The sequence below is a fragment of the Heloderma suspectum genome, chromosome 1 (assembly GCF_057233095.1).
Source record: "Heloderma suspectum isolate Gila_16-S chromosome 1, 16-S_ref, whole genome shotgun sequence".
In the NCBI taxonomy this organism is placed as follows: Eukaryota; Metazoa; Chordata; class Lepidosauria; order Squamata; family Helodermatidae; genus Heloderma; species Heloderma suspectum.
Genome location: NC_139458.1, coordinates 22199354 through 22343532, shown reverse-complemented (window position 1 = coordinate 22343532; position 144179 = coordinate 22199354). Strand labels below are relative to the sequence as shown.

The 144179-nt window shown below is 45.9% G+C and overlaps 1 protein-coding gene across 1 annotated transcript; it reads left to right on the top strand.

The window, feature by feature from the left end:
• The first annotated feature begins 29660 nt into the window (after positions 1–29660).
• Positions 29661–123709, top strand: EXOC3L4 (exocyst complex component 3 like 4). The gene is made up of 13 exons (XM_084826658.1): positions 29661–29882; positions 32742–32827; positions 36134–36597; positions 49090–49753; positions 53404–53521; positions 58414–58539; positions 62686–62786; positions 70193–70288; positions 89959–90073; positions 101756–101890; positions 107576–107728; positions 114939–115060; positions 118193–123709. Exons 3-13 carry the CDS (start codon positions 36174–36176, stop codon positions 118353–118355), a joined length of 2217 nt encoding a protein of 738 aa, XP_084682784.1. The 5' UTR covers positions 29661–29882; positions 32742–32827; positions 36134–36173; the 3' UTR covers positions 118356–123709.
• The last annotated feature ends 20470 nt before the right edge of the window (positions 123710–144179 follow it).

Sequence of the window (144179 nt, the reverse complement as noted above, 5' to 3'; positions counted from 1 at the left end):
CAAAAGACAGGGGCGCAAATGGCATAGTGGCCACCATTTGCACCCCTGTCTTTTGCCGTAATAGGCTACGTAAATATTTATGTAGCCTATCACGGAAAAAAAAAAGGAACGCAAAAGGCATCCGCCGCGTCCCTTTTACGCAAATGTCATCCCTGCGTTAGCCGTGATAGGCTACGTAAGTATTTACATAGCCTATCACAGCTATAATGAAGAAGCGAATGGCGGCCGCATTCGCAAAGCAGCGCGAACGGCAGCAGGTAAGTGCTCCGTTTCGTGTGCCTTTTGCAGGGTGGGGTGGTGGGGAGCTTCGTTCCGCCATGGATTTCAGGGGGCCGAATGCACTGGCATTTGGCCTCACCGAGATCCGCGGCGGAATTCTCTGTCATCCCTACCTGGCACCTATACTGTATTCTTTCTGGTGTCAGGTGAAGCCCTTTTTATTTTCCCAGGCATTTTAGCATTTTAGCTTTCTAGACTTTTAGCTTTGCTGTTTTAAATCTGTATTTTAAATCCCTGCACTGCTGCTAGGTTTTATTCTGGTTGCATTGTTATACTGTAGTTTTAATGTTCTATATGTTTTATATTGTTTTATTGTGTGCTGTTTGGTTTTAATTTTTGTGAACTGCCCAGTGAGCTTCAACTATTGGGCGGTATAGAAACGAAATAAATAAATAAATAAATGCTGTCAAAATTGCCAGTTAGCTAATACACTAGAGTATACCCTATCTTCAATCGGCACTATTTCCATCTTCGACCAATTAACTGAATAGCCAGACAAATCACCAAAAGCATTAATTAGTTTCATCAAAGTTGAAACCAATGACTGGAGTTTTGAGATAAACAGCAAAAGATCATCAGCATAGAGGATAACTTTAAATTCTAAGCCAGCATGCACAAAACCATGAATACTACTGTTTTGTTTAATAGCACATGCCAGGGGTTCCAAACATAAATCGAATATCAATGGGGAAAGTGGACCTCCTTGTCTGGTGCCCTGACCAAGTAGAAAAAAAGCCAAAAGTAATCCACTAGTCATAACTAGCTCTCGGGAATGTTAACCCATTTCAAAAAATTTATAGGAAAACCAAAATTAGTCAATGTAGTAAAAATGAATTTGCAATTAATTTTGTCAAAGGCCTGTTCTGCATCCAAAGAAATGATGGCCGCTGGTTGGTTCTTTCAGAATTTAAGGCAACCAGCTTGACAACTAATCTGAGATTATCAGCCCCCTGTGTGTTTTTAATGAATCCCACCTGGCCTGGTCAAACCAATGCTGCAATAACTTGTTGCAGTCTATTAGCCAAAATTGCTGTTAATATTTTGATATCTACATTAATCAATGATTGAGGTTGATAGCACAATAAGTATGATCCTTGCCAGGATTAGGAATCACAGTAATATTAGCATCATTCATTCATTCATTCATTTATTTATTTCTATACCACCCAATAGCCGAAGCTCTCTGGGCAGTTCACAACCATTAAAACCATTTAACGATGAAGAAAGGGAACCCGATTCAAAATTATGATTATAAAGGCAATACAGCTTTGGGGCTAAAAGGCCGGAGAATCCTTTACACCACTCAACTGGGAATCCATCTGGACTGGGTGATTGGCCAGTATTCATATTTGTAAGTGCATTCATAATTTCCTCCAAACACAAATGAGTCCAAAGAAGCTGTCATTGTGAAGAATCTAAGCGTGGAAGATTAACGTGAGAAAAAAGCATCCATATCTTCTCTGATATTTCACTACTACCACAGTAAGAATCAGTATAAAACTTTAAGCATTGTGAGTTTATATCTACAGGAGAAGTATATATCTTGTCACTCTCATCTTTGATAGCTGAAATAATATTCCGGTGTTGTTGTAGTTTAAGACGATGTACAAGGATCTTACTGGGATGTTCTCCATTTTCCAAAAATGCCTGTTGTAAATAAGTCAGAGCAAATTCCTCCTGCTGTGAAAGAGTATTATTCAACTCATGCTTAGTCCCCTTCATGGATCACTGCCTTGTTGTGGCGAAGGGGCTTGCGTAACTCAGTGAAGCCATAAGCTATGCCGTGCAGGGCCACCCAAGGCGGGACAGGTCATGGCAGAGAGTTCTGACAAAATGTGGTCCACTGGAGAAGGAAATGGCAACCCACTCCAGTATTCTTGCCAAGAAAACCCCATGGAATGTATCACAAGGCTAAAAGAGATGACGCCGGAAGATGAGCCCCTCAGGTCGGAAGGTGTCCAATATACTACTGGGGAAGAGCAGAGAGTATTTCCAAGTAGCGCCAGAAAGAGTGAAGCGGCTGGGCCAAAGCCGAAAGGACACTCAGCTGTGGATGTGTCTGGTGGTGAAAAGAAAATCCGATGCTGTAAAGGACAATATTGTTTAGGAACCTGGAATGTCAGATCAATGAATCAAGGTCTTTTGCAGCCAAAGATGGAGATGTCCTTTGCAGCCAAAGATGGAGAAGCTCTATACAGTCAGTCAAAACAAGACCTGGAGCTGACTGTGGCTCAGATCATGAGCTGCTTCTTGCAAAATTTTGGCGTAAATGGAAGAACGTAGGGAAAACCACTCAACCATTCAGGCATGACCTAAATCATATCCCTGATGAATATACAGTGGAGGTGAGGAATAGATTTCAGGGATTAGACCTGATAGACAGAGTGCCTGAGGAACTATGGACGGAGATCTGTAACATTGTTCAGGAGGCAGCAACGAAATCCATCCTAAAGAAAAAGAAGTGCAAGAAAGCCAAGTGGCTGTCTGATGAAGCTTTACAAGTAGCTGACGAAAGAAGGGAAGCGAAAAGCAAGGGAGAAAGGGGAAGATATATCCAACTGAATGCAGAGTTCCAGAGAATAGCAAGGAGAGACAAGAAGGCCTTCTTAAATGAACAATGCAAAGAAATCGAGGAAAACAACAGAATGGGAAAGACTAGAGATCTCTTCAAGAAAAATTGGAGATCTCAAGGGAACGTTTTGTGCAAAGATGGGCATGATAAAGGACAAAGAAGGCAGGGACCTAACAGAAGCAGATGAGATTAAGAAGAGGTGGCAAGAATACACAGAAGAACTATACAGGAAAGATCTGAATGTCCCTGATAGCCATGATACTGCGGTCACTGAACTTGAGCTGGACATCCTCGAGAGTGAAGTCATGTGGGCCTTAGGAAGCATTAGTAACAACAAAGCTAGCGGAGATGACAGTCTTCCAGCTGAGCTATTTAAAATCCTAAAAGATGATGCTGTTAAAGTGCTGCATTCAATATGCCAACAAATTTGGAACACTCAACAATGGCCACAAGACTGGAAAAGGTCAGTTTACATTCCAATTCCAAAGAAGGGCAACGCCAAAGAGTGTTCAAACTACCATATAATTGCGCTCATTTCACATGCCAGCAAGGTGATGCTCAAAATCCTACAAGCTAGGCTTCAGCAGTATACGAACCGAGAACTACCGGAAGTACAAGCGGGGTTTTGAAGAGGCAGAGGAACTAGAGATCAAATCGCCAACTTTCGCTGGATCATGGAGAAAGCAAGAGAATTCCAGAAAAACGTCTATTTCTCCTTCATTGACTACGCTAAAGCCTTTGATTGTGTGGATCTGTCAGGGTGGACACTGAGTCCATAGAATCCCAGAGTAGTTCTGATTCTGAGGAAGAGCAGTCGCTCCTGGGAAAGGAGCGCGCTCCTCTTTCCCAGGACCAACAACTGATGGAGATTCCTCCCACCAGCATTCCTAGTTTAGTTAGCAGTCCAGGGAATGACCAGGCACGGATAGCAGACTTGGTGGATGCGCGACGCAGACGCAGAGAGCGGCGCCAGATGGAGGGCGCGGAAAGGAGGCGTAATGCCAGGTTGGCGCGCAAACAATGGCTGCGCCCAGAGGATCCAAGGGAAAAGGGGAGGGACTCTCCTTAGCCCTTAAGTTCAGGGGTCTGCCAGTAATTCCCTTTCAAACGGGGACCAACTAGGGGTGCACGAAAGTCCCTTACCTGTCCTCGAAGCTTTTCGCGGTGGAGAGGAGGCGCTTCGCTGCTCCCCCCGCGAAGTTCAGGCCGGGGGGGGAGGCTTCCCGCCTCGCCCGGCCGAAATTCAGGCCGGGGGGGAGGCTTCCCGCCTCGCCCGGCCGAAATTCAGGCCGGGGAGGAGGCGCCTCGCCTCGCCCGGCCACGAACTCCAAAGTTTTTTTTTTAAAAAAAACGCCCCCGTGATAGCGGGGGATAATAGCGTTGCCCTTATTTTCGCCGTAGTCTACGTAAATCTTTATGTAGACTACAGAGACCAAATAAGGAACGGGAATGGTGGCTCCCTATGGGGGCCGCCATTATCCGTACGCGCTTTTTTTTTTTAAGTCACCCGTGATAGGCTACGTGACGATTTACGTAGCCTATCACGGCTGACTTTGCAGATCTAGCCGTGATAGGCTATGTTAATCGTCACGTAGCCTATCACGGGGGCGTTTTTTTTTCTTTTATTGGAATGGTGGGGGAGGCAGCCAGTCGAAAGACCGGCTGCCGCTCCCGCCCTGGACGAACACCCGCCGAACCACTGGCTGGACCCGCCGCTGGGAGGGACATTCGGCAAAGGTAAGTCCCGTCCTGGGGGGGTGTGCGGGGGATGGGGGGGTGCGGAGAATTTCTCCCCGAAACTTGTTCGGGGGGCCGAACACGTTGGCACTCGGCCCCCCGAAGTTTCGGGGAGAAATTCTCCGCCATCCCTAGTGACGATTAACGTAGCCTATCACGGCTAGATCTGCAAAGTCAGCCATGATAGGCTACGTAAATCGTCAAGTAGCCTATCACAGGTGACTTAAAAAAAAAAAAGCGCGTACGCAAATGGCGGCCCCCATAGGGAGCCGCCATTCGCGTTCCTTATTTGGTCGCTGTAGTCTACGTAAATCTACATAAATCTTGCGCTTTTTTTTTTTTTTAAAGTCACCCGTGATAGGCTACGTGACGATTTACGTAGCCTATCACGGCTGACTTTGCAAATCTAGCCGTGATAGGCTACGTTAATCGTCACGTAGCCTATCACGGGGGCGTGGTTTTTTTTTTCTTTTATTGGAATGGCGGCGGCGGCAGCCAGTCGAAAGACTGGCTGCCGCTTCCGCCCCGGACGAAGACCCGCCGAACCGCCGGCCAGACCCGCCGCCGGGAGGGACATTCTCCAAAGGTAAGTCCCGTCCCGGGGGCGGGGCGGGAGGCGGAGAATTTCTCCCCGAAACTTGTTCGGGGGGCTGAACACGTTGGCGCTCGGCCCCCCAAAGTTTCGGGGAAAAATTCTCCGCCAACCCTAGGACCAACTGTTCCCACGTAGGGCATAGGTACTGTGCTGCTCAGATCTAGTTGCAATCAGTATAGTTGTTAAGTTGTAAAAGAAGAATAAAGCTTTGAAAGGAATTCCTTTGTCTGTGTCTGGACTTGGCTACTGGATTAGACTGAGAGAGGCCTCCAAGGAGCCCTTGACAGGATCACAACAAACTGTGGCAAATTCTTAAAGTGATGGGAGTACCAGACCACCTTACCTGTCTCCTGAGAAACCTGTATGAGGGTCAAGAAGCAACAGTAAGAACCAGACATGGAACAACCGAGTGGTTCAAAACTGGGAAAGGAGTACGACAAGGCTGCATATTATTGTCGCCCTGCTTATTTAACTTATATGCACAGTACATCACGAGAAACGCCGGGTTGGATGAATCACAGGTCGGAATTAAGATTGCTGGGAGAATTATCAACAACCTCCGATATGCAGATGATACCACCCTAATGGCAGAAAGCAAAGAGGATCTAAAGAGCCTCTTGTTGAGGGTGAAAGAGGAGAGTGCAAAAGCTGGTTTGAAACTCAACCTTAAAAAAACTAAGATCATGTCATCTGGCCCCATCACTTCCTGGCATATAGAAGGGGAAGAAATGGAAGCAGTGACAGATTTTACTTTCTTGGGCTCCAAGATCACCGCAGACGGTGACTGTAGCCATGAAATTAAAAGACACTTGCTCCTTGGGAGGAAAGCTATGGCAAACCTAGACAGCATAGTAAGAAGCAGAGACATCACCTTGCCGACAAAGGTCTGTCTAAGCAAAGCTATGGTTTTCCCAGTAGTAATGTATGGCTGTGAGAGCTGGACTATAAGGAAGGCTGAGCACTGAAGAACTGATGCTTTCGAACTGTGGTGCTGGAGAAGACTCTTACGAGTCCCCTGGACTGCAAGGAGGTCAAATCAGTCCAACCTAAAGGAAATCAACCCTGACTGCTCATTGGAAGGACAGATACTGAAGCTGAAGCTCCAATATTTTGGCCACCTAATGCGAAGAGAAAACTCTCTGGAAAAGACCCAGATGCTGGGAAAGATTGAAGGCAAAAGGAGAAGGGGACGGCAGAGGATGAGATGGCTAGATAGTATCACCGATGCAATGAATACGAACTTGAGCACACTCCGGGAGAGAGCGCAGGACAGGAAGGCCTGGCGTGCTATGGTCCATGGGGTCACAAAGAGTCGGACACGACTGAACGACTGAACAACAACAACATGCTTAGCATTCTGCAACTCTTGATAAAGTTGTGCAGTAGGGGAAATGACAAACTGACTTATCAGAGATTTCAACTTCTTAATTAAGGACATCTGCTGAAACTTTTTAAAAAAATGGTAAGAAGCACAGACAATATTTTGGCCCCTTATAAAAGCTTAAAATATAACAAACAATAAAATAGATCAACATTGCAGCAGGCATAGAAACAACAGTAACATTAGCAAAAAGGTTAATAAACAATATTTATTGTTTATTAACGATAAATATTGTTTAACAAACAATAAAAACAGTTTGTGCAAAAATGATTAGCAGATTTTTTAAAAAAAATCTTCACCATTCACTAAAACAAACAAAAGAAACAACACTTCACGCAAATAAGGTTTTCTAGACCTGAGCTGAAATTTCTCAGAAGACTTTTTTTTCCCCAGAGAAAAAGAAGGGCACTTTGCAGAGTTTTCTCCAAGTATTCCCCACCATTTTGGAGTGGTGGTCACCATTCTCTCCCCCAGCACACACACACACACACACACACACAGTTCCAGAATGTTGCTAGGATGCAAAATGGTGGCCAGGCTACTGCTGTTGTTGGAGGTGCTACTACATTTATTTATTCATTTATTCATTTATTCACTCCCCCTGAAAAATGCCCTTTCAAAAGGGCAGAATTAATCATGGCTATTCTTTCTTATGTATACAGTGTCAAATATCACATGCTTAATGGGTGCTTATGTCATTGAGCATTGCTGCATAAAGTCACGAGGGGCAAAGCAGCAAATCACTGGTGTGCATTCATTTTAAAAATGAATGAAAAACTAAACCAATGTCTTTCAGTCACCTTTCCTAGTTATAGAAAGAAATGAAAATTCAAAGGAATACGTTCTAAATGGAAATACACTCATTTCTCATTTGTTTAAATTGGATTCCCGAGTAACAGCCAGTACAGGTCACATAAAGGTTACAGGAAAGGACTGGAGAGAGAGAGAGAGAGAGAGAGAGCAGTTAGGTTCCATCTGTGTGCCTTTTTAAATCGCCTATAAAATATTTATTGATTTAAACCACTTATATACCACTTGACATTATCTCTAAGTGCTTTACATAAGAAATAAATAAGGGCGCAATCGTATCGGGATAGGTGGCCGCCTCCGAACTCGGAGGTGACTGCCTATCTGATGCATGGCAGGAGAAGCGTGGAGGGGATCATCCCCTCTGCACTTCAGCTGCCCTGCATTTCCAGCTAGATGGCCAATTTCGGCTGTCTAGCTGTGGGAAGGCGGAGCGGGGGGTGGGCAGACGCCTGCTGATGCATAGGAAGCTGATGCATCAGAATGGCACTTCCGCCCTCTCTGCCCCAGAATGCCCCCAGGAATGCCCCATTTTTGCTGCTCTGTACTCCTCTTCTGAGTGCAGGGTGTGGTGCTGTTCCCCACTGCCTATGAGCCCGTGCGGGAGGGGGCGGATGTCAGTTCTCAGGGAACCGACCTATCCTATGGCTGTCTAGCCACTGACTAGCGGCCATAGGATTGTGCCCTAAAATACAATAAAAAACCAACACAAGAACCGATATAAAATAATAAATATATTGAAAACATTACAGAAACAGGCAAACAGAGCAGTGCAATTACATCAAGGAAAGCCTGAGTCAACAGGTGTGTCTTCAAGAGTTTGCCACAGTTTCCACCTCTTGGACCACATGCGGGAGAGCATTCCAGAGGGTGAGTGCCACTATTGAGAAGAGACCCTTTGTCCTATACATCTGCAATTTAGCAGGTTTGATTCTTTGGAAGGGTAGGAGAATGCTGGAAAATGTCGTGCCCGCTGGAGGAGGACAGCAGCTAGGCCCAGATCTATATCTTGTGTCATTACGATCCTATCAGGATAACGCGATATCCCTCTTGCGCATTTACACCTCGGAGGACACACACTGACATTTGTTATTTTGGATAATGTGGAATAAAAAGCAGAAAATAACACTACGATAGCGGTATATTGAATGTGTAATGTGCCCCAACAGTTACCAGCGCACTTCAATACCGCTATAAAGCAGTCGTGTAGATCTAGCCTAGGTCTCTCACTGAAAGCAATGAGAAGCATATAGGCCTAGAAAATGGGGACCCTTGTTGTCATGTCCAAAGCCTTGAAGACATTGTAAGAAGCTTGAAATTTTCATGCCAACAGGACTGAAAACACTAAAGTTATAGGCAACAGAATATTGTCTGGGTCTCCCACTGAAATCAGTGGTAAATGAATGGGAATTACAGAAACAAATGAACAAATTCTGAATCAGTAATGAAACAAATATAATTCTAAGGAATTCGTAATGAAATGAATGCACCTTTTAATAAGGAAAACTAGTGGAGTAACTAAATGGAAGGGTGGGGACAATTCTTGCTATTATGGAAGTATGCATCAGGGCAGGTCTGTGTGGTCATTTCCAAATGAACATGAGCAATACTTTGAGAGGAAAACCAAAAACACCCCCTCCTAAAAAATAAAAGCTAATTTTGAGGAGTACAAAATGAACAGCAATGAGTAGTTTTAACTTAGTCTGACAATCCACTTTGTTTGCAGTGATTGAAAGTGATGAAGAACAGAGACAACCTCCTGAGCTGGTTGGTAGAAGGAACTGATGAAAGTGCCAGGACATGTGACATGTGCAATCTCCTGAATGTATAAAATGCACAGATCTTTAAGTTCTGTTTCCACCAGCTTGTCAAACGGATGCCATCAAAGCACTTTTCCCAGTGGGATTCAAAGTGGCAGAGTGTGTTAACGGTTCTGTCAAAAGCCTTGGGATGGGAAAGGCGGGAAGGTTATGCTTTGCAAAACAGCAGACTTATAAGTTATGCTTTGCTTGCAAATGAGTGGCCTGACAAATGCAAAGCCCAATCAGTTCATTTAGGCTACCACATAAAAAGCTGTTCCAGGTCATTTGCTCATCAACATGGCTTGGAAGCAAAATAGGGTGCTGCTCCATTTGGCGGAAAAAATGGGAAGAGAAAGTGCTTTTTTTGGTTAAAAGAGAGAGAGACTGGGGGTGGCAGAGAGAGAGGGAGAGAGAGAGAAAATAATTAAAAAAAATTGGCACACCTTTTTTTTTCATGCTTTAACGGCTTCCCCACCAGATCACCTCAATTACTAGTTTATCCTTATGACTGCGGCACTTTGTGGTTTTAATTTTTGTGAACCACCCAGAGATCTTCAGCTATCGGGCGTTGAAAGAAAGAAAGAAAGAAAGAAAGAAAGAAAGAAAGATTGCAGATTGCCAAGTTGCAACACCAAGTACATGCAGATACCTTTAAATTCTCTGATGCGGCAAGAAATGAAGACGGGGAGCCAAGAAGTCCCCAGTTCAAACCTTGCCTCAGTGACAATCCAATGTAATCTCACACTAAGCCGGCCCTACCAGTAGGCGGACTGAGTTGTGTGTGCCATGCAGCCTGCCCAGTGCCCCCTAGGCAAGCCTGCTGCCCTCAGGTACAGATGAAGTCACTCACTCATCCCCTACAGCCTAGTTAAACCCCCAGTAGGGCTGTAGACCTTTGCTGGAGCAACATCCAAGTCTCTTGCTCACCTCCAGCCAGACTCCTTCATTGCTAGAGCTGTCCACAGTTCTGCGTCCTTGTCTGAACCCTTGCCCCAGTGCCGGCTCCAGGTTTCCAAGGGTTCTGGGGCAAGGCACCCTCAGTGGGCCCCATCCCTGAGTGAGTCTACCTCCTCACTGCCAGAATACAAGGAACCCCATGTGAAAAATCATGTTCTGCCTTGTACAATGCACAGCACGATCTCTCTACAGCTCAGCCAACAGCTGCTGTACAATGCAACAGCTCGGCCAAGAGAAAGAAAGGGAGTTTGGCTGTGTGTTGCATTGCAGATTCCCTCCTGTGGAAGGAAGGAATCAGGAATGGGATCAACAGCCCATCCCCATCCTTTGGGAAGCTCTTTAGCAACAGAGGTGGATTGCAGGGCTGGCAAAGGACAAGGGGATCCCCACCACCACCATTTCACTTACAAGAGCAGACTGGACGGATCGGCAGCTAAATCTTACTTCAACACGGGCAGCAGGAGACCGCCCACCACTGTACCAGAGGAAAGCAGGCCAGCTTAGGGGGCACAGGGCAGGCTGCGCCAGCGCCTCGTCACTGCTCTGCACCTCCCACCAGTGCAGCTCCAGCTCTTTAGAGCCCTTGGGCAAGACACCCCCAATCGGCCCCCTTCCCTGCGACTCGACCTCCTCACCACCATTGTCACCACCTGTTCTTGCTCCTCCTCCTCCTCTGTCTCGTCACTGCTACCGCTCGCTTGATTGACAGGCAGGGAGCCAGCGAGCAAGTCAGCAGTGGCATCTCCTGCTCCTCCTCCTCACCACCACCGTTGTCTGGGCCAGAGGACGAGGCAGGTGAACAACCTGGCTGCAATGGTGAGGAGGAGGAGCAACGCCAGGGAGCTCTTGTCACTGGGCCCCTGCTGGGGTGCGGGCCCTTGGCAGGTGCCCGATCATGCCTACCCTTGATGCCGGCTCTGCTTTGCCCCATTTTGCCAGGACTCCCTGCAGACTAGGCTCCATCTAGAAGAGGATATAGGGGCCGCGGTGGCTTAGTGGTTAAGACGCTGAACTGCAGACTGGAAGGTCGGCAGGTCAGCAGTTCGAGACCCGAGTGCCGCGTGACGGAGTGAGCTCCCGTCTTCAGTCCCAGCTCCTGCCAACCTAGCAGTTCGAAAGCAAGAAATTGCAAGTAGATAAATAGGTACCGCCTCGGCGGGAAAGGTAACAGCGTTCCGTGCACCTCGGTGTTCAGTCATGCCGGCCACATGACCACGGAAGCGTCTTCGGACAGCGCTGGCTCTTCGGCTTAGAAACGGGGATAAGCACCGCACCCTAGAGTCGGACACGACTGGTTGGGGACACCTTTACCTTTAGAAGAGGATATGGAAGCCGTTGTGAAGACCACTGAGAGAACATCTGTGAAGTGCACTGAACATTTCAAATGCACTAATTATATACATATGGGGCCGCAGTGGCTTAGTGGTTAAGATGCTGAACTGCAGACCGGACGGTCAGCAGGACAGCAGTTCGAGACCCGAGTGCCGCGTGACGGAGTGAGCTCCTGTCTTCAGTCCCAGCTCCTGCCAACCTAGCAGTTCGAAAGCAAGAAATTGCAAGTAGATAAATAGGTACCGCTTTTGTGGGAAAGGTAACAGCGTTCCGTGCACCTCGGTGTTCAGTCATGCCGGCCACATGACCACGGAAGCGTCTTCGGACAGCGCTGGCTCTTCGGCTTAGAACTGGAGATGAGCACCACACCCTAGAGTTGGACACGACTGGTTGGGGACACCTTTACCTTTAATTATATACATATGAAACTTATTAACTAAGCATGATTAAAGGAAAGAAACTGGGAAAATACAGGGAGGGGTGAACGCATGACAGATATTCCAGTTGGAAACAATATGCCAGGGGTCCTGTAAAGGGATAATGGGCAATACCAGGTCATCTGCTAACTACCTTGGCAAAACCGGAACAAAGTGGGAAGCATGCTTGCTGGGCTGAGCATCATCAGCGCCCGTGAGGCTTCCTGCTGCTAACCACTGTTTACTCTTCCTTTGATGTTCGAAAATGCAGCTGTAGTAGCTAAAGCAATGGAAATCTTTCCATTGTTAGTGTGCTTCTGGAGTGCATAAGATCAGGCTTAATATGCTTTAATTCAGTGTGCCTCCTGCAATGCTTTTCTGCATAAAGACAAGTGCCTGAAAGCTTATGCTCAATTTCATCAACAACAGTCAGTCCTGTAATGTCGCTTTAACTATTTATTATTATTACTTTTTAAGCTAATATCACATCACCGATGGGGAAGGGAATGGTGTTTTGCACCAGTGTGATGCTGCTCCAACAGCAGGGATTTTGCTTTTCATCCATAGATCTCAAGGATCCTTTCAAAGGAAGGTAATAAATATGACTGAGACTTTGACTGGATGGGTTTCGGAAGGTAGGCCTGCAGCCAGAAATGTTGTAGTGAGCATGTGGCAAGGCAGCAAGTAGCCCCCCCCCCCTCTCTCTCTCTCTCACACACACACACACACACACACATATATATATAGTTATTAACCACACAATTCTATGAATGTTTCCTCTTGAGTAAGTTTCGTCATGTGCAATGTGGCTTACTCCATAATAGGTCTGTTTGGGACTGCAGCCTTCGAACTCTTAAATATGCTTTCTGAAATACAATTGGATTAAATAAATACAAACACTTATTAAATGAATGAACTGCTTAATTTATTAAGGGACATCTAATCTGCCTCCCCATGTATAGCCAGGGTGGCTGCGGATTGGGTAGGGGGCAGTTGGCAGGGGAACTGGAACCCCATGTACAGAGTGGTGTATATTGGAACAGGACAGAAGGATGTGGCAGGGGGCTGGATTAGTATCTTAGGGTGCAATATGCATATTTAGACAGAAAAAGGCCCACAACTCCCAGCATGCCCCAGCCAGCCATGCTGGCTGGGGCATGCTGGGAGTTGTAGGCCTTTTTTTCTGTCTAAACATTCATAGGATTGTGCCTTAAATGATGTTAATGGAACTGCTAAGGGTTTATAAATCATCCCACTGCTCTTGTAAGAAATATGGGATATTCCACACTTTATAGACACAGCCATAGAGAGAAAAATACATAGCCAAGGAATGATCAAACACTGGTTCAGACAGCACAAACTGTGGGTTGTCTAGGAGCGAACAAGCGTGCTGGCTCCAGACCGCTCACCCACTCCCGCTGTGCTAAACAACCCAGGGACAGCTGCTTAGTGTGACATCAGAACCCGCAATTGTGGGTTGTTGGGGGAGGAACAATCCAGACCCATGGTTTAACTGTGGGTTCCAAGTCTGGGTTGTTCCTCCTCCACCAACAACCCACAATTCCAGTTTCGTGCATCCCAAGGACAGAGCATCCTTGGGTTGTTTAGTGCAGTGGTGTAGTAAAAATGTAACCTAAAAGCCATTCTGTGTCTTAAGCAGCACGTAGTATTGTAAGAGCTGTGCATGCCTGGAATGAGTGAGCAGTAACCCTAACGTAAGGTAGATAGGCAAACTGCTGGCAACCAATCAAAGTGACATGCTGGCTAAGGAATGCAAGCTGAGGTGATAAAACTGTAGTGCGGGAGTTGCCCAGGGTCAACTCTGCTTTTGAGCGTGAGCTCCTTTGTCGAACTGTTTGCAAACAATAAAATCGAGTTGAACCCAGCCTGAAGTTGACTCTCCTCTTTGGGGCAAATTGGACTAGCCTCCAGGGGGCGAAACCAGCATTTTGTGCAACAATGGGAGTAGAAAGTGGGTAGGCGTGAGTCAGCTTGCTACCACTTGTTCATAACAACCCATAATTTATTAAACCATAGACTGAGAATGTAAAATTAAAGTGCAAACTAAGTCCCTTCAATAGAGAAACACGACGTAGACATTAGATATAATTCCAGTAATATAAAATGAAATTAAAGCATCCAGGACAATGCTGGATTACGAAAACTCATCAGATGTCCCCAGGGGTTGCAAGTGTTGCATTCCACACTTCAGTGGAATGTCTGGTTTGGATTGTGCAAGTAATGCCCGTTGTGTATGTAATGATTTGTACGGAAAGGTTTGGATTGTGCATGTATATATGTCTAAGCACATCGGCTCTCTATAACTGTGAAACCCTTACTGCCAAATGGCACCAATTTCATCGAAGACCCTGACCATTCATGAGGGGGGCATTGTGTGCAGTGTAATACAGTGGAGGAACCCAAAGTTGCACTCCGAGTTCACTATTGGTTGTGATTCCACCAAGTAATTCAAAGGAGACCCAGGAAGATGAACAGACCTTTATCAGAGCATCCAAGGGAAACATATGCATAAGAATATGCTCACATTTGGCTAAAACGTCACAATTTCTTAGGAACAAAAGTCAGTAGAAAATGGAAATGGGCATCCAGTTTCAATGTCTTTAAAAATGCCCTGGGCCCCTGAGAGTGTAGATGCTGGCATCTACTTTGGCTAATTGTGGCTACCATGTTCTACTTGTGGGCTGCCCACAGGTGGCTGGTTGGTCACTGTGTGTGAACAGAATGCTGGTGTGAAGGATTGCTGGAACTAATTCCAACCTTCCTGCAAGGTAGGACTGGCCAAACCCAGCCTTCAAGTCCCCAAACTACCCAGTAGCCACCCTCCTAGGCCAAGAGGCACTGAAATTAGCACCGAGATTATGCAGAGAAAGTCACACCAACTAAAGGTTGGATAAATATTTAAGGTAAAAAGGGGAGGGGGGGCAGAGAGAAAAGGAAGACTGGGAATAGCAAGTTGCACAAGAGGGTTCAAAGCCAAATTACTTAAACATACACAGGGGACCTTATAAACACACACCCAAGCAAAATAATAAAGCGACCTGGCCTATCCTTAACATTCCTAAGTATGGGTCTCCCAGGATAGCAACCAGCTGTCAGCAGGTCCAGAACCACCAGGATGAAGGGAGACACTGGGCCTCCACCTCAGCCTTGGCAACCCAGGGCAGATTTTCCTTTAGCCAGTCACCGGCTCAGCCTCTGGGTGGACTGCCCTTGCCTCCAAGAGGCTGGAACTCCCCACCAAACCCAGCTGTTGTCACTCCCCAGTTAACAGGGTCTGAGCCTAACTTTGAGCAAAGGGCCAAGGAGCTTCTAGGTAACATACTATTCCAGATGGTTGCATTAGACCGGACAACATAGCCCAATCTCATGATGGAAAACAGGTCATCATTCTTGACAGCTGGACTAAGGCCTTTGGTCTGATTCAGCTGGCTCTTCTTATGTTCGTATATATGTATTGCCTCCTACTGACAGCTGGCTTTCTAGTTGCAGGATGTGGCATTTTTAATGCCTTCCTGGTCTTATAATTAATAATAATAGTAACAACAACAACAACTACAGAATAATGTCCTACAACAGGCATGGGGAACCTGTGGTTCCAACAACCATCAGCTCTAGCCAGCATGTTCAGTGGTCAGAAATGATGGGAGTTGTAGTCCAGCAACATTTGGAGGGCCACTGGTTCCCTGCCCCTATCCTACACCTTTGTGAATTTGTTTTCTTCTCCCAGAGTACTTTGCCAGAATGGGCAGAAGAGGTACCATACAAGGGAAGGGAAGGTGTTTGGAGAACCTGGAAACCTTTATGCAAATGCCACTTCCCCATAGGAACTTGGGATAATATCTAGGGATGTCCATCACTGGGAAATCTGGCCCTTTTGGGGCTTGGCAGACTTCCGCAGTGCCCCCGACATGTCTTGCATCTGTTGAGCCGAGCTGCAGGTTTCCCCCCAAATCCAGGATCTTCTTAGTTTTTTTAAAAAATGCATAAATAGAAATTTGCACAAATTAAACCACAATTTGCATACCTTGCACAAATTTTGGCTGAAATCTGTGTAATTTCAACAAATTGCAACCACGATTTGCGCAAATTACACAAATTGTAGCTGCAGTTTCTGCAAATTTCTGGTTAGGCAAACAAACAAAAAACCCTGGAAAATTTGCAAACTGGGCTGACTCGACGCAGATCAAGTCAGGCCAGTTTGCAGGAAAGCGAGCCAAAGCCCGTGGGCAAAGCTAATGAAAGCTCAGTGAGTCCACCACACAAATGAATTCCTCCGACATCCTCAGTAATATCACTGTGTAATGAAGCCATAAGGGCTGTTGTGACATCAAAAGTCATGACATCAATCTCTACCCTCATCTCAGACTAGTATTTGCAGGCCTAGAAACCAAGAGACCAAGACTGCTATCCCCAAAATAGGTTCAGCACCCTGGATTACTCTTTCAGAGTTCTGACTGGTTCTGACTCAAACCCAGAGCAGATTCACAGCCTCGATGACATCGGAGCCACCAGCCTCCACTGCTGCTATCCCTCTTGAAGCATGAATAAATGTGGGCAAACAAAAGTGGGCAACAACCAGCACTCATCCATCATTCAGCTACAGCTCATTTCTTGGGCCGCAGTTCCATACATATTCCCTCTATTTGATGGGCATTTCACTTGCAGAATGTAGCATGCACATACACTTACACATACCACTGTTCATGCCATTTTCCTTTGCTAAAATAATGTTGAAAACTCATTTGTATAAATCCTTTAAATCGGTTCCTTTAAAATTCATTCTGGTGTGTCTCTTATAGGGAATGATGAGAGACCATTTTCTCAAGCGCACCAGTGCCCCCTAACATCTTCCAAGAGATTGTTCTGAAAGGACTTCTAAGTGTGCAGTTTCTCAGTTGGGTTTCGATTTCCAAATGAGAAACCACCAACGGTTACAAATAGCACACCTATTTAAACCATTCCAGACACTTACACATTGTCACCCTGACAGCTCCTTCTGACCAGCTTTTAAAAACCCATTTGGGCAGCCATTGAACTTTGGGATTAATTGCCCTGGAGCATGAATAGGTGTGAAACTGCAGGCTCTGTTCTTGGACATCTTTGTTATTGTTACCACCTGCCTCTTCCATCTGTCATGTTCATTCTGCAACAGTGAGTGACTTTGAAACATGAACTGAAAGAACAAGAAGCCTCAGATTTTGTACAGACCACATATCAGATAGGATCAGCATTACTTGTTATTTACAGGATAATCGTGGTTCTGCTCACAGGTCCAGTGACTACGTGGAGGGGAGGGGAATTGCACTGACTGCCCCTTTTCCCTGGGAAGGTTTGAGGCCTACAGAGGGAAAAGGGACAAAAAGGTCAGGCTTAGAGGCCTGGAGTTTTCTGTTGGGAGAGGGTAACCCTGAGAGGAGTAGTTTCATTTCTCCAGTTAAGGGTCAGTTTCATTTCTCCACTTAAGTTTAATTTATTCAGGTTTGAAGCCCTACTTTCAGTTTTGAGGGAGGAGGGTATATAAAGAGAGCGAGACAGCCAGTAAGAGGGAGATAACCAGAGCCTAAAAGCCAATCTACATTACAACTTTAAACTGGTTTCAAACCTGTTTTTAGCGATTACAGCTACCAAATACAGGAATTCTGGGAATTGTAGCTCTAGGAAGAGGGGCCGCTTGGGCAGGGGCCAGGGGTCTCTAGCAAAGAATTATCAGTACCCTCATGAAACTGCAGGATCCCTTTAGATAAACTGGTTTGAAACCAGTTTAAAGTTGTAATGTAGATTGCCCCACAGAGTCTGATGAGGGAGCAGGAAGGAACAGACTGGAGAAGTCTAAGGACAGCTAGGGTAAAGGAACTTGAATTTTAAAACTGTTATTTTCTTTTAATGCCTTTTGTATCACTCAGCTCTATTGTGTAAATACCTCTAGTTGTAATTTGCTAGCTTTAAATTTACCAGTAAATTGTTGCAGCTAAACCCTGTGTCTAGAGTGTCAGTCACCCCACGTCTAAAGCCTAAACCCCACATTACTGGGAAGGGGAAGTTTAAAAGAGGAAAGGTGGGACTCTGAAGGATGCAAGAGATCCTGAAGGAGTTGCTCAGGGGGTCCAGGGCATAAGGGAAACCCTTGACACCCTGACCTCTGAATTTTCACCTGATTTTCTTCTTTGTAGAGTTTATGCACACGGCATGCATAGACTGTACAGACAACCAGCTGGACATGGTGGGATCTAGAGTGGTCACTTCTGAATTGCCAAAAAAAGAGGAAATGCATTGCCAAAAAAGAAGATGAAGGGGAACCCAGATTTGCATATAATGTAGCATAGGGAAAACCACTAAACCATTCAGGTATGACCTAAATCATATCCCTTATGAATATACAGTGGAGGTGAGGAATAGATTTCAGGGATTAGACCTGATAGATAGAGTGCCTGAGGAACTATGGACGGAGGTCCGTAACATTGTTCAGGAGGCAGCAACTAAATCCATCCCAAAGAAAAAGAAATGCAAGAAAGCAAAGCGACTGTCTGATGAGGCTTTACAAGTAGCTGAGGAAAAAAGGGAAGCAAAAAGCAAGGGAGAAAGGGGAAGATATACCCAACTGAATGCAGAGTTCCAAAGAATAGCAAGGAGAGACAAGAAGGCCTTCTTAAATGAACAATGCAAAGAAATCGAGGAAAATAATAGAATGGGAAAGACTAGAGATCTCTTCAAGAAAAATCGGAGATCTCAAGGGAACGTTTTGTGCAAAGACGGGCATGATAAAGGACAAAGAAGGCAGGGACCTAACAGAAGCAGATGAGATTAAGAAGAGGTGGCAAGAATACACAGAAGAACTATACAGGAAAGATCTGAATGTCCCTGATAGCCATGATAGTGCGCTCACTGAACTTGAGCTGGACATCCTCGAGAGTGAAGTCAAGTGGGCCTTAGGAAGCATTACTAACAACAAAGCTAGCAGAGATGACAGTCTTCCAGCTGAGCTGTTTAAAATCCTAAAAGATGATGCTGTTAAAGTGCTGCACTCAATATGCCAACAAATTTGGAACACTCAACAGTGGCCACAAGACTGGAAAAGGTCAGTTTACATTCCAATTCCAAAGAAGGGCAACGCCAAAGAGTGTTCAAACTACCATATAATTGCGCTCATTTCACATGCCAGCAAGGTGATGCTCAAAATCCTACAAGCTAGGCTTCAGCAGTATGCGAACCGAGAACTACTGGAAGTACAAGCTGGGTTTCGAAGAGGTAGAGGAACTAGAGATCAAATCGCCAACTTTCGCTGGATCATGGAGAAAGCAAGAGAATTCCAGAAAAACGTCTATTTCTGCTTAATTGACTACACTAACACCTTTGTGTGGATCACAACAAACTGTGGCAAATTCTGAAAGAGATGGGGGTACCAGACCACCTTACCTGTCTCCTGAGAAACCTGTATGAGGGTCAAGAAGCAACAGTAAGAACCAGACATGGAACAACCGATTGGTTCAAAATTGGGAAAGGAGTACGACAAGGCTGCATATTGTCACCCTGCTTATTTAACTTATATGCAGAGTACATCGTGAGGAACGCCGGGTTGGATGAATCAGAGGTCGGAATTAAGATTGCCGGGAGAATTATCAACAACCTCAGATACGCTTTGCTAACCAGGTGCTAACTGGTGATGGGCAACAGTTCTTATGGTTCTTTCTCTTTAAACTGGAATTGGACAGGGCAGCCCTTCAAATAGAGGACTGTCTTCCTCTGTAAAAGAGGACAGCTGGGCACCCTATAAATCTGGCACCGTCCAGATGTTGTTGCCTCCCACCTCCCATCAGCCACAGCCAGCATGGCCAATGGTCAGAAATGCTGGGAGTTGTCATCCAAAACATCTGGAGGGCACCAGGTTGAGTAAGGCTACCAAGATGCCTCTGAGAAGCTCACCAGTAGGGCATGAGCAAGAGTTCTCTGTTGTCTGTATCCAGCTTCTAGTATAGTGCCTTCAAATATGGAGGTTTTACTTGGTCATCATGGCTAATTGTCATTGATAGATTTCTCTTATCCCTTTAAAAAGCCATCTAAGCCTGTGCTCATCATCACATCTTGTGGCAGTGAACACACTAATAAACAGCATTAGATACCGGTGTAGACATTGTTCAGGGGGTTGTGCAATGCTCTGGTAGTTTCACACATGCTTTACGTATGAGTTAACAGTAGATAATGCTTAACTCCCCAATAGTTTGTTTAACGTATTTCATTGCCCCTGTACTCAGTGGATGCTCAAGGAGATTTGCAATAAAACCATAAACACAATAAAATACAATAATTTGAAACAAAACTAAAAACCAATAACATAACATAATTAAAAGGGGAACCTTCTAAAATCAAAGAATAGTCTTAATCAATAAAAACTCAGTGGAACAGTATATTTTTCACCAGCCATCTAAAGGCCAATAACAAGGGAACCAACCTACCCTCCCTGGGAAGGGAATTCCACAACTGGCAGGGGTGGGGTGGGGGGCTGCTACACTGAAGGCCCTGCCTCAGATCCCTACGATAATGATTTGCTCATATTCTAAAGTCATGTTGGAATATCCCAAAGTTCTTCCTGGCTGGGATGTTCTGAAGGCCTGTCTACTCAGTCACAGTTAATGTCAATTGTATGCATATTCTTCCTACCTTATTTTAGATAGAAACATATAGATGATAGGCAGTTTACATGAAAACAGACAAAACAGTAATAACAATGCAAAACTCAACAACAAAACCAATTAATCCATCATTTTTTCAAGATATAAAGCAAGACAACACACAATTCATAATAATATGTAATACATAAATATTAAGACACTGAATGACTATCCAATAATAATTCAGCAAAAAAAATAGGTAAGCATAAGAAGGGTTAATAAAGCCAATCACATAACAAATACATTCATAGTTACTAGATCATTCATAAATATTTAAGAAATAACTCCATTGCAACCATCAAGCAAAACCGCAGTTAGGCTATGGCATTCATTGCCACAAGATGTGGTGACAGCCACCAACTTACACAGCTTGAAAAGGGGGAGTAAACAAATTCATGGAGGATAAAGCTACCAATGGCTACTCATCACGATGGCTTTATATTACTTCAAGTATCAGAAGCAGCATGCCTCAGCATTTCCTGGGGTGAAATGGTGGGAGTGAGGTATTGCCCTCATGTCCTGCTTGTGGGAAATCTGTCGAGAATTTATGAAGGACCTGAAAGTCTAGTCTCAAAAGTATTTTGTGAAAACTTCTCTGGATTTGTGTCTGAAAGTGTATGATCAAATCTACCCAATGCCAACAGGGCCAATGTCAGCACCTGGTATCCTCAGGAAGGTGATAGGGCCCCCTTAATTTATTTTTCCTGGCCAACACTCTGAGCAGTTCCTTTTGATTTCCCACAGTGCCCCTGACCTAGCAGTGGTCTGAGGCATTGACCCAGTTTGCACATAATGGCAGCAAATTGTGGGTTAATTAACCTACAATTACTAGTTAGGATAACTGTGGGTTGTTTAACCCATGATTACCTATAGTGTCTGGGCTCGGACATCATGTAGAACTCTCCAATTGGCCCGATCTGAGGTTAATACGCAAAATGGCCTTAGCACATCCCTGGCACATATTGTGGCAAATTATGGGTTGGATGATGTTGCATGTGAGTGGACCCATTGTGGAAAATTAAAAGTGTGGCTGGACCCGGCCAGCCAGCACTGCTTGGAGCACTGCCTTCATAACCAGGTAATCCCAACAGGGTCCCATGGACAGAGCCCACCTGAAGACACTTTGCATAGTTCCCTTTCAAATTTGGAGCCAGCCCGGGGACCAGAGGATAAAGCAGGCCACAGTAGGCACAATATGCTTTGAAAGACTGAGAGTGGAGTTTCCTGAAAGATGGGATGATTTATCCCTTCAGATTACAACAACAACAAATCATTATTTTTCTCTGTCACTGTGGCTACATGTTCAAATAACCAAGCAAATTACAGGTCATCATCAGAATTGTTTCCATGGTGTAGATGCTGATGGCTTCTTAACACGCTTGACTTCTTCAGACCAGTCAACATATTGTTGACTCCTATAAAAGGATGTTAGAGGCCTGCAGGGTCCCAGAATGTTAATCGCCTGTCAACACCTATAGACAGACAATGAAAGATGAGATCCTATCTCACTGATAAAAAGGTGTTAGATATTGGTCTCTCTCTCTGTTAATTAAAAAAAAAGGAAGAAGATGACCTTCAACAAAACTCACATAGTACCAGTCAAGGCCATTGGATGTGATAATTAGCATTTAATAACTACTATTTAAGGTTTTGTTTTTCCTTGTCTCTGGTAGGGATGTATGAGAATTTTGTTTATGTTTGCAAAACATGCAGACATGTCCCATTCATAATCCCAAATGCAAACAGGAGAAGATGTTCTCCAACAACACTTGCATTTGTGCTCAAAAACATATGCCTTTTTAAAAATGCACACTTTTAAAAGTGTGCATTCTTGCTGGTCTATGACCATAATAAAATTGATTGATTGACTGAAAATGTGCATTTTTTAAAATGTGCATTTCATGCTTGCTCTATGGTGCATTTTAAAAAATATATACATTTTCCCATTCAAAATGTGCACTCTTCCTTTTCGAACGTGCTTCAAGGTGGTGTTCACTTGTTCACCCATCCCTAGTTTCTTGGAGCCTGGAGATAAATGTTTGGGAGAAATAGGTAATATGAACTATGAACACATATCACAGTTTGATATTCCAGTGCCCAGTGTGAGGGAGCGAGCATAAGAAGAGCCATGGTGGATCAGACCAAGTGTCCATCTAGTCCAGCATTCCCCTCACACAGTGGCCAACCAGCTGCCCATAGGAAACCCACAAACAGGACATGAATGCAATAGCACCCTCCCACCCGTGTTCCCCAGCAGCTGGTGTACAGAGGCATCATACTGCCTCTGCTACCAGAGGTAGCATAGAACCATCAGGACTAGTAGCCACTGATAGCCTTCTCCCACAGGAATTTGTCTAATCCCCCTTTAAAGCCATCTAAATTGGTGGCTGTGAAGGAACTCTGGAGCTAACACCAATGTCCCTGCAAGGTAGGACAGGCCAAACCTGGACTGAGGCCCCCAAAGGAACCCAGTAACATCCCTCTCCTGCCAAGAGGCACTGAATTTAGCACCGAGGTTGAACAGAAAGGATAAACAGAAACTGTTTATTATAGGGAAAGGGATAGAGGGAAAGGGAGAATTAGAGGTAGTGGGCTGTACAGAGGATTACAAAGCTGAGAACTTGCAAGGAAAACCAAAGCATACACAGAGAGCCTTTATACTGCACCCCCAAGCAAAATAACCAAACTAGGTAGCCTATTATTTCACATACCCAAGCATGGGCCTCCCAGGATAGCATCCAGCCGACAGCAGATCCAAAACCACCATGACAAAGGGAGATGCCACACCTCTCCCTGGACCTCCTAACCCAGAGCAGATTTCCCTTAGCCAGTCACCAGCTCAGCCCCGAAAGGGACCACCTTCATCCAGAAGAGGTAGGTAGGAGCTTCCCTCCAGACCCAGCTGTTATCAATTCCCCAATTAACAAGGACTGAGCATGGCCTTGAGCAACAGGGCCAAGGAGCTGGCAGATAATACACTATTCCAGGTGGATGCCTGGGATGTGATGCCCAGGCCTGATCTCATGGTGGGAACCAGGCTGCCGTTCTTGACAGTGGCCATCACTATGTCTTGTGGTAGCAAATTCTATAGTTTAAGTATGCACTGTGTGAATGAGTATCTAAACCTATAGAGTCACTATAGAGGCATCTCTATGGTGTAGACCCTTGGTATTGGCTGTTAGAATGGTGATTACTTTCAGTTTAGCCCTGTAAATGGGAAGTCCCATGCTGGGAGCCTGTATGATGTCATGGTTAGAGTGTTGGACTATGACGAGGGAGAGTCAGGTTCAAATCCCCACTTGTGAAGCTTATTGGATGACCATGGGCCATTCACTTTCGCCCAGCTTAGCCTGCCTCGCAGGGTTGCTGTGAGGATAAAATAAGGGAGGCGAGAACCATGTATACCGCCCTGAACTCCTTGGAACTAGGCTGGGATATGAAGGCAATAAACAAATCAGGGCCACTGGGAGTAGGATGGGTCCCTTGCCCAGAAATGGTGACATCATGGGTTGAGTTGACTTAGACAAAAGTTTAATGAACTTTGCAAGACTATATATGCTGTGGACACTTCTGACCCCAAAGAGAATTGGGATTCCTCACTCTTAGGCTTTCTTCACATGGAGCTTTCAGCCTGTGATTGAGATTGCTCCTTCACAGAGGTTTGTGGGCTCTTTACATGACGCCGTGATCCTCCAAGGTGTCTCCTGCACTAAATGCTCTTTGTTCCATTTTTAAATAGATCGCAGATAATGAGCTATCAAATTTCCCCATTGTGTTCTGCTTGAGTTCCCTCTGTGAAAAGAGGAAAAGTGTCAAGAAGAGGAGTGAGATCAATGAAAGATAATGGGAGATTCAGATATGGGGGGGAAGGGGGTGGGGGAAAGGGAAGCGCGTGAAAATGTGAGTCGTCGTGATCCTGCATTTAACACGGAAGCAGAAAGCCCCATTTTAAATGTAAGCTTTTAGGCTGGTGTGGAGATGCCCTTAATATTCCTAACATCAGCTGTTTTGATAGGCAAGCAATGCGTGGAGTCAAGTGATCAATCCTGCTGTAAATACCATCAGTGCACTGGGCAGAGGCATGCCAAATTTTAGTCTGGTGCGTGCGACAGATTTTTCAGAAGACTAGTTTCCCTCAAACACATTTGTATCCATGGCAATAGCTCTATTAGTAGTGTTTAAAATGATGGATGCAAGCTTTGTGTCCCACAGATCTCTTCTTCAGGCTGGATATTCAGAAATAAAATAAGGGGAAGGATCAATGGGTTCACTGAATATTACCCAGCCCTCCCCAATCCTAAGATGGAGAGGGTGAACTGAAGTGGATATTGAATCATCCAATAAGCTAGCAAACCCTTTCTCCCACTACTGTTCACACATGTGGGACATCATTTGTTTCTCCCAAATCCTGCATTGCTTATTTTTGCCCCATTTTTTTCTTGTGTTGCCATTGTTAGAAGGCAGGGAATGACATATTAAATTGGGAGGATATACAAAAGTCTGTGTGCAGTTTAGCGTCAAGGAACCAGAAGCAAACTCTTGATTCTTGTAGTCAAGATGGTGCTATATTTTAAGTGAATTTAAAATGCAAAACTGCACACGCTCTCGCTCTCTCTCTCTCTTTAAATCAGGGTTGGCAAATAGAGCAACTTTAAAAAACACATACCAAAAAAGCCACTATCATTTAAGGGTTGGATCCAGATTGATGCTGGATCAACTGCGCTGATGGAAGTGGACTTCCCTGCCCCCTCCTTCCCAAGGAAGCCTTTCTAGCCCCATAAAATACTACGCAGGGAGTCAGGAGCCCCTGCTGAATGGAGTGGGCTGTGCTGTAGGGGGAGGGGGGATCCCCCAAAATCAGGCAGAGGGACTTTTTGAGTGGAGCTTGTGGGAGGTCCCTTTCCCTCATGGAAGGCAGATCCTGGATCCAACCCCAGTAATGTCGAAGCAGTTGTAAAGCGTAGAATGGCAGTGAGGGAGAGAAGAAAAATGTTCTTTTGTGTGCTTCTCAACAGGGTTAATACACATGGCCATCTAAAGCCCCCCTTCCTGAAAGTCCATTAAGTCTAGGGTCTAAAATTTCCTAGCTACACCATTGTCCAAAGTGTCCTTTTTGCCTAACGTAGGTGGATACGGTAGGCATTCTAAACACAAAATATTGATCTCTCCCTCTTTTGTGAGTGTGTGCCTCATGCTGACAAAATGACCTTTGGCATATATGCAGTTATAGTTTTACTAAAAGAATGGTACCTAAGTGGGTGGCAGCAGGAGATGCATCTATGGCAGGTTATCAGAAAAATGTTGTTTACTAAACATGAATTAAAGTTCTACCTGTGGAAGCCCTGCTGGAGACATGGGGAGATAACTGTGTGGATATTGGTGAGCCAATGGCATTGTGGAGGGATAATGGGAGATCATGTTTGGCTTGCCAGACCCCTCCTGCAGAGATGATAACATGAGCTCGAAAGAGAACTCATCTTGCTGTCAAGGGTGAATCTGCATCTAGAGGAATTTCTATTTAAAAAAATCCTTCTTTGAAATGAAACATATTTGATGGGGATTCAGGCGCAGTCTCTATGGAAACCTCACAAGGCCATTTCTGCAGAATGCTGAACTTTTTTCCTAGAGCAGCAGAGGGAGGAGAGATGAGAGACCTGGTTGAAGAAACACAAGCAGCGGAAGAACTGTAGGTTAGCCCACCCCATTAGCAGGGAAATATGAAATGCGCAGAGCCATCCCATCAAGAGGAACTATGTCCTTTTTACTTTGCAAACTTCTTCCACCTACGTTAAGTGCAGGACACAAGGGGCTTGTGGGTAAAGGGCAAATTCTTCCTTTGCAGGATGACATGGAACTGTCATCTCTCGCCTCCTGCAGCATCTACGAGCGAGCGTATGTCCTGCCTCTATGAGTGTCAGCAGTTCTGGTGTGCCAGCAGCAGTACCCAGCTTCTCTCACACACACCTCGTGCTTATGACTCAGGTACTTTGCCCATGCAGAACCGTACGATGCAGGCATTCTCCACAGTTGTCACAGTTAGCTTCCCTTGTCCTAGAACAGGGGTACACAACCTTTTCAGCCCCTAGAGAAGCGTCAGGGGGTCTGCTGGGGCGGCAGGGCTGCGCGCGCACACAGGCCAGGTTCAGATGTAATGCTAACCCATGGGGGTAAGCGGCCTGAGCTGCCCATGATGGGCTAGCGTGTTTTGTGGAGGCATTTTCCCCACCCATGATGGGTTAATTCCCCCAATTAAGCCACCCTCAGAACCCACACTCTGCAGTAAGGTTTATTTTACCTGTGGTGGGTTAGCACGTCGACTGTTGTGCCCAGCGTGGGTTACGGAGATCACCCACAGAGCTGCTCAGCAAGAGCAGCCAAAAAATACTGCCGCCGCTCTGCTCCTCTCAAGCAATCTGTATTCCTGCCGCAAAGGAAGCTGGGATACTGGCCTGGTTGGGCAGGAGGACTACAGGAGGAGATGGGGTGAAGGTGTGTGCAAAACAAACTACTCTGTGTAGCTTGTTTGCCTGATTGTCTGATGGGAGCACGGTAGGTGGTTTGCATAACCACCCAGCCAGCGTAGCTTGCCACCCACCATAGGTTAGCATGACATGTGAACAGCTCCCCCACCCTCCCTCTCTCCCTCTCTCCCTCTCACACACACACACATTACTCAGTCACTTGCACATTCATGATTGTCCACTCACTGAATTGTGCAGGTCAATTACATGACGTTGTTATCGTCCAGTCATTATCCCACCATTTCCACCCACCTATGCCATATTTTCCTCAAATGGAAAAAATGGGGTATTTTTCCAAATATGTGCAAATGCAGCGCCATAACCTCCCCGTGTATTTGTCCCCTAGCACGAATGAACCGCTGTGTGTTGGCGGCTGTGGGCGGTTGTTGGGGGTGTGGTCATGATGGCGAAGGCGATGGCAATGGGCTGTGGGGTGTGCGTGTCGCCTTCCCCTGCTGGCACCACTTTGGGTCCTTGCCATTTTCGGCCTGCAGCGTACTAAACAAGGCAGCGGGTCGGCAGAGCGGCATGCCGGCCTTCCGACCTGCTGGGACGTCCCCCTGCTGTGCATTCCCAATGGGTAAACGGCAGAGATTGTCAAAAACATTGAACAGGGAGGCGGGGGCCCTGGGGAGATTGGTGGGGGGACTGTCTGTGTGTGAGGTAACGTGCAAGGGGAGGGAAAGGGGCAGGGACCAGGGAGGAGGTGTCGCTACACCCCAAGTGTATGCAATGCTTTTCTGCGGAAAGGTAGTGTGGTGATGCCTTTGAATGGCATCACCTAGGGGTGTACAAATTACTTACCCCGTTCCGTCCGGGGCATCCGCGGGGGGGGGGGAGGCGATCCATCCCTCCCCCCAGAATCCTCCCTGGCCAGCTCCGCTCCACGGCGAGTCCGCGGAGCTGCCAACTGGGCCCGCCTGCAGCCGGACTTCTGTCCACTGCTGGGCTGCGGCCGCAAATGGCGGCCGCCATTTGTGTCCCTGCGTTAGCCGTGATAGGCTACGTAAGTATTTATGTAGCCTATCATGGCAAAGACAAGGGACGCAAATGGCGCCCGCTACGCCATTTGCATCCCCGCTCTTTTCATGATAGGCTACATAAATATATACGTAGCCTATCACGGCTAACGCAGGGATGCAAACGGCGGCCGCAGACCAGGGCAGCCATTTGTGGCTGTAGACCAGGGGCAGCAGACAGACCGGACGGACGACACCAGGTAGGGTCCGTCCTGGGACAATTTTGCGGGGTGCTCGGGGGGATTGCTCTGTTCTGCCACGGACTCCGGGGGGCCGGATTCTAAAGAATCTGGCCTCACTGGAGTCCGTGGCGGAATTCTCTAACATCCCTAACATCACCACCCTCGTGAGAAGGAAATAAGCGAAAAATAACAAGACAGCCATCTAAAGAGAACGACCCAGTCCTGCAATGATACTGGATGGGGAAAGAACCGGCATCGATGTGGAATTCTCCGCCTGTGTGATGGAGCCTAATGACAGAGGCAGGCAACTTATGCTGTGTTTCCTTGGGGTTAATCTGCCAGGGCCCAAGGTCCCCCTATGCTCCCCTCTCACACATAAAACTACCCTCCCTCACATCCAGTCACTTCTCTCCCCCCCGCCACTCACTCACTCACTCACTCACTCAGACACAGTTATTTCTCTCTCTCTCTCTCTCTCTCTCTCTCTCTCTCTCTCACACACACACACACAGCTACTCACTCACAGCTTTAACCCTTTCCTTCCCTCCACTGCTGAAAAATGGAGAAAAAAAACCATTATAGGAACGGGCTGTATGGTACTTGCCGTAGAATCCTCATAACACCGTGTGACAGAGAACAGGGGTGTATTAGCTCTAGGGCTGCCATGTGACCTACTTTACAGGGGACAGTCCTTTGTGAGAAGGGCTGCCAGAGGACTACCCTGACTTTGAACGCGTCCTCTGTTTGAAGGGCTGTCCAGTCCAAGTCTGGTTTAAAGAACCGTAAGAAGTGTTGCCCATCACCACTTAGCACCTGGACAGCAGATTGGACAGGCAGACCCAAGGTCACCTGGTCACAGTCTTCCACATTGTAGTGAGATATACTTTAAATAGAAATACAGCACAATAATTATCTCTAAATTGGCATCTATACATATAAATTAGCATGTGCAAATTTCATGCAAACCACTGTCTTCTTTTGTCCTTTTTGGTGATGCATTTCCTCTTTTTTGGTGATTCATAAGCAGCCACCTTGCACACGCAGCTCTGTCTTTCAACACTTCACTCCGTCTCTACCTGCTCCCTGCCAGCCTCTGTTCCCTAAGGCAACTGTCTCACTCTGCCCAATGGTAGGGCTGCCCTGTTAGAGAGTAATCCCCTCAGATGTGGTTGGCTAACTTTTCAACATTGAACTTAAATTAAAACTTACCTTGTGCTGCGTGATAAGCCTTTATGCAAAGTTTCAGAGCTTTTCTTCTGCTCCGCTTGGTAAATCATTAATCACCCATATGGAATTTCCCCAGCAGGACCTTTGTACGTGTTCTTTGGCCTTCCATTTTCTTTTGCAAACAGGAAGAAAGAGAAAGTGAAATCGGAGTATTTTCTTTTTCTTCCTCATCTAGCGAACACTAAAAGGAGTTCCAAAGGGGGAAAGGATTTCGTTTTGGTCTAATACATTCGAGCTTTATTTGTTACATGACACACAGGTTTCTGTTACTTTTTGTAAAGCCAAAGAAGATCCCATCTCATCCAGCCTCAGTGGAGAAGGTATCTTGACAACTAAGGAGAGTTAGAGAAGTTGCCCATTAAAGCCAGGTGAGTGTCTCTAAGCACCACAATCTGAGGGCCGTGGTTGGTGCTTTACCTGCCAGAAAAACAAGGTACTCTTTTGCAATGGTTCAGCTGGGGCCCTGCAGTCCAGGGCTCCCAGAAATAACCACCCAGAAAGTGGCAGATGATAAGAGCAGCAGTAGCAAACTCCATTTTATTTTTGTACTTATGGTGCTATGATATAAATGAGTTTAAAATGTAAAGCTGCATATACTCAGAGTCTTGTGTTTTTTTTTAAATCGGGTTTGGCAAACAGTTTTGTTGTTGCTATTCTAACATATTAGGAACGAGGAAGCAGTTTTAAAGCAGGGAAGGGCGGTTGGAGGAGGTTGCTTCACAACTGACCTAATACACATGGCCTTTTAAAGAGGCCTCCAGAAGACCATTAAGTCCCTACCCATAGCGGACTGAACTGTCTTCAATATCTTAGAAGAGCAAGAGCCCAATTTATGTCTTAGAAAATGGAGTCTTAGGCCTTTCTGTTCTTTGGCCTTGAGTATTCCGCACTCATATGAAGCCTGTTTGGGGGATATTTATGACCTTTGTGACTGCGTGTAATCCAGACAATGACCTGGTTTGTATGTAACTGACCCATCGATTTAGAAACCCAAGATTGGCCCTCTCATGAAGCAGGGTGAAGCACCCATCTCAGGCAGTGGAGCGGGAGGAGTGGCAAATTGGATGCTCCCCGCCCTTGCTAGGAGGACCTGCCACCGTGTCTCCCACCTCCTCCATCCCTACCCATCCTGTTGCCTCCACCTGCTCTGTGGATCCTCTCAGAGTGAGCAAGCAGGCAGGTGAGCTCTCTGAAGAGCCACATCAGCCAGAAAAGTAGCCGGCGTGATTCTTCAGAGAGGCAGCCACACCCAAGTATCTGGCTCTGAGGGGTCCTTCCTGAGAGCCAAGCATTGTGGGAATGGGTGCCCCGGAAATCACCTGTACCATGGGCAATCTCCAGGGACACCCCCTTACTGCAGATGATTACCTAGGGGTACCCTCCAAAGACAGCCCACTTTTACTCCACATCAGCTCTTTCACAGGTCGTAGAGTGTGACGTCCGAACCTGGACCAGTGGGTTGTTTAGGGACTAAACAATCCAGTGGTTAACTCATGGCTTGTTTTTGAGTTAACCTCTGGGTCGTTTACCCAGTGGTCCAGGTTCAGACATCATGCACTACAACTCACAAAGCCTCCCATTTTTAAACCAATGGGTTGCTGTTATGGGTGAACAAGGCCAATTTGTATAATCAATGTTGGACAATACAATGTGTGAATCTTTTTTTTTTTAATGGAGGAAGATTCCAAAACAGAGATAGCAGCCAGCACTCTATATATATTCATTTGTATACAGTACTTTGTATAGTTTGTATGTACATGTCCATTTTTGAAGAATATTTTTGTATATCTTGTGTATATTTGCACTTTTCTAAATATACTTTGGTGTGATATTGTGTCTTGCTATGTTGTGTCTTGCTATGTTTGAAGGCCTGGCGTGCTATGGTCCATGGGGTCACGAAGAGTCGGACATGACTGAACAACAACAACAACATGTTTGTTTGAGTTGGGGTGTGCTTGTTTACTCAGCTCAGTGGATATGAGCCACCCCCTCTTCCTGTTAGATATATTCAAATTAAATTGGATATGAGGGTGGAGGAAGCATATTTTAAGATACTCTGTTTGGTTATTTCTATTACTGTAGCAATGTTTTATCAGCATAGGACAAGCAATCGCCCTGAAAAGAACGTACCACCAAAGGGATTTGTGCTTTTGGCATGCAAACCTTCTATATGTTAACTGCATCTTCTATGTCTTCTACATTTTTTTTTTTTTAAGCAAAGAGATCTTTGCTTTTGGGCTGCATACATAGAACATAAATCTATTCACGTTTTTAGCACAATAGTCATCATTCCATCTGTTAGGGCCAGTTTGTTGGATGGAGCAAATGAACACCTGAGGAATAATCATGGCTGGATGGTATGTGTGATAGGTTCTCCGGCCTACCGCTGTTACATGGGGAATGGAAACCTTATTACCCCAGTCAGCACTTTCTTCCATCTCCACAGCCAAGAGTTTCTCAGATCCCTGTCCTTCCAAATGCATCTTGCAATCACTTTTAAAAAGCTGTAATTTGCTTCTCTCCCCCCACATCCCTGCTTCTCCTCTGGGTATATTGTGACTAAAGTTGCCAAAAAGAAAGAAAAAAATCTGGCAGGGCTCCTGTGTCTTTAACAACTGTTTGTCACATAGACATTTAGAGGTGAGGCTTTCCATGGCAGAGATAGATGGCAGTGAGAAGTGGGAAGCTTTACCTATTGAATTTTAGCCTATGATGCAACTGCTAAAAGCAGTTTGAGCTATCACAAAACTCTGTTGGGGGGGGCGGAGTTGGAAACCTTATAATTACACATACTGGGGAAAGGAGGGTGGTAGGGTGGCCAGATGCAATTAAGGACAAGCCTCTTGTACCTGTTAGAAGAAATCTTGGTAGCTGTGGCTTTTCATTACCTTCCAAATCCCTTCTTCTACATAATTATTGGAAACGCAGAAGCCCCATCTGGCCTAGCGAACGCAGCATTATGGGAAAGGACTGCAATGCACGTTTTCCATCTATAGCGTGGTAACCATGGCAATCCAAGCATTTCTGATTTCGGAAACTTAAGCGATAGAGTAACTGTGGATCCCCCCCTTTAACCGAGGCACAACGTACTAATGAGGGTTCACATTATGGGCCAGACACAAGTACTGGCTTGACTCTCGAGATCCGACCAATAAGCGGTGTAGCAAAAAATCTATCTCAGACTTGCCTTGACCTGTTTGATACCCTTGACAATTTTCTATCATCAGCTTCACTCAAACCCATCAATAGAGAGGAAGAGAGTTATATTGCCTGTATCTTACACTGTGGAGAGGGAATGCCATCATTCTAGCAGGTAAGGGGTACGCTTGGTTGCAGCAATGAATACATTTGGCCCAGGAGAAGGTTGAACACTGTTATATAACTGCCATGGGTTCGAGCAGAGATGGCTAGTGTCTGTATTCTCAGGGACTGCTATGTTTTCTAAGAACACTGTAAACTGTCTTACCCAAGCCAGACCATTGACCATCTAACTCAGAATTATCTCTACACTGACTACCACCAGCTCTCCACAGTTTCACATAGGAGCCTTTCTTCATATAGAATCATAGAATCATAGAATAGTAGGGTTGGAAGGGGCCTACAAGGCCATCGAGTCCAACCCCCTGCTCAATGCAGGAATCCAAGTCAGAGTATCCCTGACAAATGGCTGTCCAGCCTCGTCTTGAAGGCCTCCAGTGTGGGAGAGCCCACCACCTCCCCAGGTAATTGGTTCCATTGCCGTATTGCTCTGACACTCAGGAAGTTTTTCCTGATGTTCAGTCGGAATCTGGCTTCCTGTAACTTGAGCCCATTATTCCGTGTCCTGCACTCTGGGATGATCAAGAAGAGATCCTGGCCTTCTTCTCTGTGACAACCTTTCAAGTACTTGAAGAGTGCTATCATATCTCCCCTCAGTCTTCTCTTCTCAAGGCTAAACATGCCCAGTTCTTTCAGTCTCTCTTCATAGGGCTTTGTTTCCAGTCCCCTGAATATACTAAAATGAATGGCAAGAATGCCCACTGGAAACAAGGGGAGCGATCAAGGCACCTCTAGGAAATAACAGAAGCTGTGAGAATGCCCATTGACATGCCAAGACTACAATGAAATAATGCAAGCTACAAGGAAAGCCAGGAATGGATCCTGAGGGGAAATGGAGTGGGTCGTAGGGATTAACCACATTGTCAGGATGGGCAACTTTGAGAGATTGGGATGACCAGCATCATTCCAATTCTGCTTCTGTTATCCCATCCCCAGGGCCTGCCATTCCAGTGGTGGGTAGGGATGTTGGAGAAACCCACAATGGATTCAAATGAGTCTGGATTTCTGTGAATCCAACCTGCGGATTCTTCAACACACCAGCTTTTTCCGAGTTGCATAGAATCCATGGACTTGCAGAGTGTTGTTGTTGTTTTTTTTACTGGGGAGGATTTGTGCAAATTCTCACTTGTGCTAATGTGCATTTGTGCAAGCGCACATGAACGCTAATGCACACTTGCATTAATGTGCACTTGTGCTAATGCGCATGAGTGCTAATGCACACTTGCACAAGTGGAAAAAATTCTTGTACATCCCTAAAAATATCCGATTCTGTCAATGAGCAGATGTCAGAAAGAAAGACGCCTGTCAATCTGCAAAACACAGATGGAACAGTTTAACAAAATCCATACATCCCTAGTTCTGGGTCTGTCATTCTACTCCTGGGGGCCATCACTCTAGTCACTCAGTGTCTGTTGTTGTTATTCCCCATTTTTTCTCCCTGTCACAGTGGTTAATGCGGTCTCTCCTGTGATCTTATTCCATCCCCATGCAGAATCCATTTGTTGCTTTATTGGAAGCTTATCTGTAGCTTGCATGTATTTCAATGCAGCCTTGCTATGCCGGTTGGCATTCACAGTTCCTATTAATTCCTGTGGGCTTTTGGTGGGCACCAAAAAAAGATGACAAAAGAGGACACCGGATTGCATAAAATTTGCATCTGATAATTTCTAGGTGTAGATGCAAATTTAAAAATAATTATTATAATTTAAACTGAAATACAGTACATCTCACCATAGTGCAGAAGACTGTGTGACCTGTGTGCCTGGTTACTCAGTCTGCTGTCTAGACACTGTTGATGGACAACTTCAAGGGCCAGCTCTCCTTTCTGATGGTTCATTATCTTTGCACTAGACTTGGACTAGACAGTCCTTCAAACAGAGGACACCTTCAAATTGAGGACTGTTCTCTGTAAAAGAGTGCACATGGCCATCCTCTTTCAGATAGCTCCCATTGTTTCCAGTGAATATTCCTGTCCTTCGTTTTAGTATATACCTGCTCCAGCCCTACCCAGGGATGCCACAGACTGAATTTCCATATTAGGGCAAGACCTTTATTAAGCCAACCAAATCTCCATATTAGGCCCAGCCAAAATAGTGCTCCTCCCACCCACTTTCTTTCCCATCTAGCCCGAAGAAGAGTTCTGGAGAACTCAAAAGCTTGCACATTGTTTTGTGGCCTTTGTTGGCCTAATACAGGTGTTGCGCTAATGTGGATTTCTGAATTTTTCTTATGGCCAACACAGCTAACTTTCCTTTTTGTAGGGATTGAACCTGGAACTTTTTGCATGTCAGCATGTGCTCTACCACTGAGCTACAGCCCTTTCCCTAAACATAGAAAACTTCCTTACCACTAGTCCAGGGATGCCAAACTCTTTTAAGGTGGGGGGCTAAATTGCCCCCTAGCAGGCCCACCATAGGCTAGATGACATCAGTGGTCTTGGTCCCACCCCCTGACATCACATCAGGGGACATGACCACACCCACTGGTGTCATTGCACCATCCCCTGCTCCTTTTTCTTCTTCTCTCTGCTGGGTGAGGCACAGTGAAAGGGAATCAGCCGGTGCTGGGAGGAGCAACCGCTCTTCCTGCCATTGGCTGAGTCCTTGGCTTTGTGTGCCACCCCTGTGGACACCACAAAAAGCTACCCCACTGGCATCAGGAAGAACAGCCATTCCTGCCACTGCCTGCAGAGTCCCCACTGCTCACATTCTGCTGTTATCTCCAATGAGATTGGAGATAACCTGGGGATGACTTCTTGGAGGATTCCTCCAGGGGGCAGAGCCCTAGGAGGCTCTGTGGGCCAGATGGTAAAGCCCAGCATGCCAGATTTGGCCCACAGGCCAGGAATTCTGCACCCCTCCTCTAGTCAGTTCATTGGTCCATCTAGTTCAGTATTGTCTACACTGACTGTCAGCTGCTCTCCATGTTTCAGATGGTGGCCTTTCCCAGCCCTATCTGGAGATGCTGGGGATTGAACCTGGTGTTCTGCTCCTCAGCTGCAGCCATTCCCCAAACACTACTCTGGGGCCTGGAAGGAGCAGATGTGTCAGGCACTATAATAACGTGGGCATTGTCTAGCAGTAAGATCCTTATGTAGCACATGGAATCCCATGGCATAAGGCAGCAGGCCCTCAAACATTCTGCCTGAGCCATCATTTTCTTATCCATGCCTTTTGAGAGGTAATGCTAGGAGCCCTCCAACTGGAAGCACCCAGTATGACACTGTCTCAGCCTGGTCCTGAACCCTTCCAACAGTTTTTAACCCTTCCTCTCCTTCTTGGCACATTTTCCCCTGCGGTAGCTGCAGTCTCTACATCTGCACTGTTTGCAGCAAAGCTAACATGGATGAAAATCAAACAGAAAAAAGGGAGGCTGATGGGAAAACCAAGTTGCCATCAGAGCCGACATCTCCAGTGACATGCACGGAGAGTGAAAATGGGCATCTTTCCAAAGATTCTCCACCCTTGAATAATCAAAGTGAAAATGAAACCAAAAGTGTCAGCAGGAGTCTCATCGCAAGGTTGAGCTTCAGGAGAGCGTCATCAAAATCTAAACGGAAATCGATGGAAGAGTCAGCCATCTCCAGATTCAGCAGGAGATTTTCATTGAAACCTGAACGGAAATCGATGGAGGAGTCGGGCCTCTCCAGATTCAGTAGGAGCTTTTCACTGAAAAGCTTCATTTCCAGTAAGGAAAATGATAGTATTCCAAAGAAGGGTGGGGAATCTGGAGAAGAAGATTGTGTTCACAAAGAGGCACTGTCTGGTAAGGAATGAAAGATACTTTTACTTAGTACTATTTTCTGGGTTTTCCTGACCTCTTTAGCTTTGAAAAGGTGGGTGTGGGGCTGGAAAAATGGGTGTGCAATTCTTTCAGCATAAAATGCAGGCCAATTTACCACACCAAATCAAAGCTGTGAAATTGGGTTGAGGGGCCGTGCTTTAATTTTAAATTCAGTCAATAGCAGATTTATCGGGTGTCACTGCCAAATGAGGCTCAGCAGACATCTACCAGGAGCAGGGCCTTTTTGGTGGTGGCATCATCCTTATGGAAGGTCTGCCCCAGAGTTGTTTGTGAGGCCGCAACATCGTGCTCCAGGACAGGACCTGACTTTTTCAGAAAGCCTTTGTCTAAATTGGTTCTTTTACCACTTTATTTTTAGATTTGGCTCAATCTTTTAGCAGGAAGGGGGACTGCTGGTTATTGTTGTCTGTTGCTACTGGGCCTTTTCCAGTTGGGAGGATATTTTTTTTTAGTATTGTTTTATTTCCTGCTATAATTTTCTGTTTAAATGTTTTTATACGATGTTTGGTTTTGATTTTATGCTATAAGCGGGTTCGGGTTTAGTTTTGAAAATGAAAAAAGGATATAAGTCATGATTGGGAAGCCTCAGGCCTGGGGCCAAATGTGGCCCTCCTGGGGTCCAAATCTAGCCCCCTGGGCTTCCCCAAATGGCCCCCCCCTTCCCCTAACTCCCCCTTTCCTCCCCCACCAGTGGTTTGGTGATTTTTTTGGCTTCTGTGCAGTTTTCCCCCATTTTAAAAGGTTGAATGCTTCTCCTAAGGCTACTGGCAGTAAGAGCTTTAAGCTACAATATGCTGGTGATTTTGTATTTTGCCCCACCCCCTTTGCCTTTGGCTCCACCCTCTTTGCCTTCTGCCCTGCCCACCACTAGAAATGCGGTTCCCGAGAGCTTCTCCAAAATTGAGTTCAGCCCTTGGGCTGAAACAGGTTCACCACCCTTGATCTAAATTATTAAAACAATAAAATAAATAATAGTGATATTACAGAGGAAGTAGCAGCTTTGGAGTGTTCCAAATGCATATACATAACCTCAGTAATCTTTCTAATGCTGCAAGACACCAAGCATTACTGAGGCTCTCACGCCTTGGTTTTTTAGCAGGACCGTTCTTCTGTAATCACTGGTTTTCCCAGGGGCTTTAAATGATGCTGCTGCTCTCCTGCTGCTATCTCAAAACTTCCCCTCCCTCTTCCCATGTTATCTGAGAATGGGGAAAACCCAGCATTTTCTGTGCTTGCGATTGAAATCGCCATTTCCCCACTGTGTATTTCCCCTTTAGCACTTTGTCCCGCTTTGTGTGGGCGTGTGCTAGGGGGTGTTGCTGGGCAGTGTTGAATAACATTGTCATGACAACAAATCAGTGGGAGGGTGGGGGCAGGTCACTGACCAGGCTTCCAGTGACCGTTTCTGCCTCTCTCCCATTCTACTATGGGCCTCAAGATCCCCTTGAACACAGCAATGCTTACTTCTGAGTAAACTCATTGGCGGTAAGGCTTTCCTTTCCTGGGAGTAAGTGCCACTGAAATCTGTGTGGCTTGCTTCTGAGTAGGCATGCATATGAGTGCATTGTAAATCTACTTAGAGTAGCAGTGTTAAGGTCTCCCATTCTCTTCAGTGCATTTACTTTGAACCTCCCCCTCCCATTGACTTCACTGACTCTCTTTTGCTCACTAGATTGATGGATTTTTTTCCTCCCAGGGTGGATGGGGGAGTCTCCCTTCTCAGCCATGCAGGAGAAAGGCTTGACAGTTAGGATTTCAATGGGTATTAAAAGTGCCTTTTCTCCTCCCCTGAATAAATTCATCATACAGAGCTTGGAAGAGTTTTCTGCGAAGAGAAAACTCTCTGGAAAAGACCCTGATGCTGGGAAAGACTGAAGGCAAAAGGAGAAGGGGACGGCAGAGGATAAGATGGCTAGATAGCATCACCGATGCAATGAATATGAACTTTAGCACGCTCCGGGAGAGAGCGCAGGACAGGAAGGCCTGGCGTGCTGTGGTCCATGGGGTCACGAAGAGTCGGACACAACTGAACGACTGAACAACACAACAACAGAGCTTGGAATGGTCATTTTTAATAGTTTCCTTTTGGGATGTGGAGTTGCTTTTAGATAAGGCAGTAATGCTGAGGTGGTTTTCCATAGTACTCCCTCCCACCTAGCCAGCCACTATCTCTTGTTCTAGCCCACCTTGCAGGGTTGTTGGTAAGCTAGAATAAGGGGGAAGAGCAACAACAGTGCGGGAGAGTGAAGCAAGCTGGGTCTAATGAAGAAGGTGTCATAGAATCACAGAATCACAGAATCATAGAATAGTAGGGTTAGAAGGGGCCTACAAGGCCATCGAGTCCAACCCCCTGCTCAATGCAGGAAGCCAAGTCAGAACACCCCTGACAGATGGCTGTCCAGCCTCGTCTTGAACGCCTCCAGTGTGGGAGAGCCCACCACCTCCCTAGGTAGTTGGTTCCATTGTCGTATCGCTGTAACAGTCAGGACGTTTTTCCTGATGTTCAGCTGGAATCTGGCTTCCTGTAACTGGAGCCCATTATTCCGTGTCCTGCACTCTGGGATGATCGAGAAGAGATCCCGGCCTTCCTCTCTGTGACAACCTTTCCGTACTTGAAGAGCGCTATCCTATCTCCCCTCAGTCTTCTCTTCTCATTCTCAAGGCTAAACATGCCCAGTTCTTTCAGTCTCTCCTCATAGGGTTTTGTTTCCAGTCCCCTGATCATCTTTGTTGCCCTCCTCTGAACCCTCTCCAGCTTGTCTGCATCCTTCTTAAAGTGTGGTGCCCAGAACTGGACACAGTACTCCAGATGAGGCCTAACCAGTGCTGAGTAGAGGGGAACTAGTACTTCCCGGGATTTGGAAGCTATGCTTCTATTAATGCAGCCCAAAATTTGTTGTTGTTGTTGTTCAGTCGTTCAGTTGTGTCCTACTTTTCGTGACCCCAAGTTAGGGGTGGACGAAAGTCACTTACCTGTCCTCGAAGGACGTTCGCGGTGGGGGGGAGGCGCTTCGCTGGTCCCTCCGCGAAGTTCAGCCCAGGGGGGGAGGCTTCCCGCCTCGGCCCGGCCGAAATTCAGGCCGGGGAGGAGGCTTCCCGCCTCGCCCGGCCGCGAACGCGAAAGTTTTTTTTAAAAAAAAAACGCCCCCTGATAGGCTACGTGACGATTCACGTAGCCTATTACGGCTAGATCTGCAAAGTCAGCCGTGATAGGCTACGTCAGTCGTCACGTAGCCTATCACGGGTGACTTAAAAAAAAAGCGCGTACGCGAATGGCGGCCCCCATAGGGAACCGCCATTCGCGTTCCTTATTTAGTCGCTGTAGTCTACGTAAATCTTTACATAGACTACAGCGACCAAATAAGGAACAGGAATGGCGGCTCCCTATGGGGGCCGCCATTATCCGTACACACTTTTTTTTTTTTTTTTAAAGTCACCCGTGATAGGCTACGTGACGATTGACATAGCCTATCACGGCTGACTTTGCAAATCTAGCTGTGATAGGCTACGTGAATCGTCACGTAGCCTATCAGGGGGCGTTGTTGTTTTTTTTCTTTCATTGCAATGGCGGCGGTGGCAGCCGGTCAAAAGACCGGCTGCCGCTCCCGCCCCGCTCAAACACCCGCCGAACCGCCGGCCGGACCCGCCGCCGGGAGGGACATTCGGCGAAGGTAAGTCCTGTCCCGGGGGGGGGGTGCGGAGGATTTCTCCCCGAAACTTGTTCGGGGGGCCGAACACGTTGGCGCTCGGCCCGCCGAAGTTTCGGGGAGAAATTCTCCGCCAACCCTACCCCAAGTACCATAGCACGCCAGGCCTTCCTGTCCTGCGCTGTCTTCTGGAGCGTGCTCAAGTTCATATTCATTGCATCGGTGATGCTATCTAGCCATCTCATCCTCTGCCGTCCCCTTCTCCTTTTGCCTTCAGTCTTTCCCAGCATCAGCTTGTGATCGACAACAATTCCAAGATCCTTCTCGCTTGTAGTGTTGTTGAGCCACGTATTGACCATCTTGTAACTGTGCATTTGGTTTCTTTTTCATAGGTGCAGAACTTGGTATTTATCCCTATTAAATGTCATTCTGTTGTTTTCTGCAACATTTGCAGAACGCCGGCATTTGCGTTCCTTATTTTTGGCCGTCTTAGTCTACATAAATATTTACATAGACTATGACGGCGAAAATAAAGGGGAACGCAAATAGTGTAGCGGCTGTAGCCGCCGCCATTTGTGTATGCGTTTTTTTTTTTTTTTAACCCAGCCATGAACTAATAGCGTAGTTAGCCTTCCTGACGCCATCCCTGCAATCCTGTGCTACCTGCCTGTACTCTTCCTTTGTTATTTGGCCTTCTTTCCACTTCCTATATGTGTCCTTTTTTGTTTTCAGGTCATCTCTAGGCTTTTTGTGAAGCCACATTGGCTTCTTCTGTTGTCTGCTACCTTTCCTTCTTGTTGGAATTGTTTGTAATTGTGCCTTGAGAATTTCCTTTTTTAAAAGCTCCCACCCATCTTGGACTCCTTTTCTCGTTAGAGTCACTTGCCATGAGACCTTACTGATCATTGTTCTGAGTTTATTAAAATCGGCTTTCCTAAAATCCAGGGTACGCGTTTGACTACACTCAGCTTTTGCTTCCCTTAGAACCAAGAACTCAAGTACAATATGGTCGCTTTCCCCCAGAGTTCCTGTAACTGCTACTTGATCCACTAAGTCATCTCTGTTGGTTAGGATCAAGTCAAGGATAGCTGATCCTCTAGTTCCTTCCTCTACCTTCTGTAGGAGGAAGTTATCCGCCACACAAGTCAGGAATTTCCTGGAGGGGCCATGTTTTGCAGAATTTGTCTCCCAACAAATATCAGGGAAATTGAAGTCCCCCATTACTACTACATCATGCTTCCTTTAAACATTAGCTATTTGCTTTTCAAAAGTTTCATCCTCGTGTTCTGCTTGATTGGGTGGCTGGTAGTAGACTCCGACCACCAGGTTCCTTGTATTCTTTGCTCCATTTATTTTGATCCAGAGGTTTTTCCTGATGTTCAGCCGGAATCTGGCTTCCTATAACTTGAGCCCATTATTCTGTGTCCTGAATTCTGGGATGATCGAGAAGAGATCCTGGCCTTCCTCTCTGTGACAGCCTTTCAAGTACTTGAAGAGCACTATCATATCTCCCCCCAGTCTTCTCTTCTCAAGGCTAAACATGCCCAGTTCTTTCAGTCTCTCCTCATAGAGCTTTTGTTTCTAGTCCTCTGGTCATCTTCGTTGCCCAGCCCTCCTCTGAACCCTCTCCAGTTTGTCTGCATCCTTCTTAAAGTGTGGTGCCCAGAACTGGACACAGTACTCAAGATAAGGCCCAACCAGTGCTGAGTAGAGGGGAATTAGTACTTCACATGATTTGGAAGCTATACTTCTGTTAATGCAGCCCAAAATAACATTTGCCTTTTTTGCAGCCACATCACATTCTTGGCTCATATTCAGCTTGTGATCTACAACAGTTCCAAGATCCTTCTCACTTGTAGTATTGTTGAGCTAAGTATCATCCATCTTGTAACTGTGCATTTGGTTTCTTTTTCCTAGGTGCAGAACTTGGCATTTATCCCTGTTAAATGTAATTCTGTTGTTTTCTGCCCAGCACTCCAGTCTATCAAGATCCCTTTGAATTTTGTTTCTGTCTTCCAGGGTATTAGCTATCCCACCCAATTTTGTGTCATCTGCAAATTTGATCAGCATTCCCTGCACCTCCTCCTCCAAGTCATTCATAAAAATGTGGAAGAGCACTGGGCCCAGGACTTTAACAAATCTTTTAAATCTTTTTATTATTTTACTGTTTTATCTTTTGTGTTCTCCATTCTGAAATCTGTTTTAGATATGGAGCAGTATACAAATATTGTAAATAAATAAATACTAAATAAAATAAAGGCAATAAAAAGAACATACATAATAATAAATCAAAATCACTAAAGAAACAAAGGACTTCACTAGTTATAAAGTCTTAGTCTGTAACTGATATGCTTATGGAACATCTACAGTAAACAGCCTAAGTAGGACTTCAGTCAATACCTAATGAAAGTAAAAATACAGGTTATACAACATATAAAAGGAGTGTGGATGAATGTATGTCATTTTGTGTGTAGGTGTGTACTAATGAGAAAAAATACAGGCAACTGTACTTGGTTGGAATTTTATCCAAAGTTTGAAGAACTTCAAGATAGGAAATAAATGGAACCCATGGTGCCTTAATCTCATTCTTCAAATTAGGATTCCTTGCTTGCTGCTTGTATTCGTAGTCTCCCAAATTTTATCTTTAACCAACTGCTCTTTAGTCGGTTGCTTTGGAGACTTCCAATTACATGTGATACATGCAGTAGCGTAGTGGCAAATCCAGAAGTGCAGGGACCCTTCGTGACAGTCACAGCCACGCCCCCTCCCAGCCATGCCCCCTCTAAGATTGTACAACCCTGTAAGATATATAGCCTTCAACGGGGATCCAAAAACAGTGCAGCTGAGAGTAAGGCAGTGGTATTTCAATTGGATGTCTGAGAAAAAAATGCAGGCGTGTTAATCTTTTTAGGGATGTATGAAACTCACTTACCTTTGCTCCGTCCCTCCTTGCGGAATCCTCGACGGGGGCAGAGGCGATCCGGTCCTCCCCCCCGGAATCCTTGATGGCCGGCCGATGGATTTCCGGCTGCGGACGGCCAGGTGCAGATGCAAATGGCGGCCGCCATAGCGGCCGCCATTTGCATCCAGCTAGACAGCTGTGATAGGCTATGTAAGAATTTACGTAGCCGATCACGACTAACGCAAAAAGCAACAACAACGCAGCGTACGCAAATGATGGTGGCTATGGTGGCCGCCATTTGCGTGGCCTATTTTTCGCCGACTTATCTTACGTCAATATTTACGTAAGATAAAACGGCGCAAAAAAAGGGGGAACGCAAATAGCGTCCACTACGCTATTTGCGTTCCCCTTTTTTTTCGCCGTTTTATCTTATGTAAATATTGATGTAAGATAAGTAGGTGAAAAATAGGCCACGCAAATGGCGGCCACCGTAGCCGCCGCCATTTGCATACGCTGCGTGGTTTGGTTTTTTTTTTTTACGTTAGCCATGATAGGCTACGTAAATTCTTCTGTAGCCTATCACGGTGCGAGGACGGCAATGGTAGCGGCAGCATCCGCCGCTGCCGGAGCCACCGAATCCGCCCCAGGTAAGTGCCGTCCCGGGGGGATTCTGCGGGGGGGGCGGGGGGCAGGAGGCTGTTCTGCCACGGATTCCGGGGGACCGGATTCTAAAGAATCCGGCCTCACTGGAATCCGTGGTAGAATTCTCCGCCGTCCCTAAATATTTTTCACCCCCTCCCTCCCTCCCTCTTCCTTAAACACAAACATTTTAGGTTTTCAAAATAAGATACTCTATGGAAGCTTCACCCTCTCAACTCAGCCCTCATGGACAGATCCCTTCTCATTTAAACAGCCCCCTTGCACACTCCCTTAGCACCCCAACATTACCCATTAGCCTTCCCTAAGCTTCTTCATTATGTCTGTCCCATCCTGCAACAGAAATGTCCACACACCCAGCTAGATTGAACCACACACACACACAGCCACACACACACACACACACACACACACACCTACCTTCTTCCTCCTCTCCCCACAACTGATTTTTTTCTGTTTCCCTTTCCTCCCCCAGGGTTTCTTTGCCCAGATACATGCCAACCTTATACCAAAAAGTGTAGCTGACAGAGCAAGTTTCATTTGGCAATTCTGCTTAGGGATGTACAAATCCCCTTACCTGGGGTCCGCAGGAGGGTCTGCAGTGGGGGGAGGGGAGCCCACAGAGCCGCCGGCCGGCTCCGTTCCGCAAATGATACAGCTGCCATTGCCGTGCCGTATCGCTGATGATAAGAAACAGGAAGTGATCCAGACGCAAATGGCATCCGCTATGCCATTTGCGTGCCTGTTTCTTCTTGCGATAGGCTACACGTCTGTATTTGCATAGCTATTTACGTAGCCTATCGCATGAAAAAACAGGGACGCAAATGGCGTAGCGGACGCCATTTGCATCTGGATCACTTCCTGTTTCTCATCAGCAGTGATACGGATGGCAATGACAGCCATATCGCTTGCAGAATGGAGCCACCGGCGAGGAGGATTCGGCTCCGCAATGATCCAGCGGGAGGCGGAGGTGAATGGGATTGTTCCGCCACGGACTCCGGAGGCTGAATTCCCTGGAATTCGGCCTCATTGGAGTCCATGGCGGAATTCTCCGCCATCCCTAATTTTGCTTACTGTAGAAATTAATGTTCAAGAATTAACAGTGCAATCCGATGGGTGTTTATTTTGAATTAAATTTACAGAGGTCTCAAGAAGGCAGCTAAGGCTGCAGTCCTATGCACACTTACCTGGGAGAAAGCCCAATTGGCAACTGAACATCGTGGGACTGACTTCTGAGTAAACATGCATAGGATTGTGTGATACATCCTAAAAACTGGCTCAAACCAGCCACCTGCCCTGCCCCATAAGTAAATAATGATGGCAGCACCCTGCCCTGCCCCACTCTCCTGCTGCTGCCGTGGCCAGCAGCAGCCCTGAACGGGTGGGCAGTGTTGCAGGAGACGAGGGCAGTGCCGGGTGCGCAGGCACAGAGCAGGGACGGGCAGAGAAGCCAAGCGCTGAGGAGGAGAAGGGGGGGCGAGAGGAGGCTGCAGAGCTCCCTCAGGCTCCCTCACTCGCTCCCTTTGTCTGGCCAGCAGCCAAGAGGCAGCCGCCCACACTCCCTCTGCTCCCTCCTCCTCCCCTAGCAGACTGCAACCCAGCTGGGGGCCAGCTTCAAAAAAAGTGATGGAGCAACGCCCCGGCGCGACCCGCCACCACTACACCACTGGATACGTGATTTTGCAGCTATATACAATTGCCTAAGAAGAAGCAATTGGAAGCTGCCTTAAAATGAGTTAGGCCCTTGGTCCATCATGCCTGGTATTGTCGACAATGACCAGCAGCGGCTCTCCAGGGTTTCAAGTGGGTTTTTTCCCCGGCCCTACCCGGAAATGCCAGGGATTGAACCTGGGGTATTCTGCATGCCAAGTATATACCAAGTATATGCTCTACCACTGAGCCCCTTCATAATGCATATTATATATGTGTGTGTGTGTGTAAATTTATATACCACTTTCAATATAGAATTAAATATTAAAGATGGAAATACATCATACATCATGAACACATGTGTAAAATAGTCATACAAAAGCACTCAAATGAAAGAGTATTATAGTGTTCTTAGTTTTTAAAAGTCAGAGTTTCTGTAAATTGAGAAAAGAAACTGACACTGCTTAGCAGGAGATTCAAGACAGACAAGAGAAAGTACTTCTTCACCCAATGCGTAATTAATTTATGGAGTTTGCTACTACTGTGTGAACAGAATACTGGACTAGATGTCAGGGTGGACACTGAGCACATAGAACCTCAGAGCAGTTCTGATTCTGAGGAGAAACAGCCATCCGTGGGAGAGGAGCATGCTCATCCCTCTCAGGCCCTGCAGCTGGCAGAGATTACTCCTGCCGGCATTCCAGACATAGATAGCGGTCCTGGGAGTGAAAGAGCGTGGGAGGAGGGCTGGCTGGATGCTCGACGCAGACGCAAAGAGTGACGAGCTATGGAGGGCGCGGAAAGGAGGCGTAGCGCCCATTTGGCGCGCAAGCAACGGTCATGTCCAGAGCACCCAAGGGAAAAGGGGAGGGACTCTCCATAGCCCATAAGTTCCGGGTCTGCAAGTGATTCTCATTCAAACAGGGATCAACTGTTTCCAACTTGGGGCATAGGTTACTCTGCTGTTCATAGCTTAGTCGTTGGTGATAAAGTTATTAAGTTGTAAAAGGAATAAAGCCTTGAAAAGAATCCTTTGTCTGTGTTTGGAGTTGGCTACTGGAGTAGACTGAAAGAGGCCGGCTAGGGCCCCCTGACACTAGATGGACCTTGATCTGATCCAGCACAGCTCTTCTTGTATTCCTATACCACAAGATGTGTCAAGAGTGATGGTTTCAAAGCAATTAGATGAAGTCGTGGAAGATAGACTTATCAATGGCTATTAGCCATCCTCCTAGGGGTAGGCAACCTGGTGCTCTCCTGATGTTTTGGATTGCAACTCCCATCAGCCCCAGCCAGTATAGTCAATACTGAGGCATTATGCAAGTTGTAGTCAAAAACATGTGGAGAGCATCGGATTGCTTCCCCTGCTATATACTAATAGCAAACTCCGTGCTCCAAGTTGCTGAAACATGTAGACAAAATGGCACCATCTATGCACAAGAGGGGAGCATTGTAGGCTTGGGGGAACATCAAGGTTTGCAAAGGTACAAAAATATTAGAAAACAATGTAAGTGGGTGGTGGTGGTGGGGACACCTAAAATGATCCCAATGAGGCTCAGTGTGGCTCTCCCACACTGGAGGCGTTCAAGACGAGGCTGGACAGCCATCTGTGTTTAGCATAGTGTTTGCTATGATCAGTGTTGTCTCTTGGCAAAACTCATTTATTTATTTATTTATTTATTGCATTTATACCCCGCCTTTCTCCCTCTCGCAAGGAACTCAAGGCGGCTTACATTATCCTCCTCCTCACCGTTGTATCCTCACAACAACAACCCTGTGAGGTAGGTTGGGCTGAGAGTCTGTGACTGGCCCAAAGTCACCCAGTGAGCTTCCATGGCCAAGTGGGGACTAGAACCCGGATCTCCCGGCTCCCAGTCCGTCACTCTCACCACTACACTACACTGGCTCTCTATTAGCCTTTGTCCTGCTTCATTTTGTACACCAAGGCCATGCTTGCCTGTTATCCCGGTGATTTCTTGACTTCCTACTTTAGCATTCCAATCCCCTATGATCAAGAGGACATCTTTTTGGGGTGTTAGTTCTAGAAGGTGTTGTAGGTCTTCATAGAACTGATCAACCTCAGCTTCTTCGGCCTCAGTGGTTGGAGGATAGACTTGAATTACTGTGATGTTGAATGGTTTGCCTTGGATTCGTACTGAGATCGTTCTATCGTTTTCAAGATTGTACCCCAGTACTGCTTTTCCCACCCTTTTGTTGACTATGAGTGCTACTCCATTTCTTCTAAGGGATTCTTGCCCACAGTAGTAGATATGATGGTCACCTGAATTAAATTCGCCCATGCTTGTCCATTTTAGTTCACTGATTCCCAAGATGTCGATGTTCAATCTTGCCATCTCATGTTTGACCACCTCCAGCTTACCTTGGTTCATTGATCTGACATTCCAGGTTCCTAAACAATATTGTTCTTTACAGCATCAGATTTTCTTTTTACCACCAGACACATCCACAGCTGAGTGTCCTTTCGGCTTTGGCCCAGCTGCTTCACTCTTTCTGGCGCTACTTGGAAATACCCTCTGCTCTTCCCCAGTAGTATATTGGACACCTTCCGACCTGAGGGGCTCATCTTCCGGCGTCATCTCTTTTAGCCTTGTGATACGTTCCATGGGGTTTTCTTGGCAAGAATACTGGAGTGGGTTGCCATTTCCTTCTCCAGTGGACCACATTTTGTCAGAACTCTCTGCCATGACCTGTCCGTCTTGGGTGGCCCTGCACGGCATAGCTTATGGCTTCACTGCGTTACGCAAGCCCCTTCGCCACAACAAGGCAGTGATCCATGAAGGGGGAGCATGCTTAGGGGCCATAGAATGATAAGTGTCTGTTGGGGAGTGGAAGGGGTGGAATAGAGCATCCTTGAAAGGGGCAGGGGTGGCTGGAACCCTGAACAGGAGCATTCCACACTGCAACATTTTGCGGCAGGTTTCCACTTGTGAAAGCTAAGTGGGATACCCCATGATCCAAAGCAGTAGGCCAGTTGCTGGGGGGTGGGGGTGCCTTCACACCACTATTGAAGATGCTTGGAGTTATCTTTCTGGCCACTGTGGGAAACAGGATGATGAACCAGATGGCCCTTGGGTGGGTACGATCCAGCGAGGCTCCTCATATGTTCCCATGAGTTGGGGGGTGTTTTTGTTATTTATTACATTTACATCCCACCTTTTTTCCCTTTTGCAAGGAACCCAAGGTGGCTTACATGGTCCTCCTCTATCTTATTCCCACAACAACCCTGTGAAGTAGGTTTGGCTGAGAATCAGTGACTGGGCCAAAGTGTGGACTAGAACCTAGTCCAGCGTTCTTCTAACCACTACACCACACTGGCTCTTTGGCATACTGGTTAGCCTTGGAGATCTCCCTTAAATAAACAGTTTGCTTTGTTGCTGAAATATTTTGGAATGATTCTCACAGAGGAATGCGGAAACCGTGTCAAAATAGAACGGGGGGAAATGTGAACTTTTCATTCCAATGTAGCATTTTCCACCTGTATTCTAGAGGCACCATTCCAAATCATTCCTATAGACACTGTACAGGAAGATGCACTGTTGATGTGACTCACTCTCATGTTCCATTCTCATGTTCCAGTAATGCAAATACATGAACTTATTCAGAAGAGGCAGCTTTTGAAGGCATTCAGAAACATCACGGCTTTGGAAACAGAACTTCTGGCTGAAAGAGATGCCAAGAAATATGAAGACAACCCCAAAGAATACACTGTGAAGGTCAAGGATGTTAACTTGCTTTATGATTCCATTTCCAAGAAAATCCAAAGTATTGTGGAAGAAACACTGGATCTTTCCAGTGTGGATGCAGAGGCATTAACCTCTCTGGTTGCTTTAATTGAAGAGGAAGAAAAAACTCATGCCCGGGCTGCAAACCTCGCCCTCCCTTCTGAGTCTGCATCCCACCTGGGGTTAGCCAGAAATTGGAGAGAGCTTTGGAAAAAAACAGTCTCAGAAAGTGTGAAAGCCAAGGTGCTTAAGGTGCATATACCATTAAAGGAGGGCAACACATCTTGGCTCTCTATTCACTTAGGGTATCTCAAAAACGTGATAAGAAATTATTTGTTGACAATCAAGCACCGGGTACATCAATGCTATCCGCAGGGCTACGATGTGTGTAACACATACCTGAAGGCTTTCCATGTGGCCCTCTCCTTCCACTTACAAAGAATCCTGGAAGAATATAGCAGCCTGGAATTCCATGAATTCTATGCAGTACTACATTGGGTCACAAACGTATACCACAGGTGAGTTACCTATCCTCAGAACGCTATGTCTGTACCACAGTTCCACGGAATCACAGAAGCCAAAATAAGCCCAAACAAGAGACCATTGTGCCAATGTGTTGTAGAGCCTTCTTTGAGCAAGTTAGAAGCGTGACATTCTAAACAATCATTTCGATGTTTTGTAGGAAATCAAGGATTTCCCTTGATAAGAGGCATTCTCAAAATGTGTGGAACTACAAAACATGGTGCAGCTGTCTCTCTCTTTTTTTTTTTTTTGTGGTCTTTTTTTGGCTTTTACAGCTTTTTTTTTTTTAAATACCTTTTGTTGTTGAAATCACAGAAGCCCTCTAAGAAATGTTAGTCGTAGACATCTGTGGTGGGGATCTCTATGCACATTCATCTCTACGCACTGGGCTTCCAAATGATCTTACAAGACTTCCAGAATAAGGCCAAGCCTACAGGCATAGAGGCCTATGTGTACAGGGTTCCTATCCATACCAACATGTAGTTGTCAGAGGTAGGACAAGGAAGCCATGAAACCTTGGGCTGGGGCCAGCTGCACAGCCCCACTGCCCCTTGATCACATGATTGACATGTCAAGGGGGCTAGAGAAGCCACAGAACTTCCTAGGTTGAGCAGACCTAGGAAGCCGTCTCTCGCCAGGTCAGATTATTGGTTTGGCCAGCCCCGTATGGCTTACTCTGACTGGTAGCAGCTCTCCAGGGCTGGTCTTTCCAGTATCGGTGCTGGGGAGTGTATATGTTTTCCGGGATGTGTGTGTAGAGATGTGAGGAATTTCACGTGGGACCATCTGCATGCAAAGTATGTAGTAAGGTCCTTCAGGATAAATAGCCTCGTAGAGAATCAGGCCATTGGACCATCTAATCCATTATGGTCTGCTCTGCTGAGGAGCAGTTCTCCCAAGTATTCTGAGAGTGAGAGATCATAAAAAGCTTCTGCTGTAGCAGGCACCCAGAATGGATTCACAGCCCCACCGAAATCCGAGCCACCAGCACCCACTGACTGGGGATGATGAGAATTGTGGTCCAAAATATTGTGGCCCAAAATATCCAGAGGGCACCAAATTGGGGAAGGCTGATTTAAAAGGACTGCATCACTTCCAAAGAAAGAAAGAAAATTACTTATCATGAGCTAGCAGTGGGAAGTTTTGAGTACCATTTGGCTATCGTTGGTTTCCCATAAGAAATGAGGCCACTGAAAGCCTCCCAGGGTGCCAGGAGAATGCACCATTTTCATAAAGGGCAAAAGGGAAAGAAAAGCTCAGATAAGAACGCCATTGCCATGGGATTCTGCAGCAGAGTTCAGTAGCTCATTTCTTCCTTTCTTATTGAATTGTTCTGCTGATCTGTCATTAAGTACCACTTTCCAATTCAATTCCAACCAAGTCTTATCCTCCCTCCTGCCCGCCCCACTGCATAGAGACATTTTGCAAAGCACAGCATCTGTTAGGAAATATTTCCAGGCCAAATTAGAAGCATGTGGCGAAGCCTCACACTTCGATCCCGTTAATTATTAAGTCGTGATGTGGGCTGGGAAAACAATCACCCATCCCAATCGGGCGTCATCTTAATACAAATAGTAAATGAGCAGGGAAGGGAAGTTCTATCTTGGAGCCTAACTACATGTGATGTTAAATGTGTGATCACATCTAAAGCGTTGGCATGTTTTTTAAAAAAATTATTATCAAGACAGAAAACTTTCTAACGATAAAGAATATTAACATAATATTAACATGTCTGTATTTCATTAAAACAGCAGTGATGTGTGTGGGGCAGGGATTAGGAACAGGACTGCAGCATGCCTGGAGTTTCAGGGGTTAACATTTTCTCTGCAACAGACTCTTTGTGAAGGGACTAACCAAGAAGGAAGAAACAGGCAAAGGCTGTCAGGGTGGACACTGAGCCCATAGAATCCCAGAGTAGTTCTGATTCTGAGGAAGAGGAGCTGCTCCTGGGAGAGAAGCGCGCTCATCTTTCCCAGGGCCAACAGCTGATAGAGATTCCTCCCACCGGCATTCCTAGCTTAGATAGCAGTCCTGGGAGTGACAGAGCGCGGGAAGCAGACTTGCTGGACGCGCGACACCGACGCAGGGAGCGGTGCCAAATGGAGGGCACGGAAAGGAGGCATAGTGTCCGGTTGGCGCACAAACAACGGTTGCGCCCAGAGGATCCAAGGGAAAAGGGGAGGGACTCTCCCTAGCCCATAAGTTCATGGTCTGCCAGTGATTCCCTTTCAAACGGGGACCAACTGTTCCAACTTAGGGCATAGGTACTCTGCTGCTCATATCTAGTTGCTAACAGTAGAGTTGTTAAGTTGTAAAAGAGGAATAAAGCTTTGAAAAGAATCCCTTTGGCTGTGTCTGGACTTGGCTACTGGATTAGACTGAGAGAAGCCTCCAAGGAGCCCTTGACAGTGGCCAAACTACAGGCAAGCAGTCAGATATGTGATCTCAAGCTAAGGCAGGAGTGGTTGAGATAGCAGGCAGAGGTCAAAGTTAGGCAGTCAGATATGCTACACATCCCAGAAGCAGAGTAAAAAAAGAGTCCAAGGGTCACTAGCACAGAGCATCAATCGCAGAGCAAGATCCAGGAAGCAAGGTTACTAGCATGGAAGCTAGAAGGACAGCATTGTTTCTAGCACTGGCTAGGCAGCCACTGAAGGCTTTTAACACCTAAGCCTGTTGAGCCCCACCCAGAGCTCAGTTGCAGTACATTAGAGCTCTGTGGTCAAGCCCTGTTCATGAGGAGTCCCTTTCTCCTGAAGAGTCCTTCCTTGCAGTTGGGCACTTCTTACAGGAGCCCTGCTGATTAGCCTCTTAAGGCGATGACACTGTCTGGGACTGGGGGGTTGCTCAGCCTCTGTTTCTGAAGCAGAGCTCCCCATTTCCTGTGGGGATAGACCCGTGGTCCTCTCCACTGAGGGTTCAGGCTCCCCAAAGTCTTCTAAGATAGATGGTTCAACAATGGATGGAACCATTGGCTACCAGTCAGTGTAGACAATACTGAGCTAGATGGACCAATGATCTGATACTGTGTAAGGCCAATTCCGATGTTTCATTCTACACACCACTCTCCCAGCCCAGATAGATTAAAGCAGCCCTTGTGGCTGCTTTAAAAAAAACCAGGCATTTTAAGAGGGCTTACACATTTAACCGAACGTGTAGTTTGGCCCTCAGGTTAAAATTCTCAAGCCTAATTCTCACAAACAGCAGACCAGTGGCAAAATCTTGGCCGGCCCTACCATTAGATGCAGGGGGCTGGGGAGCAACAGAAAGGTGGCAAAAGATAAAAGTCTGTAGGCCAAGCAGCCTGCCCTCCATGCCCAGAGTGAGGCTGCTGCCCTCAGGAAGAATGCTGTCCCATGGCCAGTGTGGAAATAAGGTTCATCTGCAAGTCTGGCCAGCTTCTGTATGTGGAATGGGGGACGCCATCTTGTCCTTTGCCTCTGGTAGCAAACTGTCTTGATCCAGTGCTGGGTGAAACTGTTGCTGGAACAGGATGGACTGAACTGTAGCATCTAGTAGGTCACTTCCAATTCGTTATGTAAGGAAGGGTCCACCTGTTCAGCAGAAACAGGTGGTGGAATGGATGGTACCATTTTGGACTAGATCTGTCAAAGAACATGATTTTAGTTATCTTGATTTATTTCAGTGAAGATTTCTTAGGACACCCGGATCTTAAGCCAGAAATAAAAACTGAAGACCTGCCCGACTTGTTAACTCCAGAAGCTTTGGATAAACTGAAAAATGACTACATCAGTTCTGTCAAGGTAATACTTCCATTCCCCCCACATTCCATCTTGTATAAATCAAAGGAGAGGACAGAGAACTTTGCGCTACCAACTGCATCCTAACTGTATACAGCAAATTGTGGCTGTAATTTGCACAAATTTCAGCCACAATTTGTGCAAATGTCTATTTCTGCAATTTTTTTAAAAATACAGAAAACCCACAGCTTGGCTCACAAATGTAAGCTGAGCTGGGGACACTGTGGAACTCCGACGAGCCCCCAAAAGGCTGGATTTCCTGGTGATGGACATCTCTATGTACCAATCATGCTTCCGTTACCGTCACATACCTAACTGGGTGTCATCTTCCAACCGGTGTTTTGGGGGACCCTAAACAGCATGGGGCCAGGAAATCTGAAAGATCACCTCCTCCCAAATGAACCTGTCCATAGTTTAAGATCTTCTTCTTCATTAACTAGATGCTGCATTAAATGTGTAGCATCTCAGTCATCCTACCACACAGCCACTCCTCCTCCTAAATTCATCCCCCTTGCAGGGACTAAAAACACAAAAAATAACTCCAGTGGCACCAGTGGAAGTTTTTTCCTTTTACATAGCCTCCACATATGTGTGTGTATGTCTGTATGTGTATGGGTGTGTGTGTGTGGGGGGGAGGAATTAGAGGTGAAAAGCAGCTGGGTGGATAGGTAGAACCCCCTCCCCATCTCACCTGTGGTGGTCCTGATCTGGATTGGGCCTCCATGCATTTACACAAGACTAAACCAATATTAGGATCACTGAGATGCTATCCATTTAACATAGCATGTAGTTTAGCCCTCAGTGTTCCACCACCAAGTGAGGCTAGGTAGGTGGGAATGTGGTACAGGGCCTTCTCATTGGCAGCACCCCGCCTGTGGAACTCTCTTCCAAAAAAATTAGGCTGCTCCCTTCTTTTTCAGGTTTTAGATGGGCTTAAAAAAAAAAAAGTTCCATGTTGGTTTTTAGTATTTTAAATGTATTAGTTCCACGCTCTGTTTTTAAGATCTTCTCCTGCTCTTACTTACTTACAAGGAGTACTTTATTGGGTAACTTACAGCACACAGGCGTACCCAATGGTTGGATCAGATAGCTTCTGTGAACCATGACCCACTGGGTACAATGGGTCTTATACTGTACAGGTAAGCAATAAGCAGCGTTTCAGCAGCACGCACCCCTAGCGTTCATTCCCAGCATAGGCTAGAAGTGTTTGGTTCTCAAGCACAGCCACCTGTAGCTTTAAGGTAAACAAACTCTGCTTCTCAGGCACATCAGTGATAAGACATTCTCCTCATTAGTAAGGAATGCACTGAGAAAGCTGTTATCGGCCTTTTGACTCACCTGCACATGCTCAGAGGCTTACTAGCATGGGAATTGCACCAATAATGGACTTAAGCAAGCATTATGGATCTCTAGGCCCCCTAACACTATAAATGACCTGGCTATGCTCCTGGGGCCAATACAGAGAGGCCAAAATACGAGCCTCCTTTTCTCCCCCTCCAAAGTGCCCGTCTAGTAAAAATCATCAAAGATGGAGGACAGGGAGATGGAGATCAGTTTCAGCCGGGCAGGGTATAGGAATCTCAGAAGCCTCTGAGTTTGGAGGCTTCCAAGCAGGGAGGCCACAATTGATAGGATTGCACTCCAAATCTTGCTCTGAAACCAGATCAAAATGGCACTGCTGTAACACCCAACAGCTGTAAAATTTTCTGGTTTCGTTGCCTTCTGGGTGCTTGTTCCCAAGATGTGGCCACTGGGCTTATCCTGTGCCCCCTGCGGTCTTAAAATGGTTACATCTAAAACCACTTTGCCAAATTTAGAAACTAGAAGGTGTAAACATGTAGAACACGGACAATCTGTTTGCACTTGTGTTCTTTATGAAACAGAACTATTTGTACATCAAGCTGATCAGGCTTAAATCAGAACTGTTGATTCATAAGAGAACTTGCTTGTAACCGCATCTGTGCATTCCCACTGAGAATTGCACTCCTTAACATAACTCAGCGGGATGATGGTTTTTGAAACTCAATTGATTTCTGTGGGACCACTCATGGTGAGGCACTCTTCACTGTCGGGGACAGGCTTCTGAATCTGTCCCTCTGCTTGAGAGGCTGCTAATGAGAGGAACAGGTGGGAAGCACGGTTTACTTCCATATTTAGGATCAGATTTTGTTTACATTCACACTGATATTGACCTCAAATAACACCTCTTCCTTCCATTCAGTGATTTCATTGGACCAAATTCGGCACAGTTTGCAGTTCTGTCAAACAGTCTGGGCATTTTCACACAGAGGATCTTGTTTAAATCGTTTTTTTAAAGCAAAGGTAAAACCTACATTGGTCATAAAGATCATCTGCATTATAAATGCCTGTGCCTCTCCCATCCCGCCTTTTTCTGGTATATAAATGCTACAGGGATGTCTGAGAAATTCACAACAGAATCAAATGCCTATGGATTTCTATGGATCTGACCCATGGATTCCACAGTGGACCGTCTTTTCCCAAGTCACACAGATTCCATGGACTTCCATTGACCAGTTGTTTACTTTCTGGAGTTTTACGCCAATTTGATCATAGCAAAATGCGTACTTAAAAAAAAAAAATGGCTGAAAATGTGCATTTCCCCCATAGGCTAAAGCATGGAAATGTGCGTTTTCGAGGTTTCGTGAATTTTGGAGGGGGATTTGCACATTTTCACAGGTGCAAATGTTAGCAAATGCAAATTTGTGCAAAGTTGGGGAATTGAAAAAAATTCAATTCCACCAATGAGTGGATGATGGAATGAAAGACACCTAACAAGCCACAAAACGCAGACAGAGGGAATTAATTTGTACATCCCTAAAATGCTATAAGAGAAGCCTCACATGGAAATGTCCTATTATCGAGGATTTTGCTTTACTTTGCCCTATATGAACTGATAGAATCATTTACTTATATGAAAAAGCAGGATGCAATTGCTACCACTGCTGATGTGGGAGATAATACATGCAGACATTAGTGCTCTACTGTGGCAATTTACACACACGCGCACATACACACACACACACACACACACTGTTTCAAATTTTTTGGACTGCTAAATTTAGCCCTGTTTAGGTGTTTGGTATCAACGGGTAACAAATATGTGAATGGGTTTCTGAGAATGCACCTGACTAGCCCCACGCCCTAGACCAGGGATGTGGAACCTCTGGCCCACAGAGGCTCCCCCTCCGGCGCACAGAGCCTCTTTGGAATCCTCCTGGAGGAATTTACTGGGAGGAATCCCTGCTGTTATCTCTGATCTCAGATCAGAGATAACATGGCGATTCCCCTGCGCACTGCTCCCCCGCCAAAAAGGCAATTTGGATGGCTTTAAAAGGGGTTTAGACAAATTCCTGAAGGAGAAAGCTATCAGTGGCTACTAGTCCTAATGGCTCTATGCCACCTCCAGCATCAGAGGCAGTATGCCTATGTACACCAGTTGCTGGGGAACATGGGCGGAATGGTGGTGCTACTTTCATGTCCTGCTTGTGGGTTTCCAACGTTTCCTGTTTGTGGGCAGCTGGTTGGCCCCTGTGTGAACAGAACATTGGACTGGATGAATCTTTGGTCTGATCCAGCAGGGCTCTTCTGATGTTCTTCTGTTGCTGTTGTTGTTGTTGATTACATTTCTATACCGACCCATAGCCGAAGCTCTCTGGGCCGTTTACAAAAGTGGTTTATGTTCTCTCTGTTCGGATGCAGGCGCCAGCCAAGTGGGGATGAGGGCACCAGCTGAGTCAGTTAAGAAGCTGGGACTTCTAGGCCTCATGATAAATACATGTGAACTGAGAGCATTGTGTAGGAAACCCCACAGCTGTACAATGCAGGGAGGATCTGCAGCAGCGGGGCACTCTACCCTTACTGATATTCTCAGTTAGGAGCCTTGACTGGCTTCGAAGGGAGGGGAGGGGCTGTAGCTCATTGTGACAGAGCAGGTGTTTGGCATGCAGAAGGTCCCAGGTTCGATCCCCAGCATCTCCAGATAGGGCTAGGAAAGAGTCCTGCCTGAAACCCTGGAGAGCTGCTGCTGCCAGTCAGTGTCGACAATGCTGGGCTAGATGGACTGATGGTTTGACTCAGTATAAGGCAGCTTCCTATGTTCCTATGAATTTCAGGGTTCTTTTGAACACAGGTGTGAAAAACGCTGTGCATTGTGGTGCAACAAGGAGATGGAACCAGGAATTGGTATGCATGTGTATGAAAATTAGAACTGTGCGCTGCTTTGGGCCAAATCCTGAATACCAAAGTGGATCAGGGTGATTCGGGCTGAAGTGGTCTGGTTCCAGAGCAGGTTGGGAGTGTCCTGAAATGGCCCAAAGTGGGTTGGACCACTCTTAAACGCTTTGGGCTGCTTTGACCCAATCCAGACTGCTGCCCGTCCAGCCACACAAGCCCCCTGCTCCTTACCTAGACTTGTGGGGAGTGCCCGCAGATTACACTGTCTTGGAGGGAAGCAACTTTCTTTCTTCAGGTAAGTAAATGGTGCATAGATTGTAGCTGTAAAGGAACCATCTACACAATATATTACAGGAATAAATGGGCCATTTACACCTCTAATATGGTCCAGGTGGCCCCTTTATGGCTGCAATCTACGCACCATTTGCTTACTGGAAGAAGAGTCACCATTTTAAAAGAAAATGGTGAATCCCTCCACGACGGTGACAGCTACGTGCACTTCCCATGGGTCCAGGTAAAGAGGAGCAGGGCGCTCGCACGGCTGGCCAGGGGTGGGGGTGGGGCTCATATGGCTGGGCTGGTGGGCTCTTCAGTTGCCCGTATTGTGCTTCCAGAGAGGGTTGGGAGCCCCTGCACAGTGCTAACGCAACTGTGTATGAATATGATAATGCTGAGCTACATTCCTTTATATTGCTATTTAGCGGAAAACCAAGAGCTGCTTGGAGAATATTCTGGAGCTGGAGACCAAGGAGAAATGGGATTCAGCAGAACAGCCAGAAGCACCACAAAGCCAATACCACTCATCCCTGTCCTTTGATATTAAAACGGTATTTGCTTAGATTGTGCATAGTAGCTGCATTTTCTTTGATTCCAAGGAAACTGAAATATTACCTTCTGGTATGTAGGTGTCGCCTACTGTGCTAATTTATGTTAGTCACGTACTCTGAAAATGTATTAGCAGAATGGAGTTTATTACAACTTTTTAACACTGCCACCGCTTGCTTCCTAGCTACAAATTAATCCTGCTGTCAATTGTGTCACAGACATAATAGGCAGCTGATTTTTTAGAGTTCTTTTAGAAATGAAGGGGGAAGGGGGTGGGGAGGAGGGGGGAAAGAACAGGTTTATTTGAAAAGGCACTTAGTGGAAAAAAGGCACTTGCTTCCAGGCCTATGGCAGCCTCAAAAAGAGAGAAAGAGAGAGAGGGAATGAGGGAGGGAGGGAGACATTGAGACATTGAGAGAGAAAGACAGAGAAAAGGTGTGTGTGTGTGTGTGGGGGGGGCTACAGCCAGAACGACAACCACCAGCATTTAAACAGTAAGAAAGAAACAAAAGTCCCTGCCAGCTTTAAGGACTGCAAAATAATGAAGCCGGGAGGACTTCATTTTCACAGTTTTCAATGGGCTGAGTCATTTCAATTTGTAAAAAAAAGGATCCTGGGAGAAAAGAAAATTTAAGGTGGGGATTTGGTGCATTTGTTTTGTTCCTCTTTCATAGGATTATAACACGTTTTCAATAACCAAGAAGGCAGTTAGCACAGGGATGAGGAATGTGTGTGTGTGTGTGTGTGTGTGTGTGTCCCAATGTTCTTGGACTGCAACTCCCATCATCTGTCACTATTGTCCATGCTTGCTAAAGCTGATGGGAGTTGTAGTCCACTAGCATCTGGTGGTCTACAGTGGTCCCCACCCCTGGATTAGCAGATTTGGGGGAGATTTTACAGGGTGATAGAGCAATCGCCTTCATGCCCTGGCTGCCTGTGAGGCTTCCTATCTGTTTGGCCACCGTGGGAGACAAGATACTGGACTACATGGTCCTCACCCAGTAGGGCTCTTCCTATAGTCTTAGCAAGACGGTGGGGCTGTTCACACAACATGTTAACCCACACAGTTGAGTGTGGGTTGTTTTGAACCATGGGTTTTTTGTTGAACTGTGGGTTCTTGTGCTGTCTGAACACATCCAGGGTGACTTGTTAACCAAGCAGTTAACCACCGTGAACAACCCAACAACAAACCATGGATTCTCAAGGTGGCTTGGTGAGAAAAATAAGCCACACTGCATGGTTGACAAGCCACCCTGGCTGCGTTCAGACAACACGATAACCCATGGTTTAACAAACAACCCACGGTTCAAAACAACCCACACTCAGCCACTGAGTGTGGCTTAGCATGTTGTTTCAGCTGTCTTGACTTCTGGGGCCAACTGAATTTATGCAACTAGCAAAATGAGGAAGATGCACATAGAAAAAGAGAGAAGCACATTAGTCCAAAATGGAAAAGTGAAGTGACTATTCATTCTTAGCAGTATTAAAGCAGTTGTTAAAGAATTTACTTTAGGGTAATATCCAATCAAGAGGGACTGCGGTGGCTTAGTGGTTAAGACGCTGAACTGCAGACTGGAAGGTCAGCAGTTCGAGACCCGAGTGCTGCGTGACGGAGTGAGCTCCTGTCTTCAGTCCCAGCTTCTGCCAACCTAGCAGTTGGAAAGCAAGAAATTGCAAATAGATAAATAGGTACTGCCTCGGCGGGAAAGGTAACAGCATTCCGTGCACCTCGGTGTTCAGTCATGCCAGCCACATGACCACGGAAGCGTCTTCGGACAGCACTGGCTCTTCGGCTTAGAAACGGGGATGAGCACCGCACCCTAGAGTCGGACACGACTGGTTGGGGACACCTTTACCTTTTTAATATCCAATCTAATACTAATATACATAAGGAACCTTGAAAAATTATATAGTGATATCCATAATCCTGAGAACCGACACAAAATCTAATCTCATTCTGAACTGAATGGGGCGTGGGCCAGATTCTAAGGGTGGTATGTAATGTTAGTCCTACATGGAGTAGACCCATTGAAATGAATGGGACCTAAGTTGGTCATGACTAACTAAAGTCCCATTCATTTCAATGGGTCTACTCTGTGTAGGACTAACATTGGGTATTTTGTATCTACCTTTTGTTGTTTGAATAAAATAGACAATGATTAGGTTCTTATGTTGGCAAAGTCTGCACTAGCTAGGAATTATAAGAACATAAGAGGAGCCCCATTCAATAAGGTCACAGGTCTATCTCCCCCTGCATCCTGTTTCCCATAATTCAGTGGTCCCCAATGCAGCGCCCGTGAGTGCCATGGCATCTGTGGGGACATCCGATGGCGCCCACAAAGCTCTTGACACCCTGCCCCCTTCAAACATGTATCTTTAATAAAAACCTTGACAAATGTTAGATTGCCAGATTCACTTTCCTGTTCCTGCACCTGCTGCAGATCAAGCAGAGAAGGAATGAGTAGCTTTCTGGCTCAGTCCAGTCTTCCTCTGTCCAAACAGACCTTTCCCCTTTGTTCCCTCTCCCAGCCTCTAGCTTCAATATTTCTCTCCCCACCTCTTTACCTTGCTGTTTCTCCCCCTCCCAGCCTCTCGCCTTGCTCTTTCTCTCCCTTCGACCCCTTTTCTTTGCTATTTCCCTCCCTCCCAGCCTCTAGCTTCAATATTTCTCTCCCCACCTCTTTACCTTGATGTTTCTCCCCCCTCCCAGCCTCTAGCCTTGCTCTTTCTCTCCCCTTGGCTCCTTTGCCTTGCTATTCCCCCCTCCCTCCCAGCCTCTAGCATTGCTATTTCACACACACACACACACACACGCACACACACCTCTAGCTCACTTTTGACTAGCCAGGCCCACACAGTGACCATTATGCAACTAGCCACATCCACTGTGGGGGCCATTTTGTGGGGGCGCAGCAGTTTATCAAATTCCCACATGTGCCCATGGGTCCAAAAAGGTTGGAGACCCCTGCCATGGTAGCTCATGCAATGCTTCTGGGAAGCCCACCGTCCATTCACACAACAGTCCTTTCCTATTATCTGTTCCCAGCAATTGTTCTTTAGTGGCAAACTCCCTCTAAACCTGGAGATTCCAGTTAGCTGTTATGGCTAATAGCCCCTGATAGATCTACCCTCTATGAATTTGCCTACATGCCCCATTCACACACATCCATCCACACGCTCCCCACTTTCACCCACACTCAAACACACACACTTGAAGATGCCCCCTCTGACAAATTACAGTGCAGGGACAATTATGTGTGTGTGTGGGGGGGGAGTTCACAGAAGAGGAGAGAGTTAATCCACTCCGCATAACTTCAGCCCCCTCGCAAATCATGCCCTCCCAGAAATTAGCCTTGAAAAAAGCCTCCCATTAGAGCCAATTGCCACACTGGAGATAATTTTCATGGGGGTTCACAACAGGCTGGAAGGGGAGCGTTAACCGTTCCTTCCCCAGCTGTGTCCTCCACCCACACACCCACCCACACACACACACACACACACAATTGCCCTCCTATGCTGAAATCAGGCTTGGTAAAAGCCTTCCACTGACTCCAATGAGAGGGTTTCTTATTGCTGAAAGGAAGCACCTTTGTCGGGGGTGGGGGGCAGGACTGAGTAAGGGGATTGTGGGCTGGTCAGGGAGTCCCCATGAGTTGCATCAGGCCTGCAGGCTGCCCGTTCCTTACCCCTGCCATAAATGAATTGCACATTATGGGATTCAGTCCTTTCATTTCTCTGTCCTCAGTCTATTGCCCATCAGCTCAATTGGGTGACCCTGACTCCTAATGTTACGAGAGGGGGAGAAAAACACTTCTCTCTCAGTCTTCACTTTCTCCACACATGCCTTTATCGTGCCCTCTCTTGATCATTTCCCCCTCCCTCAATTAAGAATCTCCACACACTTTAGCCTTTCCTCCTGGGGAAAGAGTGCCAGCCCCTCGATTGTAGCAAGGAGGCTTCTCCTTACATGCAGAGGCAAGTAGTAGATCTTCTCTCATGCAGCACGTTGCCACTTGCCTCGCGAAGCAAGCCTCAGCTTGTTCCCAGAGAGAGGATTGTTGGGCTGCCCCCTGCACTTGTGCCAGCCAGAGCTATAGTAACACACCGTTGTTTCTGCTCTTGTAATATTCCATGTCCCCTTTGTCTAGATCATTGGAGAACATAAGAAGGCATCTGGCAGCATTTGCAAACAGCTAGAGATGGATGTTTTTGAAACCAGCTTAAAAGAAGTGAATGAATTCATACCACGGTAAATTCTGTTTCTTTCCAAATATTGGTATCTAATCCCAGAATTAAAAATGCTTCAGATGTATACTTGTGATTGAAAGGCATCAACTACCCTGAGGACGTAGAGCTGGCCTGGCGTCAAGGGTAGGCATGGTTGGGCACCTGCCAAGGGCCCACACCCCAGCTGGGGCCCACAGACAAGAGCCCCCTGGACTTGCTCCGCCTCCTCACCATTGCGACCTGCTTGTTCCCCTGCCTCTTGCTCTGGGCCAGACAACGGTGGTGGTGAGGAGGAGGAGCATGAGATGCCACAGCCTCCTTGCTCATTGGCTCTCTGCCTGGCAAGCAAGCAAGTGGCAGCAATGATGAGAAAGAGGATGGGGAATAATCACAGCTGGTGACAGTGGTGGTGAGAAGGTAGACTCACTGAGGGAGGGGGCCCATTAAGGGTGTCTTGCCCAAGGGCCCTCCAAAACCTAGGGGCAGGGGCTGTAGCTCCAGTGCTGAAACGTAGGCTTCATATGCAGAACGTTCCAGATTCTGTCCCTGGCATCTCCAATCACATGGATCTTGGGTAAGAGGGCTGGAAGAGTCCTCTGTTTGGGACCATGGCAGTCACCGGGGCTGTTCAGACAACACGCTATCCCACACTCAGTGGCTGAGTGTGGGTTGTTGTTGAACCGTGGGTTGTTTGTTGAACCGTGGGTTAACGTGTTGTCTGAATGTCTGCAGGATGGCTTGTTAAACATGCAGCATGGCTTGTTAGCCACCCTGAACAACCCAACAACAAACCAGGGTTGTCAAGTTGGCTTTTTCGAGAAAAATAAGCCATGCTGCATGGTTAACAAGCCACCCTGCAGACGTTCAGACAACATGCTAACCCACCGTTCAACAAACAACCCACAGTTCAACAACAACTCACACTCAACCACTGAGCGTGGGTTAGCGTGTTGTCTGAACAGCCCATTGTCAGTCCCATGTTTCTATCAGATCCTATGAGAATAGACAATATTTGGAGGAGATGGACCAGTTGCCTGACTCAAATGTTAAGCAGGTTTATGTGACATCTGGGGGGAAAGTTAACACATTTACTTTATTATAAAGACCACTGCAAAGAGTCGTGGAGGTAAATGTCAGGATACAAGCTTATAGTGGGTCCTAATTCTGTAGCCTGAGAGGCAGGGATTCAGCCTGACACTAGTGATGGGGGGGTGGGGATTTCATTCACTTCACATGTTATTATGAGTTTACCTAATCTAACACTTTTGAACCATTAATTCGAACCTTAATAGGCCAGAATAAGCCATAGGGCAAAGAGTGGGGGCTGGTGGCTCTGGAGTCAGTGGGGCGGTGCATCTGCTCTGGGCTTCCATCAGAACCAGTCAGAACCCTAAAGGAGCTATCCAAGGCGCTGAGCCCTATCCCCAAAATAGGTTCGGCACCTTGGTGAGCTCCTTTAGAGGAGCTCCTTTAGAGGAGTGGTTCTGATGGAAGCCCAGAGTGGATGGACTGCCCACGGACACCAGAGCCATCCCCCCCCCCCCACTGGTGACAGGGTCTGACCTCTCTAAAAAATCACAGGCGATGGAAACCTAGTTCAGTGACAGAGCACATGCTTGGCACACAGAAGGTCACAGGTTCAGTCCCACACACACACCCAGACTCTCACTCTCGCTCAGATGCCTGCGCAGCAGTTAGCCAGGGGGGCGGGGGGGGGAGCCGCTTGTTGGAGCTGGTGGGAGTTTTCTGTTCAGACTTAATTGCTGGGTGGCAGCAGGCTGATCTACATGGAGACTGCAGCACGTGGGGAGGGGAGAAATAACCCTTCCCTCCCCACAGCTGCAATATCCACGAAGATCCGTGGCAGGGAGATGGGGGGGGGCAAAGCATGTGGTGAGGGAAATTTTTAACCCTTCCCTCTCCAGCTATGCCTTTCCCCCCCAAAATTGCCCCCTGACACCAGTGGAAGCGCTGGAGGCTGATAGCTCTGATTTCAAGTGGGGCTGTAAAGACACTCTGGGTTTCAGTCCAAACCAGTCAGAACTCTCAAGGAGCTATGCAATGTGCCAAACCCATTTTGAGGATCGGGTTCAGCACCTTGGAGAGCTCCTTCAAAGTTTCGGCTGGTTCTGACTGAAACCCAGAGCGTGTGCACAGCCCCACTGAAATGGGAGCCGCCAGCCTCCACTGAATGGAAGCTTTTAAAAAACAGCCCCAATTGCTGTATGGGTGGGTGGGGTGAGGGAAAGAGGACAGGAGCTGCGGTGCGGAGGGAGACTTAGGCTGGATGGGGATGCCCCATGGACCATGTCTGGCCTGTGGGTCCATGATTTCTCACCCCTACTCTATAAAATCCTAGGGTGCTTTTATGGCCCATTCATGCAATGCCATTGTCCATTGAGAGCCAGTGTGGAGTAGTGGTTAGAGTGTTGGACTGGGAATGGGGAGATCCAGGTTCAAGTCCCCACTCTACCATGAGGCTCACTGGGTGAATTTGGGCCAGTCACCGACTCTCAGCCTAACCTACCTCACAGGGTTGTTGTGAAGATAAAATGGAGAGGAGGAGGAGGGTCGTATACACTCCCTTGGTTTTCTTGGAAGAAGAGGCAGGATATAAATGTAACAAACACGTGGTCATCCTGTATTTTCTCTGTGGTTCATCCATCTTTTCCCAGACCACAGATTTCTGTCTTTTTAAAAGGATGGGGTTTAGTTATGGGCAGTGATTTATCAGGCAGGTGAACTTATTGTAGCACAACACACATTAACTATAATGCTTAAAAACAATGAAAAAAAGCCCACACTTTCTTTTCACCACCATTACTGGACACAGGAGTTTTGCGGTTTTCCTCCTCCTTCTCAATCCCTTTTCCTTTTGTGTCATGTCTTTTAGATTATAAACCTAAGGGCAGGGACTGTCTCATTATTAATCTTTTTAAGCCACTCGGAGAGCCTTTTTTTGCCTGAAGAGTGGGTTAAAATTCAATCAATCAATCAATCAATCAATCAATTTCCTATAATGGCAGTGTCCAGAAAGGGTATTTTCCCCATCCTTTAAAAAAAGTCATTAGAGTGTTGTAGCACTATTACATTCTTTCATCTCTGTGGTATTTCACTATTTTAATATTTTTTTAAAAATATATAACTGGGGAAGCGTTTCAGCGCTAATTAAAAGTCCAGTTAAAAATACATAAATGGGATGATAAAGTGGCACCCACCACAAAGTTTACAGTGAATGCGTGAAGGCTGCCCAGTTGACCTGGAGCCTTCTGAGTCTGATTGTATGGAAGGCGTAACATGTATGGGCTATGCCAGTGAGGTGAAACAATAACTGGTTTTATTATTGGCTCTTTCCTCGCTCAGTCCTCAATATAGAATCCATCTTAGAACCACATCCAAAAGCACAGACTGGAGCATGCTCAGTTCCAACTTTGCTAAAGAAACAAACTTGTCTTTGGCCACTAGATGGCAACAACGTAAACATATCTTACAGGAAGTCAACTGTAGTTTCGCTTGCAGCTTACAGTGGAAGTGCAAGGACTGAGTAGCACTAGGACTGAGTAGCAGTAGGAGCCACCCATCTGGTAGCAGTCCTAGCCTTGGAGCCAAACTAGCTGTGAAAGTAAAAACAGCTCTTGCTATCGCATCAGTTTAAAAACCAATTAATAGCAGGTGCAAGGGTGGTCCCTGATGTTCACTGAGACTGCACCATTTAGGGAAGGTGAACCCTTTCCTTCCACGCAGCAGGCCTGGTGAAAATCATTCCCCTCCGCTCCATGCCTGTTATTAGCTTCTGGAGGGAGGTGTCATGTCCCTTCATCCTCTCCCTCCACAATCAACACGCTCCAGGAAACAAGGCTTCGCACTACACTTACTTATTAGCCAACCACTAGCTTCTTTACAAATGCAGATACTAGGAAACTCTCAGACTGCAGTGGAACAGCTAATCCACACATCTACAGGTATCAATAGAGGAGACAAAGTGGAAATTAGAGAAGTTGCCAGCAGTGTGGGCATGAACTTCACAGCCAGACTTGCTTCGCAGGGATGCCCCTCCCTTACGGTGGCTCCCTCCTACTTTGGCTTCCATGAGTGGCCAACCTGGCAGAGCGTCTGAGCCCTGCCCCCAATTTTCCCCGCTTCACTCTGCGACAGACCCTAGCATCCCTCAAGTCATGCCCCTTGCCCTCCTCCTCCTACTCCGAAACTTGAATCCTCATGTAGAGGAATGGGGGAGCCATTCAGGCTGGGCCATCTGTGTGTCAAGGTCTTGGGAAGAAAGTCTTGCCGTACCTGAGCTCACTAGGGCGGGTGCCTCCCTGCTGTTCTGGCTGTTCCCATTCTGAATCTGAGCTGCCATAAATCTCTGCACACTCAGATTCATTCTGGACAGGGCCTCTATTGGCATTTGGTTGAACCTTTCCTTTTCAAATTGTCTCCCCATCCTTAGATGGAAGTCAGGAGATGTATGTGAATGTTGTGACTGCTATTCCCTTCATCCACTTACACCAGGGCTCAGGAACCTTTTTTCTCTTGAGAGCCACATTCCTTCAGGGGCTGCAAACCAGTGGTGGCCAAGGACAGAACTAAAATGGGTGGGTCCTCCCCTTTTCTCTTTTCCTTCCACCTCCTCTTTCTCTCTCTTTTTCTGACACCTGTTCTCCTCCCTTTCCCCCTCTCATTTTATGGTTATTTATAATGGATCTCTTATCACTAGGGATGTATGGATTTTGTCCAGTCCATCCCATCTGTGTTTTGCACATTGTCAGCTGTCTTTCGTGCTGTCATTTGCTCATTGACAGAATTGTATTTTTTTTAACTAGAATTTCATTCCACTTGTGCTAATTCACTTGGACTTGCACAAATGCGCTGATCTGCATTAGTAAATGCACATTAGCACTGATTCATATGAACTAATGCAGATTAGAGTATTTGCACAGCTGCTCATTAGCACAGATCCCACCCACCCAGTGAAAAATGGTCCACAACTCCATGAAATCTGCATGACTTGGAAAATGCTGGTCCGCTGCAGAATCTGTGGGTTGGAGTCATAGAAATCCAAGCTCATTAGAATCCCTTGCAGATTTCTCTGACATCTCTACTCATCACACCTACTAGTGTGCTATTATTTTAAAGCAACGGACGAGTTTTCAGTCTGAATCAACTCAAAAGGAGAATAAAATCAATTTTGCCTTAACCTTTGAAATTTCACCCCACAAGAGGTGAGCAGAGTCGGTAGCTTGCTATTAAATACTCTATACTATCATCCATGGCAGAATGGAAGGAAAATTACTTGTCTAGATGAAAAACTTATATCACTTCTGAAATGTGACTAGAGTTACAACTTCATAATTAAATTGGAATTGAGATGTGATTAACCTTTGATGCATTAAAAGAGCCTCAGAGAAATCCACACTCTTAGATATACGTAGTGGTATAATAAAACCCTGAATTCTTGGACAGAATATTTCCTGCTAAAGGTTGTTCATGCACACACAGTGTTGATTTCATAGTTCTCCATGACATGTACTATAGTCAAATAATATAACAATCTGGTTTGAAACTTGGAGAAGACTGGGTGGAACTAAGAAACTTATATTAGGCTGTTCCCAGAGGTTGTGTATCAGCAGTACACCCAATTTCCCACTTTATCAGGATTTGCATTCAAGCAAATGCACGTAGAAGCCCCCTTCAGATCTTCCTGCTCAATAGAAGAAGGTCGGGGTCAGAGAGGGCAGGGCCTGTGCGGCAGGGCCAGCATTGAATAACTCCTGAACAGAGCTAGGGTCATTTCAGCACCCCCAAAAGTCCTATCACCCATTGCCAGGCCAGTGCATAAGAACATAAGTAGGGCCATGCTGAATCAGACCATGGGTCTATCTCGTCCAACATTCTCTTCACACAATGGGAAACCCACAAATAGGACATGAGGGCAACAGCACCATCCTGCTCATGTTCCCCAGCAACTGGTGTACATAGGCATACTGCCTCTGATATTGGAGGTAGCATAGAGCCATCAGGACTAGTAGCCCTTGATAGCCTTCTCCTCCATGAATTTATCCAACCCCCTTTTAAAGCTATCCAAATTGGCAGCCATCACTACATCCTGTGGTAGTGAAATCCATAGTTTGAGTATCCACTGTGTGAAGAAGTACTTCCTTTTATCTCTCTTGAATCTCCCACTAACCAGCTTCATGGGATGACCCCATAGGGTTCTAGTATTATGAAAGAGGGAGAAAAATGTCTCCTTATCCCCTTTCTCCACACCATGCACAATTTTGTACACCTCTATCATGTCTCCCCTTGGTTGCCTTTTTTCTATGTTAAACAATCCCAGATGATGTAACCTTTCCTCATAGGGGAGTTGCTCCAGCCCCTTGATCATTTTAGTTGCTCATTTCTGTGCTTTTTCCAGCTCTACAATATACTTTAGGTACAGTGACCAAAACTGTACAAAACTTTACAGTATTAAAGTACCTTTGTACTAGTGTACAAAGCCCTAAACAACTTGGGACCAAGATACCTGAGAGAGTGCCTCCTTCCTTACCAACCTGCCTAGTCACTGAGGTCATCAGAGGGCATGTTCCTAGTGGTTCCACATGGACCCATGGCCCAGTTGGAGTCTATCAGGAAAAGAGCCTTCAGTGTGGTGGCCCCCTTCTTGTGGAACTCCCTGCCTTTCGAGGTCAGGCAAGCACCAACGTTATGTTCCTTCCGGCGCCCCTGAAGACATTGTTATTTTGAGAGGCCTTCCTTGCATGACCAGCTGAGGTTTATTAAATTCGACCTTATCAGAAATTGTCTTTTTTAAAATGTTTTAAACTGTTTTGACGTAGTGTTTTATTCTTTTATCGTTGCTGTTCACCACTCCAAAATCTTATGATGTGGAGCAGTATATAAATAGTGTAAATAAATAAACTTCCAATCTAATGGGGGTCTTGTCACATATGTAGTGCTAGTTATTATTTGGCACAGATCTACAGTTGACATGGAGGCTGTGAAGTCCTGAGCTCGCCCCAAACAAAATGCATAGAAAAATGTGTATATTAGCGCAAAGTGCACACAAAAATGCTGGTGAAAATAATATCCCAAAACGCATTACATTAGAAAGATTGCTTACCAAAATGTGTATATTGGGCAGAACTGTGTCCAATAATGCATGTATTTGGAAAATGTACTCAAAAATGCCTACAAACTTTCATGCAAACTTTTTTTTTAATCTCAAGGTTCAGGATGAACTGAACTTAAAAACGGAAAAATGAGAAACAGAGAGAAACCAATACTGAGAGATTTGTCCATCCCTAATTCTCCATCACCCTCGAAAATCAGGATCAATGTTATACTGAAGGAAGTTTATGCCTGTATTGTTTACGCTTGTTCTGTTTGTGGGTTGTTGCAAGCAATTTTTAATAAACAATTATATTACAGCTTTGGGAAAGCATTTCTGGAATGGGACAAAGTCAAAGATCATCCCCAGTCTGTGCCATTAATGGTGGCCTACATTAACAACTTCCATGACTTGAGGTAAGCTTGCGTTTTGAATCCTGTTTTCAAAGAGGAGATGTTTGTCTGCCTATTTGTTTATTACATGCTGCCCGATAGCCAAAGCTCTGTGTTGGACAGATTCCACTAGGGTTTCGTTCAGGTGGCAATTGACTGTGTCCTTTTTTGAGTGTAGAATGCACTTCAGGGATGTTGTTGCAGGGATATCACATTCACCCAGGACTCAAACAGTGCTCCTTGTTGCTGGAAAAATCAAGGCTGCAACGCTTGATTAAGCAACCAGTTAAATGAATTGCTCATAAATCATTTGAGCGATTGAGCAGTCAGTGCCCCTGATTAATTGGGCAGCAGACTTTTCTTTCCTTCTTTTTTTTTTTTAATTGTTTAAAGAAAAACATGCACAAGTAGTTACAAAACTGCAGATTAGAAGACCCACCTTAGAAGAGGCTCTCACAGACCAGGGAATGCCTCTTTATAAGATGGTGTCTGCTGCAATACACATGTGCGTCACCTAAAAACAAATAAAGTGTTTGGACCCCACCCCCAGAGTCATGGTTTCACTCACGTGTGCATGTATGCAAATTTAATGGATTAATTAATTAATTCTGATTTCTTGGTCCTCCCTGCAACGGCTATTGACTCTCATTTCTTAGCCCTCCCTGCAACAGCCTTTGCTGAGGAGACTGTGGCTGTACCAGTGTTATGGGAACCTATTAAAGTCAAGTGATGACTAATACATGTTTCCCCTGCATAATCTGCTATCTTGTGATTTCTTTTTAATAAGCAGCTTTAATTATTTGTGTAGATGAAGCTGTGCGTGACCCTGGCAGTAACTCTAGAGCTCAGCACCTACTTGCAAGGAAGTTGCTATGCCTGCTGTGGTGACCATCAAGCTACGTGGCTTCCTTCCAAGGAAATGAGCTTGTAGGGAAAGGACCTCAGGCCTGTCACAATGAATGGCATGCAAGCAGACGCTTTCCCAGGCTCCTCCACTTCTCTCCTTTGCATCCTGTCCAGCAAGACGTCCAGGGCTCTCTGTATGCTTCAGGCTTTTGTTTGAGCAAAACTGTGGAATCCACTTCCACCAAATGTGGTTATGGCTCACCAACATATTTATTTATTTATTCGTTCATAGTATTTTTATCCCACTCCTCAGCCCCCTTCCCCCCACCCCCGAGGCTCCTGGATCAACCCACAATCAATCTGCAAAAAAAACAGCCCCTGCTCACAGGATTATCATTTAAAAAGACACAAGGAAAAAGGGATGGGGAGGGAAGAGGAAGAAACAAGTAGCAGGTGGAACGGCCCTGCTTCTCCTCTCATCTCCTGGGGGACAGTTGAACGGGAGCAGCCTGCTCCTGTCTCCTTCACTCCTGCTTCTTTCCAACAGAGCAGTTGATGTCAGTTAGCCCTGGGGGGTCAGGTGGAGAGAAGAGTCCAAAAGGAGAAGGCCTTGATGTTAAAAGATGTTAGAGCAATATGACAATGGAACCTTACCTAGGGAGGTAGTGGGCTCTCCCACGCTGGAGGCATTCAAGACGAGGCTGCTGGACAGCCATCTGTCGGGGATGCTCTGACTTGGATTCCTGCGTTGAGCAGGGGGTTGGACTCGATGGCCTTGTAGGCCCCTTCCAGCCCTACTATTCTATGATTCTGTGATTCTAAAAGCTATCAAGACTGGATTTCTGCAATGCACTCGATGTGGGCCACCCTTGAGGCTGGTCTGGAAGCTGCAGCTAGTGCAGAATGAGGCTGCTTGGCATGTAACACTCTGCTGAAGGCTCTGTACTGGCTGCCCATCTGTTTCCAGGCCTGGTTTAAAGTTCTTGTTCTGGTCTATAAAGCCCTGAACAACTTGAGACAAGGTTACTTGAGGACATGTCTTCTCCCTTATCATCCTGCCCGATCACTGAGGTCTTCTGAAGAGGTGCCCCTGGTCGTACCACATGAGTTGGAGATCCATGGAAACCACCAGGAGAAGAGCCTTTAGTGTCATAGAATCATGGAATAGTAGGGTTGCAAGGAGCCTATAAGACCATCGAGTCCGACCCCCTGCTCAATGCAGGAATCCAAGTCAAAGCATCCCTGACAGATGGCTGTCCAGCTTCATCTTGAGTGCCTCCAGTGTGGGAGAGCCCACCACCTCCCTAGGTGTCGCGGTGGCTCTGGCCCTATGGAACACCCTTCTAAGTGAGTTCAGACATGCACCTACACTGCTTTGCTTTTGGCATTGCTGAAGGCTTTTCAGGCAATCATTTCTTGACTGATGAGTAATCGCCAGCCACTGTTCTATTGGTCTGTTTGCTTTTACTATACATTTTTTATATTTAGGGTTTTAATTTATTGTACACCATTGCAGTATCTCTCAGTGTGGAGCAGTTTGTAATTGTTATTAAAAAAATTTAAGGGATCAGACAAATTCATGCAGTATAGGACTATTGCGGCACACTCCTATACACCTTTAGACAGAAAAAAAGTCCTACAATTCCCAGCATGCTCCAGCCAGCCATGCTGGGAGTTGTGGGACTTTTTTCATCTAGACCTGCATAGAACTGCATCCTTCGTGGCTACTGATCATGATACTAGTCCAAAATGAGAGGCAGCATGCCTAGGTAGACCAGAACAGTGGGAGAGGGCTATTGCCATCGTGTCCTGCTTATGCTTCTGGCCGGCCACTGTAGGAAAGGAGATGTTGGACTAGGCAGGCCTTTGGTCTGATCCAGCAGGGCTCTTCTTGTGTTCTAATGGAACATATAACTCCCCTCTCACCCACGCTGCCAGTTTGAATCACAAAGCCTCTTCTTGGCACAACATGGTAGAGATAATGCAGACACAGCAGATTATTCACAGTGTGCTGTTCAGAGGTGCAGCTGGGGGGAGAGCCCCTCCAGGTAGACATTCCTGAGAGTGATAGTGACCCTGGCAGGGAGAGGGAGGTACAACAGCAGTTTCTGGATGCTAGGCACCGGCGCAGTGTCAAACGGGAGATGCCAGGCGCTGAGAGGAGGTCAGCCCGCTTGGCGCGATGGCAACAGCGGCGCCCCGACGCCCCATGGGAAAGGGGTGGACTCTCTCCTCCTAGCCCATAAGTACAGAGGTTTCTCACCTTCCCCTCCAAATGGAGATCAACTGATTCCTAAGGTGAGAACCCCCGAGTAGGCAGCTCTCTTAATTCGTAGGCTCGTAGGCTCAAGCAATTAGCATCTGTAAGTGTCATTAGGTTGAATGGGAATAAAGCCTTGGAAAAGAGCTCTACTGTCTGCATGTTGATTCTGGCTACCTGAGGATTTCAGAAGGCGGCAGGGGTGACCTCCCGACACTGGGGAACAACAGCAGCACTGTGGTGCACCCTCATGTTCTGCTTGTGGGCCTCTGATAGGCATCTGGTCAGCCACTGTGGGAACAGGATGCTAGACTAGATAAGCTTTGGTCTGGTCCAGTAGGGTTTTTCTTATGTTGTTACGTTATTTCTTTTTTTATATAGGGTTACTAGTTTAGTAGATCATGGGAATGCTGTGGACATAGTATGCTGTGGACATATGATTTAAGCAAAGCAATTGACAAGTTTTCCCATGATATCCTTGTTGACAAGATGGTAAAATGTGGGTTGGACAATATTACATTTATTTATTTATCTATTTGTTTAATAGGTTTATATACTACTGACCCTATCCCAAAACACCTCTAAGCGGTTTACAAACAAAAAATTAAATACATTAAGGGCGCAGAAGGTGACCGCCTATCCATTGCAGGGCAGGAGAAGCACAGAGGGGATCATTCCCTCCATGCCTCTCCTGCCCTGCATTTGCAGCTAGACAGCTGATTTCAGTTGTCTAGCCTTGGGACGGCGGAGAAGGGGAAGAGGCTGCCAGACGACATAGGATGTGTCGTACCGGCATTTCTGCCTTCCTCACCCTGGAACGCCCCCTGGAACGCCCTGTTTTGGCTACTCTGCACTCCTCTTCCGAGCGCGGAGTGCGGGGCTGTTCCGTGCTACCTGTGAGGCAGCGCGGAAGGGGGGAAGGTCAGTTCCTGGAAAACAAGATATCCTATGGCCATCTAGCCGCTGACTAGCGGCCATAGGATTGCTCCCTAAAATACTCTGAGGATCCACAGCACCTACTGGATAATACGCCAAAAAGAGATGTTATTTTCATTACAGGAGACTGGAATGCTAAGGTGGGTAGTCAAACGACACCTGGAATTACAGGCAAGCATGGTCTGGGAGAACAAAATGAAGCGGGACATAGGCTGATAGAATTTTGCAAAGACAACTCACTGTGCATAACAAACACTCTCTTCCAACAACCTAAAAGACGACTTTATACATGGACTTCACCAGATGGTTGACACCGAAATCAGATTGACTACATCCTTTGTAGCCAAAGGTGGCAGACATCTATACAGTTGGTAAAAACAAGACCTGGAGCTGACTGTAGTTCAGATCACGAACTTCTTATTGCACAATTTAGAATCAGACTAAAGAGAATAGGGAAGACCCACAGGTCAGTTAGATATGAGCTCACTAATATTCCTAATGAATATGCAGTGGAGGTGAAGAATAGATTTAAGGGACTAGATTTAGTAGACAGGGTCCTGGAAGAACTACGGACAGAGGTTTGCAACATTGTTCAGGAGGCAGCAACAAAAAACATCCCAAAGAAAAAGAAAACCAAGAAGGCAAGATGGCTGTCTGCTGAGACACTGGAAGTAGCCCAAGAAAGAAGGAAAGCAAAAGGCAACAGTGAAAGGGGGAGATATGCCCAATTAAATACAAAATTCCAGAGGGTAGCCAGAAGAGATAAGGAATTTTTTTAAACAAGCAATGCACGGAAGTGGAAGAAGATAATAGAATAGGAAGGACAAGAGACCTCTTCCAGAAAATTAGAAACATCGGAGGTAAATTCCAGGCAAAAATGGGTATGATCAAAAACAAAGATGGTAAGGACCTAACAGAAGCGAAAGAGATCAAGAAAAGGTGGCAAGAGTATACGGAAGATGTGTATAGGAAGGATAATAATATCGAGGATAGATTTGATGGTGCGGTCAGTGAGCTAGAGCCAGACATCCTGAAGAGTGAGGTTGAATGGGCCTTAAGAAGCATTGCTAATAGCAAGGCAGCAGGAGATGACAGTATCCCAGCTGAACTGTTTAAAATCTTGCAAGGTGATGCATGCCATATGCCAGCAAATTTGGAAAACACAAGAATGGCCATCAGATTGGAAAAGATCAACTTATATCCCCATACCAAAAAAGGGAAACACTAAAGAATGTTCAAACTATCGAACAGTGGCACTTATTTCACATGCCAGTAAGGTAATGCTCAAGATCTTGCAAGGTAGACTCCAGAAATTCACGGAACAAGAATTGCCACATGTACAAGCTGGGTTTAGAAAAGGCAGAGGAACTAGAGACCAACTTGCCAATATCCGCTGGATAATGGAGAAAGCCAGGGAGTTTCAGAAAAACATCTATTTCTGTTTCATTGACTATTCTAAAGCCTTTGACTGTGTGGATCATAACAAACTGTGGCAAGTTCTTGGTGGTATGGGGATACCAAGTCATCTTGTCTGCCTCCTGAGGAATCTGTATAACGACCAAGTAGCAACGGTAAGAACACACCATGGAACAATGGACTGGTTTAAGATTGGGAAAGGAGTACGGCAGGGTTGTATACTCTCACCCTGCCTATTCAACCTGTACGCAGAACTCATCATGCGACGTGCTGGGCTTGATGAAGCCAAGGCTGGAGTCAAAATTGCTGGAAGAAACATTAACAATCTCAGATATGCAGATGATACCACTTTGATGGCTGAAAGCGAGGAGGAGCTGAGGAACCTTATGATGAAGGTGAAAGAAGAAAGTGCAAAAGCTGGGTTGCAGTTAAACCTCAAAAAAACCAAGATTATGGCAACCAGCTTGATTGATAACTGGCAAGTAGAGGGAGAAAACATGGAGGCAGTGACAGACTTTGTCTTTCTAAGCGCAAAGATTACTGCAGACGCTGACTGCAGCCAGGAAATCAGAAGACGTTTACTTCTTGGGAGGAGAGCAATGACAAATCTTGATAAAATAGTGAAGAGCAGAGACATCACACTGACAACAAAGGTCCGCATAGTTAAAGCAATGGTATTCCCCGTAGTAGCCTATGGCTGCGAGAGCTGGACCATAAGGAAGGCTGAGTGAAGGAAGATAGATGCTTTTGAACTGTGGTGTTGGAGGAAAATTCTGAGAGTGCCTTGGACTGCAAGAAGATCAAACTAGTTCATACTCCAGGAAATAAAGCCAGACTGCACACTTGAGGGAATGATATTAAAGGCAAAACTGAAGTACTTTGGCCACATAATGATGAGAAGACAGGATACCCTGGAGAAGATGCTGATGCTAGGGAAAGTGGAAGGCAAAAGGAAGAGGGGCCAACCAAGGGCAAGATGGATGGATGATATTCTGGAGGTGATGGACTCAACCTTGGGGGAGCTGGGGGTGGTGACGGCCAACAGGAAGCTCTGGCGTGGGCTGGTCCATGAAGTCACAAAGAGTCAGAAGCGACTGAACAAATAAACAACAACAAACAATTAAAATATATAATAATTGCTAAAACATTCATCTAAAATATTAATCAAAACATTGAAACCAATCAAAACCATGCAGCACCAGACTTACAAACTGGGCAGCACACTCACCCAAGGAAAACCTGGGTAAAAAATGGGTCTTTAATTGCCGCCGAAAGCATGCTACAGTTGGCATCTCCCTCAGGTGGATCCACAGCTGGTTGAGCCACCATACTTAATGAATGGTAATTAATGACTTGGATTAAGATTCAAATGAATCTGAACAAGCTGGGACACTGGGCTGAAATTCAACAAAGATAAATGTAAAGTCTTGCATTTAAATATTAAAAAAAACAACCCAACCAAAGGCACGAGTATAGAATGGGAGAGACCTGTTTTGACACCACATGTGAAAAGGACCCAGATGGGTCACAAGCTGCATATGAAGCACCACATTTTAAGAAGGATATTGACAAACTAGAGAGCATCTAGAGAAGAGCAACCAGGATGGTGAGGGGTCTGGAAACCAAATCCTATGAGGAATGGTTGAAAGATCTGTGAAGAAGAAGAAGAAGAAGAAGAAGAAGAAGAAGAAGAAGAAGAAGAGCATTTCTATACTGCCCAATAGCTGAAGCTCTCTGGGTGATTTACAACAATTCATAAGACAATAAAATACAGTATAAAATACAGCATGAAATTTAAACATACAAAAGTTAAAACAATTTAGACAGACTAAAACAGTTTCAATGCAACACTAGATCTGTTTAAACGACTGGTATCAATGCCCCATCATATGCCTTTAAATGCCTGGAGGACAGTCTTAACCTGGTGCCGAAAAGACAACAGTATTTGACGTGGAGAAGACAAGATTATGGGGAGACATGATAGCAGTCTTCAAATATCTGAATGTGGAAGATGGAGCAGAGTTGTTTTCTGTTGCTCCAGAGGACAGGACTAGATGTATGAAAATGCCATTGACCTGTGAGTAGAAAGTGCAGGGAAGCAGATTTTGGTAAAACAACAGGAGAAACTTTCGAACACTGAGAGCTGTTCAGCAATGGAACGGGCTGCCTAAGGAGACAGTGGCCTGTCTTTCACTGGCGGTATTGAAGCAGAGGCTGGACGGCCATCTCTCAGGGATTCATTGCAGAGCCTGAATTGAACAGGGGCTTTTACTTAGATGATCTCCAGGGTCCTTTCCAACTCTATGATTCTAAAGCTATCTTCAGAGCCAGTTGGGAACCTTCCCCCCACATACATGGTGCTCGGCTTGCAGAAAACACTGACCCAGTTGCAGTAAATGCACCATAGCTGCCCTACGTTGCTGCTCGTTGGGCTTTGTTTTCAGAATTCATCGTACACACTAACTTTATACCACCTCTAGATGGCATGGTATCTCCAATAATTAGCAAGATGGGAAAGGGAATAAGGGGGGGAGGGGGAGCTTCTTACTAGCATATTTTTCCTGAGAACAAATCCAAGCAGGCAGTGCTTTAAAAATATCTAAGTCTTTTGCAAATCTTGAACGTTCTCCTTTAAAGATTGGTACTAGCAGTAGCATGCAGGGTGCATTTCCACTCCAAACATGGTATATGTCTATGCAATGGCTGCACCGAATGGCTCTTTTGCCATCCTTCGTGTACACACATGCATGCTGCTTCAACCCCTGGGGGTCCCCTGCCAGTCCATATGGTCAGGATGTGTATGTACCATTCAACAGGGCTGCATACAGTGGGGTCTTGGTCTGCCACCAGTGGGCAGTGGCCAAGGAGTGAGGCAGAGAAAAAGAGGTGATCTGGCAATCACCTGTACCACAACCACACAGCACAGACCTCTAGTGGCCTCTGGTGGACTGTCCAAACTAGCACAGTCCGAATGGATCAGGAATATAGAAAGCTGTCTTACAAAGAACGAAACCACTGGTCCATCTAACTCAGTGTTGCATACTCTGACTGGCAGTGGCTCTCTGCAGTTTCAGATGGGGCTGTTTCCCAGCCTTACCTGGAGATGCCAGGGAGTGAAGCTGGGACCTTCTCCATACAAAGCAGCTTCTCCCAGAGGCATTGCCTGGAACTTAAAAGATTTGGGCCCCAGGCCCAGAGGACACAAAACTGCATAAAGGTTTCATATGCTAATTTATATCTACATATGCACACTTAGAAATACTTATTAGGATCCATTTATGTTTCACAGAAGACCAAGCCCGCCAATTAATTTCTCAGTGAAATCACCTCAAATAAAATAAATGCTTCACTTAATCTGCACCCCATCCCCGATCATCCCAAATCTCTTACTGCCCCTTTCCCTCTTTTATCCCCCACCCCCTTTTTTGACTTTCCCACTTGGAGGGAAAGTGCCTCCAGCTCATGCAATGAAGTTAGAAGAAAAGCTGCCATTAACACCAATGGAAGTCTTCCTCCTAAGCTCAGTTGCCATGTGTGTGTGTGGGGGTGATCCATCATGTGGGGAGGGGAGAGTTAACCCTTCCCTCCCCTGTTGCAATCTCCCTTAAAAATCACCCCCTGCATGGCAATTAAGCGAAGAAAGAAATCGTCCATTGGCAACAACCGACACGCAGGACTCTGGGGAATAGCTTCAGGGCCAGGGCTCCATGGGCCCAGGTCTAGTGATGCCTATGACTCTAGTGCTGAGCTCTAGTCCTTTCCATTGTCAGCTTTGTAGTGGCAGCCCGTCCATGCACAGACTGATCCCTCCTCCACTGCAGTGGCAGCTGAATATCACAGAGCACGCCACTGCAGGATCACAGCAGTCTGTGCAGTTCCTTCTGCTGGTTTCTCATAGAAAGCACACGCACATCCCAGGGCAGTAATACTTCCCAGTAGTACTTCCCATGCTTCTGGTTGTGTATTACAGCAGTCAGCTGAGTGACAACCCTGGGCAGCTGCTACTTAGTCTTGGGCTCTTAACCAAGTAACTTCCAAATGGTGGTTTAGGACTCTCGAAGTGTTACAGCAATAGGCTATTTTAGGGCAGGCCTAGACATTATGGGGTTCCCAACCCAGTGTTCGTTTCTTAAAACTGACGTGGGGTGAGCAAGGGGGAATAATTGGTGTGTAGGAAGAGAGTACTTAACCCTTCCTCTGCCTGCTGTTTCTCCCCTGCAATTCCCCCCCCCCCCCAACACACACACACACTATTTTTCCCTTTTTTTTTTCCTCAGCTGACTCTGGAATCAGAAATATGCCCAGCCAGAGCAAAAACAACCCGGAGATTAGGGGCTAGAGAGGGCAAAATGAAAGGGTGGGGAAAGGATTAAGCACTGTCATAAGAAGATAAGAACACCAGAAGAGCCCTGCTGGTTCAGACCAAGGATCCGTCTAGTCCAGCAGTCAGTTCACACAGTGGCCAACCAGCTGTCGACCGGGAACCTCCAAGCAGGACACAAGTGCAACAGCACCTTCCCACCCAAGTTCTCCAACAACTGGTGTACATATGCTCACTGCCTCTGGTACTGGAGGTGGCACATAGCCATCTCACCCACCAATTCTCTCCTACAAATGCCCTATTGACATTGTTTACCATTAATTGGCAAACACATATTTGGGAAACAGAAGGTTGCTGATGTAATGTGCAGTTACAGGAATAGTCAGAATGTCTGGAAATCTCTGGATTAGCTTCCACAGACTGTGGGCTTTTCTGCATGAGTCTTTTAACCATTAGCAACCTGCCTGGTCACTGAGGTCATTGGAGGATTTCTTCCTGGTGGTTCCACATGGACCTATGGCCTGACTGGAGTCCACCAGGAGAAAAGCCTTCAGTGTGGTGGCCCGCTTCATGTGGAATTCCCTGCCTCTGGAGGTCAGCCAGGCACCAAAACTGCATTGTTTCCTGCACCTCCGGAAAACAGCACTGTTCCAGGAGGCATTCCTTAATTGACCAGTTACGGTTTTTATTGGCATTGTGTTTTTAAACAAGTATAATGTTAATGTGGTGTTTTAATCTTTTAATTATTTTACTGTTTTATTTTTTTGTGTTCACCACACTAAAATCTGTTCTAGATATGAAACGGTATATAAATATTGTAATTAAATAAATAAATAACCCACCACTTTACCGAGGCTTCTGCTTCCCAATTCTTTGTGGGATTAAGATCGCCTCTTTTACACATTTTTCCCCAGCGTTTTTCTTTCTCTGCCTTTCTATATGTTCCATTACACAACCACTAAGTGGTGCTGTAGTATAGTGGAATTGCAGAAATACACGAGGGTTTCATGACACCATTCACTGATATACCAGACATTTCTCATTAGAAAAAATAAAAGCTAAATAAAATTGATGCAAAAATGGCAGAGGCCCTGGAGGAGGATGACATTGTGTCAAGCACACACAAACTACTATGAGTGAGGAATCCCAAGCACACAATAAATGCCTTGCATAAAAAGGCTCCATGTTATTCACTTCAGAAAATAAATCCTGTGAGATAAAAAGACATAGGAGAATAAAGGAGATGCCCACATCCTCTTGCATCTTCCTCTGATCATTTCCGTGGTTGATGCAGAATTAGCACAACATTGGCTCTTAAACAGGGTTAAGAGAATGAGAACAGGTTTCAAATCTAGGCTCATACCTATACCACATTTTTGTGAACCATGGTTAATGTAGGTGGAACGTAATGCTAAACCATGGTAGAAGAGGGTGAGGAAAATTGGTGCAATAGGAGGGGGCTGTGGGGTGGGTGAGGTCTGAACCCATAACCCTCTGAATCAGCTCCAATCCCTTAGCCTTGTAAAAGGCCAGTGTTATTGTCATGGACTCCGGGCTTGAACCTGGCTTCTACGGCAAAGCCTAGTGAACTGCCTCAGAACCCTTTTCAGGGCCAAACTGCACATTACGTTAGATGGTGCAGCGCGTAGCCCAGCCTGATGGTTCTATTTACTTTAGTGTTTAATCATTTTAATATTGTGAACCACTGAGAGATTTTATTAGATTCAGTGGTATATAAATGCCCCAAATAAATACATAAATAAATAAATAAATAGTGTAACTGTGCATGGTCCTGATTTGGATTGGGACCAGCACACTCTGGAAGGGGAGGATTAAATTTCCCCTACTGGTTTTCTCCAAAATTCCCTCCGGGGGAATTTTTTTTTTAAAAAAAAAAAGAGGGGAAAAACCCCTGCATTGACCCCATTCCAAAAAAAGAGAAAAAAATGTCCTTTAGCTCCAATTTCAGGAGGGAAATGTGTGGGAGAAAATCCAAATCCGAACCATGCACAGTTACGCTAGAGTAAAATAAAAGATAAGCCTCAGCAACAGACCACACAATTAATGTAACGTGATGTTTGGCTCTCAGATAAAGATGGAACAGGGGTGTGGAAAATCAACACCTACACTGGCAAGACCATCTGAAGCCTCTCTGAAGTGGCCAAGGCTGTTACAAATAGTAGAGACCTGGCATTCTGCAGTAGCCTAATTAAGAATAGTACTGGCTGCTCACTATAGTTGAGGCCCCAGCTTTTCACTCGAGGCACTACACGTATGCAAGAGAAATACTATAACCAAAAGTTTGGAGCATATACCTTATACATCTCTAAGGGCAGCCTCTAAAGGGGTGTTGTGTGTGAGTGTGAGAGAGAGCAGTGGAGGCTGTTGGCTCTGATTTCGGTGAGGCAGTAAATCCACTATGGCTTTCAGTCAAAACCAGCCAGAAGTCTAAAGGAGCTATCCAAGATGCTGAACCTATTTGGGGATAGGATTCAGCACCTTAGATAGCTCCTTTAGCCTTCTGGCTGGTTCTGACTAAAACCCAACATGGATTCACTGCCCCACCAAAATCGGAGCCACCAGCCTCTACCGTGTGTGTGTGTTTGTGTGTGTGTGTGTGTGAGAGAGAGAGAGACAGAGAGAGAGAGAGAGAGACAGACAGAGAGAGAGAGAGAGAAAATCAAACATTCAGAAAGACAGAAGAGGGGCAGTCCCTGAAACCAGAGGGACTTTACCTATGTATGTGAGGAGTACGTCTGGGACAGGGACTGTGACAATATCCTGTGATCAATGCTTGATAAATAAATAAAAACGTACGTTGCTCTCAGGTTGGATCTCTATAATCTGCAAGGCACAGCCTACTTGGTGAAGGTGCTTGAGTAGGCCGCAAGCCCCCTGACAAAGCCTTTTAGGTCTGGATTTGGATACAATCTATCGGGAACAATTTGGGCTTCGCTGTGTATGGACTGCAAAGCTATGTGATGGTTATGGACATCTGCCCCAGTGGCTGAAGATGTTATTGCAGGCTTCAATCATGTGGACACATTTCAATTAATTAAAATTATTTAATGCATTTTAAAAATGAAACAACCCCAAGGCACACATCCCTAGGGTCCCCTTAGTATGCATGCCACGTTTTGGCTGTGTAGGTTTCACGGTTGTGGAGTTATGATGCAAACAGATGGACAGACAGGCGTGCATCCTCTTTTATTATTGTAGATCAGGCATGGGCAACACACAGCCTAGGCCACATGTGGCCCCTGCCTTCCCCCCTTCCGGTGTGGCCCCCACAGATCCCCACTCTTGCTGCGCCACCAAAATTCATGTAATCAAAAAACCCACTATGAAATGCTGCAGCGGCCGAATGTGGATTGTCTGTCATCTTTAAGGCACAATCTCCCTGGTTAAGCGGCTGTAGTAGGCTGTAAGTTCCATGAACATGCCTTTTAGGTCTGGATTTAGACACAGCCCTGCCTTGGCTTTGACAATTACTTTCGCGTCCATTCTTAAAGCTCCATGAACATGCCTTTTTATGTAGGGATGTATGAACCCCACTCACCGGTCCGGTTTGGGGTGTCCACAGGGGGGGGGAGGTGATCCGTCCCTCCCCCCGGAATCCTCTCCAGCCGGCTCCGCTCTGCAGCGAATCCGCAGAGCCGCCGGCCAGGCCTGTCCACAGCCAGACTTCCATCTGCTCTTTTCGTGATAGGCTACATAAATATTTACATAGCCTATCACAGCAAAAGCAGGGATGCAAATGGCGTCCACTATGCTGGACACCATTTGCGTCCACAGCCTGGCAGCGGACGGCTGCAGACTGAAGAGGACGGACCCAGACCCGGCTGATGGCAGGTTCTGTCCCGACAGAATTTTGCCGGGGGGGGGGGGAAGTAGTCCGTTCCGCCACGGACTCTGAGGGGGTCTGTGGCGGATTTCTCTGCCATCCCTACTTTTAGATCTCGATCGGATTTAGACACAGCCCCTGCCTTGGCTTCGACAATTACTTTTGCGTCAGTTCTTAAAGCTAATTATTAGTAACATTTGCATTTGTGTTGCACAAAGTATTAACTTTGTTAATAGTCAGAGTATTAACAGGAATGTCTTTAATCCCCTGAGATTTCACTGCCTTCCTCACCTCACCAAGAAGCCTGTACCTATTTCCATTAACTACTCCTTTTATTTCTAGCATATTTACTAAACTTTGCATGCTTAGACCAAAATTCTTTTCTCAGTTTTACTTCCTTATTCAAGTGTTCCCCCTGACATGCACATGACTACTTTGTTTCTCATGCCCTTTGATAACTATTTTATTTATGGTTTTTTGAAAATCATGGGGCCTTCCAGAGGGTGGGGGAACTACCTAGAGAGACAATAACAGAAAATAAATAAAACACCCCTTAGTTTATTGTGGGGAAATCAGCGCAATAAGAACATAAGGAAGTGTTAATTGAGCAGGCACTGGGTTCAAGTTTGAATGCTTCCACACAGGGAGAAAAATGGGGGAAAAAGAAAGCCTCTCTTCATTACAATTTTTTAAAATAAATTTACTAGAGAACAGACCAGGCTTCACATGGGTTGGAAGGAATAGCCCTTAGTTTGAGACAGCAAAACCTTCAAGCAAATGTACACAGCTGTCAGAGCTGGACACATTGTGTCTCCCTCGTCTCATTGAAGCCCCTGCCATGGTGTACCCCTGTAGTCCCTTAAATGAGGGATCATAGAATCATAGGGTTGAAAGGGGCCTACAAGACCATTGAGTCCAACCCCCTGCTCAATGCAGGAAGCCTGATTCCCAGGTGGTGTCCTATCCAAGTACTAACCAGGGCTGACCCTGCTTAGCTTCCAAGATCAGATGAGATCAACACACATAGATGACTCTGATGTGTCTGTCCAGTTCATTCTACTGAGGGAGGGCTGCCCCACAGCAGGGGGCAGGGGGCAGGCATATGGCATTGACTCTTGGGTTACTAATCGCCCCTGGCTTCAAACTGTACGGAGTGCAAAGCTATGTGCTGGTTAGGGAAGTCTGCCCATAGTGGCTGAAGACGTTACTGCAGGCTTCAACCACGTGGACACATTTAAATCCTTAAGATAGGCCCAGCCTATCTTAAGGAGCGCCTCCAGCAGCACCAGACAGGCCGCTTAACAAGATCAGCCTCGGATGGCCTTCTCTCTGTCCCATCAGCCAGGACAGCTAGACTGGTGGGGACGAGGGAGAGGGCCTTTTCTGTGGTGGCCCCCACTCTGTGGAACTCCCTCCCTAGGGAACTCCGTCATGCCCCCTCTTTAATGAGCTTCCGTCGTGCATTAAAAACGCTGTTGTTCAGGCAGGCGTTTGGGGTGGGTTAGGGTATTTTAGAAAATGTTTTTATTGTAGAATTTTATTGTTTTAAACTGTTTTTATTGTGTGTTGTACATCGCCCAGAGTGGCTGGGTGACCAGCCAGATGGGCGATTAATAAATTTAATAATAAAATAAATAAATAAAAAATCCATCAAAATTAATTAATGCATTTTAAAAACAAAATAACCCTGAGACACTCCCGTGTCTATGATCCCCATAGTATGCATGCCATGTTTCAGGTGTCTAGGTTCCACGGTCTTGGGGCTATGGCACTGACACATGGGCAGACAGACAGACACACATCCTTGTTTGTAATTATAGATATAGAAAGGCAAGTTAGACAGGAAGAAAAATGATGCCCTCCCTGGGCTCTGCCATGTGAATCAGCTGCTTTCTCTTGTTCTTTAGGAAAGGACAACACTTGTATTATAGGCATGGGCAGTTTCTTCTCTGGGCGGTTTTGTGTAGCCGTGCTAAAATAGAAACATTATCGGAAGTAGCCCCGCCTAGCATGAGGGTTTTGTACAGCACTTCCTCTGTGGCTTGTGGCTGTCAGACTTGCACCTGGCAAACGCTGTGGTGTGTGAACCATGTGCTTCAAGTTGGATGTTTGCCCTGTCATCTGTGTGGGTCACCGGACTGCTTTAAAACAGGGCCTCAACCCTTAATCTGCGAGTGTGATTATCCAGTGAGAGGTAATCGGCGTGGCTGAGAGTTAAGGGCACATTTACTTGTATTCTGAGGCTATTTTGGTTCTGGTGCATGAGGGGTCTTGACTAGACATGACATGAAATATGGAGCTGCGGCTGAAACATGTCTCCTCCCCACCCTTTCCTTGTAATGCTTATTTCTGAGTAGACCTGAAGAGGGTTGCCTTGCTTACTTTTGAGTAGACATGCCGTACATGTTTATGCCTGAGTAGACATGCAAAGGCTTGGTATTTCGGATGCTATTTGAAAGTGCTGCCACGTGATTCGGTCCTGCTTACGTCTGAGTAGACTTAAAATGGGTAAGAATCTCATTTTGTCCCACCCACAGATGGAAATGCTCCCACCCCACCCAGATTGGAATGTGGCCTTTGGATTTTAAACAGTTCCCTGACCCTGGCCTATGGATATATGAAGCTGCCTGAGCCAGACCTAGGGTGGCCTACACTGAGACAGATATAGGGTAGCCATGTGTCCTATTTTACAGAGGACAGTCCTCTAATTGAAGGGCTATCAGAGGACAGTCCTATTTGAAGGCATCCTCTTAAAAAAAAAAAAATCTATTAGTTTTCCAAAACAAGATGAATGAAACCAACAGAAAGGGTGAAAAAAGAAGCGCATTGGATTTGAATCTGCTGATTGACAGAGCGTAGTACGTGTACATATTTTTCCCTTTACCTTACAAACCAAAATATAGGTAGAATCTATAGGCTGCTTGGAGCTTTTCTTTATAATTCTTCACCATAATACATGAAACGTAGAGAGCAATTCTGTGCCCACCAGACAGCATCTGGGGAGGGCGCGGTATAGGATAGTTAGAGCTCAGAGCCAGGAAACTGCGCTCCCCTCCCCTTCCCCCATCTGGCCCTCGCCTCATGGAGAGAACTGCACTCGTGACCTCTCCACGCTCAGAAAGGTAGCACAGAGACAGGGAAAAGGGGGCATTCCTGGGGGCAGGGAGGGGGAGAGACCAGGGTGGCTGCATTATGCCATTTCCCATGGCCACCCCAGCCTCCTCCCTTCCCCCTTTGAGGCGCCACTGCCTGATGGACGAAACTGCCCATCTAGCAGAAATGCAGGGCGGCTGGAGTGTGGAGCCGCCGCTCTCCTCCTGCCCTGCATTGGCTACTCCGCAGCTTCCGTGTTTGGAGGCTACCGACTATCTGAATAGGATTGCGCCCTTAGTCTCGTCTCCATACTCTGAGGAAAGGCTTTGACAAATACTGCTGTGTGTGTATATAAAATAAAATACTGCCATATTTTATAACAGGTGTTTTGACGTTGCCTTTAGCTAGTTTCAGTTGGTACAGCAAGTTGACGTACCCAAGGCATCCCCTTTTTGAAGGGTTGCCAGTCCAAGTCCAGTTTAAAGATAAAGAACCATAAGAAGGGAGAACAGGAGCTTTGAACCTGCCGATCAACAGATAGCGCCTGGCCAGCAGACTGAGCAACAAGCACACAGGTCACTTGCAGACTGTTGGTCCATCTAAGCCAATGTGGTCTGCCCTGACTGTTCTCCAGGTTCTTGGGCAGATGTCTTAGGAACATGGGAACATGGGAAGCTGCCTTATACTGAGTCATTGACCTGAGCTCACAGATCACCTGCAGAGCATCGGTCCATCTAGCCCACTATTGTCCACATTAACTGGGAGCAGGTCTCTGGGGTTTCAGACAGGAATTTTTCCAGCCCTACCTGGAGATGCCAGGGACTGAACCTGGACCTTCTGCATGCAAAGTAGGTGCTCTGCTCACTGAGCCATGATCCTTCGAATCACCTGCTACCTGACCCTTTAACTAGAAATGCCAGGAATGGTGCCTGGGGCCTCCTGCATACAAAGTATGTGCTATTATCACTGAGCTATGACCCGTCCTCTAGTTGAACTCAGTGTATGATGTGATGTCACTGATTGTGCATTTCCCCACTCCCACACCTCACATAATTGGTTGTTCCCAGGGCAGACCAGTGCAAAGCATGGTAACGTCATGTCACATCGTGATCAGCTTGAGTCTAGAGTTACTAGATGTTATAAGAAAGAGTGGGGGGAGAGCCCCAGACTTGCAGCACCTCTGTGTCTCTTAGGGTGCAATTCTATGCATGTTTAGACAGAAAAAGTCCTATAACTCTCAGCATGCAATGAGGGAGATCTGTCATAGGATCCCCTTTTCTCTTTCTCATTACTTCAAAGCAGCCATGATCGACTGCTAATTTGACCACAGCACCAAGACGGGTGAAAATGGTGGTTAAGGGCTCAATCCTATGCATGTTTAGACAGAAAAAATCCTAGCATGCTGGCTGGGGTGTGCTGGGCGTTGCAGGACTTTTTTCTGTCTAAACATGTATAGGATTGCATCCTTAGACTACATAGTACCTTTCCTGGAGATTAACAATTAATTTAAGAAAAATGCTTTCCCTCTAATAATTAGTGTCAATGCGTGTTTATTAAATTGTATATTCCATCAATATCAGTGGGACCTCAACAAAATGTTGAGCATGCAGCATGCAGCATGGAGCATGATCCCAGCCAGCCAGTCAGCCACGCCCTTTTCTAGGATACTCCATTGCATCCCCAGCTGCTGGTTTTCCATTTTCTCTACAGTCAGGGTTCCGTGTGCACTGAGCATTCTCAGTCTTTGGGTTGGGATTGGGGGGGGGCTTAGGGTTCCCCCCTCCCAAAGGTTTTTGATAGTTCTGCAGACTTGCCATTTCCCCAAACCTGCTGATACCATGCTCTTGTGTATAGATGGTGCCATTTTGGCTACCTAAGGATTGGCACTTAGTGTATGAATTCAGTATGTGTCTATAGGATTTTTAAATGCATCTATATTGAATATGCAGATTAAGTCACATATAATCAATTAATTAATCCATTAAAGCCAAATCATTAATTGAGGGGGGAAATCTTTAATTGGTGCACAGCTCTACTTTCAACACATCTCTTTCCCCCTGCTTTGTGCTAATTATCCCTGGTATGCAGTAAGCAGTCTGGCAAGTTGCCAACTAGTAAGAGGGTATGCAATTTAAATTACAGCTTTTAATTTCACCTTCACTTCTGTTCCTAGCTGCACATTATCTTAAGAGGTAGCAAAATCAGTCTGGATATTTAGGAAGTGTCACTTATGTAAAAATGTAAGAACATAAGAAGACCCATGCTGAATTCGACCACAGGCCTATCTAGTCCAGCATTCTGGACTAAATACCTGGAGGAGAAGGCTATCAATGGCTACTAGTCCTGAGGGCTATGTGCTACCTCCAGTACCAGAGGCAGTAAGCTTATGTACACCAGTTGTTGGGGAACATGGGCAGGGGGTGCCATTGCACTCATGTCCTGCTTGTGAGTTTCCCATGGGCAACTGGTTGGCCACTGTGTGAACAGAATGCTGGACTAGATGGACCCTTGGTCTGATCCAGCAGGGCTCTTCTTACATTTTCTTATGTTCTTATCCTGTTCCAGTAGTGGCTAAACAGAAGCCCATGGGAAGCCCACAAGCAGGACATTTGCTCAATAGCATCCTCCTGCTCTTGTTCCTCAGGAACTGCTGTTCAGAGGCTTACTTGGAAGATGTCAAAACAGTGGAAGATAATCAATGGAGAATTAAGTAGGAGACTTCTTCTGTTCCAAAAGAAAAACTGAATTTGGGCATGATAACATTTGGTCCTCTTTGCTCTTCATCAGATAGTAGAGCAGTATTATTTCCTAAAACGTAGTAATACTCTGCCTTACATAGCAGTGCTTTATGATGCACCTAGGTGGAGAAAAGGGGCGTGTTCTTTTATCTAAATATAGGATTCCTTTGGGACACTGGAACTGTCAGACCATACCATTACAACTTAACCAATGTTGAGTTATTGGCTTCTTCGCTACAGGATGGTCTTACAAGCAAATCTTGATGTCAGCTGTAAAGAACTGGAGAAGACCCTGGCTCATGAGATACTGAAATGGAGGAAGTATTTTTTAAATAAATTAAGGATGGACACAAAGGTAAGAGGAACATTTGCAGGACTCTGGTAGAATCCAGTAGTTCTTGAGGTTTCGCAGCAGTAGTTCATGTTGATGATCTTGCTGACATGCTGTTGCTGAGCAACTACTGAGGTGTGAAGGAAGAGGCACGACACCCCCTTGTTCTTGCTGAGCCTTGACTAATGAGGAAGCCCTTATTCATGCTGTGTAGTATCCACCATGTTGCACCTGCACAGACAAATGGTTGTACAGGCACAGTGGCTTCTGGTAGCTTCCCCTTCTATGTTTGGAGAACATGCCCACTTCCCGGACAATAAACCAGGGGTGCTGAACATCTTTCAGCCCAAGGTCTGAATTCCATTTTGGAGAAGCTCTTGAGGGTCACATGCCAGTGGTGGGTGGAGCTGAAGGCAAAAGGAGGCAGGACCAAAGGCAAAAGGGGCAGGGTTAAAAAATACAAGAAAAGCCAAAAATGCCAGCATATTTTAGCTTAAAGCTTTAGGAGAGGCATTTCAACCCTTTAGAATTGGGGGGGGGGGGCTGTACAAAAGCCACGAAATGACCAAACAATTGGTGGTTGGGGGAAAGGGAGTGGGGTCTTCTGAGAACCTGCAAAGGCCTGGATCGGGACCACAAGATGGCTGGATTGGTTCCCCAGGCTCGAGGGTCTCCAGCCCTGCTGTAAATTATCTCAACAGGCTTTCAGTCATAAATCAGACCAATGTAGTTATTCACAATTTGCTGACCTTTCAAAGCATACAAATTGCACATCAGAGTGAAAAAGGAGGGTTATCATTCAGACACTAAGAAATTGATTGAAATTTCCTTTATGATAAATTAAATGCTTAAAGCCACAATCCTATGGGGATAGTCGGCTGCCTCTGAACCTTATAGTAGGTCAGACTGTTTGTCCATCTAGCACAGGGATGGGCAACTTCAAAGAGTCCTGGGGCCACTTTCAACTCCTTTCCCCCCTCCCCATGGGCCACATCCCTGCTGCCACTGTGCCACCAAATTCAGTGGCAGTGGCAAAATAATCGGTGGTTTGCCAGTGAAATTCAGCAGCAAATCACCACGGAGCACTAAAAGGGTCAAATCTAGCTTGTTCTGAAGCTAAATTTTATCATTTTAGTGCTCCATAGGAGCTACAGAGTGGTAGAAGGGTCATATTTAGCTTCATATTTAGCTAAATTTGACTGTTTGGGGGCTTTGTAGCACTAAAACTGCCATTTAAAAAAAAAATTGTTGCCACTGCCATTGAATTCATTGGAAGCTGCATTGGGGGAGGGGTGCATCCAGCCTGGGGGCCACATGTTGCCCATGTTCTAGACACATATTGCCTATTGCCTATTCTGACTGATGGTGGCTCTTTCTAGGGATGGGCGAACTGACCACGGTCCAGGGCGAGGGCCATTTGCCAGACCCCCACCAGCTGCCTCACCGTGCCACGTGCAGCAAGTCTATGGGTGCTCCATGAGCTCCCAGCAAGCGACACACAGCTGCCCAATCCCTTGCCAAGCCGCCATTTTGCATTAAAATGGCAGCTCGGCCTTTTTCGTAAAGGGTGATTTTACGCCAACAGTGGCGGTAAAGCAACCATTTATGCAAGATTACAGGCAGAAATATCCATTTATACCAGTAATCTTATGTAAATGGTTGCTTTACAGCTGCCGTTTGTGTAAAATTGGGTCTGCCAATCACATTGCAAGCTCGAAAATGTACGGACTTTGACCGCAGATTGTGTCCAAGTCCGTATTTGGTCTGGAAGGTGCGAACTGAGCAAATCCGAATAAAAAATGAACTGAAACAAATTTCTCATACATCATTATATGTGGCCCATGGACTGTATGTTGCTCACCTCTCTCTCTTACGTGTTAGGGCTGTTAGGTAACAGTTCTAAAACCCTAACAAAAGCCCCTGTGGCAGGGTGATAGAACACTGAAGAAACTTCCCAATAGCATCTTCACCCTTGATAAGGATTGGACTGTAGGGGAATTAAGCTTTCTTGCATGGGCCTGAACCTATATAGATGCCAGAGATGGGCTGCATCATGTGAACAGCACCATCAATGGCTTATCTCAAGCACGTTGACAGTTTATCTCAGGCACTGCAATATACTTGCTGAAAATACAGTCCGTCCTTGATTTATGGTGTTCGGTGGATCTGTCACAGAGGAGGATTTTGCACCAACGCATATTGATTCCTTTCTTGGTAAATGTGGATTGATGGAAAAGATTAGTTGGGGGCAAACGTTTCCACCCTGATGTGTTTTGGAACCAAAGGCCTGATGATGGCTCAGTTAGTGTATAACAGCATCTCCTTCTCATCTTAATGGAAACAGACTTCTGCTAGTTTAAAGATGCTGATGGTCTTGGACAGAATATCAAGAACACTGTGCACCTCCAAGTGATTTACCACAGCTCATTGACTTGCTCTCCAATTCCACTTAATTTCCCACTGATTTACATTTTAATTTGTTCCTGCCTCCTTAATACAGTTACCAGCTGATAGAAAGAGCTTACATTCATCTAGGGAAATACAGTTTGGGGATTAGAAGCATCCAGAATACAGGAAGGCATTTTTCCAGCCATGCATAATCCTGTCATTATGTGAAGCACATACTATAAATGCATGCATGCCACCCGTGACAATTAGACGAGAGATCTGCAGGGCTCCCAATTTAAGCCCTTCTCTTCCAGCGCTCCTGGTCTGTCTCTGTGGTCTTGCATTCCTTGTACCCCACAAATTTGTAGTGCTGTCTTGACTGTTAGGGGACAGACACAAAGCCTAACTACATATGACAGGGATGTGGAACCTCTGACCCGTGGTCTTAATCTGGCCCGTGAAGGTTCCCCATTTGGACCATGTCATCCCACATGCACAGGTAAGTAATAGAACATTGACAGCTTTTTTTCTTTCTTTTTTTTAAGGAGAAACAGCTTTGGGAGGTGGAAGCATGGAGCCAAGAAGTGGCAGGGAGAGCGGTGCTTAACCCTTCCCCCCTCGCCACTTGTCCACTCTAATTTGCCCTCTCCCACTGCTCCCCCCACCCGCCTGCAGCATTCCAAATGAAGGGGCTGTGAAGGCAAATCTGAGAGGGAGAGGGAGCAGCTTCAAGAGTGATTTAGGTAGGGAAAGGGTTAAGCACAAACTCATTCATCAGCCTCAAATCAGCTCTGACCAAATCTGCTTTTCCTTTGAAAATACCTGTTGTTTGGATTGTGCTACAACTGTTTGTATGCACTGTTCAAGAGATTCTCAAAAACCAGGGACAGCTTGCAGAGGCCTGTCCCCGCTAAGTCAGTCAGGGTTGCGAAAGACATTTTGCTGCCCAAGGCAGAGCAGCAAATGTTGTTGTTCATTCATTCAGTCATGTCCGACTCTTCATGACCCCATGGACCATAGCACGCCAGGCCTTCCTGTCCTCCACTCTCTCTCGGAATGTGCTCAAGTCCATATTCATTGCATCGGTGATGCTATCTAGCCATCTCATCCTCTGCCGTCCCCTTCTCCTTTCGCCTTCAATCTTTCCCAGCATCAAGGTCTTTTCCAGGGAGTTTTCTCTTCGCATTAGGTGGCCAAAATATTGGAGCTTCAGCTTCAGTAATTGTCCTTCCAATGATCAGTCCGGGTTCATTTCCTTTAGGATTGACTGATTTGACCTCCTTGCAGTCCAGGGGACTCGTAAGAGTCTTCTCCAGCACCACAGTTCGAAAGCATCGATTCTTCGGCGCTCAGCCTTCCTTACAGTCCAGCTCTCACAGCCATATGTTGCTACTGGGAAAACCATAGCTTTGATTATACGAACCTTTGTCGGCAAGGTGATGTCTCTGCTTCTTACTATGCTGTCTAGATTTGCCATAGCTTTCTTCCCAAGGAGCAAGCATCTTTTAATTTCATGGCTACAGTCACCGTCTGCGGTGATGTTGGAGCCCAAGAAAATAAAATCTATCACTGCTTCCATTTCTTCCCCTTCTACATGCCAGGAAGTGATGGGGCCAGATGCCATGATCTTAGTTTTTTTAATGTTGAGTTTCAAACCAGCTTTTGCACTCTCCACTTTCACCCTCAACAAGAGGCTCTTTAGATCCTCTTCTCTTTCTGCCATTAGGGTGGTATCGTCTGTGTATCTGAGGTTGTTGATAATTCTCCCGGCAATCTTAATTTCGACCTGTGATTCATCCAACCTGGCGTTTCTCATGATGTACTCTGCATATAAATTAAATAAGCAGGGTGACAATATACAGCCTTTTCGTACTCCTTTCCCAATTTTGAACCAATCGGTTGTTCCATGTCCGGTTCTTACTGTTGCTTCTTGACCCTCGTACAGGTTTCTCAGGAGACAGGTAAGGTGGTCTGGTACTCCCATCTCTTTAAGAATTTGCCACAGTTTGTTGTGATCCACACAATCAAAGGCTTTAGCGTAGTCAATGAAGCAGAAATAGATGTTTTTCTGGAATTCTCTTGCTTTCTCCATGATCCAGCGAATGTTGGCAATTTGATCTCTAGTTCCTCTGCCTCTTCAAAACCCAGCTTGTACTTCCGGTAGTTCTCGGTTCACATACTGATGAAGCCTAGCTTGTAGGATTTTGAGCATCACCTTGCTGGCATGTGAAATGAGCGAAATTGTGCAGTAGTTTGAACACTCTTTGGCATTGCCCTTCTTTGGAATTGGAATGTAAACTGACCTTTTCCAGTCTTGTGGCCATTGCTGAGTGTTCCAAATTTGTTGGCATATTGAGTGCAGCACTTTAACAGCATCATCTTTTAGGATTTTAAATAGCTCAGCTGGAATACTGTCATCTGCGCTAGCTTTGTTGTTACTAATGCTTCCTAAGGCCCACTTGACTTCACTCTCTAGGATGTCCGGCTCAAGTTCAGTGAGCGCACTATCATGGCTATCAGGGACATTCAGATCTTTCCTGTATAGTTCTTCTGTGTATTCTTTCCACCTCTTCTTAATCTCATCTGCTTCTGTTAGCTCCTTGCCTTCTTTGTCCTTTATCATGCCCATCTTTGCACAAAATCTTCCCTTGAGATCTCCGATTTTCTTGAAGAGATCTCTTGTCTTTCCCATTCTGTTGTTTTCCTCGATTTCTTTGCATTGTTCATTTAAGAAGGCCTTCTTGTCTCTCCTTGCTATTCACTGGAAATCTGCATTCAGTTGGATATATCTTCCCCTTTCTCCCTTGCTTTTTGCTTCCCTTCTTTCCTCAGCTACTTGTAAAGCCTCATCAGACAGTCGCTTGGCTTTCTTGCATTTCTTTTTCTTTGGGATGGATTTAGTTGCTGCCTCCTGAACAATGTTACGGACCTCCGTCCATAGTTCCTCAGGCACTCTGTCTATCAGGTCTAATCCCTTAAATCCTCACCTCCACTGTATATTCATTGTTGTTGTTGTTTATTCTTGTCCTTCCTTTTCTATTATCTTCTTCCGCTTCCATGCATTGCTTGTTTAAAAATAATTCCTTATCTCTTCTGGCTAACCTCTGGAATTTTGCATTTAATTGGGCATATCTCCCCCTATCACTGTTGCCTTTTGCTTTCCTTCTTTCTTGGTCTGCTTCCAGCGTCTCAGCAGACAGCCATCTTGCCTTCTTGGTTTTCTTTTTCTTTGGGACGTTTTTTGTTGCTGCCTCCTGAACAATGTTGCGAACTTCTGTCCATAGTTCTTCCGGGACCCTATCTACTAAATCTAGTCCCTTAAATCTATTCTTCACCTCCACTGCATATTCATTAGGAATATTAGTGAGCTCATATCTAACTGATCTATGGGTCTTCCCTATTCTCTTTAGTCTGATTCTAAATTGTGCAATAAGAAGTTCGTGATCTGAACTACAGTCAGCTCCAGGTTTTGTTTTTACCGACTGCATAGATGTCCACCACCTTTGGCTACAAAGGATGTAGTCAATCTGATTTCGGTGTCGACCGTCTGGTGAAGTCCATGTATAAAGTCGTCTCTTAGGTTGTTGGAAGAGAGTGTTTTTTATGCACAGTGAGTTGACTTGGCAAAATTCTATCAGCCTATGTCCTGCTTCATTTTGTTCTCCCAGACCATGCTTGCCTGTAATTCCAGGTGTCGTTTGACTACCCACCTTAGCATTCCAGTCTCCTGTAATGAAAATAACATCTTTTTTTGGCGTACTATCCAGTAGGTGCTGCAGATCCTCATAGAACTGATCTACTTCTGCTTCTTCAGCATCTGTGGTTGGGGCGTATATTTGGATCACTGTGATGTTAAATGGCTTACCCTGAATTTGAATTGAGATCATTCTGTCATTTTTTGGATTGTATCCAAGCACTGCTTTAGCCACTTTATTATTAATTATGAAGGCAACTTCATTTCTTCTGTGTTCCTCTTGTCCACAGTAGTAGATCTGGTGGTCATTTGATGTGAAGTGGCCCATTCCAGTCCATTTCAGTTCACTGACACCCAAAATGTCTATATTTAATCTTGAAAGGAAAGGAAAGGTTCCTCCTGTGCAAGCACAGGGTCATTGCTGCTTACGCCTGCTTACGCTGCAAGAGGGACACCTGCTTACGCTGGTGTTTTCATGACAGACTATAGCGCGGTGGTTTGCCATTGCCTTCCCCAGTCGTGACTACCTTTCCCCCAGCAAGCTGGGTACTCATTTTACCGACCTCGGAATGGAAGGCTGAGTCGACCTGAGCTGGCTACCCAAGACCCAGCTTCCGCTGGGATCGAACTCGGGCCATGGGGAGAGTTTTCGTTGCAATACTGCTGCCTACCACTCTGCACCACACGTGGCTCATATTTAATCTTGACATCTCCCCAATAACCACATCCAATTTGCCCTGGCTCATAGATCTTACATTCCAGGTTCCTATGGTGTGTTGATCTTTAGAACATCGGATTCGTTGTTCACCACCAGCATGATCGGCTGCTAGCCGTCCTTTTGGCTTTGAGCTAGCTGCGTCATCACATCTGGGGCTAGTTGAACTTATCCTCTGTTTCTCCCCAGTAGCATTTTGACCATCTTCCGACCTGGGAGTCCCATCTTCCGATGGTATACTGACATATCTCTGGTTGTACTGATCCATTTAGTTTTCATGGAAAGAATACTGGAGTGGGTTGCCATTTCCTTCCTCAGGAATTGTATTTAGTCTGAGAAGACTCTTACGAGTCCCCTGGACTTCAAGGAGGACAAATCAGTCCATCCTAAAGGAAATCAACCCTGAGTGCTCATTGGAAGGACAGATAATGAAGCTGAAGCTCCAATATTTTGGCCACCTAATGCGAAGAGAAAACTCCCTGGAAAAGACCCTGATGCTGGGAAAGATGGAAGGCAAAAGGAGAAGGGGACGGCAGAGGATGAGATGGCTAGATAGCATCACGGATGCAATGAATATGAACTTGAGCATGCTCCGGGAGAGAGCGCAGGACAGGAAGGCCTGGCGTGCTATGGTCCATGGGGTCACGAAGAGTCAGACACGACTGAACGACTGAACAACAACAACAACAACAACAACTCTGCCATGACTTTCCCGTCTTGGGTGTCCCTTCACGGTTTAGCTCATGACATCATTGAGGTGCTCAACCTCCAGCACCACGACAAGGTAACGATCTCCTTTGCTGAAGTGTATATTCATAAGGGATATGATTTAGGTCATACCTGAATGGTTTAGTGGTTTTCCCTACGTTCTTCCATTTAAGCTGAAATTTTGCAATAAGAAGCTCATGCTCTGAGCTGCAATCAGCTCCAGGTCTTGTTTTTACTGACTGTATAGAGCTTCTCCGTCTTTGGCTGCAAAGGACATAATCCATCTGATTTCGATGTTGACCATGTGTAGAGTCCACATGTAGGTGATGTCCATGTGTAGAGTCGCCTCTTGTGCTGTTGGAAAAGAGTGTTTGCTATGATCAGCGTGTTCTCTTGGCAAAACTCTATTAGCCTTTGTCTTGCTTCATTTTGTACACCAAGGCCATGCTTGCCTGTTATCCCGGTGATTTCTTGACTTCCTACTTTAGCATTCCAATCCCCTATGATGAAGAGGACATCTTTTTTTGGTGTTAGTTCTAGAAGGTGTTGTAGGTCTTCATAGAACCGATCAACCTCAGCTTCTTCAGTCTCAGCGGTTGGGGCATAGACTTGAATTACTGTGATGTTGAATAGTTTGCCTTGGATTCGTACTGAGATCATTCTATCATTTTTGAGATTGTACCCCAGTACTGCTTTTCCCACCCGTTGGTTGACTATGAGTGCTACTCCATTTCTTCTAAGGGATTCTTGCCCACAGTAGTAGATACGATGGTCACCTGAATTAAATTCGCCCATGCGATGCTTGTCCATTTTAGTTCACTGATTCCCAAGATGTCAATGTTCAATCTTGCCATCTCATGTTTGACCACCTCCAGCTTACCTTGATTCATTGATCTTACATTCCAGGTTCCTAAACAATATTGTTCTTTACAGCATCGGACTTTCTTTTCACCACCAGTCACATCCACAGCTGAGTGTCCTTTTGGCTTTGGCCCAGCCGCTTCACTCTTTCTGGCGCTACTTGGAAATACCCTCTGCTCTTCCCCAGTAGTATATTGGACACCTTCCGACCTGAGGAGCTCATCTTCCGGCATCATATCTTTTAGACTTGTGATACGTTCCATGGGGTTTTCTTGGCAAGAATACTGGAGTGGGTTGCCATTTCCTTCTCCAGTGGACCACATTTTGTCAGAACTCTCCACCATGACCTGTCCGTCTTGGGTGGCCCTGCACGACATAGCTTATGGCTTCACTGAGTTACGCAAGCCGCTTCACCACAACAAGGCAGTGATCAAGGCCAAACAAATAATTTTGGCACTTGCGGTAGTAAATCCTACAAGTGCCTCACCCTGGGAATAAAAACACAACAATGATAAATCAAGTAACTACCTGGTTGCTGCCCTTTTGTGATATGCCAAATCAGCTGAAGCAAGAAGGAGGGGAACCCACCATAAGAACCACCAAATGAATCAATGGACCCCCTATTGTAGCAAAAAGCCGATGAAATGCAGCATCAGAATATGTTTTATATACTAACTAAACATGTTGGTACATGTACACCAAACTAAATTTGCTGTGGCAAGTGAACACACAAGGTCCGAAGCTGACATGGGACCATTCATGTCTTGAAAGTACAATCAGATGTGGTGACATCCAATACAATTAAATGCAAGAAAGTCTATGTAACAAAGATAGATAGAACATAGACATAGCAATGCTGCAAACAGAGTCTCAAACAATATGTGCAATTAATTGGCTTCGGGAATGTGAAATGGTCTAACATCTACCATACAGAAATTGTACTGAAAAGAGTGCAGTTCAAAAATGTATCATTTTAACAAATAATAATGATAGTAAACATAAGTAATTTGTGTAAGTAATCAAAAATGTCTCTTGATGATAATGACTAACAATAGTAAATATGCTTAGACAAGAATGGATTCAGTTCATAAATCTCACTTTTGAACAAATGATAATAATACTGAGCAGCAATAGTAAGTTATCTGATGACAACTCTGGAATTTAATGCCATTTCTGTGCTTCATCAAGGGTGCAATCTTATCAAGATAGGCAGCCGCCTCTGAACTCAGAGGCAACCGCCTATCCTAAGCAAGGCAGGAGAGGCACGGGGGGATCATTCCCTCTGCACCTCTCCTGCCCTGCTATTTTCCTCTAGATAGCCGTTTTCTCCTGTCTAACCGTGGGGGGCCGACCGGGAGAGGAGGCTGCGTGTATGACACATAGGATGTGTTGTACATGCAGCTCTGTTCTCCCTGCCCTGGAACGGCCCCAGCCCCACCCCTTTTCAGTCGCTCCACGCTCCTCTTCTGAGCATGGAGGAGAGGGCTTCTCCACGCTGCCTCCAAGGCAGCACGGATGTGGGGGGAGGTCGGTTCCCGGAAAAGAGCACATCCTATGGCCCTCTAGACAGTGTCTAGTGGCCATAGGATTGCTCCCGCAAAGAATGAAACTATTTTTTATGTAGCCAGACTATATTCCTCTCAAACATCACACCCAATTCTGAAGAAACAAGATAGACATAACTCTCACAAGAGCCTAAATTTAATAATAACAATAACAATAATAAATTTACATATACTTTAGTTTGTTACCTGAGAGCTTGGAAAGGAATTTTTTAGACAATTAAGAACATAAGACGAGCCACCTTGGATCAGACCAAGGGTCCATCTAGTCCAGCATTCTGTTCACACAATGGCCAAACAGCTGCCCACAGGAAACCCATAAGGAGGACATGAGTGCAACAGCACCCTTCCGCTCATGTTCCCAAGCAAATGTTCCCAAGCATAGGCTCACTGCCCCTGGTACTGGAGGAATTTGTCCAACCACTTTCAATGCCATCCAAGTTGGTGGCCATCACTACATCCTGTGGTAGAGAGTTCCATAGTTTAAGTATGTGCTGAGTGAAGAAGTCCTTCCTTTTATCTGTCCTGAATCTCCCCCCAATCAGCTTTATGGGATGGTCCCAGTTTCTAGTATTGTGAGAGAGGGAGAAACATTTATCCCTATCCACATTCTCCATGCTATGCATAATTTTGTAGACCACCATCATGTCTCCCCTTACCCTCCTTTTCTCCAAGCTAAACAATCCCAGCTGTTGTAACCTTCCCTCATAGGGGAGATGTTGCAGCCCCTTGTTCATTTTAGTTGCCCTTTTCTGCACTTTTTCCAGCCCTACAATATCTTTTTTTTAATGTGGTGACCAGAACTGTACACTGTATTCTAAATGTGGTTGCACCATAGTTCTGTATAAGGGCAGTATGATATTGGCAGTTTTATTCTCAATTCCTTTCCTAATTATTTCTAACACGGAGTTGCCTTTTTTTACAGCGGCTGCACACTGGGTTGACATTTTCATCAAGCTGTCTATCACAGCCACAAGATCTCTTTCTTGGTTGCTCACCACTAGCCCAGTTCCCATCAGGTTATACTGATCTGAGGGCTGGATTTAGACCCTTGGAAGGCCAGATTTGGCCCCCAGGCCTGAGGTTCTGCACTCCATTTAGGACATAGAGTATCATGATTTTAATTCAGCTTTCGTTGGTGGCAACACACTCCAGTTGATTGGGGCGCTTCAATGACCATTTGTCAGAAGCGATGTAAACTCCAAGGAAAGAATATTTCTGTTGTAGGGTGGGGTGTCTTCAGTTCAAAGTGGTGGTGGGGGGGAGTAAATAAACTTGGTGTATCCATAACTTTAAGGGGGCCGCGGTGGCTTAGTGGTTAAGACGCTGAACTGCAGACTGGAAGGTCGGCAGGTTAGCAGTTCGAGACCTGAGTGCTGCGTGATGGAGTGAGCTCCCGTCTTCAGTCCCAGCTTCTGCCAACCTAGCAGTTCGAAAGCAAGAAATTGCAAGTAGATAAATAGGTACCGCCTCAGCGGGAAAGGTAACAGCGTTCCGTGCACCTCGGTGTTCAGTCATGCCAGCCACATAGTGTCTTCGGACAGTGCTGGCTCTTCGGCTTAGAAACGGGGATGAGCACCGCACCCTAGAGTCGGACACGACTGGTTGGGGACAACTTTACCTTTTTATCCATAACTTTGGGTGCAGCTAAAGTAGCTCTTGGATCCTGGCCATAATGAGTCAAGTAGGTTATACAATATAATCAAAAGGAGGTGCTTTAATAATACTGTTGATTGTAGTATGTTTGTTTCTCTCTGTGTGTTTTTTCCCCCCTCCAGCCGATGTTTAAGAAGATTCTAAGCCAAGCATGGATTTTAAGTGGTGGAACTCTTGACACCCTCATCATGAAAATATTATTAGTCATTGAGGATTTTTCTAATCACCTAATACATCTGAACGACCCCATTTGCACGGTAATGTTGCTGCTGTTGATTAGTGATAGATAGTAATAATAATTTTCAAAAGTGAGGACTGGCCTTAATTATTATTATTAGAGCACAATCCTATGCATGTTTAGACAGAAAAAGTCTAAACATGCATAGCATGGCTGATTGGAGAGTGCTGGGAGTTGTAGGACCTTTATCCATCTAAACTTGCATAGGATGGCACTGTTATTTATTTTTACACGAGCCTTCCCCAACCTTGTGCCCTCCAGATGTGTTGGACTCCAACTCCCATCAGCTTTAGCCAACATGTCCATGGTGGATGGGGTGATGGGAGTTGTAGTTCAGTATATCAGGGGGGGTGTCCCAAGGTTAGAGAAGGCTGTTTTAAGCAGTACCTTCAATGTATATAGTGCATCACAGTCAGCAGTGTAGTGGAGGGGGGGAACAAAGGGGAGCATTGTCCTGGGATTTTTTTTCAGAGTAGGGCTGGTGGTGTCAGAGCCTCCTTGCTCTGGCAAGTGAGAGCTTTTCTAGACAAGGCTTTTATTGCGCATTTGCCATTCCTCGCTCATGGTTGTTCATGGGTGCTTTAGATGACGTCATCCTCCAGTTTCACTATTGTGTTTTCCAAACACTTTCGGGGGGGGGGGTGAGGAAAGTGTGGGGGTTTTTGGCATCACGAAACAAAGTGCAACTCTCCACCAGTGCAGTTGCATTATTCCATTTTGTTCCGCTATACCACCTAGAAGCTATGTTAGCAGAAAATAAGGAAAGGCAGGACAGGAAAAAATGTTGTGTAGCGATCCGATCTTAATTCTGCAAAAATCTGAAAGCAGAGGGTTAAACAGCCTCATCTAGAAAAGCTCTAAATAAGGTGAAAGATAATTAGGATTTGAAGTTTCACAGATGTGACAGCATATAGGAAAGAAAATGAGGAAAATTATAAAGAAGGGGCTGGATACTTCTTACGTTTTATTTGATGAAGTTCTTCCTTCACACTAACGGATTAAACCAGAAGTGGCTGACTTGTGACCCTCCAGATGTTTTGGCCTATGACCCCTTACCATTGGCTGTGTGTGTGTGTGTGTGTGTGTGTGTGTGTACACGGTCATGACGTGCTCCTGCACTTCAAAATGTACCACTCCACCACTGATAAACAGAGAAACAGAGAAAGCGTGAGAGATACTAAGGAGTGTAGGCTGGTATCCACCCTGATGAACTTGATGGACCTTGATCCACCCTGATGTGTGAGAGAAAATGGATTAGGTGGAAGCAAAGAACAAAAGGAATCTTTCTAGAGTTTTGCCATTAAGCTCTCTCAGAAGGCCAATTCAAGATTCCCTAACACACACTGATTGTTCTTTAACCCCTGCTATCATACATGCAGTTTACCTTGGGTAAATAATGACAAAAGGATGGATTACCACACCCTTCTGGTTTGCTCTCTTCTGAATATCAGAGTAGATGTTCTAGAAATTTCTTGTAATGCAGCCTTTCCCAAATTTCCAGCATCTCCAGCCGTCTTTCCCAATGTTGGGTCCCCAGATGTTGCTGGGGACAACCCCCATCATCCACAGCCAGCAACCATGGGCAGTGGAAGATGGGAATTGTAGTCCAACATCTGGGGACCCGAGGTTGTGTAACGTGTGCTCTCTTAGGGTGCAATCCTAAGCATTGCTGGCTGGGGCATGCTGGGAGTTGTAGGCCTTTTCTCTAAGCATTCATAGGATTGCACCTTTACTATCTATATACTGAGACTTAAGGAGGAGACTGAAAAGGAAAAAGTGCCCTGGGCTTTTTGCATTCAGGCTGCAGGTCCAGTGGAATAAGTCTGCTTTCATTCTCCTCTCCCCACACTCAAATATTTAACTTCTAGAGACCCTGAAAGCTGAAGAACTCTATTGGTTGTGTATGCCTGATGACAGCATTTATGTATTTTTACCCCTAATGGCCCCAGCAAAAGAAACAATAGCAGGAGTATTTTGTCAAGGTCAGGTCAGGTCACAGAAAAGAGGAACCCTTGGAGTGAATGCAGTGACTCAGGCATCATCGTTTCATATCACTATTTCCATATCTTGGTTTCACTCTTGGCTTCCCATTGACGAATTGGAAGGTTAAAGATCAGTAGCTTATAAGGTGGGCAGCTCACCAGAAAAAAAGAGGTTCATGTGCCTTTAGCAGCAGCCTGGTCTACAGAAATCAGCAATCACACCTTTTCATTTCATGGAGATAAAAATATTATTTGCTGTTAAAGACACAGAGCCCAGTAAAACAGACACACACACACACACACACACACACACCCCTTGGCAACCCTGATCCCTTGTTCCAAGGGTGGACAACTGTGGTCCTCCAGATGTTGCTGGATTGCATAGCCAATAGTGAGGGGTGAGGACAGTTGCAACCCAACAACCAGTAGAGGCTGGTGGTTCCAATTTTGGTGGGGCTGTAGATCCATTCCGGGTTTTAGTCAGAACCAGACAGAGCTCAAAAGGAGATATCCAATGTGGTCAACCTATTTTGGGGATAGCGTTCATCACCTTGGATAACTCCTTTAGAGTTCTGGCTGGTTCTGACTGAAACCCGGATAGATTCACAGCCCCACCACAATCGGAGCCACCAGCCTCCACTGCCAACAGCATCTGGAAGGCTACAAGTTACCCATGCTGGCCTTATTCCCCTGCTGAAATAAACTTTTTCTTGTATATCATATCATATCATATTGTATCATATCATATCACATCATCATATCATATCATATCATATCATATCATATCTCATACCATACAATTAGGACCAGCCCAAGACCAAATGGCACCTGATATTGGCAACATCTTCAGCTCCTCCCACACTCCACTCATTTATCTTTTAAATATCATGATGTTGTTTCTATTGTTGTTTCTATTTGTGGCCCATTGCATGACTTCGGTGCATGATTTGTATGCATGATTTATCTCTGTCATATTGTCATATATAACTAAGAAGGAACTCAAGACTTCCTGTTTATCTGTAACCAAAATGATATCATCTAGATATAAGAGGAAAGTAGCAATGGACTTGAGGAAGTCTGATGTTTGCCAGATTAGAATCATAGAATAGTAGAGTTGGAAGGGGCCTACAAAAGCATCGAGTCCAACCCCCTGCTCAGTGCAGGAATCCAAGCCAGAGCATCCCTGAGAAGTGGCTGTCCAGATTCATCTTGAAGGCCTCCAGTGTGGGAGAGCCCACCACCTCCCTAGGTCATTGGTTCCATTGTCATATTGCTCTAACAGTCAGGAAGTTTTTCCTGATGTTCAGCTGGAATCTGGCTTCCTGTCACTTGAGCCCATTATTCCGTGCCCTGCACTCTGGGATGATCGAACAGAGATCCTGGCCTTTCTCTCTGTGACAGCCTTTCAAGTACTTGAACAGTGCTATCATATCTCCCCTCAGTCTTCTCTTCTCAAGGCTAAACATGCCCGGTTTCTTCAGTCTCTCCTCACAGGGCTTTGTTTCCAGTCCCCTGATCATCTTTGTTGCCCTCCTCTGAACCCTCTCCAGTTTGTCTGCATCCTTCTTAAAGTGTGGTGCCCAGAACTGGACACAGTACTCAAGATGTGGCCTAACCAGTGCTGAGTACAGGGCAACTAGTACTTCATGTGATTTGGAAGCCAGTGGATCTGAGCAAGCACATTGGGGCCCATATGGCAGCCATGGGCAAGTCCACATCCAAAGATGGCAGGATTGCCCAGACCCATTCACACACTATCTCACACACAAACTACTGCAAAATGTCGGCAGAGGTGAGTGAAAATAACAATGTGTTTGGGGCTGTTTACTAGGAACCCTGATTGGTTATGTCACTTACACACTTGTGAGTGGTGGTGCAAAACACTACAAAACTAGTGCAAAACTTTGGCCTGCCAAATTTCGGGGTTTGTAGTTAACAGAGCTTTACATTCCTCATCAGTTTGCAAATTCACACTCACAAATCTGAGAGCTGCTGAGCTGGGAGGAATTTGCTTGAGGGTTCAGGTGAAGAAGATTTGAAGTACAGGTTAACTGAAGTAGCAAAGCCACCACAACATGATGGTGTATGTAGCATGATAACTGTTTTTGCTGGTGCTAGGGATTCCATCGCTGGGAAATCCAGTTCTTTTTTTACTCGATGGAGTTCTGTGGCATGTACGACTCACTTTGCATTTGCGAGCCAAGCTGCAGGCTTTCCTCCAAACTCTGGGAATGTTTTGTGCAAATTCCTAAGCATTTGAACAAATTATGGCTGAATTTGTACAAATTCGGCCCCATTCATGCAAATTTGTCTGTAATTCATACAGAAATTTGTGCATATTGCTCAGAAATCTGTGCAAACTGCAAAAAAGTGCAAAATGCCTGGAAAAATCGGCAAAGTGGCCCAACTCACTGCATACCGAGTTGGGTGCCACAGCAGGAAGTGGTACAAGGGGCCAAACCTAGGAAAACTCAGCCAACTCCACACCCAAATGGTTTTCTCTGACATCCCTAGCTGGTGCACAACATAGAACAGGGGTGGAGAACTTCAGGCTCCATGGCCAAATCTAGCCCTCCTGGGATCCCAATCCAGTACTCTGGGGTTCCCTAGATAGCCACACCTTTTCTCCTGGCCCAACCCTCTCACCCGAACCACTGATCACTTGGTGGTTTGCCAGCTTTTGTGCAATTTTTCCCCCATTCTAAAAGGTTGAAATACTTTTCCTAAGGCTTAGCTACTGTCAGTAAGAGCTGTAAGCTAAAATATGTTGGCATTTTTTGCCCCACCCCCTTTTCCTTCTGCTCCACTCACCACAGGAATGTGTCACATTCCCTTGGCCCCCACCTTCCTCATGCACACACACAAGAAGAGAGGCTTCAGTCTCACGCCTTTAATTCAGTATCAACTGGTTCATTACAGATGCAAATCCTCGAAGACTCTCAGGCTACAAAAGAATGACAACAACAGGGGATCCAAATGGGAGCTACGATGTTGCCAGCAGTTTGAACAGGGACTTGCTGGCTAGAATAACTTAGGGAGGGAAACCCCTTCCTTCCAGTGATGCTCCCCTACGTCGACCCTCATGCATCCCCAACTGGGTCAACCATCTGAGCTCCACCTCTAGCTTTTCCCACTTCGCTTTGCACTGCAGTCTAGCATCCCTCAGGTCACACCCTGTGCTCTCCTCCTACTCCTCTTGGGTTCTTATGGGGGGGGGGCTTCAGGCCCAGCCATCTGGGTGTCAGCATCCTGAGAAGCATGCCTATCCATATCTGAACTGGCTGGGGAAGACGCCTTCCCTGGTTCTGGCTGTTCCCCTTCTGAATCTGAACTCCTATCTCCATACGCTCAGAACCAATCCTGACAGAAGGCACCCCCTGAGAGCCTCTCAGAAATTAAATTTGGCATCAGGTCAAAAGAACCTCCCCAGCCTTGACATAGAAGATTGTGTTTTTGGCATGCCACTGCTAATACCCATTAACATAATTTGCAGTAGCATCAACCGAGCCTCACCTTCCACATGCGGGTGCCAGTGCACCATCAGGTTGTCAATCAGTCAATGTGCAAAATTGTCCAAGCTGATCTCCATCATTCCCTGGCTTGGGGTTATTTGAATATTCTCCAGTTCTTGGTGTTTTCCAGGCTAGTAACACCCTCCACTGCCTTTATGCTCTGGCCAGCCCACCATTTTATGATTGGTTTATTGTTGTTTTTGTATGTAGGAATTTCTAAATGAAGTTCACAAGTATGTAGTCAAGGAATATATCACGCAAACCCTCAAATCAAGACACAGAATAAAAAGAAGGAAACGGAAAGAGATCAGCAAAATAATGACTCAAGAAGCCACAGCTATAAACAATACTATGCGACATCTGGTGAGTAAATTCTGCAGTTTGTATCTCCCATGTGAAGTGGATTTATGTGAAACTAGGGATGGCGGAGAATTCCGCCACAGATTCCAGTGAGACCGGATTCTTTAGAATCCGGCCCCCCGGAATCCGTGGCGGAATGGAACGGCCTCCTGCCCCCCGGCCCCCCTGCGGAATCCCCCCAGGATGGCACTTACCTGGGGCGGATGCAGCGGATTCGGCAGCAGCGGTTCCGGCAGTGGCTCCGGCAGCTCCGGTGGCGGTGGCTCTGGCGGGTGGTCTCCTGGCCGGCCGCGGCAGGGCTGCTGCCGCCGCCATTGCCGTCCTTGGACCGTGATAGGCTACGTAAGAATTTACATAGCCTATCATGGCTAACCTTAAAAAAAACAAAACAACAACGCAGTGTATACAAATGGCAGCTACAGCGACCACCATTTGCGTTCTCTATTTTTCACCAATTTATCTTACGTAAATATTTACATAAGATAAAACGGCAAAAAAAAGGGGGAACACAAATAGTGTAGTGGACGCTATTTGCATTCCTTTATTTTTTGCCGTTCTAGCCTATGTAAATATTTAAGTAGGCTACAACGACGAAAAATAAAGGAACGCAAATAGCGTCCACTATTCTATTTGCGTTCTCCTTTTTTTCGCCGTTTTATCTTATGTAAATATTTACGTAAGATAAATCGGCGAAAAATAGAGAACGCAAATGGCAGCCGCCATTTGCGTCCACACCAGGCTGTCTGCGGCTGGAAATCCGGCTGTGGATGGCCCTGGCTGGCTGCTCCGCGGCCTGGCTGCGGAGCGGAGCCAGCCGTTGAGGATTCCGGGGGGGAGGAGCGGATTTCTTCCCCCCCATCGAGGATTCTGGGGGGAGGGATGGAGCGCCTCCCCCCCACTGCGAAAGATTCTGCGAAAAGGTAAGTGACTTTCGTACATCCCTATGTGAAACTGCCAACAGCTATTTTAATAGAACAGAACCAACAAAGGAAGCAGGTTCCGGATTTGCACCCATCCAGGCTGTGTCCCTTCTGAAGTGCGTTTTGATATTCATAACTATGGGTACTAGGTTCAAACTCTTCTAGGGCAAATGGGACTAGGCCTTCGCAGGTAACTATATCCTGCCTTTTGAAAATTCAGAAGCATACCCCCCAAGTTAACCTTAGTAACACAGTCATTCAGCCACTTTAGTTGGGAAAAATGGGACACAGAGAGTGTTTCTATTCAGGACTCCAAGCAATCCCATACATTCCTCCTCTCTCCGGATTTGCCATTCCCCCACCACCACCCCTAAGAGTCAGACCTGGGTTTCATGTCACAACAGAATAAAGTGGGAGTGAGTGTCTGTGCTTGTTCTCACCACCCGATCACTCCCGCTGCAGCTGTGCAGAGCTCAACAACCCAGAGATGAAGTCCTGTTTATCATGATGTCCAAACCCAGAATTGTACATTGTTGGGTGTCATTTTCCCTTGGTCCCCACCTTCCTCATGCACACACACAAGAAGAGAGGCTTTGGTCTCACACCTTTAATTCACTATAGACCTGTTCATTACAAATGCAACTACTCGAAGACTCTTAGGCTACAAAGGAATGATAACAGGGGGTCCAATTGGGAGCTACGATGTTGCCAGCAGTTTGAACATGGACTCGCTGGCTAGAATAACTTAGGGAGGGAAACCCCTTCCTTCCAGTGATGCTCCCCTACATCAACCCTCACACATCGCCAACCGGGTTGACCATCTGAGCTCCACCTCTAATTTTTCCTGCTTTGCTCTGCGCCACAGTCTAGCATCCTTCAGGTCACACCCCATGCTCTCCTCCTCCTCCTCCTGGGTTCCCAAGTGGGGGGGGGGCTTCAGGCCCAGCCATCTGGGTGTTAGCATCCTGAGAAGCACGCCTATCCATATCTGAACTCGCTCGGGAAGATGCCTCCGCCGGTTCTGGCTGATCCCCTTCTGAATCTGAACTGCTAACTATCTCCATATGCACAGAATCAATCCTGACCTTGGGGGAGGAACAACCCAGACTTGTAACCCAAGAACAAACCATGGGTTACAAGTTGGGATGTGCAAATCAGCAATATTTGAGCTCATCAAAGTTCTCCAAATTCCAAAGCTTGTTCCGATTCAAGTCTGTATCAGATTGTGAGCTGTCTCCTTTCTTTCCGTGCATATTTTTTCCACAGGTATGCATCAATTGTGCACATCTTTGAAATCTACACTGTTCTCCCATTGATTAAAGCATATTGGTGCACATTTTTCAAAAGTACGCATTTTTTCATGCACATTTTTCAACTGTATGCATGCTGTCAAACACACTTTTGGGGGGTCCACAGATCACATTACATGCTCGGAAATGTACGGACTTTGACCACAGATTACGTCTGAGTCCATGTTTGGCCTGAAAGTTGCAAACTGAGTAAATCCTGATCAAAAACGAAGTGAAATGAATTTCTCATACAACCCTAGTTACAAGTCTGGATTGTTCCTTCCCCAACAGCCTAGCATTCCAGGTTCGACTGTCATGATAAACAACCCAAGGCTGGAGCATCCCTGGGTTGTTTAGATCAGTGGGAATGGGCAGGCGGGATGTGGGAGTCAGCACACTTGCTCTCAATTGTTCATAATTTACCCAGGGTTTAAACCAACATTTCCTGTTTCTTTTGGGTGGAGCGGGTTCCAACGTCTATCAGCATTTCATGCTGATTGAGTATTCCCAGTCCTCACTGGACTGTTTTGGTGGTGCCCCCCCCCCCAATCCCAAAGCTTTCTGGTACTTTTGTTTTGTACACGAATGGTGCTGTTTTGGTTACATAATGAACAGTACTCAAATAATTGAGATTGCTATTAGTATATATCAGGGGTCCCCAACCTTTTTGGACTTGCGGGCACATTTGGGAATTTCAGAAACTTCTGTGGGCTCCATGGAGGGTTGTCAGAGAATTTCTCCACGAATCTCGGGGAGGCCGAATGCCAGGGCATTCGGCCCCCCGAAATTGGTGGAGAAACGGTCTGCCACCCCCCCGCCACCCCCCGGGACGGGACTTACCTTGTGCGAATGTCCCTGGCGGCGGCGGCTCCGGTGGCAGTTCGGCAGCGGCAGCAGCCGGTCTTCCAACCAGCTGCCGCCGCCGCCATTTCCAAGTTTTAAAAAAAAAAAAAGTGATAGGCTACATATAGATTTACGTAGCCTATCACGGCTAGATTTTTAAAAAACACCGTGATAGGCTATGTAAATGTTTATGTAGCCTATCACGGCTGAGTGAAAAAAAACAAACAAACCGCACATACAGAAATGGCGGTGCCCATGGGCGCCGCCATTTGCGTTCCTTATTTTGGCACATGTAGTCTACGTAAACATTTACGTAGACTACGGCGAAAATAAGGGGAACGCAAATAGCGTTCCCCTTATTTTCACCGTAGTCTATGTAAATGTTTACGTAGACTACACGTGCCAAAATAAGGAATGCAAATGGCGGCGCCCACAGGCGCCGCCATTTGCATACGCGCGGTTTGGTGTTTTTTTTCACTCAGCCGTCATAGGCTATGTAAACATTTATGTAGCCTATCACGGCTGACTGCAGGGACGCAAACGGTGGCGGGTACAGCCGCCGCCATTTGCGTCCTGGCAGGACAGGATTCGCGGCGGGAGGGACGGGGCGCCTCCCCCCCAGCCAGAATTTCAGGGGGGAGGGACGGGACGCTTCCCCCCCGGCCAGAATTTCGGGGGGAGGGACGGAGCGCCTCCCCCCCACCGCGAATTAACTTTCGGGTTCAGGTAAGTGACTTTCGTACATCCCTAGCTCCATGGGAGCCACAAAATGGCTCCCATGGAGGATGTGGCTAATCACATAATGGCTGTCATGGGGGCCTGGCTAGTCAAGAGGTGGGGAGTAGAGAGACAGCATGCAAAGGGGAAAGGTCTGTGTGGACAGAAGAAGATTGGACCAGCCAGGAAATAACTCTTTCCATTTCCCCCTCCCTCCAGTCTCTAGCCTTGCTATATCCCCCATCCCACCCATTTCCTCACTATTGCTCTCCTTTCCCCATCTGTAGCCTTCTTCTCCCTTCCTATTTCCTAGCCTCGCCATTTCTCTCCCACTCACTCCTTTATCTTGCTGTTTCTCCCCCAGCCTAGCCTCTAGCCTCGCCCTTTCTCTCCCCTCTGCCCCTTTTTCTGGCTTTCTCTTCCTGTCCGCTGAACAGCTGAACAGTGGCAGGTTCAGGAACATGAAGGAGAACCAGGCACCCTAACATTTTTCAATTTTCTATTACAGATTTTTTTGAGGGGGGGGCAGGAGTGAAGGGCTTTGTGGGTGCCATTGGACCTTTGGTATACATGATGTGGTGGTGGTGATTTGTGCTCTACTTCTTTGTTTTGTCCCCTGCCTATTATATTAGAAATAAGTCAGACTGGGAGGTGGTGGCATTCTGGGGAGAAAAATTGCAGAGGCATCACCCCCTCCCACCTAGCAATTATTTTCATGACCCCCTCCCAGTTTTACAGTGTCAGTGCCAATATGATTGCTTCCAAGAGGAAAACTGGGTGAGGCAACCAGTTCCCACACAGTTCAGGCCAATTTTTAGTTTCTAGTGATCTATTATATTTCATTTCTGGAAGTGAAGCCTCTGGCACTGATTGGCTGAGTGGGTGTGATGGCTCAGAATCTGTGGTTGTTTAGGGAACAGAACAGTTTTCAGTCCACTTAATGTGAGGGAAGGGAGCATTGACAGTTTGGCTAGGAATACAACATGGGCAGTTGAGGGCTGGGAAGAGGTGCTGGGATTTAGGGACCCTAAAAGATAGGGGGCCCAGAGGCAAGGGAACCGAAGAAGGGTGAAGAATAGCAGATAGACTGAGAAAAGCTCTTTTCTAATCTTCATTTGTGTGCAAATGTGTTAGTTTGTTTGTTACTTTTATATCCCACATTTCTTCCATTATGGAACTCAAGGTTCCCACGTGGTCTCCCCTCTAAGCACTGACCAGACCCAGACCTGCTTAGCTCCAGCAAAGTGCTTTTGCCTCATGTACCTTCAGACCATGTCCTGGAACCGGCAAATGAGGGTGTCAGCTCATTTCCCTAACTACGTACATTGTCATGGCATCCGAACCTGGCAAGGGTGGTTGGTTGGAGTGGTTAACAAACCACCCAGAAACCATAGCTTGCTTTAGGTTTCCTGGATGGTTTGTTAACCACACCAATCAACCACTCTCTGTGGGTTCAAACATTCCAATAAGCCACCCCAGCAAGGGTAATTCTGTCAAACCAGCCAGCCCACAACTGGCATGTGACTGGCACACACTGATAGGACAACAAACCACTGTGGCTTATTAGGCACCCTGAGATCATGTGAACCATGTCAATCAGTGGTGGGGAGATGAAGCTGAAGAAAGGAGAAGCCAAGGAAGAATACAGATCAGGGCATTCCACTATTGGCATTTGGCAGGCAGGCAGGAAGCATGGTTCATTAACCACACTCATGTTATGGGAACTGGGCCATTTATTTGAACTAACCAGTCAGTTCTTTGGCTTCTGATCCTCGAAGATGTAGAACCAATGGAGCAGAGTTATTTTCTATCTGTACACTTTCCCTAATGGGGCAAATAGCTTGTTCGATTGCTGCCTCTCGTTGTTGTTTGTTTCTTTTTATATGACACTGTTTTTATTGCATTGTATTTCATTATTTCTGCAAGCCCCATTGAACTGTATGTGGAAAGATGGGGCACAAATATTTTAAGTCAATAAATGAAGAGAAGGTGAGAGGTGATTTACATTAGGGAAACAGCGTGGGGAAACGCTAACTCCCTTTCTCCCCCAAAGCTGCAGTTGTGATGCCATTGTAACTGATTTTTGAAGATATTTTTCAAGATATTAAAGCAGGGGTGGACAACTGTTGGATGCTCTGGGGGCCAATTTCAACCCCCCAGAACCTGCCAGGAGTCCGATCTGCCACCACGTGCTGCCAAATTTTGACAGCAGCAGCAACAAAACAATTGGGAGTTTTCCACCAAATTTGGGTGGCAAACTGCGACGGTGATCTAAAAAGGACAAATTTAGCTTTAATATAAGGCTTCAAACCACTGATTGTTTTCTCACTGCTGCCCTCACAGTGACAAATTTGGCAGTAGAGGGGGCAGGGTGGGCCACTCTTAAGGCTGGGGGCCACATGCAGTCCATGGGCTGTGTGTTGAGCGCCCCTGTTTTAACGGGTGGGAGACCTGATCCCAGTTATCCAACATCCCATCTAATCTGGCCCTTTGGTAAATGTTTAATTTTCTCCAACTGAAATCAGCCAGTAGTAAGATTGCCTGCTGCTGATAACATTGCCATGATATTTAGCAGTGTAACCAAGGCTTAAAATGTTGAGAGAAAGAATGAGGACAGGAATTTAAAACACCAGAATTCATAACAAAGCTTGAGGGCCTAATGAGTGGTATGGACCTTTGGGAGTTGCGTTATGTATGCTCAGTACTGGTCATGTTTGTTATAATGGGGTTGTTCGGACAACACACTAACCCACACTCAGTGGTTGAGTGTGGGTTGTTGGTGGAACTGTGGGTTAGCGTGTTGTCTGAACTCAGGACATTTTCCACAGAGTGGCTTAACCATGCAGCGTGGCTTGTTAAACACCCTGAATAACCCAACAACAAACCATAGGTTCTCAACGTGGCTTGTTTGAGAAAAATAAGCCACGCTGCATGGTTAACAAGCCACCTTGCAGAAAATGTCCTGGGCTGAGACAACACGCTAACCCACAGTTCAGCAAACAACCCACGGTTCAACAACAACTCACACTCAACCACTGAGTGTGAGTTAGCATGTTGTGTGAACACAGTCAATTCCTTAAAAAAAATACAAAAACAAAACAAAACAAAACATGGAGATACAGTTGGATTTTTGAGACCTGAATGTTTCCCTCTTGTTCAGTCGTTAAGTCATGTCCGACTCTTTGTGACCCCATGGACCATAGCACGCCAGGCCTTCCTGTCCTCCGCTCTCTCCCGGAGCGTGCTCAAGTTCATATTCATTGCATCGGTGATGCTATCTAGCCATCTCATCCTCTGCCGTCCCCTTCTCCTTTTGCCTTCAGTCTTTCCCAGCATCAGGGTCTTTTCCAGTGAGTTTTCTCTTTGCATTAGGTGGCCAAAATGTTTCCCTCTTACCAGGTCATAAAAGAAAAAACGTAACCATATCTTCTAAAAATTTTCTAGGGTTCAACTTCTGATTGGCTCTGTGCTGCCATTCCATACATTGCTGACATAATTGGTGAGAAGAAGAAAAGCAGAATCAAAGACTATATTAATAAGTTGTCTTCGGACTATCCGGACATAAGGTATGCTGTGCTAACCTGTTACAAATGGCTGTAATTAGGTGTGTATTTTTTCTATGCTGCATGTGGGAGATATTGCTGTACCCTGCATGCAAAGGGGCATATGTTAATTTATAGGTATAGATGCAGATACCATGACTATAATGTTTTCTATTTAAATTAATTTAAATAGCAATAAAATACATCCAATTTCACCATAGTGGGGAAAACTGTGACCAGGTGACCTGTGTAGCCTGCTCAGTCTGCTGTCCAGGAACTAACTGTTGATGTCACCTTCATGGCCCCTGCTCCACATTCTGATGGTTCTTTGTCTTTTCAACCAGAGCTGGACCAGATCGCCTTTCAAACAGAGGCAATATGGCCACCCCAGTAAATTCATTATATGCTGCTCCCCCCCCCCTTTCTACTTGATTTTGTTTCAAAGCTCTTGTGTGCCATTTGGGGACCTCCTACGTTTATCTGTCCAGTGTTAGCCAATCTTATCTCTTTTACAATTATCTCTCTGAATAATTATGGAGAGAAGACAGAGAAAGAAAGTGGAAAAGCAGAAAAGAGGCAGCACTGACTAACTTCCAGCCAACCTTTTTTCCCTTCTTTTCGGGAAGGGAATTTTTTTTCTTTTAAGGAGGGGGCAAAGAATAGTGGAATTTCCTGTTGCTCAGTGTCCCATTTCCTCTAAGCATTGGAGAAGAAATCACTGGCTTTGCATTTAGGGGCACAACCCTATACATTTTAGACAGAAAAAAGGCTTACAATTCCCAGGATGTCCCAGCCACCATGGCTGGCTGGGGCGGCATGCTGGCAACTGTAGGCCCTTTTCCTGTCTAAAGGCATAGGATTGTGCCTTAAAAATATTTATTTAAAATTTTCTATTCTTACAGAAACATAGAAACTATAAAACCATAATTTTGGATACACAAATTGTTACCAGAGCAATAATGAAACTAATGTTTCAGTTTCTGAAGATACTGTTACCAAAAGGGTTCTGCCTGATCCACTTCCCCAAGCAAAGGGGAAGTTCCAGTGCTGACCCTCTTTACAGGATCTGTTTACGTTGTGATAAGAAAGAACTCCTTAGTTTTATAGCGCCTTTATATTACCTGCCTATTTGCAACTATATAAACTGAGCGTGATGCAAGCGTGACAAACCTTTTTCATCCTTGAGGTTGAATTTCAGCTTGGAAAGGGTCTTGGAGGCTGCATTCCAGCAGAGCACGCTTGGTGCAAAATGCAGCAGCGTGGCTTCAAACCAGCGCACGGTATCAGGACCATATTACACCTGCCTTCCAGACCTGCGCTGCTTTCCTGGCGCAGTTCAAGGTTTCGGCCCTTAAAGCCCCAAAGGCGCAATCCTACACATGTTTAAAAGAAAAAAAGTACTACAACTCCCAGCATTCCCCGCCAGCCCCTAGAAAGGGCATAAAGACTGAACTATTCAATGTAGCCTTTTAAAATGTGTAGTTTTAATATTTTAATGTTTGAACTGTTTTCAATGTTCTTGTTTTTATTAGTTTAAGGCAGCCTTCCCCAACCTGGTACCATATGTTGGCTGGGGATGATGGAAGTTGCAGTTCAACATATCTGGAAGGCACCAGGCTGGGGAAGTCTGGTTTAATGTTTTATTGTTGCAAATTGTTGAACACCGCCTTGAAGGCTTTTTAACAGATAAGGAGGTATATAAATGTGAATAATAAATACAGAATGAATATAGCAAAACAGCAGCACTCTAAACTGTAACTGGGCACCTGAGACCTGCCATTTTAGATGTGCCTGATCTCGTCTGATCTCGGAAGCTAAGCAGGGTCAGCCCTGGTTAGTACTTGAATGGGAGACTGCCTGGGAATCAGGCTTCCTGCATGGAGCAGGGGGGTGGACTCGATAGTCTTGTAGGCCCCTTCCAACCCTATGATTCTATGATTCCATAATACCCCCAATATAGGAAATCAAAATGGCACCGTGCCAAGCCAGCTGCTTTTGAAAAGGCGGGCGGGGGTGTGTGTGCAAGGCAGGCATGAGTGGTGGACACGGTTTTGGTTTGGAGCCTAGCAACAGCTAGGGGTGGCATGAGCTCGTACTTCACTGGTCATAGGACCCAGGATATTGAATGGTGTCCAGAACCTAATAGATAGCTAGTGCAGCAGCCACACTAGAGGAGGTTGCATGTGTTTCTGGCATCCGACGTCTTGCAGGAGGCAGGCGGTATGACTTTCTATCTCAACAACAGCTCCCAAATACTTCTCAAAGGCACATAATCAGTGGAGGCTGGTGGCTCTAATTCCAGTGAGGCTGTGAATCCATTCTGGGTTTCAGTCAGAACCAACCAGAACTCTAAAGTAGCTATCCAAGGTGCTGAACCTATTTGGGGGATAGGGTTCAGAACCTTGGATAGCTCCTTAAGAGTTATGGCTGGTTCTAACGGAAACCCAGAATGGATTGACAGCCCCACCGAAATTGGAGCCCCCAGAGTCCACTGCACCTAATAAGTTCTTGAAGCTGAAGTTGGTGATGGTTCCTAGAGCCCTGTCATCTTGGAAGGATTGTGGGGAAGGAAAACAATATTTGCAAAACTGGAACACGGGAAGCTGCCTTTATTGAGTCAGCCCATTGGCCCATCTAGCCCAGTATTGTCAACACTGACTGGCAGCGATGGCTCTCCGGGGTTTCAGGCAGGAATATTTCCAGCCCTACCTGGAGATGCTGGGGATTGAACCTGGGACCTTCTGCATGCAAAGTGGCTGCTCTGCCATTGACCTATGGTCCATCCCTGCCCCTAGACAAGAAAAAAGCTGAAGCCATGCTGTCTTTTATCTACAGTGGACCTGACCACCACAGAGCATTGGATATCAGTTTTTCCCACACTCCAGGGGACCCCAGCAATGCTTATTTTGGGCCCATGATAATTTGGGGGTGGATGTTTGCCATGGAATGTCGGAAGCCGCTCTTTTATTGTCTGTGTTTGCATTTTTTTGTTTTGTTTTGTCTTTTATGTCCCTCTTCATTGCCTATGCTGGCTAGGGCTGATTGGAGTTATAGGCCAAAACATCTGGAGGGCCACAAGTTGCCCACCTGTTTTATGTGCATATTTTTCTTCCTTTTGATCCACAAAGAATTCCTTCTATTCCTCGCATTTTGCAGAAAAGAGCATATGATAGCTGTCCTTGCTCTCCGAGGATTATCACGAAACAAGAGACAATCAATCACTGACCATGTGGACTGGCCATCCAAAGAATTAGAAGTTGGATCTGACAGAACACTCTTTGCTGAAATTGAGCTTCAAAATACCGTCTGCTGCTTTTAAAAATCTGCAGAAATGAAACACAGAGATACGCTTGCTTTTATGGCTTTTTCATCATATATACTATTAGCAATCTCAGTTCTCTTTATGTAGCCAAGATGGCCCCAACCATGCACAAGCAGGAGGTCTCAGCAGGCTCAGGGAAACAATGTCTGCAGAAGTACAAAAATATTTAGGGGAGGGGGAATTATACATGATAATAAATAAGTACTGACGCTCCTTCCCTGTGAGCCCCTGCAGTACCCCACTCGTTACCTCTCCCCAGTTTGAGAAGATCCCATTGATAAATATTCTTTGATTCCAATTCTGTAGCCAACTGTGAATCCCCTGAGAGTTGTTTCATCTAGCCCACTTTTAGCTAGTTTGCTAACCAGGATATCATGGGGCACTTTGTCGAAAGCTTTGCTGAAGTCGAGGTATATTATGTCCACAGCATTCCCACAGTTCACAAGGGAGGTTACCTGATCAAAAAATGAGATCAGATTCGTCTGGCAGGATTTCTTCTTGAGAAATCCATGTTGGCTTCAAGTAATCACTGCATTGTTTTCAAAGTGCTTACAGATCGATCGCTTTATAATCTGCTCCAGAATTTTCCCAGGGATTGATGTCACACTGACTGGCCTGTAGTTCCCAGGTTCCTCCTTTTTTTCCCTTTTTGAAAATAGAGACAACATTAGCCCTCCTCCAGTCATCTGGCACGTCACCTGTCCTCCATGATTTCTCAAAGATAATAGTTCTGAGAGCTCTTCTGCCAGTTTCTTTATTACTCTAGGATGCAGTTCATCTGGCCCTGGAGATTTGAACTCATTCAAAGTAATTAGGTGTTCCTTGACCAAATGCCTATCAGTCTCAAGCTGCAATCCTGCCCCTTCAGCCTGTACTTGGCCTTTGCCAGTGGGGTCATCGACCCTCTTTTGGGAGAAGATTGAGCCAAAGTAGGAATTGAACACTTCTGCCTTTTCTTTGTTCTTTGATCTGTTATCATTTTGCCATCCTTGTTTAATAGTTGAACCACCATTTCTTTCCTCTATCTTTTACTATGCACATATCTGAAGAAAGCCTTTTTGTTGTTTTTAGCATCCCTCGCTAACCTCAGCTTGTTCTCAGCTTTAGCCTTCCTGATGCCATCCCTGCAATTCTGTGCTGCCTGCCTGTACTTTTTCTTTGTAGCTTAGCCTTCCTTTCATTTCCTATATGTGTGCTTTTTTGTTTTCAGGTCATCTCTAAGCTTTTTGTGAAGCCGCATTGGCTTCTTCTGTTGTCTTCCACCTTTTTTTCTTGTTGGAATTGTTTGTAATTGTGCCTTGGGAATTTCCTTTTTTAAAAACTCCCACCCATCTTGGACTCCTTTTCTTGTTAGTCACTTGCCATGGGACCTTACTTATCATTGTTCTAAATTTATTAAAATTGGCTTTCCTAAAATCCAGGGTACATGTTTGGCTATACTCAGCTTTTGCTTCTTTTAAACCAAGAACTTAAGTATAACTTTCCCCCAGAATTCCTGTTAACTGCTACTTGATCCACTAAGTCCGCTACTTGATCCACTGTTTGTTAGGATCAAGTCAAGGATAGCCGATCCTCTAGTTTCTTTCTCCACTTTCTGTAGGAGGAAGTTATCTGCCACACAAGTCAGGAACTTCCTGGAGGGGTCATGTTTTGCAGAATTTGTCTCCCAACAAATATTGGGGAAATTGAAGTCCCCCATTACTACTACATCTTGCGTCCTTGAAACATTGGCAATATGCTTTTCAAAAGTTTCATCCTCATCTTCTCCTTGATTGGGTGGCCAGTAATAGACTCTGACCACCATGTGCCTTTTATTCTTTGCTCCGTTTAGTTTAACCCAGATGCTCTCAATGGGGCTGCAAAGCTCATCCTCCTGTATTTCTGTGCAGAGATATGTATTTTTAACATATAGTGCAACTCCACCTCCCTTTCTGTTCCTTCTGTTCTTTCTCAGCAAGTTATATCCTTCAATTGCTGTATTCCAGTCATGGGAGTCATCCCATTCAGTTACACCTATCAAGTCATAATTTCCCTCCCGTATTAAGAGTTCAGGTTCATTCTGGGCATTAGTATATAGATATTGAAGACCATGTGCTTTATAGTCTGGCTTTCTTCCTACATGATTTTTAAGACTATTATTGGGCACTATTAGAGCTGTCATTGTGTCCGTTGTGATGCATGAGCCTTCGTCCACTGTTACCCCCAACTTTATGTCTCCCTCCCCATTAGGATTTAGTTTAAAGCCCTCCTGAATGAAGTTCTTCATGCTGTGGCCAAACACATTCTTCCCAGCCCTTGTGAGGTGCAACCCGTCCCTTGCCAACAGTCCATCTTCCAGAAAGTATAGCCCATGGTCCCAGAATCCAAATCTCTCTTGTCGGCACCACCTTCGTAGCCAGTCATTCACCCGGAGTATTTTTCATCCCCTTTCTACCCCTCTTCTAACTACTGGAAGGATGGATGAGAAAGCTATTTGGGCCCCAAAGGTCTTGAGTTTCCTTCCCAAAGCTTCAAAGTCTGATGTGATTTCTTCGTAGCACTTCTTGGTGGTATCATTTGTTCCCACATGGATGAAAAGAAAGGGATACCTGTCAGTGGGCTTTATGAGTATAGACAACCCTTCAGTCACGTCTCTAATCTGTCCTCCTGGGAGACAGTGTACCTGGTGAATCCATGGGTCTTCGCAACATATTTGGGTTTCAATCCCATGCAGCAAGGAGTCTCCCACAACTACTACTCTTCTCCTTTTGTTGTTGTAGGCATTGGTTTCATTGCCTCTGCTTGACTGACCTTCAGCCTCTTGCTCACTCTCATGCAGGTTCCTCTGTAATTCTTCCTCTGCAGGCTGTCCTCCAGTCTCATCTTCCAGTACCTGGAAACGGTTCCCTAGTTCTACTGCCTCCACTGGTGCCGAGTGTCTTCTAGTTCTTCTGCTCCTGTCACCCTTTTCCAAGGAGTATCCTCTACTTTATTTTTCCTTGCCTCAGCATTTTCCTTTTCTGTCTCAGCTTGCTGTTGCTCTTCTAGCTTCTGTACTTTGCTTTGCTGCTGTAGTTCCACCATTCTGTCCAAGAACTCTTCATCTTCTCTTATTCCCTGGAGGGTCGACACTCACCGCTGCAGTCCTCTTACCGTTTCTTCCAACAGTGTAATCAATTTGCACTTGTTGCAGGTGTAGGCCATGTTGTTCTCAGGCAAGAAATCAAACATTGCACTCACCGTGCAGGTCACCACCACCGGAGAGTCTTTTCCTTCCATAGTCTCTATTCGCTTTATGTTTCTAGCTTTCTGATGGTACTAGGATAGCCTGTGGTTTGTCCTCTATTCACTGGAGGTTAACAACAGAGTCCCACTAGTATGGAAGTGTGTGTTACAAGAAAAGAAATTTAAAACAAAATTTGTTAGGGACCTCCCCCTTGGCCTCCCCTGCCGAACTCCTGTTTGCTCTCCCTGTTTGCTTGCTCTGATCGCTCGCTCTCTGGGAGCTTGCTTGCTTGTATAGCCCCTCGACCAGCTGGAGCAGCTTCCTCTGCTCTGCTCAGCTAGGAGGTGGGAAACAGACTGAAACTCCCCACCCACACAGCTGCTGGGAGTATTCAGGCCACACCCCTTCAATTCAATTGGAGCTCTCAGGAGCACATGGTGAGCACACGGCAACTCAGAATGGAAAGGACAGTCCCCTGGGCTTACTCACCACTTTGCCTTTGCCTCCTCTTCCACTGCAGCTCCTCTGCCAAACTCCTGTTTGCTCTCCCAGTTCACTCACTCTGATCCCTCGCTCTCTGGGAGCTTGCTTGCTTGTATAGCCCCTAGACCAGCTGGAGCAGCTTCCTCTGCTCTGCTCAGCTAGGGGGCGGGGAATGAAACCCGTGTCTGTGCCAATTGGGCCTCCAAGGGGAGGGCACAACTGGGGTGCCACAGCAGAAAAAGCCCTCTCCCACGTCCCACGATCATATCTGCCAGTCCCTGTTAACAATCTTGCTGCCCTAATCTGTACCAGCTGAAGTTTCCAAATCATTTTCAAAGCCAGTCCCACATATAACACATTGCAGCAATCCAAATGAGAAGTTATCAGAGCATGGATAACTATAGCTAGGCTATCTCTGTCCAGACAAGGGTGCAGTTGGTCTATCAGCCTAAGCTGATAGAAGGTGTTCTGCACCACTGAGGCCACCTGTGCATCAAGTGACAATGTGGAATCCAAACTATGAACCTAATCCTCTAGGGGGAGTGCAAACCTCTCCAGAACCCCTTAGCCAGGCTGACGGATCACCCACTAACAGTATCTTTGTCTCATCTGGATTGAGTCTTAAGTTTATTGGCCCACATCCAGTCCATTACCACACCCAGGCACTGTTTCAGAACACCCACTGCCTCACCTGGATTTGATGAAAAAGAGAAATAGAGCTGGGTGTCACCCGCAGCCCATATCTCTGGAAAACTTCCCCCAGCAGTTTCGGTGTTGAACAGCATGGGGGATAAAATAGCGCCCTGTGGAACTCTGTAGCATAACTGTCAAGGAGCAGAGCAATAATTCCCCAGCACCCCCTTCTGGAATCAGCCATCCAAGCAGAAACAGAACTGCTGCAACACAGTACCTCCAACACCCAGCTCAGTCAGCCTATCCTAAAGGATATCATGGTCAATGGTTAAGGTGGCTGCTTCAGCATCACCAAAGTAGAGGAAATGCATAACCAAAAAAGAGGACAAACAAGGATACCAATTTGCAGAACATTTGCATATGCAAATTTAGGGGAAATAACTAGAATTTAAATAGAAATAGAAGATGTCTCACCATAGGTAGAAGACTGACTTGGTGGCCTGTGTGCCTGCCCTGGCCTGCTGCCCAGGTATTAAAGCTGATGAGCAACTTCAAGGCCCCTGCTGCCCTCCCCCCTGTCAGGGTGGACACTGAGCCCATAGAACCTCAGAGCAGTTCTGATTCTGAGGAGGAGCAGCCGTCCGTGGGAGAGGAGCGTGCTCATCCCTCCCAGGCCCTGCAGCTGGCAGAGATTCCTCCTGCCAGCATTCCAGAGATAGATAGCGGTCCTGGGAGTGAAAGAGTGTGGGAGGAGGGCTGGCTGGATGCTCGACGCAGACACAGAGAGCGATGAGCTATGGAGGGCGTGGAAAGGAGGCATAGCGCCTGTTTGGCGCGCAAGCAACAGTTGCGTCTAGAGGACCCAAGGGAAAAGGGGAGGAACTCTCCCTAGCCCATAAGTTCAGGGTCTGCAAGTGATTCTCGTTCAAACAGGGACCAACTGTTTCCAACCCGGGGCATAGATTACTCTGCTGTTCATAGCTGAGTCGCTGGTGATAGAGTTATTAAGTTGTAAAAGGAATAAAGCCTTGAAAAGAATCCTTTGTCTGCGTCTGGAGTTGGCTACTGGAGTAGACTGAAAGAGGCCGGCTAGGGCCCCCTGACACCCCCTTATGGTTCTTTGATTTTAAACCAGAGTTGTACTGGACGGCCCCTCAAAGGACCCCTTCAAACTGAGGACCCCTTCAAACAGAGGAGTGTCCTCTGTAAAGTAGGACACCTGGACACCAAAGCCCAAGAAAATAAATTGGGCCGCACTCATCCTGTCCCTCACTTGGCAAAGATCACTCCACAGGGCCATCAAGGCAGTTTCTGTTCCAAAACCAGGCCTGAAGCCAACTGAAAGGGATCCAGATAATCTGTTTCTTTCAAGAGCACCTGGAATTGATCAGCAGCCACCTGCTCAAGCACCTGGCCTAAGGAAGGAATGTTGACAACTGGCCTATAGTTATTAACATCTTCTGAGTAGGGATGTCAGAGAATTCCACCACAGACTCCAGTGAGGCCGGATTCCTTAGAATCTGGCCCCCCAGAGTCCGTGGTGGAATGGCCTCCCTCCCCCCGCCACCCCGCGGAATCCCCCCGGCCTTTTGGCCGCCTTTTGCCGTAATAAGCTACGTAAGTATTTACGTAGTCTATCACGGCAGAAGGCAGGGGCACAAATGGCATAGCCTGTGCTTTTCCGTGATAGGCTCTGTAAATACTTACGTAGCCTATCACGGCTTACTGCAAGGACGCAAATGGCAGCCGCTACAACAGCTGCCATTTGCGGCCGCAGCAGCGAGGCAGCGGCCGGAACTCTGGCTTCAGCCGGGGAGGATTCCTGGGGGAGAGACGGAATGCCTCCCCCCCCCACCGTGGATGCCCCTCAACGGAGCCTGGTAGGGGTTTCGTACATCCCTACTTCTGAGTCCCGTTTAGGACTCTTCAGGCATGGCCTAATTACTGCCTCTTTTAAAGAGGCTGGTACCACACCTTCTTTAAAGGAGGAATTTACAACCTTCTGGATCCAGCTAAACATCCCTTCCCTTTTGAAATTAGGTGAGAGACGCAGGTTGCCCACCTGATACTAAAGCATGTGTACTGCCCCTGAACCATGGTCCATCTCCCATTTAATAATTAGAAAGCATTCTCTGTTTATTGTACTGCTGGATATGTTTACTTCTCTATCTAGAGCCAGAAAATGATAGATTTCTAAGACAAAAATTGAACTGGGTCTAATTCTGAAATTGGGTAACTTTCTAAGATCTGCTGGTGTGGAGAGTAGTTCATGTGAGATGACAGAACTGAGAGTCCAACTAGGGCTGAGGAGACTCAGGTTCAAATCCCACTCAGCCATGAAGCTCACTGGGTGATCTTGGGCCAATCACTATATCTGTCACCCTAACCTCCTCACAGCGTTGTTGTAAGGATAAAATGGAAGTGGGTAGAAAACTGTACATCACCTCATCCTCCTTGGAGGAAAGGTAGGATATAAAATGTAATAAATAAACAAATAATCATATTTAAAATGTGGGGTTTCCAACTTAGTCTTTCCTGTATGTGTGATGTTTTCTTTTTTTATAAATCGATAAATAATAAAATTAAATAAACAATACAACAATAAACTCTCTGCGTGTCTTTGAGTTTCTATAGTTTGCTCATAGAAGGATCATTACAGCAAAAGAACGTGTCACTAACCCCATCATCAACTTGTGATGTTAGAAGCCAACATCAACCTGGCTTCCTTGTTATTGTTCTGGCCAATGTTTTATGTCCTTCCACAGACAAATATAAATTGGCAGAGATGCTTTTCTGTTTTCCTGCTGATTTGTAAAATAAACATTTGCCAAATTGAAAAGGGGGTGTCTGGCTTCAAGTGAATTTGATGGGTTACTTTTTCTGTCATAGCACTGAACCAAACTTTTTGGTACCAGTAATCCATAGATATTTCCTCTGTAGCCTTCCAGTGCTTGCTAGAACAAGCCATTTATCAAGAATAAAATTAACTCCTTGTGCAATAGTTTCTCATTCTCACCATCAAAGGGCAATCCTGCCCCCCCCCCTCAAGGGAAGGGAAATTACTTACATGGTGAAGCACTCAATCATTTAGTCCTCTATCTGCGGTGGTACATTCCAGCAAGGGCTTTACCGTGTGATTTTGGTGAACCCATTTGTTTGAAACAATATCACATTGGCATTCCAGGGTGGGAAACAGCCATTATAGGATTATAGGGAGAGCTTTTGTTTTACTTAATTTTCCCACTGATACCATACTTTTTCAAGGGAGGAAGTTCAAAGAGTCAAAAAGTGCCTGGGTCCCAGACCCGCCATTTTATTCTCCTACAAAGCCTTGGATCGATGCTTCATTGGGGGCATTGGAGTGAGACGAGTAACTTCTTCTCGCTCCACCTGACTAGCTTGTTTCCCAAACTTGAATGGGTATATCTGAGATTCACCAGATCAAGAGAGAATACAATAGCTTTAAGGGTAGATCCCACTCAGTGATAGGTTTGAAACCTCTACCAAGAGTTTAGGGAGTACGACAAGGCTGTATATTGTCGCCCTGCTTATTTAACTTATATGCAGAGTACATCATGAGAAACGCCGGGTTGGATGACTCACAGGTCGGAATTAAGATTGCCGGGAGAATTATCAACAACCTCAGATATGCATAGGGATGGCGGAGAATTTCTCCCCGAAACTTCGGGGGGCCGAGCGCCAACGTGTTCGGCCCCCTGAACAAGTTTCGGGGAGAAATTCTCCGCACCCCCCCCGCACCCCCCCCCCCGGGACAGGACTTACCTTTGGCGAATGTCCCTCCCTGCGGCGGGTCCGGCCGGCGGTTCATCGGGTCTTCATCCAGGGCGGGAGCGGCAGCCGGTCTTTTGACCGGCTGCCGCCGCCGCCATTCCAATAAAAGAAAAAAAAAACGCCCCCGTGATAGGCTACGTGACGATTAACGTAGCCTATCATGGCTAGATTTGCAAAGTCAGCCGTGATAGGCTACTTAAATCGTCACGTAGCCTATCACGGGTGACATTAAAAAAAAAAAAGCGCGTACGGATAATGGCGGCCCCCATAGGGAGCCGCCGTTCACGTTCCTTATTTGGTCGCTGTAGTCTACGTAAAGATTTACGTAGACTACAGCGACCAAATAAGGAACGCGAATGGCGGCTCCCTATGGGGGCCGCCATTTGCGTACGCGCTTTTTTTTTTTTTTTTAAGTCACCCGTGATAGGCTACGTGACGATTGACGTAGCCTATCACGGCTGACTTTGCAGATCTAGCCGTGATAGGCTACGTTAATTGTCACGTAGCCTATCACGGGGGCGTTTTTTGTTTTTTGTTTACTTTTAATTTCGCGGCCGGGCGAGGCGAGGCGCCTCCTCCCCGGCCTGAATTTCGGCCGGGCGAGGCGGGAAGCCTCCCCCCCGGCCTGAATTTCGGCCAGGCGAGGTGGGAAGCCTCCCCCCCCAGCCTGAACTTCACGGGGGGAGCAGCGAAGCGCCTCCCCCCCACCGCGAAAAGCTGCGAGACCAGGTAAGTGACTTTCGTGCACCCCTAGATATGCAGACGATACCACCCTAATGGCAGAAAGCGAAGAGGATCTAAAGAGCTTCTTGTTGAGAGTGAAAGTGGAGAGTGCAAAAGCTGGTTTGAAATTCAACATTAAAAAAACGAAGATCATGGCATCTGGCCCCATCACTTCCTGGCATATAGAAGGGGAAGAAATGGAAGCAGTGACAGATTTTACTTTCTTGGGCTCCAAGATCACCGCAGACGGTGACTGTAGCCATGAAATTAAAAGACGCTTGCTCCCTGGGAGGAAAGCTATGGCAAACCTAGACAGCATAGTAAGAAGCAGAGACATCACCTTGCCGACAAAGGTCCGTCTAATCAAAGCTATGGTTTTCCCAGTAGCAATGTATGGCTGTGAGAGCTGGTCTGTAAGGAAGGCTGAGCGCTGAAGAATCGATGCTTTCGAACTGTGGTGCTGGAGAAGACTCTTACGAGTCCCCTGAACTGCAAGGAGGTCAAATCAGTCCATCCTAAAGGAAATCAACCCTGAGTGCTCATTGGAAGGACAGATACTGAAGTTGAAGCTCCAATATTTTGGCCACCTAATGCGAAGAGAAAAGTCACTGGAAAAGCCCCTGATGCTGGGAAAGATTGAAGGCAAAAGGAGAAGGGGACGGCAGAGGATGAGATGGCTAGATAGCATCACTGATGCAATGAATATGAACTTGAGCACACTCTGGGAGAGAGCGGAGGACAGGAAGGCCTGGCGTGCTATGGTCCATGGGGTCACGAAGAGTCGGACACGACTGAACGACTGAACAACAACAACAAGTGGTCCCTGAAACCTCTCTCAAGCCAGATGACACAAATATGGTATTAAGGAATATATATTTATTGCTCAAACAGTCTAAGAGAATAGCAAGCTTTAGCTAAGATGAGGCGGATTACAAACATCCCTAAATACACACAAGTTATAGAAGAGTAGGGTTGGGAGGGGCCTATAAGACCATCAAGTCCAACTCCCTGCTCAATGCAGAAATCTAAGTCAGAGCATCCCTGACAGATGGCTGTCCAGCTTCATCTTGAATGCCCCCAGCATGAGAGAGCCCACTACCTCCCTAGGTAATTGGTTCCATTGTCATATTGCTCCAACAGTCAGGAGGTTTTTCCTGATGTTCAGCTGGAATCTGGCTTCCTGTAACTTGATCCCATTATTCTGTGTCCTGCACTCCGGGGTGATCGAGAAGAGATCCTGGCCTTCCTCCCTGTGACAACCTTTCAAGTACTTGAAGAGTGCTATCATATCTCCCCTCAGTCTTCTCTATGATCACTAAGAAAGCAATCCTATGGCTGCTAGACAGTGTCTAGACAGCCATAGGATTTTTCGGTTTCTGGGAACCAAGCTCAGAGCAAAGGGAATGCTGAGAGTTGTAGGGCTTTTTTACCAGTCTAAACATGTACAGGATTGCGCCCTTAAGGAATAGTTATCATCATTCCACTGCTCATTTTAGGACCCATCTCCTGCCCACCTCTGTGCCCTGACACCAAACTCAGAACCAAGGGAGCTTTCTATCAGGATCTGCCATCTTATCATGCTGATCTAGAGAGAGCCAGTGTGGTGTAGTGGTTAGAGTCTGAGACTGGGGAGACCCAGGTTCAAGTTCCTACTTGGCCATGAAGCTCATTGGGCCAGTCACTAATTCTGCTGCCTTGGGCTCCTTGGAGGAAAAGGCTGGATATAAATGCAACATATACATAAATCTAGAAAGCAAATGAATAAATTAATCTAGAAAGCATATGCAACATAATTCAATTAGCTTGGTTTGTTCTTCGTGGGTGACCAGGTGCAATGGAGGATTATTGCATCATCTCTGTAGGGAGATGACATTTGAGCCCATGTAAGGGGGGAGGAAAGCTAACTGCTGCTGCTGAATGCACCCCCTCCCGTAAAGGCATAGAAGCCCTGTCCTCTGTTGCATCCAGTCACCATAGTAACCCAACTATCACCTGATGAAACATCAGGAAATGCTACCCCATTTATATAGAGATTTCCAGCATTGCAGGAGATTTTTCTATTTATTATGAGAGACCTGAGGAAATCCCCTCATAGAACCTGTCTTTCTCCCTTTTTCCATGGCTGTGTATATAACTCCCCTCCAATGCCCTCGGAAACAAATTTGGAAACCACCATGAGCTGTGCAGGGTTTGTATAAAAGGATATCAGAAAGAAATACTCCCTCTTATTTTACTGACAAAGCACAAGGCTAAGCAGTTTTGGCAGAACTGCAGCATTTATCTTGCAGCATTTATCTTGCTTAACTTAGCAAGTTGGTAAATCAAGGGCAGTCCCCTTGTATGTTTTGTTTTTTAACAAGCCCTGCTCCTGAAAAGCACCCTGACACATAGAAATGAAGCAAGCAAAGATTTCCCCATCGGTTTATCTCCAAGCCAGCAAAGGGTTCACCTGCAATATTTCTATATGGCATTGGGCCACTACTGCTAAATGCTAGGGGTGGGTTTCAGATTCAGCCAAATCACAAGCCAAATCGGGCTGATTTTGACAGATTCAGGAGATATCCAAATTGAAGTGGGGGTCTTCTGAAGCAACCTGAATCCAAATCTGAATGCTCCTGAAGATTTGTTAGCAATTTGGATTCAGAGGGACACAGAGACACAAGACAGTGGGTCTCCAAGAATTGATATATTTCTCCCCATGGTCCCCATATAAGGAAAACACCAGGGTGGGGAGAGGCAGGGGTGTGGACAACCTCAGTGTACAGGGTCATATTGGAGAAGACAGTTCTTCATGTACCCCACTTATGCAGAGGTCAGCAGATAGAAGTCCAATATGATCATTTTTTATTTATTTATTTATTTATTTATTTATTAAATTTATTAATCGCCCATCTGACTGGTCACCCAGCCACTCTGGGCGATGTACAACCCACCATAAAACAATTTAAAACAATAAAATTTTACCATTTTTTTTTTTAAATACCCTAGCCCACCCCAAATGCCTGCCTGAACAACCACGTTTTTAATGCACGACGGAAGCTCATTAAAGAGGGGGCATGACGGAGTTCCCTAGGGAGGGAGTTCCACAGAGTGGGGGCCACCACAGAGAAGGCCCTCTCCCTCGTCCCCACCAGTCTAGCTGTCCTGGCTGATGGGACAGAGAGAAGGCCATCCGAGGCTGATCTTGTTAAGCGGCCTGTCTGGTGTTCTGGAGGCGCTCCTTAAGATAGGCTGGGCCGGAACCATATAGGGTTTTAAAGGTCAAAACCAACACCTTGAATTTGGCCCGGAAAACAACTGGTAACCAGTGCAACTCCTTCAGCACTGGAGTGATGTGATCTCGCCGGCGGCTGCCTTTAATCAGGCGAGCCGCCACGTTCTGTACCAGCTGCAGTTTCCGAACCGTCTTCAAGGGTAACCCCACGTAGAGCGCATTACAGTAGTCCAAACGAGAGGAGACCAGGGCATGTACTACCGATGGGAGCAGATGGTCGGGAAGGAAGGGGCGCAGCCGCCGTATCAGATGGAGTTGATACAGCGCTGTCCGGCTCACAGCTGACACCTGAGCCTCCATGGACAGCTGGGAGTCCAAAATGACCCCCAGGCTGCGGACCTGGTCTTTCAAGGGTAGCCGTACCCCATTCAACACCAGGTCAACATCCCCCAGCCTCCTCTTGTCTCCCACCAAAAGTACCTCGGTCTTGTCAGGGTTCAGCTTCAGCTTATTCCTCCCCATCCAGCCACTCACCGTCTCCAGACATTTGGACAGGGATTCTACGGCCAACCTTGGTGAAGATTTGAATGAGAGGTAGAGCTGCGTGTCATCCGCATATTGATGACACTGCACCCCAAACCTCCTGATGATGGAGGTTTGTTTGATTTTGTTTGTTTCATTACCAAGATATAATGCTAACAGGATATTCTAACAATGATGACAGAGTTCCAAACAATATGTTCTAAAACTTCTTTTCCCAACCTGGTTCCCTCCAGATGTATTAGCTTGCAACTACCGAAAGAGAATGAGAGATCAGGACAAACTCCAAATCTTCCACACAAGTAACAATAATATAATAATAGTGAGATTTATAAAATACTATAAAACATGTATAAAACATGGCTTAAAATTGTGCAGCAAAAAGTGTAAGCAAAAAGTAGTAATACAATCTATAAAACACTGTAACACATTTATAGGAAATTGTAAAATATAACTTAAGATTATACAGCAAAAGGCGCAGGCAAAAGGAAGTTTTTGAATCAACTACTTAAAAATATACAAGAGTTATAAGGACAAGCAAAACATCTCTCTATCCTGTTACAAGCACTACAGCAACAAATTACAAAGGCAATCTGTAGAATTAAACGTTGTTGTTTGCCAAAGACATTTTGACTGGCTAATCTTCTTCAGTGGCAGATTTACAAGACTTCAAATATCTACTTCAGCATGGATCCAAAGCATCAAATTTAAAAAACAGTATCACTCAGGACATATGCTTTGGGGGGCTAAAATAAAGAAAAAAATATTGCTTTTACATCTTACTAATCTTTCCCCATAGTTTACGACTATCCCACTAACTTTGCTTCAGGTAAAGCCCACCATATGCTTAGAGTGGTCACTATGAAGTATTTCTCTATTCAAACCAGTATGGTATGAATAAAATTTTAAATTCAAAGTTGAAGCAGCAAGCATCTATAAAAGTAGATTAAGGGAGAAATCCTATGGCCACTAGTCAGCGGCTAGACGGCCATAGGATGTCTGGTTTTCCAGGGACTGACCTTCCCCCGCTTCCACGCTGCCTTGTAGACAGCACGGAATAGCCCTGCGCTCTGCGCTCTGAAGAGGAGCGTGGAGCAGCCAAAACGGGGCATTCCAGGGGGCGTTCCAGGGCAGGGAAGGCAGAAATGCTGGTACAACACATCCTATGTGTTGTCTGGCAGACTCCTCCCCCGCTCCACCTTCCTGCAGCTAGACAGCTGAAATTGGCTGTCTAGCCACAAATGCAGGGCAGGAGAAGCACAGAGGGGATGATCCGAGTTCATCATCCTATCCCCATAGGATTGCACCCTAAACCAGGGCCATGTTTCCATGACAATGGAAGGAGAAGCTAATGGGGGAGTACTGGATTTTTTTAAAAGGAATCAGCTTTGCTGCAAGCAGGGGCTCCACAGGCAGATTCTCTGGACCAGTAAAAATCACTTCACAAAACATACTTCCTGGTGGGGGTGGAGGTTGGAGTGAACATCATCTGATTGGCAGGGGCTGCTCAATCAATAAGAGAGGCTCCCCCCCTTTCCCCTTTCCCCTGAAAGTCCAGATGCATCTGCATTTCAGGAGCAAGCGTAGTTGAGCACAATGGGAGTTACTTCCGAGTAGACACACACATGCTTGTGCTGGAAAAGGGGGAGAGAACACAAAGACAGAAATCAGCCTCCATTTTAACCTGCAGGATCTCATTGACCACAATGGGAGTTACTTCTGAGGAGACACTAATGGGTTTGTTGTGGGAAAGAGAGCAGTAAACACAAAGACAGAAACCAGCCCCCATTTTAACCTGCAGGATCTCTATAACGAAGGCTCAAAGTAGTTTCTTCCTAAAGCAATAAACCAAACAAAGGAGAATCAGAGCCTCGAGATTGCACTGTGCCATGTCAATTGAGGGGGTTCTCTGTAATTCTGTGGGCATTCAGCACAATGGGAGGAAACACCTTTTGACTAGGGTCACAATGAAAGGCACACTCCTGGGCAGGGCTAGCATGCCTGAGCTAAATGCAGGGGTTGGGGCATACAACAACTATACTGAGGAGAACCCGACTTAAGGAAAAGAATCGGACTTTAAGCAGTCTCAGGAAATCCATTTTTTCCCTGATAAGCTCCAGGGTGGCTGCTGGATGGCCACAACGTCATCTAACCCCAACAACTTCAACACGCAGCCAGCTCAGAGTAAATCGCTGCTGGAAACACCCCCCCCCCCCGATTAGTTTCTGGGCTTTCCCCATGTATTCAAAAATTTAAATAACCCAGCTGGAGGGGCTCAGGTTTTCCAATCCAATTCCCACCCACCCTAGCAGGGCATTATAAATACTCACAGAAACCCATATACTAATTCAGGCCACAGTGTACCATGGAGAGCAGAGCTTAACATGGTCTGCTTCTCTGATGTGCCTACAAAGAACATAGCAGGTGGTTCCTCCAGATGAACATTCTCTGTATTACGAAATTGTCTCCCTGAATCTATTCATTAAAATATGCTGCCGTCGGGACTGATCTTCTATGCAATACACACCATAGCAAGTGGTGAATATGTTTCAGTGTTTAGCATTGGCAGCAAACCTCATAAGCACTGAATACTAGGGATGGCAGAGAATTCCGCCACGGATCTCGGTGAGGCCGAATGCCAGTGCATTCGGCCCCCCGAACTCCGTGGCGGAACGGCCTGCCACCCCCCCCCCTGCGGATCCCCCCCAGGATGAGACTCACCTGGGGCGGATCTTCTGGGTGGCGGCGGTGGCAGTGGCTGGTCTTCTGACCAGCTGTCGCCGCCGCCATTTCCACTCTTGTAAAAAAAAAAGAAAAAAAGACGTGATAGGCTACGTAAAGATTTACGTAGCCTATCATGGCTAGGTTAAAAAAAAAAAACACGACGTGATAGGCTACGTAAATCTTTACATAGCCTATCATGGCTGGGTGGGTTTAAAAAACAACAACACCGCGTACGCAAATGGCAGCGGCTACGGCCGCCGCCATTTGCGTTCCTTATTTTTGCCTGTCTTAGTCTATGTAAATATTTACATAGACTATGACGGCGAAAACAAAGGGGAACGCAAATAGCGTAGCGGGCGCTATTTGCGTCCCTTTTTGATTTCCTGTTTTAGCCTATGTAAATATTTACGTAGGCTAAAACGGGGAATCAAAAAAAGGACGCAAATAGCGCCCGTTACGCTATTTGCGTTCCCCTTTATTTTCGCCGTCATAGTCTACGTAAATATTTACGTAGATTAAGAGGGCAAAAATAAGGAACGCAAATGGCAGCAGCCGTAGCCGCCGCCAATTGCATACACGGTTTTGTTTTTTGTTTTTTTACCCAGAGCCCTCCACGGCCGGAAATCCGGCTGCGGACGGCTCTGGCCTGGCTGGGCCTGGCCGGCTGCTCCACGGAGCTGCCGCGGAGCACAGCCAGCCACGGAGGATTCCAGGGGGGAGGGACGGAACGCCTCCGCCCCCACCATCAACATAATCCGCAAAAGGTAAGTGACTTTCGTACATCCCTACTGAATACATGAAACATGCAGACAAATAGAGCTGTTTACAAAGCCAAAGCAAGCTTTGGGGCATCTTTGTAGGCACTCAGGGCTGGATCCAGAGGTAGCCATAGTCAGAGTTCGAAGTGCGTAAGGCTGCACAGTGCAGGTGACAGAGTTAATTTTGCATTCAAAACAATAAGGAAAAGAACAAGATCAAATGAGATAACAGCTGGTAAAAGCATATTTTGAAGGAGGCATAGCACAAGATTCATTCTCAACAACGCAAAACAAATCATGCCATTTGTTCTGAAGAAGTTCTGGTAAAGTCAAATTTGGCGGGTACATTTTTCCATAGTCACCTAGTTCCATGCTCTTAAAATAACAAGCAACAAGCTAAACAACAAACAATTGGATGTACAGTCAGGGCCAGAAATATTGGAGCAAGGATAACTGTTTTGGCAATTGGCCTCTGTACACCACCACATTGAAGTTGAAAGGAAACACACCCAGATGGGAGTGAAGTCAGGACTTTCAGCTGTAATTCAAGGGGTTTGACAAAAGTGGGGCACTAACCATTCAGGAAGGACAGCCAGTGGCATGCACACACACCCATCGTTGGTGGCTCATAAGTAATGGAACAAACCAACATCATTTCAAACTTAAGGATCACCTTTAATACCTGGATGAAAATCCTTTGCAGTCAATGACTGCCTGAAGTCTGGAAGCTATGGACATGACCAAATGCTGAGTTTCCTCCCTTGACATGCGTTGCCAGGCCTTTACTGCAGCTGCCTTCAGCTGCTGCTTGTTTGTGGGACTTTCTGCCTTCAGTCTTGTCTTCAGTAAGTGAAAAGCATGATCTGTTGGGTTGAGAGCAGGTGCCTGACTTGGCCATTGCAGAACATCCCACTTCTTTGCCTTGAGAAACTCTGGGGTAGATTTTGCTGTATGTTTGGGGTCATTGACCATCTGCAATATGAGGCGGCGTCCTATCAGTTTGGCAGCATTCGGCTGAATCTGAGCAGAAAGTATAGCCCTATACACTTCAGAATTCATCCTGCTGCTTCTATCAGCAGTCAGGTCATCAATAAACACCAGTGACCCGGTTCCATTGGCAGCCATACATGCCCATGCCATAACACTGCCTCCACCATGTTTGACAGATGATGTGGTATGCTTTGGATCATGAGCTGTTCCTTTCCTTCTCCATACTTTTCTCTTCCCATCATTCTGGTACAAGTTAAGCTTGGTCTCATCAGTCCAAAGAATCTTATTCCAGAACTGGGCAGGCTTTTTTAGGTGTTTGCTGGCAAAGGCTAATGTGGCCTGTCTGTTCTTGAGCGTTACCAGTGGTTTGCACCTTGTTGCGAAGCCTCTGTATTTACATTCATAAAGCCGTCTCTTGACTGTAGATGTTGACAATGACAGGCCTACCTCCTCAAGAGCCTTCTTGACCTGGCTAGATGTTGTGAAAGGGTTCCTCTTCACCATGAGCAGAATTCTGCAGTCATCCACTTTAGTTGTCTTCTGTGGTCTGCCAGGCCTTTTGCTGTTGCTGAGCTTGCCGGTTAATTCCTTCTTTTTCAGGATGTTCCAAATTGTTGTGTTGGCCACTCCCAATGTTTTTGCAATCTCTCTGATGGGTTTATTTTGTTTCCTCAGCCTAATGATGGCCTCCTTCACTCGCATGGACACCTCTTTGGGCCTCATGTTGGGGGTTCCAGTGAACAGCTACCAAATGCAAATGTAACACTCGGAACCACCTCCAGGCCTTTTATCTGCTTGATTGGTCATGGGGTACCCAGGAAACAGGCCACACCTGGCCATGCAGCTGCTTGTCAGCCATTCATTCCATTACTTATGAGCCACCAACAATGGGTGTGTGTGTGTATGCCACTGGTTGTCCTTCCTGAATGGGTAGTGCCCCACTTTTGTCAAACCCTTGAATTACAGTTGAAAGTCCTGACTTCGCTCCCATCTGGGTGTGTTTCCTTTCAACTTCAATGTGGTGGTGTACAGAGGCCAACTGGCAACTGCCAAAACAGTTATCCTTGCTCCAATATTTCTGGCCCTGACTGTATTTTAGTTTTCCAGTGCTTTGCAAGAAATGCTCAGATTCTTAATGCAAAGTCCTTCAGAAGCCCTCTAACTTGCACTCAGAGTAATTTTTTATGAAACTGATTCAAGGCACTAAAAGCATGAATGCAGTTGGTTTGACTGCTGGACAGCCTGTTCTCAGACATGAGTAGTGCCCTATTTCCGGTAGATGTAATCAAGTTAGTACATAATGCATTTATGCTGTTGGTGATACAATTATTATTCAGGAGGAAGAAGTAAAACCAAGGGTATTAAGAGTCCTAGAGCAAGTTTAGAGGAGAACATGGATAGCCAGGCTATCTCAGACCCTCTTCTTGTTCATGATCTTGGGTAAGTACAGACTTCCTCCCTATTATTGCTAATGATTGTTTTTTCGGTTTTGATCATTATTTGATTGAAGAACATGAACCTCTCCAGTAGGGTAAATATTTTGAGTGTTATGTAAGTGAGGACTGCAGGGGGGAAAATAAAATGCTTTTCACTAAGGAATAGCTAAATGTCTGAAATGTTATTTCAGTGCGTTGGGGGAAGAGCTATGTCGGAGGGGGAAGTCTAGCCTTTCTAGTTTCCATTGCTAATGTTGCTGACTAACCAGAAAAGGAACCAACGCCTGGTTGTTCCTGATGTTTTTGCGTTCAGGCCACAAAACCAAGGACGACGAATGGTGATCCCCCCCCCCTTGAGGAAGAACGTACGTAACATAAGGACATAAGAAGAGCCATATTGAGGGCTCCTTCACACTGAGCTTTTATCCTGCGATTGAGATTGCTCCTTCATGGAAGTTTGCGGGCTCTTTACATGATGCCATAACCCTGCCATCACCCTCCTGCACTAAATGCCCTTTGTTCCATTTCTAAATAGATCGCAGATAATGAGCTATCAAATTACCCCATGGTGTTCTGCTTCAGTTTCCTCTGTGAAAAGAGTTAAAGCAGCAAGAAGAGGAGTGAGATCAATGAAAGATAATGGAAGACTCAGATATGGGTAGAAGGGGGGGAAGGGGAGCGTGTGTAAAGGGAGTCAGTTGTGATCCTGCATTTAAAATGGAAGCAGAAAGCCCCGTTTTAAATGCAGGATTTTAGGCTGGTGTAGAAATGCCCTGAATCTAGTCCAGCATTCTCTTCACATAGCAGACAACCAGTTGCTCCAATTAGAAGCCCACAAGCAGGACTGCTGGGAATATATACTGCAGGCAATAGATAGCCATCAGGACTAGTAGCCACTGGTAGCCTTATCCTCCATGGATTTGTCAAATCCATCTTGCAAGCTGTCCAAGTTGGTGACCATCATTACATCTTGTGGTAGCAAATGCCATTAACTATATGTGGTGTAAAAAAATACTTCCTTTTATCTGTCCTGAATCTCTAACCACTCAGCTTCATTGGATCACCCCAGACATCAGGGTTGGTACCTGGTGAGCTTCTCTGTGGAGAACAGAAGAAGAGCCCTGCTGGCTTAGACCAAAGGCCCATCCAGTATCCTGTTTCCCACACTGGTTAATCAGATGCTGCAGCTGGGATGCCTCCAAGGGTTTAAGGCAATCGCCCCAGGGTGGGCCCTACCATTAGACAGGGTGAGATGGTCACCTCAGGAAAAAGACTCGTTTTTTTTAATGTGCCCAGGCATTTCGACATATTGTATAGCTGACCTCAACTATGTTTTTATACCTTCTGATGGATTTTTGCATTGGTCTTACACTCCTGCAAGTTTGTTGCAAGGATTACTGGGTTAATATACACAAAGCCTGTCAAACAGTGAAATGAGCTATATAAATGATAGTGTTATGACATAATAATCATTCTTAGCAGCCCCTTGTGCCTGATATTATTTTTATTTTATTATAAAAGCATGTTCAGACTACTTTTCACCCCTAATAAGTGCCCACAAATATCATCAAGTAACAAAAATTAAACTAAACCTTAAAATGAAAAGGAGCACAGTTAAAACCATCAATCATATACTGAAAACCATGAAAAGCCAAACACAATGATAATTCTTTTCACTGCTCACTCCCCACCCATAAATGTCATCAGGCTGGTCTTACATCTTTGGGGAGGGAATTCTGTATTAGCAAACAGCGATATTAAACAATATAAAGTAATGAGTGCTTTTAATAGCTTTCCTTAACAATTGGTGAATTTCCAGATAGCTCAATAGAATGAATGTTTCATGAGTGACTGTTATAAAGTGGGTATTTTGGGGGGAGCCCTTATGGAAGTAGCTGCAAACAAAGGGATTGTTTATATAGACCTCTGCTAAATGAACTATCCAGTGCTGCCACGTTGCTCTGAAAAGTCCCACAGAGTAGCGGGGAAAGGCCACCGTGTTGTAATTTCCACTTTTTAGACACTGCCTAAACATTAACTAACCTGCAAAGAATTGGAGTCCATGCAGTTGAACAAAAGCCCTTTTCACAGAGGAGGAAGTAGAATGGCAAAGGGAAGGGAGTAGCAACCTAGAAATTCAAGAATTCTAGCAGTGGCCTGGAAAGGAAGGTCACTAGTCCTTGTTCTGAATTTCCAGGACAGACTTTGCCATCTATGCGGCTCAGAAGTGCTCTGCAACAGCAGTGAATTATAAAACATCTGGATCCTGTCTTGAGTGGAACCATGTTCTTAGGACAGTCTTCCCTAACCTGGTGCCTCCAGATGTTTTGGATTTCAACTCCCATCAGACCAGCCAACATGGCCAATGGTCAGGAATGCTGGGAGTTGTAGTCCAAAGCATCTGGAGGGGGCCAGGTTGGGGAAGGCTGTTACTTGATGATGTTTGGTTTGGATCTTCTGTGTAAACTGCTTTAGGGGGACTTATTAGGGGTGAAAAGTAGTCTGAACATGCTTTTATAATGAAATAAAAATAATGATTATTATGTCATAACACTATCATTTATATAGCTCATTTCACTGTTCGACAGGATTTGTGTTTTTCCCCACCATATGAAACACTCACTTCTGTTTTTTAACTTACAAGCATATTGAGGAAGTTATACGAGCACCTATCTCCTGTCTTGCAAAAGACAACGTGTTTTGCTCCAAACTATATGCAACACAGTCTTTCCTCCAGTAGTGTAGTGGCAAATCCAGAAGTGCAGGGTCCCTTTGTGACCGTCACAGCCATGCCCCCTCCCAGCCACGCCCCTTCTAAGATTATACAACCATGCAAGATATACAGCCTTCAACTGGGATCCAAAAACAGTGCAGCTGAGAGTAAGGCAGGGGTATTTCAATTGGACGTCTGAGAAAAAATGCAGGGGTGTTAACATCTTTTTCACCCACCCACTCACTCACTCACTCACTCAAATACAAACGTTTTAGATTTTCAAAAAATAATACTCTATGGAACCTTCACTCTCTCAACTCAGCCCTTATGGACAGATCCCTTCTCATTTAAACAGCCCCCTTGGACACTCCCTTAGTGCCCCAACATTACCCATTAGCCTTCCCTAAGCTCCTTCATTATATCTCCCCCCTCTTCCTCCAACAGAAACGTCCACACACCCAGCTGGATTGAACTACACACACACACGCATACACACACACAGTGGTGTAGTGGTAAATTTGGAAATGCAGGAGCTCATTGTGACAGTCTCCAAGGGCAGCCCAGAAATTTCAGGCCGCTGTGTCGATCCATATCAACAAACCAGGTCTAGGAGTTTTCATCTCCACCAGGATCATGCCTTTGGTAAAGTGAATAGGTCTTAAGTAACTGCCCATTCCAGACCAAGTCATCCCAAACACTTTGCATTCCAACATGGAACAATATATTGTTGCTTGGAAAATTCATTCCCCCCACAGCTACAGTGAGGATCGCAGCTAAGCTCAGAGGGGACCGGGAATTCCGAGAGGGGTGGCAGATGACATCAGAGTCCCTGCTAGTGAAAAAGTGCTGGGCCTGCGTCCCTGCGAGCCCTGCCTCCACTACACCACTGCTTTCCTCCAACTTTTGCTTTTGTTTTTTCAACCAAAAGGGAGGCTGCAAGTTTGAGCACAAGAACAGGGACAGCCTCATACCCCGACTGTTTGCCATTAAAAAATGCCCACCACCACCCCAATTTAGGATGACCAAAAAAGAGGTCAAAAGGGAACACTGATTTGCATAAATTGTGTATATGCTAACTTATAAGTATAGATCCCAATTTAGCAATAACAACTATAATTTCAATAAAAATACAGTCTATTTCACCATCATGGGGAAGATTGGGACCAGGTGACCTGACCATTGTCCATGCCAACTGGGGCTGATTGGAGTAGAAGTCCAAAACTTCGGGAAGGCAGCAAGTTGGGGAAGGCTGAAGTAGAGGATGCCTTCAATTAGAGGACTGTCCTCTAATAGCCCTTCAAATAGAGGATGGTCCTCTGTAAAGTGGGACACATGGCTACCCTGTTTAGGCACCATGTTAAGACTAGAGCTGTGCACAAATGGCCTCTTGAAATACTCCACCTAACTTGTCAGCTGAGAAATTAGGGCAGGAGGCCCCATGTCATGAACCATGATGGCATTGGCACCTATATCCGTAACACATATGTTACCCTGTAGGTTTTGGGGGGTGTAGAAAAACCAAAGACAGCATCTCCAAAGTTGTATCATTGAATCTTTTGAAGTCAAACCTATAGTATGGATGTACAAGAATTTAGTTAATGTCTGCAAATTATACGTACATGCCATGATCACAAACCCAAACACGAAGCAAGGAGGAGAGCATGTTCTCCAAAGACACTAGCAAATTCCCGAATTCACATTTGTGCTCTAAAAAAGATGATTTTTTTTTTATGTGCCTCTTTACACTTTACTCTATGGGGAGTGGGGAGTGTGCATTTTGGGTGGGCTCTTTTTGAAAATACAAGTTTTTCCTTTTTGAAATGTGCACTTTTCCCATTGGACCAAAATGAGAAAAGTGCACAAACAAACATGGGAAACAAGGTAAGAAGAGACTCAAACTGGTGTTCAGAGAATCTGGGCAATTGGGAAGATCGCTTGTTCGCCCATCCCTAACCTATAGTTTGACATACATTTTATGGATGTAGGTGCCATGGTTCATGACATAAATGCTGAAGGAGGATGGAAAATGGCTTATTCTAACCTGATCATGATGTTGATCCAATTCCATTACCTCCCCGCCGCCGAAATCCAAGCTATGTCTTTCATGGCATCCAAACAGAAATTGCCATTAGTGGTGACTTTCCTACAGATGTCTATGGGAGAGTATTAACATCCCTGCAGCAAAATTTCTTCTAGGCCAAGGGAAGAGAGGAGGGGACATAGAGGATAAGTTGTGCTTAAGGGAGCAGAACACAGTTAATTTACTGTGCCTGAATACAACATATCTACCCCCAGAGCGTTACTGTATAGATAAAACTGTGAAAACGCATAGGCTGTACTTGAAAGGGATAAAATATAAATGTAAGTGTAAGAGACAGGATTTGGGAGTCATGCACTGCAATTGTTTGGGAGGAAGCTTAGGACCAACAATAGAGATTTGTACAATTCATTGCCATTTTATGTCATGGTAGGCATTTGTGGGCAAAGCAATTTCTAACTGGGGTGCACATAGGGAGTGAAGTGGCAGACAGTTTTTTTCTTATTTTTCTCCCAGTTGTTCTTTACTTCATTTTAAATCCCCTGTGTTGATTTCTATGGGGTAGGGAAATAACTGCACCAGGGACTGTTGGGGGGAACACAGAGTCTTCAGATCCAGTGGATCCAAGACTGCCTCTGCTCCCAGAATGCCCCATTTTTGTTCCTCGCACCAGCAGAAACAATGCCAGCAGCAGATCTATACCCACAGAGCTTTCCGCAGACATAACTGGGACCAACAGGTAGGACATCCCACCCACCACCCACCCTCACTGGCAGAGAGGCAATTCCACTTCCTCCAGCCAGCAGTTAGCTTAGAAAAGTGGATTTTACAGTCTTCTGTGAATGTTAGTTTTAAACTAAAAACAAGACACATTATGGACATAAGAAGAGCCTGGCTGGATCAGATCAAAGGTCCATCTAGTCCAGCATTCTGTTCACACAGCAGCCAACCAGCTGCCCATGGGAAACCCACAAGCAGCATGAGTGCAACAGCACCCTCCCACCCATGTTCCCCAGCAACTGGTGTACATAGCCATACTGCCTTTGACACTGGAGGTAGCATATAGCCATCAGGACTAGTCGCCATGGATAGCCTTCTCCTCCAGGAATTTGTCCAATCCCCTTTCAAAGCCACCCAAAGTGGCCATCACTACAATTTGTGGAAGCTAATTCCATAGTTTAACTATGCACATGCCCATTTAACATATTGGGCAGTATCCAACGCTGCCTTCATGCTAGTGGGAATAACTGTTAGTTCAACAGGAAGCTAGTGCTTGATAGTGCAACCAGAAACAAGCCTATACTAGCACTTCTGGAATGGGACAAGTCAGCGGAGCTCCACTGGCTTGTCCTGTTCCGGAAGCACTAGTTTGTGCTTGTTTCCAGCATTGTCCTATGAAATGCTAGCTTCCTGTTGCACTAGCTGTCTTTCCCACTAGCGCACTGTGATTGTCGCTAGTGGACTGCCAGAGTTGAATATTGCCCATTGTCTAGAAGCAAGGCTGTTTTACACTTTATCTCTTTGTTTTTAATTTTAAAAATTACCACTATTTTTAAATATTATTATAAACTCAGAGGAGCTTTAATAACGGTGTGCTTAGTCAATTTAAAGCACCGTTCCCCAATCTGGTGCCTTCTAGATGTTTTGGATTTCAACTCCCACCAGCCCTAGCCAGTATGGCCGATGGTCAGGAATTCTGTGAGTTGAAGTCCAAAACATCTGGGTGGAGAAGACTGGTTTAAAGTTTAATCTAAGCTGTAAAGATACAGGGCTCCTTCACATGGAGCTTTTATCCTGCTTGAGATTGCTCACTCATGGAAGTTTGCGGGTCCTTTTCGTGATGTCGCCAACCTCCAGGGCACATCCAGCGGTATTTCCTGGTTATTCCATCTCAAAAAGTTCCGGAACTAATGAACTATCTTTTAAAGTTGGAATGTTAGGTGATTAAAACAGCCACTAGATGGTGCTGTTTCATTGAGGTCTATGGAACCTTGAAATGAAACGCTTCCCCTCTCAGCAAAAATGTGGTCACTGCTGTAAACGTGGAAAGGCTCCACAACGGGAGGACTGCAGTTTTTTCTTTAATAAAGGCAGCCAAAGAAGAATTTTTAACAGTGGGTTCTACTCCCTACTTGTATTTTAAGTTTGGTAATAGCATTGTGTGTGTATGTATAATGACGTCCTGGACTGTCTTTGGTTTCTTGTTTAAAAATTGTTTTTGGATATATGTTGCCTGTGTGTGTGCTATCTGTTTATATGTTTTCATATAGATGGTTTTGCACTTTGCATAATGTATTTTTAATGTTTTTTACGTTTTTGTCAATCACTCAGAGAGCTTCAGCTATGGGGCGGTATAGAAATATAATAAATGAAATGAAATAACAGTAATCAGTTCTGGTTTTTGTGCTGAGCAGGAAAATACCGATCCAAACATTCTGGCTTTGTTGACTTGCGGCTAATTTTCATTATAGACCCTTCAGGGAGCACTGTCACGGTATTTATGCAAAATGCATTTACCAGGGTTGGGGCACATGATAACGAATACAACGCAGTATCCACTGTGTTGAAAACA

Excerpts from the sequence above, each read along its gene's own strand:
- EXOC3L4 (XM_084826658.1), top strand. The coding sequence starts at position 36,174 with ATGGATGAAAATCAAACAGAAAAAAGGGAGGCTGATGGGAAAACCAAG. Across the intron at positions 107,729-114,938 it reads ACAATACTATGCGACATCTG|GGTTCAACTTCTGATTGGCT; the intron begins GTGAGTAAATTC and ends AAAATTTTCTAG. Across the intron at positions 115,061-118,192 it reads TCGGACTATCCGGACATAAG|AAAAGAGCATATGATAGCTG; the intron begins GTATGCTGTGCT and ends CGCATTTTGCAG.